This window comes from Perognathus longimembris, chromosome 19 (genome assembly GCF_023159225.1).
Source record: "Perognathus longimembris pacificus isolate PPM17 chromosome 19, ASM2315922v1, whole genome shotgun sequence".
NCBI classification, from domain to species: Eukaryota; Metazoa; Chordata; class Mammalia; order Rodentia; family Heteromyidae; genus Perognathus; species Perognathus longimembris.
The window spans coordinates 44,888,829-45,033,007 of NC_063179.1; the positions used below are offsets into that span (position 1 = coordinate 44,888,829).

At 47.0% G+C, this 144,179-nt stretch overlaps 1 protein-coding gene and 1 long non-coding RNA gene across 6 annotated transcripts; both read right to left on the reverse strand.

Moving 5' to 3' along the window:
- Window positions 1–22,662: 22,662 nt before the first annotated feature.
- On the reverse strand, window positions 22,663–96,993 carry Pik3r1 (phosphoinositide-3-kinase regulatory subunit 1). Of its 5 annotated transcripts, XM_048368529.1 has the most exons (17): window positions 96,897–96,986; window positions 91,126–91,246; window positions 88,110–88,766; window positions 45,888–45,980; window positions 45,376–45,450; window positions 39,738–39,869; window positions 38,844–39,045; window positions 38,518–38,597; window positions 29,602–29,704; window positions 28,566–28,664; window positions 28,283–28,463; window positions 27,372–27,497; window positions 26,235–26,377; window positions 25,942–26,118; window positions 25,761–25,829; window positions 24,796–24,966; window positions 22,663–22,880 (listed from the first exon to the last, which is right to left on the reverse strand). In XM_048368529.1, the coding sequence occupies exons 3-17, from the start codon at window positions 88,441–88,443 to the stop codon at window positions 22,691–22,693; spliced, it is 2,175 nt and encodes a 724-aa protein (XP_048224486.1). In that variant the 5' UTR covers window positions 88,444–88,766; window positions 91,126–91,246; window positions 96,897–96,986; the 3' UTR covers window positions 22,663–22,690. The 5 variants fall into 5 exon arrangements, with proteins under 5 accessions (XP_048224486.1, XP_048224487.1, XP_048224485.1 ...); XM_048368530.1 differs by lacking the exon at window positions 91,126–91,246 and having other exon boundaries at window positions 96,897–96,993; XM_048368528.1 differs by lacking the exon at window positions 96,897–96,986 and having other exon boundaries at window positions 91,126–91,560.
- On the reverse strand, window positions 28,723–29,242 carry LOC125367818. Its single transcript, XR_007214161.1, has 2 exons — window positions 28,889–29,242; window positions 28,723–28,769 (listed from the first exon to the last, which is right to left on the reverse strand). It is a non-coding gene; the product is annotated as an uncharacterized LOC125367818 (long non-coding RNA).
- Window positions 96,994–144,179: the final 47,186 nt, after the last annotated feature.

A 144,179-nucleotide genomic window follows, 5' to 3' on the forward strand; every position in this document is an offset into this window, starting at 1 on the left:
ATGTTTTACAAGGTGCCCTGGTCCTGCAAGCCCAGTGGCATGGCCTTGAGTGGAAGCATGATGTTCTTGTGGGGGTCAGGATAAAACCAGAAGGGGTCAACCCGACCAGGAGGCTGTAAGGAGGGAATACTGAAGAAAGAGTGTGAGAACTAGGGCTTGAAAAGGACCCAGAACCCCACTGAGCTGTCAAAAACTCCATTCCATACACACTTTAATCTTCTTCCCACATTGGGGCAAGATAGCAGGGTATCACTTTGTAAATAGGACCTTAACCATTATCATAATACACTTTCCTGAAAACTAGCGAGGGCAAAAAATAACTCACAAAGACTTGTGATTATTGATGTAACATCATAAAACTCTATTAGGAACATGAAGACATAATACTGACAACTTCAGACTATTTTGGGGCAAAAGAATGTAAATAGACAAATGTTTCAAATAGCAACATCCCAAGCTGCTGGTACCAAGAATAATAACTGTGCAACAGGCCACCTATCTGCGGGTTCTGATGACAAAGGACTTCGGCGTGGAATCACAAACCATGGTGATGAAATACAGAATCAAAATAACACAGTTCCAACTATTTTTAGAAAGTCTTTTCTCCTGAGATTGTCAACATAACGAAGACCTTTGATCATTTGCCCAAGCCTGGCTCTCCTTGTGAAGGTAATGAAGGCAGGACCAGGTCAGAGAAGGGTGGGGAAACCAACTATTACTGAAGCAAGTATTTCTTGTATGACTGTTGAGTTCGGGGAACGGTGCAGTAATTAAGCATAGAGACTCATCTTCTATGAAGGGCAAAAATCACCTCCATGACTTACCTTTCGTTGTGTTGGTTCCCTAATGCAACATCAGACTGATTCAGAGATGTGTTATGAGAATGGATCCATTTAAGGCACTGCTCAGTACAGTGGTCCCTTGATATGCACTGGGGGTCGGTTCCAGACACCCCTCAGATGACAAACCCATAGATGGGTATAAAAGTTGCCTATATCATCACACATTCAGTAAGATGGCTTATTGAATCTAATACAACGTAAATACCATGCTGATAGTTTCGTGTTGCATTCTTTAGGTGACAAGACTAAATATCTGTTCGTGTTCACTGTGGCGATTCTTTTCCCAAATACATTCAGTCTACAAATGGTTAAGAGCACAGGTCTGGAGCCTACAGATAGAAATGGCTTGCTCTAAGAGGCACAGAACAAACTCTCCCAAGCTACAGTTGGGGGGCAAACACATCTACAGGTAAAAATATAGCTGTCAAAGTAAAGCAGTGTGTAACAAACACATAGGAATGGAAGCCAGCCACAGCAAATGAGGCTAGAAGATCGTGAAGGTGGAGGAATCGCTCAAGGAAGAAATCGGGTCTGGCCAGAATCTACAAAGCCATGAGAAAGCAAGCCATGTGCGTGTTACAAGGGAAGGCTTCTGTCTGGAGCAGGGGATGCATGCAGCGGAGAAGTGAGCGGAAGTGTGGGGTTTGTTTGCAGTACGATTAGATATTGGCTGATGAAGGGTTGTTGGTTGTTATTGTTGACAGGCTCGGGACTTTATGCTGTAGGAAGTATCACTGGACAGAGGGTAGCCAGCCTGGAGAAGACAGGATTGGGGCTAGAAAGATCAACTGTACTATGGTGTTTTGCACTCTGACAAGGCATCAAGAAAGCTGAAAAGGAACTCTCGTACGGAATCAGACAGGTGGGAAAGGCTCTGTTTACTTTGTGCTAACTGAACTCTAGGAAACTCTGGGTGCTCAGGACAAGTCAAAGACCAAGGTTCAGCCTAGATTACCAGAAAAGGGAAATAATAAGTGAACTAGTACTTGCATTTTCCTTTTTTGTATGTGTTAAAAAGAATATCCTCAAAGAGCCAATTCTTATTCATCACAGGTCATTTGGTAGCCACCTATGCATCAGATAATCAAGAGACATAAAAACCAGTTCTCTAAGACTATGCTTCGTATTTTTGGTTTTATGCAAAATTCCATCTTGGTCATAGATATAAATGAGCAAGGACATTTAATAACGATGACAAACATTTCTCTGATACTTTCGGTCAGGTACTATGGTATCCATTATCAGCTCATTTAATTCTTAATTAAATAGGCGCAGCATTATTATCTTTATTTCACAAAGAGAGATGTGTAAAGGGCCTTATTTCTCCAAAAGATTGGATTTCCTGTTAGCATTATTATTACCCCATAACTACACTCTGGCCTGTTATTTCTTTTTTGCCACCATTTCCATCACTCTTTAGAGACTAATAGTCATAGGATTTGGTAGCTTCGGGCACTGAAAACATCCGGTGGCGACTGCCCTTGGACGTGCCAGTCTTCGGGCCTGTCATGTAGACAGTCATCCTTGCCTCAGCTTCAAGTCTACACATGTTCTCAAGCTCTGCAAAGAGCCCGTGCTGTGAGCATTGCTCGCATTGCCTCCGGCTCCGGCCACTGCCCTGACCACCTGTGTGCTGAGCAGAAAGCCTAGGGGTGGCCGTTGGTGAAGAATATGAATTTGCTCAGGTCTGTGCCTTTTCATATTCTCGGTTGCTGTCAAAGGAGCTGGCAGTTCTCCACGGGTCTGTCTCCTCCAGCTCTGATTAAAGGCTGTGTGGTCTGGAGAAGCTGTTTAGCTCTGTAATCATTGCTTTCCCCTTCTGTACAATTGAGATAACCAAATTACCTGCATACTAGGGTTGTGAAACTAAGTGAGTCACCGCAAAGCACTTAGGATCCCAAGCACACATAGTAAGTACTCAATCAATGTTTATCCTTGTTTCTGAAAGGTCTCAAGTATTTATGAGGTGACTGGGGACTAGAGTCAAACCACAACTTAGGAATGATAAGTAACATGTATTACGGTTACAGAACAAGACTGTCGAGTAGTTATTTTATCAGGGAAGCATCACAGTCTCGTTGAACTACAACTTGGGCTTCTTTATCAATTAGGAAGTGCAGCAAAAGGGAGGACTAAGAGGTTGTATGTGAGTCTGGCCAGGTGCTCTTGATTTGCATGTGCGTAAAGTCATCACCAATCCTGATTACAGTGAGGTCTGAAGGCCACTTACCTGGGTACCTTAAGAGATGTTAACTTGGATCTTATTGGTTCGAAAGCCTCAGGAACCTATCACTTGTTCTCATTTCTTTCTTTTGTAAACAAATACCCTAGATGACTGTGAAGTGCATGAAAGTTTGGTTGCCTTATCCAAGGTTTGAGAAACAGCATCCCCCTGGGGGAAAAAGTCATCCTGCAGCTACACTAACGCTAGCCTGAGCATTAAGATTTCACCAAACAATCCCTACTCTACACCTGTAGAATATTAGTTAACCAGAAAAATAGCAATTGCACTGGCTTTGTAGGACATTTAAATCGAACAAAGAACATTTATCACGTTGAGATCCAAGCTAGCCTGATATGAACTTGGCAGAACATCCAGTGACAAAGGACTTGGGGCCCAACCGCAGCAGAGTAACAATGGCCTACCCACGGCTGCCCCATTTCCTCTCAAAACTCACTCCCTTAGTGACCATTCGCCTGGCCCCATGCTACTAGAAGCCAATGGAAGTTTGAAGCACGAGACAGGACCACAAATGCACATAAAAGATTGCTCAATGACTTAACCATACATCCTCAGACAAAACCAGTCAAGCATTGGTGCCTCTCACCCGCAATCCTAGCTACTTACGGGGCTGAGATCTGAGGATCTCAGTTCAAAGACAGCCTGAACAGGAAAGTTTGTAAGACTCTTTTCTTCAATTAGTCACCAGAAAACCAGAAGTGGTGCTGAGGCTCAAAGTGGTAGACCACCAGCCTTGAGCAAAAGAGAGCAGGGACGGTGCTCAGGCCCTGAGTCCGAGGCCCAGGACTGGCAAATAAAAAAATTACTGGAGTCCCATTATGTACTGCTCCCATACATACTGCATGGTCGGGAGAATAACGCTTTGAGAAGAAACAAATTACCTTCCCCATCTTCTTTTTCTGGACATTACTGGAGGTCTGCTGAGCAACGTGGGATAAACTGGAAAAGAGCAAGTACGGAGTTCAGTAAACAGGAGCTGCCACAGGAAGGATGTGAAGGGAAATCCCAGGACCATGGCAAAGGGAAGTCCCCAAACAGCTGTGCCACAGGAACAAAGAGGACCCAGCCTAACGGGGGAGGCAGAAGAGCTTCGGCTACGGAAGGACTGTTTCCATAAAAAGACATTGATTGAAACGTCACAATGACTGATGAATTTGAACATGTAAAAGGTTGCACGGAAAGCCATTATGCATAGCTGTGGGCTTTTTAGGATTTTTCAAAATCCAAGTAAATAAAAAATTAGGTAATAAGTAACTCCAGGAAAAACCAAAAGGTTCTATAAAATAGGAAGCATAAGTAGTATACATCATTGAGCTGGGAAGTGAACTGTAATCAAGGAAAATGAAAACACTGAATGTCGATTTAACTAAAAATTATAATGACATGGAAGGCATATGAAAGCTAAAGTGCTTATCTACCATAATAAAAAAGTAGATTGTGCCCAAATTACCAACCAAGGAGTCTAGAATGTTGTCTAAGACTATAAAGGTAAATATGCAAAGACAGACCTCAGCATGTCAAAGAAAGCTGTCTCCTGAGAAGCAGGACAGTGCAAGCTATACATGCTACCTTGTTATTGTTTTTCCCGATTCTGAACTCCAAGGTTTTATGACAAACGTCCTTGAAGCAGAATGCCATACGTGAAGTGTGTCTGTGTCCGAGTTTAAATGCTCGTGTGACTGGTGACTAGCTCCGTGGCCTTGGGCAGGTTTGGGAAGCTGTGTGTACCCTCTGCACAACGAAGACGAGCTGAGAGGCACTTGGTGGATGTGCTGAGAGCTCAGGGAAGAAACTCCTCGCTTGGGGTCTGGTGCCCAGGAAGCACTCGCGAAGTCTGATCTATTTTTATTTTGGTTTAAAAGTTTTGTGTATTAAAAAAAAAAAAACATCATTTTTTAAATAGAACAAAATAAATTCTCACCCACAGGGCAATTCTACCCAGGCCAACCCCAAAACTGCATCCTGATTCCTTATAGCCAGCAAAGGAGACTGGAAAAGTTATGGTTCCTGTGGAAAGGAAGAAAAGAGAGGAAGGAAGGAAGGGAGGGTGGGAGGGAGGGAGGGAGGGAGGGAGGGAGGGAGGGAGGGAGGGAGGGAGGGAGGGAAGGGAGAGGGAGGGAAGGAGGGAGGGAGGGAAAAGAGAGGGAGGAAGGAAGGGAGGGAGGGAGGGAGGGAGGGAGGGAAAAGGAGAAGGAACAAAGGAAAGAAAAAAGAAAGGGAAAGAGCTCAGAGCTCAGAGAGAGAGAGAGAGAGAGAGAGAATGTATTTGAGACAGAGGGAGAGAATGAAGCTTCCTGATAAACATCAGTATTTTAAAAGTTAATCAAGGGCTCAAGGCCCCTGAATTCAAGCCATAGTACCAGTGTGCGTGCACACACACACACACACACACACACACAAACACACACACCCATGAAAATGTAAAACGCCGAATTGTTGCCCTATTTTTGTTGTTGTTGTTAGCGCGCCTCTCCTACATCTCTCATGTGAACGGTTCTCCCTCTAGCCTTGTTTTCCTCGAGGAGGGAAGCCAGTGGCCCAGCAGTGGAGGTGTTTCCTGGCAGTCATGCTGTGCTGTGGTCCTCTACCTGTCTCTGGGTGGAGGGGGGGCTTGATCCACAGACTCCTGGGGGCTGTGGAGGTCTTTGCAATCCCTGTCCCTCCACTCCAATAGATGAGGAAAATGACAAGTTTGGATTGGAGGCCAGTTTTGCTTGCACTCTCTCAGGCTGCTCTCTTGACTGCTGCTACCTCTTCCAGCTCACTCTCGGTACGACTGGCTGAAAGTCAACTGCAGTAGCTGATACAGCTGCAGTTTGAATTACTTCTCCTGGAAAGGCTGCCTGCGGGGCTCCTGTTAGGAAGAAACAGCACTCACCGACTCCCTGTGCTCTGAAGAGGTCCAGACTAGCATCCCACTAAAGGCGGCTGCCTTCCTGGACCCCCGGAAGGCCAGGCACCTGGAACCCAGCATTTCTTACTACCCCCTTGGGGAGAGCTCACTGCTGTTTCTGAAATGCCACCACCCTCACAAAACTGTACCCAGCCCTGGCCAGTGACATGGAAGATGGTCTTTACTTCCTCTTGCCTAGACTTGTGACATTCTGGTCTTCCTCCTCGACTTTCTATCTTAGCTGTTTACTTCACCTGACTCCCCATTCTCTGGGTACTTACCTGTGACCAAAATAGTCAAGCCCTTTCTTGGCTACTCATCATCCCATGTTTATTTTAGGCTCAGTTATCTATCTTGTCTAAGTCTTAAATTAGAAACACCCCAGGGTCAAAGACTGCATTTCTTTGCAATGCTCTTGTTGCAATGAGACTGATAACCACCAAGGTATGGTCTGAATATCTGTGTTTCTCCAAATCTCATGTTGAAATTGGATCCTCTATGTGGTGGTGTGAAACAGTGAGGCCTCTACAAGGTGACCAGGTCATGAGGGTCTGAGTGGGATCAGCCTCATAAAGTAAGGCTCAGCATACAACAGACAAAGGCCTCATGTCTAAAATATACCCAGAACTCAAAAAATTAAATTCCTCCAAAACAAATCCTCAAAGAACCAATGGCCCCCTCAACCAATTGGCTAAAGACCTAAAAAGAGACTTCTCTGAAGAGGAAATGAGAATGGCCAAGGTGCACATGAAGAAGTGCTCTACATCACTGGCCATAAAAGAAATGCAAATCAAAACAACACTTGAGATTCCACCTCACTCCAGTAAGAATATCCATTACCAGGAAAACTAAGAATAACAAATACTGAAGGGGATGTGGCCAAAAGGGAACCCTACTACACTTGGAGTGTAAACTTGTTCAACCACTCTGGAAAATGATATGGAGGTTCCTCAGAAGGCTAAACATAGAGCTCCCCTATGACCCAGCATCCCCACTTTTGGACATCTACCCAAAAGATTACAAGCAAGGCCACACTAAAGCCAGCAGCACAACTATGTTCATCACAGCACAATTTGTCATTGCTAAAATATGGAACCAACCCAGATGCCTATCAGTAGACAAGTGGATCAGGAAAATGTGGTACATATGCACAATGGAATTCTATGCCTCTATCAGAAAGAATGATACTGCCCCATTCGTAAGGAAATGGAAGGACTTGGAAAAAATCATACTAAGTAAAGTGAGCCAGACCCAAAGAAACATGGACTCCATGGTTTCCCTCACAGGGAATAATTAGTACACATCGAGGATAGTCCTAGCAGAAGATCACAATAGATCAATAGCTATGCCCGTATGAACACATAAGATTATGCTAAGTGAAATGAACTCCACATTATGGAAACAAGTGATATATCATTGTTGTCATTATTTTCAGCATGCCATGTGAAACCGTACCTTTTTTTGTTTCTCTCGAGTTGGGGCCTTCCGATTTTCCTATTTCAAAATGCTAATAAGTTATAGAAGGGTGAGAAATGGCCGTGAAAAGTTTCAGAGTGGCTCCCTGAAATGAGGGCCTAAACCTCCGGTGCTTTGGGTTTGGGGATGAGCCAAGTGGGAAGAGGTGATTGGCCCCAAGCTTGTAAGAAGTCGCGTGGCATTTGTTGGTGAGAGGATGGATATTGGGCCAAGGCTGCCTCTTTCCACCAGAGAGCTCCGAAGTGAGAGCAGGATCTGAGTCTTCTCCACTGAGGGTTACAGGAAGCAGAGTCTAGTCAGCACTCCATTACTGTGGTATATCTGTTGCAAGTGGTTACGTGTCATCTGGCTGCCTGATGTCAGAACAAAATAGATCTCATAGGCTAATGCCTGTTGTGCTGTTGGTAGAGTTGTGTTCACTTCTACAGGAAGCCATGGGTGTGGCAGGGAGGGTATCTATCTTTCCTCAGGTTCTCCAGCTTTGGAGTTGGGAGTGACATTCTGTCGGGGTTTTTAAAAGTCCCCCCCACCCCCCCGCGTTCCCCTGACCTGCGGGAGAGACAGGGAAGGCACGCCCCGACCGGATGAGCCAAGAAAGGAAAGGGTCGACAGACTGCCCGCACCCAGCCCTCCCTCACCAGAGGACAATCAGACACGTCTGGGAGTCAAGTCAGTGCAAGATCTCATTTATTGAGAGCACGTGTAACTTATAAGGCACAAGAGCCAATCAGATCGGCAGGAAGGGGAGGGGTGTAGGGACTGTAAGGGGAGGCAAGAGCTGTCCATAAAGGCTGAAGAGCTGGGGACCAATCCTAGAGGCGGCCATATTTTTCGTCGCAGCCCACAGAACCGCCTCTGGGTTCAGCGTCAGGTGCCATCTTAGCCACACGTGGCCCCAGGACTGAGAAACGGGGGTGGGGGGGCAGCTAGTTGACTTCCTTTTTCTGATCCAGGTGTGTCCCACAACATTCTTGCTTTGGGGACTCACCTTTGGTTTTGTTGTCACTCTCATGCCCAGCTTCTCTCTTAGAAGGGTTCTGAGATTACAGTGCCCCCCTTCCTAAATAATCCAGGATAAAATCCTCAGGTATGATCCATGCTCAGATCCTTAGTTAACCATGTCTGCAAGATCAGGAGTAGAAAACTTGTGAGATTTCTTTTACTAAGGAAGGAAATTAGAAGGGAATGTGGCTTAATGGTAGAGTGCTTGCCTTGCATACATAAAGCCCTGGGTTCAATTCCTCAGCACCAAATAAACAGAAAATGCTGGAAGCGGCACTGTGGCTCAGGTGGTAGAGTGCTAGCCTTGAGCAAAAAGAAGCCAGGGACAGTGCTCAGGCCCTGAGTTCAAGCCCCAGGACTGGCAAAAAGAAAGAAAAGAAAAGAGAGAAAGGAAGGAAGGAAGGAAGGAAGGAAGGAAGGAAGGAAGGAAGGAAGGAAGGAAGGAAGGAAGGAAGGAAGGAAGGAAGAAAAGAAAGAAAAAAGAGAAAGAGAAAGAAAAAAGGAAGAAAACATGTCCAGAAGTTCTAACAAGTATGATATGGGCGTCTTTGGGAGCCTATTCTGAAATCTTTGTTTAAGGTTGTTTTGTTGTTTTTAATGGTGAAACCCATGACCACTTATAAATATCAAGTAAAACAAACATGTCAAAGATTTCATTCATTGGGAGGAAACTGGCAGGAGGGGTGAGGAAGGATGAGGGAGGTAAATGGGGACAGGGAATTACATTATATGTATGTTTATGAATGTGTCATGAAACACATTATTTTGTATAATTAATATGTGCTTACTTAAAAAACCTAAAGACTTAACTCATTAATTAAGGAGTTTGTAAAAAGTTCATGAGTTTCAGAGAATAAGAGCGTGGCATCTGAGCTTAAGGTGCCCCTGGCAATAAGGTGACAATCTTTGGTGCCAGGGAGGGCCTAGAGTTCTAAGCTGCTATCAGCTTGAACACAATTCAGTGTGGTAGTTGAGCCAGTGGCCTCTTAAGAATGAAATAAGGACGCTGTAGTCACTTTATTTCCCATCTCAGCAGAGGGTATAAAGTCTCCAAAACTAGAAATCAAATGAACAAGATCTTTGACCAGTCTCTCTGTATTAACAATGTATTCTTGGCCATGTGTTTCGTCTCTGAGCTTTTGTGCTCTTAACTCATTTATGGATTGTTTTGCCTGTTATTGTATTTCACATACAGAGGTTGTAAAGATGAACTGAGCGTATAAATATTGAGATAGTGAGCAGACAACAGGCTTTAAAGTAGTGACTTAGCCCAGTGCCAGTGGTTCACACCTGTAATCCTAGCTACTCAGGAGGCTGAGATCTGAGGATCAAAGCTAGCCCAGGCAGGAAAGTCCATGAAACTTCATTTGCAATTATCTACCAAAAAGCCTGGTGCAGAGCTGTGGCTTCGGTGGTAGAGTATCAGCTTTGTATGAAAAAAGCTGAAGGCAGAACTCAGGCTCTGAGTTCAAGCCTGAGTATCAGCGTAGAAATGAATAAAACACGGTGTGGCTTAACGTAATGGCAGGTGTTGGAATCACATGGATTTTCTCTGAAGGGGCTGAGTTGGGAAGGTTTGGCCGAGTGATTTGGGCGAGAGGAGGCTCGCGAGGCTGCCCAGGGGCTGGAGGAGAGTCTTCTGGGATGACACACTCGTGAGCAAGTGGCACTGGCTTTTTGGCAGGGATTGCAGAGGTGTTGATGTGGACGCAACGCATGAGAAGGACTTTAGGAGGCTGATTAGTAAGCAGCGTAATGAGCGCTGAGAGACAGGAGAGGAACAGTGACATGAAATGAGTGGCCGTGCCGACGTGGCGTGGACACGAGTCCTCCTTCCTTCGGCCTCCATGCAGCTCCGTGACCTGTGTGCACCATGCCAGCTTGTCCAACGAGCAGCTGTCTTGATGACCTCTCATTTCCTAAGGCCTGGCTAGCCTTCCACTGTGAGCTTCCACATAGCTGCCTTCCAGGTGGCTGGGACCACGTGCATCTGCTTCCACACCCGACCCCCTCATTTCATGGAGCCGCTTAGCCCCCCGTCTCTCACCCGACCCCCTCATTTCATGGAGCCGCTTAGCACCCCGTCTCTCAGACCTCGTGAGAGCGTTTCCTCTGGGGTTGAGAGGCAGCCTGTTCTTTTGGCAAGGTAACATTGTGTGACTTTGTAAAAACCTGTTTCTCGTGTTTTCATATTGAGACGTGTGTATCCGGTACTGAGGATCTCCCCCACACTTAGGAGGTGTCCCTAGGGTTGTGTGTTCTTAGCAAGCACCTTTCCTTCCCTGAAGATGTGCCTTGGAATGAGTGGCCTCGTCAATTCCTAGCCAGGCATGGCTATGAGGACTGTGGGCACAGAACATACTGAGAAGTAAGAGACGCCCCATCTCTGCAGGCGATCCAAGAGGGAGGGTGGGGTACCCCCTGTGGCACCCCGACAGCGGGAAGGAAGGGTCCACTATCTCTTCATGCCTGTGTCTGCCGTCGTGGCTGCCCAGCAGGCCTTGGCCAGGGCTTGGAGGGTGACACGCAGGGCCAGGGGTGCTGGAGGGCCCCTCGGGGCAGGGAAGCTGGGGGTGTGGTGCTCCCTCCTTCCCTCCTCAGTACCGAGCCCCTGAGCCGGGCACGGGTGCTGAGGGGGGCGACTGAGAGCCTCTCCCGCAGCTCCGGCTTGGGCACAGTGCACAGGCAGGGGGCTCTGCCCGGGCTCTCAGGGGTTGGTGCCCTGAGCTGCCCCTTGAGGGCAAGGCCCCCGTCCCCCCTGCAGTGCTGCCCCTCAAGGGCAGGGCCCCCCCGCCCCGTGCACAGCGCTGCCCCTCGAGGGCAGGGCCCCTCCCCTGCAGTGCAGGGAGCCCCTGCGGCCGAGTCGCAGGCCGTCTGCGGGGCTCAGCTGGGGCCCAGGGCAGCTGTCTCCAAGCCAGCGTGTGGAGCTTGGGTGGAGTCCAAATGGCGAGCCTCCCAGAACGTTCCACGCTCCCGAACTCAGCTCTCCAGATGTCTGCCCGTACCCCGTCTATGGGTGCAGGGGACAACTGGGGACACTTCCACAGCTGGACCGTCGTGCCATCCTCAGGGTGTTCTCGAAGGTGCCAGGTGTCTGTGAGTGTTGCACACTCGTCAGGAGCCGGGAGAGTGGTGGGGGCACCGGTGGAGTGTGCAGTCTGTGAGTGTTGCACACTCGTCAGGAGCCGGGAGGGTGGTGGGGGCACCGGTGGAGTGTGCAGTCTGGGAGTGTTGCACACTCGTCAGGAGCGGGGGGGGGAGGGGGGACACCGGTGGGGTTGCGCTGGCTTCGTGTCCTCCATGGTCTGTCCAGGGAAGTCTCTCCTCTCCCGGCTTGGGAGACGGCGCGGCAGTTAACCAGGGGCATTTTGCTTCTCTTACCACACAGCTGCCCCTGCTCTCTTACCCTTCTAACATTCCAGGCTCTCCTTACTTCCAGGGTCTCCACAGCTTCTTGCCTCAAGATGGCTCAGCTTGTGTGACTCCGATTCTCTTTACACGTGGAGGAGCCTCCATTCTGCCTCGATGGGTCTGCGGTCTCCACGGTCTGACGGGGCGTCTCGAGTGGGTCCTCTGACTTGCTCGTCTCTGCGTCCGTGGCATCCAGTTTGCAGGAGTCTCTTTCAAATTTTGCCAGTAGTGTATTTCATCGGATGACAACTGAGCCTGGGCTTGGCCGACTTCCTATTTATGAATACAAGGTTCTCTCACAGTTTCCAGGTTTACAGAGAGCTTTCACTCTGCTTTTCAGAATCAATTATCGTGTGTGTGTGTGTGTGTCTGTGTCTGTGTGTGTGTATTTTTGTTGTTGTTTCATTTTTTTGTGAACAAATTCCTGGTCCAGCCCTGTGAAAATGTCCACCTCATCCTTGTATCCTTATGACTGAGACTTTTCACGTGCTTGGTGACTGGTGGCAAAGTTTCTATAGCAGTGCGTGTCCCTGGCTTGGGTTCTGACTGAGATTGAGTGTGTCTCTGTGTGAACTTCTAATCACAGGTGTGGAGATAAGAGTGAGGAGTTAAGTGTAATTTTAAAAACTACTAACATTTTAAGAATATAAAGCTTATTTTTAGAGAAGGCCTTTTTTTCCAGTGGGATAGGCAATTTCCTACTTCCTTCCCTCCTGTTTCTTCCTTTCTGCCTGTCTTTCCCCCCCCCCTCCTTTTTCTTTCTCCCTCCTTCTCACTTTCACATTTTCTCTCTCCTTTCTTTTTGTAGTACTGGAGACCAAATCCAGGGGCTCAAGCTTGCCAGACTACCGCCTGAGCCACCGCCCAGCACGTGTAAGCCTCCTCCACCACACACAACTCAGTCAGCACTTCTGAACAAGAGTCATCACTGTAAATGACACACATCTAAAGTCAAATAAGCACAAATATCATCAAAAATGTAATCATATCAGTTTATAATCAAATACTCAAAATTCATCATTTCCTAGTAGTTTCGCTACATTTTCGGGGTTTGAGCTTAGGGTTCATCCACTCGCCTGTATGTTGGTGGTAGTGTATATTGGTGTGTGTTACTGTACATCTCTTTCCAAGTCTGCATTTCGTGGTATACAGAATAGATGTTGGTGGAAAATGCTTTGGTCCACCCTTAACTTCAACAATTTCTTTAAACTGGTGAAAGGGAAACAGAAAGTGGTATGTGATGGGTTCTGGTAAGGATTACTTCCCAGAGATGCTTCCTTCAAATACCATTAGTCATAGACTAGCCAAAAGTTTCTTGTGTCCCATCTCATGCTAACACATTTTTACAGGCATTGATCAAAGTGCCTATATACTTTAGGAAAACGTGGAGTTTCCATGCCGTGGATGATACTAATATGCTCATTGCATCTCTCTCTGGCAGATGATACTAAAGGGAAATGGTAGAGAGAACTGGGAATATAGCTTGGTGACGGAGCACTTGCTTAGCTCATTTATGACCTTGAATTTTCTCTCCAGCACTGCCGAAAAACATGGCAGTAAGAACTAAGTGGAACAAGTATTTTCCGTGGGAGAGGGAGGAACGACATGTAGTACTCCATAAAGTTGGGCACCAGACCAAGCTGATGTCTGGAAGACAGAGCGCGGAGTCCAGTCCCCATGGCTTTGAGACTTGGCACGGCCAAGCCTGTCAAAAGGACTTCTTGAAACATTGCATTAACTTTTATTGGCCACATGCCCAAACTAACATCAAGCGGCGTGAGATTCACCGCCGAGCCTCTGGCCTGTGACAGTCTAGCCTGTAAGCAGTGGTCCCTGACTTCGCTAGCCTTCTGCAGAAGGAACTTGCAGAACAGCTTTTGCAGGTGGTTTGGAGTGAGTGCAACTCAACAGGTGCTCGGAAACGGGCAAGGTGCGCCTCGAGCAGGACGGACGGCTCAACCGCCACACCTCCTTTCCGCCACAAGCTGAAGAAGAAGACCGTTGTAAGGAGAATATTTTTATAAGCTTTGAAATTTTGTAAAATCAAAACTAGTATGTAAGCATCCACCATCATTTACAAAGACCCCTTTAGCAGATTTCTCTAGGGTGACAGGGAAAGAGATACCCTAACACCTTCGGCCCTGAAGGACTATGACATCATTGCTTGGCCCTTGTTTCTCATGATGGATAGACGTTCCATGTTCTTCAATGATTAGAAGCTGCCCTCGATACGATTCGTTTTCAATGACTTGTCAATACCCTACCACCCTCACCGATTGCTTTGCATCTCTTTTTAAAATGTTGGGTATTTAAAAAATCTTGTCATACTTGTGCCTCGTAAATAGATAATATTTTCAGAACAATGAACACGACATGTGATCACAGATCAGTGAATTGCAGCCTGCTGGGTTAATGAGGGACCCAATCTATAAGCCTGAGGTCTAAGAAGAATAAAACAATTAAATATTTTGTAGAAGTAAGCAAAGGTATGAGTGATTATTATACCAATGTTTTATACAAGATATGTATATATAATTTAAACATTAAGTAAATACATTCTATTTGATCTAATGTATGCCTAGCACTATGCTAAGAATGACAAATCAAAAATAGCAAATACAGCCCTTGGGAATCTAGTTTTATTAGATAGACATGTTTTATCTGCCACTATATTTTTGCATTCATTTGTTAGCTGCCAGAATATTCAAGGGGTTATATAGCATCTCATTTAATTGCCACCTCCCAGAGACTCTTCATAGGTTAGGTTTCCTACTAAATTGATAACTTGGTGATTCTAATATGCAGACAGGGTTGAGAGTTTTTCATTTAGAATAAAAAGAGAGAGAGAACCGTCAACAGATCACTTCCAGTGCGCAAAGGCCAGCTGCCAGCTGGGCCCTGGCATCGATCCCTGAATGGAGAGAAGGGCAGTAGCTCTCCTAGAGCTTGCCTCCTGCCCGAACTGTTGTCTGAACTGTTGGCAGTATGCGATCACAGGCAATGTGGGATCACATTCACTTCTGGAGAGATCTCCTCCGGGTGACAGTGTCTTTAACAGTACGTGGAACGCCCAACACCTCTCCTGAACACGATGGCATTCACTAAGGGCTGGAACGGTTGGGCCTCCACAGTGTAAGCTTCTGGGGAGAAGCTTCTCTCAGGAGTCCGCGTACCCATTTCCCTACTGTGGGTGACACCGGGGTTTTTCCTCTCTGAAGCTCTCCTTCCGCCCTCTGAAGGCTCTGTTCGTTCCTATTCTCTCACAGTGACAAATGATCGTTGCTTAAGAGTTTGCCTTCACCAGCGAGATGATGTCTCTGAGGGCAGTCGGTTCCCCTGGTCACCCGGTCTCCAGAGGGAACAGGGAGAGGGCCTAGCACCTGGTGTGTACTCCGTACTCGACGTTTGGTTGACTGAATCTATAAGCCACTGTGAAAGTCTTACGCCTTTAGGTCCAAAGAAACAACCACCGCAGGCGCAAACCATGTGGCCTGGGGCTTGTCCTTACACCACAGTAAATACGAAATCAAGTGACCCGCGCATTTTTTTCCACTATGATAAAGTTATCCATATTTCTTGGTTTGTGAGCATTTGGACCATAAATCATCGAGCTTTGAAATGAAAGTGCCATAAATAAATTGGTTCCAGTGGGTTAGTCATACACGGATGGTATATTTCCCAGTCAAGACTGTAATTCTAATAAGCCGTCCCAGTGATGAATGGAGCTATCTTGGATCTTTGTCCTTGGTGCGCTGAGTGGCGGCACTGGAGTTGCGTGTCCTGTCCGGATGCCACGGGCCAAACCTCTACCTGTGGCCAGCCAGGGACAGCTTAGGCTATTTTATTGAACAGCAAGCTAAGCCTGAGGTCATGCTGCCGTCTGTTGTGATGGAGTGCTACAGAGAGAAGGGCATTTCCTTCTGGGAAGCGAAGTACAGATGAGCACCTTGGTGGCTAACTCCTTCATCCTTTTCCACTTTGTAGTCATTTATTTTTTATTCTTCCAAAAGCATCTCAGCAGTTTTCTGTGGAGCTGATTTGTGGTAACAATACCAGGCCAGAGGATGCAAAGTAGTAGTTTTTTGAGAAGATAATCTGGACTTGGGAGAGTGAACAGTCAATTAGGTCTAGTCACACTTAAAGATACCACAACAAGATTCTCACTTATACACACACACACACACACACACACACTTAAGAAACAAATTCAGTGAAAGAAGTTGTAATGGACATGCTGTATCAGATCTCAACAGACTATTCCTATCCACTCGCCCACACCTCCCGGACTTGGCAGGCCACGCTCTACGTGCCTCCTCCTGTAGATAGAGGTCCCAAGGCCATTCCCAAGCGCACTCCCCTTAGGCTGTTGAAAACCCAGGGGCCAATGTTGACTCTCCTGCAGTGTAGCCTTTAAGGTGTCAGCAAGACAACCGGATTCACTTGTGCTCCCGTCTTCCTCCCGCCAACTTAAATGACAGTACAAATGGCCGGTGCCCAGCGTCCCGCGGAGCGGTCTGCGGTCAGCCCCTGTGCTGCGGGCGACCTAACTGTCAAATGGTCTCGGGAGATGTGACTGCATTCATCCCGCCACCCCACAGCGCATGGTTAGGAGGAGGCTCAGCCAGGTCAGATGCCACCGCGTCCCCAGACAGGAGCTGGAGGGAGGCCTCCACGGGGTGGGAGAGACCAAGCTGTTCTAGCTGCTTAGGGTGAGAGAGAAGACCAAGATGCGGGGGTGGGGGGTCTGTTAAACTAAATAGCTGTATTGTTTTCCTCTGGAGTGTGACTATGAGCATACGTTGTATTATAAAGTTATCCACTACTCCACGGTGAGGCTTTTTCATCAGAATGCTACAAGTATTACTTTAATAGGCATCCTAAAGCGAGGCGTTGGCGAGCCGTTGCATGTATTTTTCGTTGTAATGGTTCCATATAGGTTGCTCAAATTTACCCCATCTGGTTTTTTTTTGAACTCTCCTCCCTCCTTTCTCAGAATTGTCAGTAAGCTTCACGACGCATGTACCGATGGATCACGCGTTATCGTGGCTCCACGCTGAGCCGCCGAGTTGGAGCCTGTGACTTTCGACCTCACTCGTTACCCGGCGGTGCCGGGGTCGACGTGGCTGAGTCTCAGGCTCGCGCACGCGGGGGCCCCCGGTCTGAAGTGAGCCCAGGCCACTCGGGGCCATCGTCCCTGGCTACCTGGGGACGACCCACAACGCAGAGGCACGTGTTCGTCTCCGCAGCGGGAAGGGCTGCTGGCGAACCTTTGTGTTTCCCATGGACACCTGCTGGGTTTCAGGTACGGCAGAGGACGCGAGCCTGCGTCCGCCGGGGCCGCGCGCTCAGCAGTGAGCCCTCACGTGCGGCGGCCAGGCCTCGGGTGTTCTCATCGACAGAGTGGGGGTCACGGTTCCTAACCCGTAGATCAGATAAGGCACAGGGAGAACTGCATGGAGAACACTCAGAGGACACTCAGCCCAAGATAAGCGATGGCCCAGGGCCACGCGACGGCATGTCAGCCACCCGCGAGCCACCTCGCCCACGGCCATCCACCGGGAACCGCCTCCGCAACGGCACCCGTTACGTGAGATCCGAAGGGATCGGAAACCGCTGACCACTGCCCGGTTACCCGGAGCCCAGAGTGCTCCCCACACGACGCAGGTGACGCCGGTACCCACGAGCCCCCAGGGCTACTAACACTTGCACAAAAGCACAGCACATGCAACCACGCGGGGCAGTGTGTGTGTGTGCTCAATACTGATCACACAGGACTGTCGCTGGCGTGTGCAGTTACTACTCTCTCCCTGGTTATTTTAGAGTGTGCTCCTGCTTAGGGAAAGCTTGGGGTGCAAGAATGCTGGGTTCCAGCAGCTGCCTCCACCTCCACCTCCTATTGAGTCTGGATTGCATCGTGTTCGCTTGGGCTTCATTGAATCCCACGTTCATTATGGCTTGTACTGCAGTCTAGGTACGCGATGGGCTCTTCCATCTAGACGTGCGGAATGACAAAAAATCACCTAAGGATGTGACTCTCAGAGGGGGTCCCTGGGGTCACGCCACGCGTGGCTGTACTACTAGCGCTTGCAGCATTAAATAAAGAGCACCACTCAGCTGACAGCGCGGGTCGGAAGCCCCCCGTGGCGCGGCGTGGGAACACAGGCCGGGAGGAGCTGGCGTCGCCACGGGCGGCCTCGGCCGGTAGCTACAGCACAGGGGCGCGCAGACCCGAACGGCAGGTCGTACTGGATGAGACGGAAGCAGCCGGGGAGACTCACTCTCTGGAAGCCGAGGGCAAAGGAGCCAGAGACCAGAGCTCTCCGTGAGGCCACGCGAGCAGGTAGGAGGCGGGAGGTGAGTCTGTGACCACCACGGTCAACACCGGCTCGGCACCGCTGCCTTCAAGATAACGACTTGTGCGCGCTCACTCGCCTCCGTCTCTCCCACCGTCTCCTCGACACCTAACAACCGTGTCTACTCGCACCGAGTGCCACACACAGAGCAAGGGAGCGCGAACCTAAGTTCCGTCATCAGTAAAAAGGACGGGCAAGTCCTTTTACACCCGCATCGTAGCCTATTTCTGGGTATTGAACGTAGGCAGCGTACAGGAGAGCCAATCCAAAGACTGTTAAAAAACCAGTCCCTAGGGGAGGACCGTCAAGGATTGGCGATGGACGGTGGACGTCGGAAGGAACGGATGGGCAGCATTTGCTCACAGCAAGAATGTGCCTGGAAATGACATTAACTAGCTGTGATCCTTTCGTCCTTAAGGATGTCATGAAATTATGTACACGGCACCGTGCACATTCCTGTGACTGCCATGTCCTTGCCTTTATGGCCCCCAGATAATGTGATTGTGCGATGGGGGTGTGTGTGTGGTCCCACAGAAGCAAAATAACACAGTGTGTGGGGGCGGGGGCGGGGGCGGGGGCTGCTTGGGATTTGAACTCACCGTGGCTGGGCAGGTTTTCTACTGCTTAAGCTATGCCCCTGGCTCAAAAGACGAACTGGAAGTCAAAAGGGAACAGTTTAGAAGTACACCTTGACACCTTCAATAACTGAATTTTGCAACCAGAATTTTAAGTTTCAAAACAACCTTTATTCTGTTTTAAGACCTAATACAATGCATTAAAGCAACTTAAAACAAGACATAGCTCCACTGAATCTGTAACTTGAACAAAATGTCAAGGAGGTACACCCCCCACCCCACCCCAGGTGCCTTGTAAAGGCAAGATTACAACCGACCATGACATACTCCCTCTCGTCAAAAGACCAACTTTACCAATGTCATATAAACAGATTTGTAAAAACATTCAACAGGTTGTAGCTTTAAAAAAACACGCACATATAAATGAGTTGTTGGGGTTTTGTATGTTTTGCACTTTCCCCCCATAGCAGCATCCCGGGCCTCTAATGCTATCTCATGGTGACGAGTTCAATGTTAAGCCAGACAGTCTTCCCAATGAACCCGATTCCATTCCTTCCCCACCCACCATCCCAGCATCTTATTTAGACTTTACAAAGAGGATTTGGCATGTTGGAACTCTGTCCCATGTGGGGTACTGTGCTTTAAACTGCGCTTTTCCTCCATGACCCTACATTCAAAGAGATAGCAAGATCTGCTTTCCAACCAACTCGACTTCCATGCATAGCAAAAGCACACTTGTCAAAACGGTATTTTTCTCCCAAGGAGGAACATCAGTAGGACTTCCCAGACATGTTACTAGTTCATTACCGGCTACACAGCAGAGCAATTGGTTCCACAAGGACAGCTCACAGAAGCACACTGACTCGACACTGAACTAGGACTGCCACGATCACCAAACCACCCAGACCTGCTCCCTCAAGGGGGGGGGCCTTTTAACAACTCCGCTCACTTGGGAACAATTTTCACCTTTATTAGACAAAACCATCTCAAACAAACGACTGCATACGAATACAAGAATTGTACCAGACACTTGCTTATTATGTAACTTGAGCTCAACAACTGTAGATCTGTTTGGGCTGTAAATCTTAACGGGAAGCCCAGTCCATGCACATATACATATTCACATATATATACACACATCTATGCAGGGCTGTGACGTTGTCAAGCGTTGCAAACACAGGTCTTGCTTTGCCCCGTAGTTAGGATCAAGGTTCCAATTGCTCCCACTTGTCCAGCCCTGTCCCAGCCTCTCTGCGGCTTAGCTCTGGCTTGGTCTTTAAGATGCTACATCAGGTGGGAAAAAGTGATGCATGGACTACTAACTAAACCCACCAGCGCCCAGGAGCCACCTGATCAAACCCACCCGCCCCGAGGCTCAACCACCTAGGGCACATTGGGTGAGCGCGCTTAGCACTGCCACGGCAAAGGCCCGGGGCAGAAGAGGTGCAGTGCCACTTGCTGTCACGTGGAAACAATGACTCCTGTTTGCTGTTCAGTGAAATAAACCTAACGCGCTTATGCTCTTGAGACGCAAAACCACGGCAACTGACCGGCTCGAGAGCCGCCTTGCAAAGAGTGTGAAGCAAAACCAGGAACGAAGCTGCAGCTTGTAATGAAGCATCAATGCCAGACCTAGCTGAGAAATTAAATGCAAGTTATGAGTATCTTAAAAAAACAACACATGATGCGCTACCAAAAACAAACCACAAACTGAAGTTTACAAACTGCTGCTCACTGCTAACTTTCATGTGATGCGGTAGAGGTTGCCACAAGAAGTTTCAAAGCAAAGACAACACACTAAACCCAGGGAATCAGCATTTTTTTTTTTTTTTTTTGGCGATGAGAGGGAGATGGTCAGATCAGGAGAGTCAAGTTTGAGGGCTGCCAGTCTGGGTAATGACTGGCATTCTGCTCTTGAGGATGAGTAGTTTATGAACAGAAGAAAACACAATACATTCTACCAATGAGTAACTCAGCTACTTAGACGGATTCTTCCCAAAGCGTTTGTTTCTTGAGAAGCACATTAAAAGACAAGGCCAAACCCAACCCACCGTCATCTTAGGATTGGGAGGGAAGAGAAATAAAGGTTGTGGTGAGTCTTCCCACTGCTGAGAAATGGGCCCTGGAACAGCAGAAGGCCGCTTTCCCCGGAGGGCGTCTGCCCATGAATGCCAGGAAGGGGGGCTCTGGCAGAGGTGAGTCCCAGGCCGACCCCCCCCCCACCGAGAAATCCCACCATGGTCGCTGGGCGAGCGAGCAAGGGCGGGCGGGCTGCGTGTTTCTGGGCCACTCCACATAGCCCCCGGGTACTGACCGACCGTGAGCTGCGTCCACGCGCGTTGAAATGTTCTGCACTGAGTGAAGAGCCAGGGAAAGAAAGAGCACACACTCCACTACACGGATTCTGTCCAGACCATTCTGTGTTCCTAAAATGAACGTTGGTTGTTGTGACTAGTCTAATGTGAAGAAGAGAAAACACATTGTTCTAAATGCAGAGGTTATACTTTGAAACCAGTGTGCTAAATAAAGGGGGGAGCACTACTCCAGAGATCACCCCCAAAGCAAACTCTTCAGCACTTTGCCAGCCGCACTGGGTTAGAGTTTACAGTAGGTTTGTAATTGTCATTCACGGATAACAACTAGCAAATCGAAGTGGGAAAAGACGGATGCAAAAGCAAGTCCACTCCGCAGTTTTCCGCCACTCCTCTGTAAAAGCCAGAAAGTGCACATAACCTCGTTACCCCCCCCCCACCCGCCACAACCCCCTCCCCCAGATTCAAGAAGTTCAGAAATCACTATCAACTAAACATTGCCAGGTACCGTATTTTAAGAGTCTTAAAACAACATCGTTGGACTCAGCAATACTTTGTCATATTCATATATCTTTTTCTCTCTCTTTTTTATTGAATAAAGCAGCTTTGAAGCTTATCAGGCACTGCCCAACAAAACATTTAGTCCAAAAAAAAAAAAATCTGTTATGAACTTTTTAACCTTGGGCTAACAGCCAAGTACTCTGTACAAAAAAAAAAAAAAAAAAACCTGTAAAATATTTCATAGTTTTAATTCTGAAGCCATTTTCTTTGTAACTGGCATTCTGTACATTTCTTTTTTTTTTTAAAAAAAGATAATAACAAAAACAAAATGAATATTAACAAAAATCAGGGACAACGATATTTTCAAGCGACAAAACTGGGGTGAGAAAAGCTTATTCTGAAGGTACATGTTCAACCGATAACCATAAAGATTAAGATTTGCATAGCGCTGTGCATCTAGCCTTCAGCAGAACAAAACAGAAGCTATTTGGTATTGATACAAATCCATCTATTTGATAGTTAGTCGTCCGATATTATGTACATATTGTATATACTGAGCGTCACTGCGAGTCCCGTTTCCCGAGCTCCATCTTCCGTGGGTGGGCTGTCGGTGTGCGTGTGTGTGGACACGTCTCAGCCAAACGCGGGCCGGCACCGGGCCGCGCCAGATCTCCCCGGGGAGCACGGGCGCCCCGGGGGCGGCTCCCCCCGACGCCGAGGAGATGCCGTCCGCCCCGGGCCCCCCCGGGCTCCGCGCCCCGGCGGGTCCCCCGAGCCCCCGCCGCCGGCCGGTAGAGCTCCCGAGAGCACGGACGAGCACCATGGTGGAAGGCCTCGCCGTCCCCGCACGCAGAGACGGCGGCTTTGAGTTTTCTCTCTGCGTGGTGGTGGCTTTAAATTAAACAAGGAAAAAGAACGAACGCCGGACGAGCCCAGAGGGCGGAGCGGCCGGGGCGGGGCGGGGGCGTCCGCCTCCCGACTCCGTGGGGTCCCAGCGAGCTCCGGCGGCGGCGGCGGCGTGCGCACCGGGCCGGGCGGGCGGGCGGAGGCGCCCCGTGCGGGCGCGGGCGGGCGGGCGGCGGCTCATCGCCTCTGCTGCGCGTACACCGGGTAGGCCAGGGTGACGTTGAGCGAGTCGTTGTGCTGCACCAGGGAGGTGTGCTGGTAGTGGAGCACCAGGTCCTTCAGGGAGCCGTACAGGTTGTAGGGCTCCGCGAAGCCGTAGCCCGTGGCCGTCTTGTTGATCACGCAGTGCTTGACCTCGCCGTCCACCCTGGGGAGGGGAGGCGGGAGGGCGCCTGCGTGGGGCCGGGGCCGGATGCGCGCGCGCCCGCCCCCCCACCGACACCCGGGCTCCGGGTCCGCCTGGCCCCGCGGTCCCGGCCTCCCGGGGGCCCGGGCAAGGGCTCGGCCGCGCGCCCCGCACGCCCCCGCCACGCTGTCATCCCGGGGGAGAGCGGCCCGGGGGTGGGGGGGGCCAGGGCTCGGCCGCGCGCCCCGCACGCCCCCGCCACGCTGTCATCCCGGGGGAGAGCGGCCCGGGGGGACGGGGGCCAGGGCTCGGCCGCGCGCCCCCGCCACGCTGTCATCCCGGGGGAGAGCGGCCCGGGGGTGGGGGGCCAGGGCTCGGCCGCGCGCCCTGCGCGCCCCCGCCACGCTGTCATCCCGATAGCGGCCCGGGGGGGCGGCCCGTGCGTGGCCGGCACCGGAGCCCGGGCGGCTCCACCCGCGGCGGGCACACGGCCCCGCGCCGGCGTGGGAGCCCCTCCTCCCTAACGGCACCCTCTCCGGCTGCGCCCGAGCTTTCTAGAACCCCCCTGCTCCCCAGCACAGAACGTGCGCGTGCGCGTGCGTGCGTGGGCGTGTACGTGCGTGTACGCGCGTGCGCGACAGCGTTACTGGATGACCCAGGGTCACCTCCCACACCCTGGCCCTCGGCGCGCTGATGTCATGGCGTCTTCCCTCGCGGTAGCGAGCACCACGCCCGGCCTTCAATGCCCCCCCAGCCCCCCAGTCCTAACCACAGGAGCAAGGAGCAAAATGAGCCGTGCCGGAGGACACGGGGCGCCCCCCCCCCCCAGTCCTAACCACAGGAGCAAGGGGCAAAATGAGCCGTGCCGGAGGACACGGGGCGCCCCCCCCCCCCCCCCCCGCGCCTGCTCGCGGTTGAAGGAGCACGTGGCAGGGCGAGGCTCATACACACGGCTCCCGATTCCAACTAGAAGCCTCCGGGACCGGAAGCACTGGGGGGGGCGCGGGGGGGGGGGGGGGGGGGGAGACGGACGGACAGACATGGCTGCGTCCAACGTCAGGATAAGGAGACTTAGAAAGGGGTCACGCCCTGGCCCGCTGGTACAGGACAGGCCCTGCCCCATGACCCCGCGGGAGCCCCGCCCCAGGCCCCCGCTGGACAGGCCCCGCCTCCTGACCCCGCCGGAGCCCCGCCCCAGGACCCCACGGGAGCCCCGCCCCAGGCCCCCGCTGGACAGGCCCCGCCTCCTGACCCCGCCGGAGCCCCGCCCCAGGACCCCACGGGAGCCCCGCCCCAGGCCCCCGCTGGACAGGCCCCGCCTCCTGACCCCGCCGGAGCCCCGCCCCAGGACCCCACGGGAGCCCCGCCCCAGGCCCCCGCTGGACAGGCCCCGCCCCAGGCCCCCACGGGAGCCCCGGCCCATGACCCCGCTGGTCAGGCCCCGCCTCCTGACCCCGCCCCAGGCCCCCCGCTGGTCAGGACCCCGCGGGAGCCCCGCCCCAGGCCCCCCGCTGGCCGGGCCCCGCCCCAGGCCCCCCGCTGGCCGGGCCCCGCCCCAGGCCCCCCGCTGGCCGGGCCCCGCCCCAGGCCCCCCGCTGGCCGGGCCCCGCCCCAGGCCCCCCGCTGGCCGGGCCCCGCCCCAGGCCCCCCGCTGGACGGGCCCCGCCCCAGGCCCCCCGCTGGTCGGGCCCCGCCCCAGGCCCCCCGCTGGACGGGCCCCGCCCCAGGCCCCCGCCGGAGCCCCGCCCCAGGCCCCCCGCTGGTCAGGCCCCGCCCCAGGCCCCCCGCTGGACGGGCCCCACCCCAGGCCCCCGCTGGTCAGGCCCCGCCCCAGGCCCCCGCTGGACAGGCCCCGCCCCAGGCCCCCCGCCGGTCAGGCCCCGCCCCAGGCCCCCCGCCGGTCAGGCCCCGCCCCAGGCCGCGCGTGGACACGTACACCACGGAGCAGGCGTAGCAGCCCTGCTTGCTGCTCTCGCGCACGAGGAAGGTGCCGTCCCGCTTGCCCCGCAGCAGGTTCTCCGCCTTGTTCCGGTTGCTGCTGCCCACGTTCCAGGTCTTCTCGTCGTGGTGGGGCAGATCCTCGTCGTCCTCCACCAGGGAGTACTGGCTGTACGGGCGACAGACCGCGTCCGGGTGAGAGGCGGGGGGCCCCGCGAAGGGTCCCCGCACGCCGGCGACAGCGCTTCCTCTGTGATTGACCTGCGGCTCAGCACCCCAGGCCCATGAGGGGGGTGTGTGTGAGTGTGAGTACACGCACACTCTAAGTCAGCAGCCATGAGGGGTGTGTGTGTGTGAGTGTGTGTACACGCACACTCTAAGTCAGCCCCCCCCCCCCCGGGTGCCTGGTCCGGGAGGAAGGTCGCCACACCACCCTGTGAGCGCAGTGTCCACCGGAGGACGGCAGGGTCCGCCACTCCTTTGAACAGCACAGAACGCGTCCTTCAGGGCGCCCTGAACCTCTCCGTTTGCTTTTGACGGTTCCAAAGCTACCTGGGGACGCTGATTTTTCTAAGGTTCAGGAACATCGTAACATTAGGGGCGACGAACCAACAGGCCCGAGCGCCCCTGGCCCAACCGTCCTCTCTGAGCGCTGGGTCGACGGCTTTCTGTGGGGGAACCAGCAGAGCCCCGACGGGTCAGGAAAGCCCAGTCGACTCACCCCCTCCCGGGGTGGGGGGCGGGCAGCTCCCCGCACGCCCGCTCTGCTAGGAAAGCCCAGTCCAGCCACACTCTAGGGGGGGGGCAGCTCCCCGCACGCCCCACTAGGAAAGCCCAGTCCAGCCAGCCACCCCCCCCCCCCCCCCTCGCTAGGAAAGCCCAGTCCAGCCACCCCCTGGGGAGGGGAGGGGAGGGGAGGGGGGACAGCTCCCCGCACGCCCGCCCGCTCCGCCCGCCACTTACTCTTCCGTGTTCTCGCTGCCCAGCCATTCATTCAGCTTCTTCTGCCGAACTCCTTTCTGCGTCAACCACCTAGGGAAGCGGACGCGGACACCACGTTAGCGCGAACCGCTCGGCCCGAGGGCGGCGGCGGTGGCCGGCCACCTCTGACCCCGGCCACCTCCGACCCCACTGGGCCACTCACATCAAGTACTGGTCCCTGGTCTTCCTCAGCTGAATGAGGTCGGGCTTAATGCTGTTCATGCGCTTGTCGATCTCCCGGTACTCCGCCGCCTGCTTCTTCAGGTCTTCCTCCAGCCGCCGCCGACTGTCGATGATCTCACTGATGCGAGACTTGAGCTTGTCGTAGTTATGCATAATCCTGCAGGCGAGAGCGAGGGGAAGGGCGCCTCAGTTACCTCGCCATCGTGCGTGTTCCTGCAAGGCACGCGCACGCGGCTTCCCTGCCCAGGCACCGGGTGGGGCCGGCTCCCTCACCGCTGGATCTCCTTCTCGTTGCCCTCACGTTTGAACTTTTCGATGTACTCTTTGCTGTACCGCTCCTGGGTTTGACACTGTTCTTCAAATATTTTTATGGTCTCATTAAACGCTTCAATAGCTGTTCTCTTCATTTGGATCTCCTGCAACACAAGTGGGGAAAGAAATGTCCTACCTGTCACAGAACCATTCCTCACTGCAAGGCGCGGACGTGGAACAGTACGCAGCTTGTGAGTACAGTCATCTGAGGGTCAGGAAGGAATCTCTCCGCTAGCAAGGCCTGCAAACACCTAATTCCCACGTGCTAAACACGGGACGTAGTATTTGCATAGAACTGGATGACCTGTCCCTCATGGAATGGTGGCAAGTAAGCCCAACACAGGGAATGAGGGCCATGGCAAAGAGGCCGTGAATTCACGTGGCCGTCAACGCGGGTATCCTCCAGGAAAAAGAAACAAGAGGCCTTTCCTTTGCTGCTCTTTCTGTTTTCTTCTGTCTTGTTTGTTCATTTATCTCTCTTTAGGGGGACAGGGGGATGGGCACAGACACGGAGGGACAAAGGCAGCGATGGTCCTCACGAGACACTATGTGGAAAATGAACTATCCAGCGTGTGGTTGGGCATGGAAGGGAATAACTGGGATAGAGAGGGAGGGTGGCACTGTCCAAAAAGAAATGTACTCTTGGCCTGACCTATGTCACTGCAACCCCTCTGTGTATCGTCTCTATAATAACAATTAACAATTAAGAAGACACCAGCATCACAGAAACGCACACATCTCTTTTGGGGAATCTGTGATCTGTGGAATGGTACGATACAGTCTCAGTCTTTGTCTTTCCAAAGCCCTTCCGGTGGCTGCCGGTGCCGGGCCTGGAGAGGCAGCGTCTCTAGAAAAACTCCACAGCACACGGTGGTCTCCTCTCCCCATGACTGGTGTTTGGGCGCAAGGATGGGCCACGCTTGCCCTTGCAAACCAAGTTCTCCAATCATGAATTACAAGATTTAGAGGCTAGGCCTGAGCAATCAATTGTGACTCATGAACAAATGGTCTCTCCTCACTTCATCCCCAAATCTCAGCTTTTTTTTTTTTTACATGGTTTAATAAAGTTATTTAGTCCAGTTTTCACAGAAAACTCACCTGGGAAGTACGAGTATATTCTTCATATAATCTATCATATTCCCGACTTTTTTCTTGAAATTGAGTGTTATATTCATGCAACTTTTTTCCTACAGCTTCAATATTATCTTCTTTGACAACTTGATCCTAGAAAGGTGGAAGGAGAAATAAACCTCAGTTGGTTAAGTCTGTACCTAACTTGGGGACTCATGCCTGTGATCCTAGCTACTCAGGAGTGTGAGAGCAGAAGATCAAGGTTTGAAGCCAGAGGGCTGGGAATATGGCCTCGTGGTAGAGAGGTTGCCTTGAATACATGAGGCCCTGGGTTCGATTCCCCAGCACCACATATATAGAAAACAGCCAGAAGTGGCGCTGTGGCTCAAGTGGCAGAGTGCTAGCCTTGAGCAAAAAGAAGCCAGGGACGGTGCTCAGGCCCTGAGTTGAGTTCAAGCTCCAGGACTGGCAAAAACAAAACAAAACAAAAACTTAAGATTTGAAGCCAGCCCCGATAGGGAAGTTTGTAAGACTCTCATCTCCAACTAACCAACCAAAAAGCTGCGAGTGGATCCATGCTGCTCACATGGCTAAGACTGAGCCCGAGAGAGAGCAAATGAAGAGCACAAGGCCCTGACTACTGCAAGATGAACCGCATTCAGGTAATGGGGCAAAAAAATCTCAATTATGAAATTGCCATTTTGTGACCATGAAGCTTTCCAAACCTGAGTTCTATAGTCCATCTGTTTCAAAATGTTTTCTAAGCTTTTCTTTTGTTGCCTTTTTTTCTTGAGTGTCTTATTCTGTGGCCTTGAACTCACGAGCCCTCCCTCCAGTCTCGACCTCCCAGGTGCCTGGATTGTAAGTATACGCTACCAACCCCAGCTATGCTTTCTAAATATGAAAGTGTCGTGGGCGAGGAGTTCAGTCTTGATTACCTGCTGGTACTTGGAAACGGGATAAAGTAATTTCACATCCAGTTTGGGGTTGTACTGAGCTAGAGATTCATTCCGGTAGTGGTTTATTAATTCGACCACAGAGTTGAAGGTTAATGGATCAGAGAAGCCGTATTTTCCATCTCGGTGAAATATTTTGATTAATTTGTTATTTCCTCCTTTCCTGTAAATACAGCGTAAGAATAATGGTATCCAAACTTCCTAATCAAGAAATGCGCTCAGGTCAACACAAATACCCCTACCCCAGCCACATTCTCTCACTCACCTTAGTGTCAGAGTATAATCCCCATGCATTTTAGTAGATGCATCTCGTACCAAAAAGGTCCCATCTGCTGTATCCCGAAGTTTTTCATTCACTTCTTCCCTGAAATGAACAGGACACAAGACCGGATTCAGTTTGCTTACGTGGGTTTGGTTTTTCTCTTCACAGAGTTTCTGCAGGGATGAGGATCAGAGCATTTCACACACGCTAGCCAAGTGTCCCACCAACGAGCCCCATCTAACACACGCTAGCCAAGTGTCCCACCAATGAGCCCCATCTAACACACGCTAGCCAAGTATCTCACCAACGAGCCCCATCTAACACACGCTAGCCAAGTGTCCCACCAATGAGCCCCCCCCACACACACCCTGACCCCTAGCAGACTACGTTTTAGTGTAGACTGAAATTCACAGCAAAAGTGAATGGAAAATACAGACTTCTGCTCCCATAGGTTTGCAGTTAGGTATTATAGTTTTTAGACCTTACTAATTATTTCTTCTGCTTTTTAAGAAATGTTGTCTAGTCTCAATAAAAACAGGCCGTGAAAATGGCAAAAAAAAATCAATGAATTCATACTTTGACTATATGTGTACTGTCTGTAGTACAGTAACTTACCTCTGACAGATCAGCACAAAAATCCTGACCTCTAGCTCCTCGTTTACCCCCACCTCCACAAAGCTAAGAAAGCTGTGTCTTTTTTTTGTTAGTTTGTTTTGTTTTGCTAAGACAATGACACGAACTCTTCAAGTTTTGCTTACTGGCGGAGGGTCTTTCCCCTCGGCCCCGTCGCCCTGCCTGGTGCTTCGCCAACATCTCTGTCAGTAAGGAAACTTCCCAAGGATTTAATTTCCTGTGGCATCCAGCACCCACTGTTAGCCAGTGCTTGCTGACTTCAAGTCGTCTTTGGAAGAGAACCAACTATGCTTCATGCTTTTGTTGGACGCTATCCTAAAAATGGAACTTAGCAAGCTGGTGCTTTTCTGTCTCTAATCTAAGCCTCTCTGTATCTAGGGGAAGATGAAGGACTATACGGCCTTACCTCGAGATATCGCCCCAGTACCATTCAGCATCTTGTAAGGCCATGTTGCTGTTCATACCGTTGTTGGCTACAGGCGTGGGCTTGGGGGGCTTGGGGGGCAGTGCTGCAGGTAGAGGAGAAAGGAAAAGTTGTGTGCCATCCACACTCCGGCCCAACATTTCAAACACGACCTCCACTTCTTGAGTTAAGCAGTATTTCCATAACAACAAGGAAGGGGCACAGAATAAGGTAGAACGAGACACCACGAATCCCCAGTTCCCTAAACCCTGGAAGATAGTTTCAGCCGGAATCTTTCAGAGCATGGCTAAAAAAGAAACAAAGCTGAAAAAGAGAACAAAAGAGTTGACAGGTAGAGACAGAACCTTGAAGACTGACAAACAAATGGAGCTGGCCATGAGAACAAATTCTAGAGTAAATCCAGAGCCATGCTATCTTCTACCTCATGATCCTAGCTGTCTGAAAGTGTTATCAGCCAGTCAAATCCACGTATAAAGTAAGAAATTACAAATACAGGAATACAACGAGTTAGCTTTAATGTCCTCTTCTTATTTACTTATAAAAGACTAATTTGGCGTCCCTCTGTCCTGCACAAATGCTGTTGCAGTAACTTAAAAAGAAACAAAAAACTACAGCAATGTGTTTTAAGAGGAGGAATTGGGTTTCTCTAATCTTAGCATTTCAGGCACTGTTCTGCCAAAAGCCACTTTAAGAAACTCATCTGTGACCGAAATCTCCTTACTGTTCATGATACTACTGGGCCGGCTAAATTGTACTCTACATGCCAGGTCTGATGAAAACCATATCCCCTTCCTCAATGTCAAATAAGCACTCGCGCAGGAACTACTGACAGAGGCAAAGACTGCACCGTTCCTACGTTTTTTATTTTTTATTTTGTATTTGGGGAGGGAGACTATGAAAAGAGACAGATTTTAGGAAATATAGTATTTTTAGCTCAATTTGAAGCTGGAAGTTTTAAGGCACCGTTGCTATTTCAAGTTATGCAAAAATGATTTCAGGTGCCTGGCACGATTTTTTATTTTTATTTTTTACAAAGCCTACGGTGGAAAGCCCACTTCTCTTTTTTTTTTCACACTAGTATTTAATAGCAGGCAAGGCAGCAAGCAAAGCCGGCACTTGTGATTCAGAAGAGTTTCAGACGCTAGCGAGCCGAGTTTCAATCACTGCTACATTTTCGCATGCTTGGTAAAGAACCGAGTGTTACCACCGCCAAATACCACACTGTTCTCATCCACGGCTAGCAGAGAAAAGCGGCACAAAGGACACAGCCTCCCAGTTAAAGGAACAGCATCTCCCAAGAAGACAGCCCCGCCAGCCGAGGACCGCGATCGACAAAAGGCACCGGTGGGAAGGTGGAATCCGATTCTCATCCCCGCGAGCCGGAATCCGCCTCGACCCCACCGCGGGCCCGGGCTGCCCTCTCGGCACACAACACGACTGTCAACTTATCCAACGTGGAACCCGCGAGTGAAAGTAATCCCGAGAGGCTCTGTCACAAGAGATTCCAGAAAACCTCCGGAGCCCCGGAGTGAACGAGCTCGCTCTCTCCATCCACGCCTCCGCATTACCTGGCGGGTCCATTTCTATATAAAACATCAAGTCCGTGCCACAGTTTATATCGGGCCTGGCACGGTCTAAGTCCAGGTCCTCCGTGGTCCACACCGTGTTGTACATGGGTGCGAGAGTTCCCCGGGCCGAGGCCGGACACGAGAGAAAGACTCCGGCGGCCTTTGTAAGGGTGCCTGGGAATTCATTTTAAAACCTAGGAGGGGGCGGCGCCGGGGCCGGTGACGTCACACGCCGCAGCCAATCGGGCCGGGGCCACGTCACCAGACCCCTCCCGCCGCCCCAGCCGGCCCCAGGCCGGCTCCCGGCCCCGCCCTCCCGAGGACCCGCGGGGGGCGGAGCCGCGCCGTCGGCGGGCGGGCGCGCCGGTCCGGGTCCGCCCCGTCCCGAGCTGGAGTCCGGCCGCCGCGCGGCGGGCGCGCTCTCCCGCTCCCCGGCATCGCTCCCTGCTGCGGATGCGCGGCGGCTGGGGCTCCCCCCGGCACATCGGGGGGTGCAGACGGCCCGGGCCCGCGTGGCCATGAGGCTCTCGCAGAGGCGGAGGGCCGACGGCGAGCGCGCGCTGCTTCCCGGTCCCAGCCATCCAGAGATCCGCCCCCCCCCCCCCACGGGTGGAAGGAAGGGGAGAGGAGCCAGAGCTCGGAAGGGTCTACTCGAATCCCCCAGAACCCCAGTCCCGAGCTTGAACACGCGCCCCCCCTCAGGAAGGAGCGACGACCTAGACGTTGGTCCTCCACGGACTCATCATGGGGGGGGGGGCCGACGGCACAGGTGATCCGCGGGGCTCCTTCCCGGGGGTGACCGTCTGCCGGAGCCCGACGGCCCGGCTCCCGGCGTGTGGGTGCCGCTTCCCCGCGGGCCTGGGCGCGAGGCGGCGGGGGTGGCAAGGTATTCTCCCCCCCCCCCCCCCCGGGCCGTCTCTCTTCCCGGGGCGCGGGCGCCTCCTCGCGGGGCGTCCCCCTGCCCCTCCCTCCCGGGGTCGGCCGCCCCCCCCCCCGGGATCCCCAGGTCCCCACCGCGCGGCGGCGCTGCGCCCCGGCGGCGCCCTCCCCCCCCCCCGCCGGCCCCGGGGCGCAGGGGGAGTGGGGTGTCCTCCCCCCCAGGCGGCGCAGACGGGGCGGGGGGAGGCGACTCACTCGGCAGGTTGTGCATGGCTGCGGCTCCCTTCGCGACGCCCGCGTCCCGCCACGGAAAGAGGAAAACAGGAGGAAATCCCAGCCGGCCGCGCGTCCGCCGCCACCGAGGCCGAGCCCCGCGGGGGCCGCTCCGGCGGGGGGCGGCGCGGGGCGCACGGGGGCCGGGACGGGCACGGGGACCCTCCGCTCGCGCCGCCCCGCCCCGCGCCGCCGCCGGCCCGGGACGCCCCGCCTCCCGCGTCCCTCCCCGCCGCGCCCCCCGAGCCCCGGCTCCGCGGGGGGGGGGGGGGGGGGTCGGAGCTGTCAGCGTCCTACGAACGGCCAGGGCGGGGAGCCCCGGGGCGGAGCGCGCGGCGGGGGGGGGGGGGTGCGGGGCCGCCGGGGGCGCGCGGGGACGGCGGGGTGGGGGTGCGCAGGGCCCGGCTCCGCTCCCGCCCCCCGCTCCCGCCTCCCCCCCCCCTCCGCCGCTCACAGGAAGCGGCCCGGCCCGGCTGGCTCAGCACAAAATGGAAGCAGAGCCTCCCTAGTCGGGACCGGGGAGCCCCGCACCCCAGCCCGAGGGCGGGATGGCGGGGTCCGCAGGGGCCCCCAGCTCCCGACCTCTCCGGCCGTCCACCTGGAGCCGGGCCGGCGAGGCTGCGACTCTCCGGGAACTAAAGGCCGAGTCCCGGCTGGAGGAGGGGGCGGGCAGGCCCCGGTGAGCACTCCGCAGGCCCCCCCCCGTGAGCACCCCGCAGCCCCCCCCGTGAGCACCCCGCAGGCCCCCCCCGTGAGCACCCCGCAAGCCCCCCCCCGTGAGCACCCCGCAGCCCCCCCCGTGAGCACCCCGCAGGCCCCCCCCGTGAGCACCCCGCAGGGCCCCCCCGTGAGCACCCCGCAGCCCCCCCCCGTGAGCACCCCGCAGGCCCCCCCTGTGAGCACCCCGCAGGCCCCCCCCCGTGAGCACCCCACAGGCCCCTGGTGAGCACCCCCGCGAGCACCCCTCAGGCCACCCCCATGAGCACCCCGCAGGCCCCCCCGTGAGCACCCCGCAGGCCCCCCCAGCACCCCCGCAGGCCCCCCTTGGCCCGAGCCAGCTAGAACTGTTGAACCCGCTCCCCTGGAAGGGCTGCTTTTCCCGGTGGAGCCCGCCAGGTGCGCGGAGGTAACCCGGTGTGCTCAGAACACGCCCTCCGCTCCCCCAGCCCAGCTTCTCAGACAGGCTTGGGGACACACCGAGGCCCCCCTTTCCAGACCCCGTCCGGGGGCGCACAGTGCACCAGTCCTGTCCACCAAGGATCCGGAAAAGCTCGCTTCAGACGCACTTCCCCCACTGTCTAATCACCTGCAGATTATTCTATTATTACTCTATTCTACTACTGTTATTATTATGATTCTATTATTGCACTGCTGCAACGGCGACCTCAGTCTTCCCCACCCGACCTTAGTGTCTGGAAAGGGATGGCCCCCGACACCGCTTCCCATGGGCTTCTGAGGGCCGCCCTCTGCCGACGGCTGGAGGAACCCTCCCTGGCCTGGGAGACTGCACTCCATGCTCACCCAGGGGCAAAATGCCGCACAGACCAACCAACCTGCGCCACAGCGGCCAGCCAGTCCACACAGATCACTCAGAACGCGACACGCAGACTTCCTAAGGCTGAGCCAAAAACGCTCCTGTGGAGTAACGGCCAGCGTTTATCTAGGACCTCAGAGGTACCAGAAACCTCTTACACACCCCTGAAGGCCGGCGGTGTTCAGTTCCTGGCCTCTCCCAGACAATGTGGATCCCACTTCCCCAAAGCTTTGTAAACCCATGTAGGAGGCAAAACCAGTCCCCGATTTCGTCCTTCAGCAGACTTAAGAAGCTGGTCAGGAAAATGTCTCCATCACTAAAATGTGTGGAAGTTTCATGGGAGTGTTCAGCCTGCAGAAATCATCTCCGAGCCACGAGCCGTCCACAAGAAACCTGAAACCCCCAAGGCTCGGTGCTTAAAGGTCTCGGTGGGCTATCACGAGGGAACAAAACCGTTTAAAAACAAAGGGGGGGGGGAGTAAGAAAACATTCAAAGTTCTTCATTTAAATGTAAAATGAATGTCTCCCTTCGTATTTTTAACTTAAAACAATTTAGACAGAAGGGTCTTTCAGGAAGATGCAAATTCATAGCTCCACGTCCAGTGCTCTTAAAGACTGCAGGAAGGGAAAAGTGTCCACTTCAGTTTATAAACAAACCCAGGCTTACCTATGCATAAAACCCGACACATCCTGCCAGTGATGTAAAGAGCGCACAACCCATCACCTAGCTGAGGAGCTCTCCCCTGGAGCCAAGAGAAGGCTACACCGGAAAGCCAGTGCCATGGAACTGGGCAACACGCTCGCCCCCCTGAGAGGCTGCATCGCTTCACCCCAGTAAAACGTGCTAGTTTTTATTAAAATTTAGGGTGGCTGGCCTCCATTCTCTTCTGCCCATCTCAGGACATGTAATTTTTTTTAAGCTTTCATTTCTTACCGTGGTAACAACCTTCTAATGTCAGGCCACATTTGACCAATTTAAAAAAAAATCAGAAAAATGCAAAACGCTTTGAAATTAAATTCACTTCCCTCTCACTACTTAGGTGATTGCTTTAGTCTCAGTTGAAAACCAAGCCCAGAGCAGTTAAAACAAGATTTATGAATCAGGCTCTTCAGGACGAATGTTGTGCAATGTGCTGATGGTTAAAAATTAACATAGACAGGTGTAGAAGGGCAGGGGGGAGAAAGAGTCATTTATTTTCTACTCTAGCCTTGAGGGTGAAATATTAGACTTCAATTATGCTCCATTAATATTTCTGGATATACCCATGAAATATGAAATATGTAAACACACTTAGGAAGGGTGGTATTCAAAGGCAACCTTGTCTTAAACAGACCTGTTTTTACCTTGGTTGCCCTATACCAATCTGTAGCTACCTAAGTACAAGTAGGAAGACTATTACATATAATGATTCCAGAAAATCTGTTCGGCTTGAAATATATTTAATACTTTTAAAGAGAAGCTATCAACAAAGTTCTGAAACTTACTATGTGTGTTACCTTTACAAATTTTAGTTTCCCTCCGCAAAAGGAAAGAACCTTTGCTACACACAGCTACCGATACATGAAATATGGTTTCTAAAACGTCTCTGAAGGTTGAGAAGTTTATCAAAACAAAACACAAAAAACACACTTGGCTTTTTAACTATACTGTGCCTCGATCGATGCTGGATAGAGAGCCGAAGCAGAACAAGTCTGTCCTTGAGGAAGGCAGCCACCTGGTTAAAGTACAGGAAAACTACAGCACCGTTGGGTGTCTGAGAAGGGGAGAGGGGAACGCTACTGAGTGGGTCACCCCAACCTGCACGCAGAGCAGGGCTAGGGCCCACTGAGGCACCGATGAGGACGCGGCACAGCTGGACAGTCGGTGCACCGGGCAAGGTGACAGGAGGAATGGTGCTGACGTCCTGGGCACCCGACCGCCAAGCCGCGTGGCTCTCCTGAGGTCAGCTCCTTCAACCCTCAAAAGACCCCCAGGAGTGAGGCTCCTTCTGCAGCCTGGAAACAGGCTGGCAAAGGCGCAGCATGGCTTGATGAGGAACTCCACAGGCAGCCAGCGGAGAGCCGAGATTCCAGGTCTGCCTCTTCAGGAAGCTTGGGTTCTTCCCACCTCACGTGAGGGGGCTCTGTGGGGCTTCACCTCGAAAGCTACCAATTAGAGCGGGGCTCAGCTCACTGCCCACAGTTTTAGTTTATGACATGCTGGAAACTTCAGAGGACTTTCTGGCTGGACACTAAGATGCTATGGTCTCCCTCCCATAGTCAAAGCGTACCCCCTTTTCAAGGCCCAATTCAAGCCCCATTTCTTCCATGAACGTTCTCTATCTGCTTCATTCCTCTAGAAGAGTCGCCCACGGTCTCCCCTCAAGTTCATATTGTAATTAAAGCTATGTGCTACCACCAAGGCTTCAAACACCGTCAGCTTTGTTTCGCATTTCAAATTCTATCTGCTCAACATGAAAAGATGTCTATCCGCCCCCTACCAGATGGGTGTTTGGGGTAAAAGTACTCATCTGTATTCACAGCAAGTCGTCCTCAAGGACTGATGCATGACCACTTGTTGGCGGTGAGCTGCTGCTGCCATGCTTCCAAAGCCCTCGGGGACCAGCAGAGGCCAGGGCCGTGAAGAAGGGCACGCTGCATTCCTACCAGGCCTAAGAAGTCACTCTAGTGCCTGTGCTGTGTCATCTGCACTAACTAGGGCCATTCCAGAGGGCAAAGGTGCTCAGCAAGAGGGCATTCTCTCTCCCTCCTGCAGGAGAGCCTCCATGTCCTTCCCAAGGGCCTATACTCCTTACAGAGTGCCTAAGATAGCCCGCAAAGGGAAAATGGCTCGGCTCGGGTGTAAGCATTAGATTTAATTTTCTTTGAAGGGGGTGCATGAACACTGGGATGATCTAGCCAGCGTTCAAGGCTTTGTCATTCTTCAGCAGAGCTGATGGAACTAATCCTCCTTTGAGACTGGCACAGCAATTTCTTAATAGAGGAATGGAAGGTCCCTTGACATAGCAAGCCACTTTAAGGGGGCATTTATGGAAACAACAGCTGCCAATAAATGTTTGCTTCGGCAAAATTAAGCGGGGATTGATGGGAGACATTTAATCAGTCTGTCCCAGTCAGACTCATCAAGTTCTACCACTGATTCTGCCATACCTCGTGTACTAGAAATCCTCAAAAACTTCAGAGACAAGTCAATTTGTGGGTATCTGTTAAGCCCGTTCTGGCTCTGGCTGCCTGTGTATCCAGGGATGGACGCCACTGAGAAGGCCTTCACTACGCGCAGGGCTCAGCTCTCCCTCCTCTCTGACGTACCCCAACACTTGTCAAGAGAGACCAAAGGACGCGCCACGTTCTCCAACCGCTCTCAGCTAATCATCACAACGGACGCCCCGGAATGCGAACACGGAACTCCCAAATCCACTGTCAAAAGACCCGAGCAGTCGTGCACCCTATACCACAGTCTGGACCACAGCTGTTGGTAATTGAGGAGAGTCGCCTCTGAAGCTGAACATCTGTGTGAAACATTCCACCTCTGTATTTACCTGCTATCCCTCATTTTATCCAGGGCCTGTATCAGCAATGGGTATCTACCCTCCCCCTCCCCCCACCCAGCTGTTTTCCTGAAGGTGGTTAAGTTCAGGCTCTTGCTCCCAGGGCTGCAGGGTCGAGGCACAGATAATCACACTGGCTATGGATCACCTGATTGGAAAGCGCAATGCAGATCTCCACTGTATTACCCTGGCCCCACAGCCGGTCACACAGCAAGCAGCAGCAAAGGCATCGGGGATCTACTTCAACTCTTAAACGAAGACCACACGGGAATGCCTTCAGCAGCCCTCAGGTGAGGGTAGGACCAGGAATCACTGTTCTCAGGGACCAGATTCGGTTCATTGGACTTTACCCTGAGGCATCCCGCCCAAGAAGGCTGCTTGGGCTCTCCACAGTAGAAGGAAAATACATCGTTTAAATTAAACCCACGGCTCACATAGTCTACATTTACTGCTTTGTTAAATGGCTAAGTGAGAGCCAGACTGCTTTCAAAGAAGTGTCTAGCCTGCTTTAACTTGCTTCAGAAAACCTGATTTCATACTGCTTGCATTACTGAAAACGTGTATTTTGACAGACATTTCTCAGCACACTTGGTTCCAAAACACACATTCCAAAATACTTTAAATTATATAGTAATTATAAATCCCCTACTTTGTAAGTATTAAAAAGAAAAACAAAAATGTCAACAACTAAAATGAACTCCATAAATTTACTCAACAACTAGAATCCCAGAAGGTCCAGGGAGCGTTCACAATCCACATCGAAGACCGAAAGACTGAGGAGGACCATGGATTCGAGGTCACCAGGGCCGGGTATCAAGTTCAAGGCCAGCAGATACTGGCTCTGTCTAAACCAACAAGCAAGCTAACAAATCATAGTAATTTTTTAAAAACCAAGAGAACTTAAAATCCGCAATGGCGGAAACTCAGAGAGTTACCACATGCATTAACACAGCACTATTTTTTTTCTGTGAAACCATTACTACTACTGATTGTAATGGTACCAGAAAGTTCTATTACCTCAGATGGAACACTGCCATCTTTGAAAATCGAAAACAGCATTAGCAACACATCAGTGACAAATGTTGCAAAGCCTTACCTGGTGCTGGCTGTCGCTCATTCCACTCAGTGGAGATTAAAATTTCTAGGACTTTTATGAGGTTTTCAGTATTATCAGAGCTGCAAGAGAAAGGGCTTCTATTAATCACCTCTCCCTGAAAAGCCAACTTGTTTTTCACCTGTGCACGTTGCGGTGCTATGAAAGGCTGCACCGTGGTTTGCATCGATGAACCAGGATCTTTACAGGACCAAGGACCCTCAATTTGGGGCCCTCGTCCTCCTCCTCCTCCTCCTCCTCCTCCTCCTCCTCCTCCTCCTCCTCCTCCTCAATGCCCACCAAAGACATGAATCTCCTCTTTCACTTACCTAGCTGCAGGGAACCTGAAAAGCAGAGGGCTGAAGATTTCAGAAAGCACTCTTGCACTCAGGAGATTCTTGCTGGCGTTTTGGGAGAGCTTGAAGAAATGTTTCAGCAAATACTGAAGCGTTAGCCAATACTGATGAGGTATGCTAGACGACCTAATGAGCTTCTTCAACAGCTGGATGCAGTCTTCGGAGCTTTGTACTTCTACAGGTTAAAAGAAAAGAGGAAAAAAAGAGTGAGACTGTCTCTAGAAAGCAATAAATAAACACCTCGGCCATGTCTGCTCTTTCCCCCGTCGACAGAGGGAGATGCTCCGAACGTTCTCGGGAGGGGTGCACAGGGCATTGGCTCTCATCACATGATGCATGTCGAGAAAGTGAAACTCTGAAGTGAAAATGCAAGAAACTCCTCTTTAAAAAAAAAAAGCCAACACACACAACCCACAAGCTGTTCAGAGTGTGCTGGCAGAGAGCCGCCCTGCACAAGCTGCTGCAAACGATTGGCTCGTTCCGAGGGGCATCAGATAAGCAGCAGGGGTTAAACTGTGAAGGTTATGAACCGCGGTTTCCTGTCCCTTAAACAGCGAGGAAGGCGCCCTAGCTCCTAGCACGGGGCCCTCCTCCCTCCGAGCTCCGACACCTGGCGCGCCGTGTCCCTCACGGACACCGTGGTCTTAGAAATACTGACCAGGAGTGAACACTCAACCAGTTCAACACGTGGCCAGGCTCCTACAACAGGGAGAACCTGGAGCTTCTCTGTGACACCTTATTAAAGGAGGGAGTTTTGGTGACTTCTTACCAATACCCTCTAAGTACAATCTCTTCGGTAGCACTCTGTCATGTACGCAAGCACCCCCCCCCCCCCCCCCAGCTCAATGAGGTGCTGAGAAAACCAACCTTGGGCTAAGGAAATCATTTCACTGTAAACGGCTACTGGAACGACAGGATTTGGTAAGTCCAGGAGATATCGCTTGAAAGCATCTGCTAAGACTTGCACATCGATCATGTCCAAGTCCGTGGGGGCAGCATCTGGGAAAGAGACATGGAAAGCGATACTTTAAACATGTCTTCTGTATCTCAGTTGGGCCACCTTTCCAAATATGGGGCTTGAAGTGTGACGCGGGAAAGGACTCGGCGTGAGGACAAACACTGGGCTATCGGCGGCAGTGTTTCTCACGACGCCTTGCCCTGAGGCGTTCCGTGGAGCGACTGTCCTTTGTGGGTGGCTACCTGACACACTGCAAGCACCGAGCCACCGGGAACTAAACTTGCATCCACGGCGTCCCGTAGCGCTACAGCTCTGGGTGAATTCTGCCCCTCCAGATGCCTGTGCCGGGAGCCTCAAGTCCCAACCCTAAAGAAAGTGATTGCATTTGGAGATAGAACCTTTAAGAGGCGACTGTGTTAAGAAGAAGGGGCCAGCATCTTCATGGTAGGAGGAGATGCAGACATAGAGACAGCAAGGATAGGTACAGAGGAGACTGGAGACACAGCGAGGCCGCAACCATCGGAAAGAGAAGAAAAGGCCCTTGGCAGGGAGCAAACATGCCGGTAGCTTCATCTGAGGTTTCCAGTCTCTCAAGTGTGAGAAACCATTTCTATTTTTGAGCCACTTGATTCGTAATACTTCGTTATGACAGCCCTAGCAAGACGATGAGGCCTCTCCACAGTGTGCTGTGTCTAAAAAGGATCCTATGTAGAGATGGTGGTCACAGAATAGGAAAGAAGAGAAGCACAAAACATGAACTTCCAAATTCCCTTGAACCTGAACTGATAGATCCTAGAATTACCATCATTTTATCTTTTGGTGGAACTTGTTAGGCAGGTTCTACCACTTTAGCCACATCCCTAGACACCCGCCCCCCACCTTTAGTTATTTTTTAGACAGTCTTGCATTTCCCCGCCCTCCCCCCCCCCCCCCAGGTCAGCCTCTGACCATTATCCTCCTATTCCTCCTTCATTGCTGGTATTACAGGCACACACTCCTTGCCAGGATTAACATAAACTTAACCTGACAAAGTGATAGATTAAATAGTAAGACATTACAGAACATTAGCCATAAAACTAATCGGAACATTTGTGAAATGTTTCCCCCTACCATGAATAATCTAAGCTGTGGACATCAGATTGTCTCAGAAGAGAGGTGAAATGAGCATCTGCCCAGCAAACCCCTCAGCTGGAAAAGAGGCCAAGTAATTCCAAAAAGGAATGACACCAATCAAAAGCATCTTCTGGACACTCACAACACAGAGAGAGAGCATTCTGAGGTCCTGGGATGGAAAATGGTGCCGTGGGCAGCAGGGGGCGGCGATGGTGGGAACCGGAAGGCCCACGGGCAACTAGAACCGAGGAGACACATGCATCTGGCTGCTGCGGAAGGACGCACGCTGCTGGCGAAGGAGGGCTGAGCTGCCTGGGGAGTGAGGAACTCCGTGCGGAGAGGACGGCATGGCGCGCAGAACACGACGTTCTCCCACCTTCCAATGGGAGTGTTGGGAGTAAATCGGAAGGGAGTATGGACAAGAGTAAGCACAAGGTCTGGAATCTGAGGCAAAGTGAGGAGGTCTGAATCCTAATGCGATGAAAAACGAGCAAGACATTATCCAGAAATGCCGTAAGCTGGCGGTTGCCTGGGAGAGAATGAGAAAGTCTCACTGTCCTTCCAAGGGGTCAGCATGTGCGAGGAGAAGGTGCTATCCAGGATACCTCTGACAACAGGGGAATGCCAGGTTACAGACCACAGCTACAAGAAGTCCTCACACACATCACTACCACAAATCACAACTGTCACGCTACGTAGGCAAATGCTCTGTAAGATAAATCATGCCACGCTAAAAAGCTCTAGCAAAAGCCCAGCCAGGTGTAAAACAGGGAAAGGAATGGTTAAAAGGTTGAAAAAGCAAAGTGCTGTATCACTTAAATGTGCTAGAAAGAACCAGAAACATACCACATTTGCAGCAAGTATACAAGGACAGTAGTACTAGGTCTTTGCATAAAGGATCCAATGGGAAGTGTGCAGTTACGAGTGCCACTGAACGCTGTCACATAAGATGGTCCGTGTCACCATCACGAGAACGCTCTACAGTCACCACCCGTTCGGCGCCCGGCTCCCCACGCACTGCATCCCTGCACGCTTCATTTAATGTCTCTTTGCCTGGCAAATTGGTATCGCTGAGTTTGCTCATCCTGAAAAACCTGCTGAAGTATTTGGCAATGCGTACAGGAGCTGAGATGCTAAACCCAGGCCGGGTCCCCTGTGCTCCCGCAGAGCTCATGAACAACCCCCCGTCAGGACGCTTGGCAAACGCTCTGGCCCTCACGTCTCCTTTCCACGCCGGAGGGAGGGGGCTCCAGGGAAGGGCTGCACAGGTGCCTCGCTCGCGCGCTCTCCCAGCATGCCTTCCTCTGCGCCCACCACGGGGAACGTGTTAACTACGCGCAGACCGAACAAGCCAAGACCTCAGAGTGGTGCCCGCTCCTTCAACGTCCCTCTCAGGACACAGAGGCGGATTCCACAACGCTTTTGGAATGCTTGAGTGCAATTGCCCTCATCCCCCGTCTTTGGTTAAATCCACCCCACACCCAACTCCTCTGGAGTTAATGACACAGTATGCGCCTTATTATGTTTTTGTAATGCACCTCCTCAAGCTCCTGGGAGTTTCCAATTTCTGTGCCCCAAGATTTCTCTCCTGCATTGACGCTAACGGAATAGACTCGTCCACTAGCTCCGCACGGCTGCCACGGAGTGACTTCTGCATAGCTACATCCTCTCATTCGTTCCGGTTAGGGGAGGCAGCATTCTTCCTCCTTTTCTTCACTATCCATTTTGTCTGCCCACAAGAGGTGACACCATTCCTCCCTCCCCAGATCTCTATCTTGGTTCATGGCTCCCCCCCCCCCAGGAGGAGGTGGTGAGCGAGAGACCAACCAACTAGCGAGGTTTGGAAACTTGCTTGCTTGTCACAGCTGGGGCAGATACTCCTGGCACCTCGTGGGTAGAGCCAGGGATGTGGCTAACCATCTCCTAACACACACGGCAGACCTCTTCCCTTCTCGAAGTTACTCAGCCTAAATAAACATCAACGGTGTGGGGGCTGAGAAAGCCTGATTCCAATTCAACACCTAAGAGAGTCAGAAGAAAACCCACAGGAGTCAGTCTCAAAGGAGGTAAGAAAGAAACAATGGTTTTAGGGCAAAGTAGGAGGGGCAGGGGAAGACAAGAACTCTTGGGGCCAAAACAATATGGGTAGAACTCACAGACTTCCCACTCAGCCATTGAGTTGTTGGAGAATCTGTTCACCTGAGACTCAAGTTTCCTTTTCTTGTTGTGGAGAAGGCCACTCATACTTGTAATGTTAGCATATGGATAAAGTAAAATGACTTAATAGGTGTGCTGTCCCCCACAGCTGTCATTTTCAGAAACTGAAAACTCACCAAGTTGGTGGAAAGCAAGGAATTTTTTCCTTATCTTACAGCATCCTCTGGGATAGTATAATATTTGAAAAATCTACAAGCCGAAAATACTCTTGACAAATCCTCTCCTAAACTTGGACAATGCTTCCCTTTTTTTGGTATAAAAATTCACTTTCATAGCACAGAATCTTAAGGACACAGGTTCCTACATGCATGTGTTTTTTGTTGTTGTTTTTTAATGTCAATGGAGGAAAAGAACTGTCTGTTGAAGCACATTGCTGACCTCAGTCTTGGTTGTTCACTCCATCTCATAGGTGATATGGAAAAAAAAAATGTGTTCCTTTTAGCTGGCCTCACCTCATTTTGTATTGGTGCCATTAAAAACCTAACCACTACTTCTCAAATAACACCCATTGCATTGGTTTCTGATGTTCACACATTTCCTGTGACTTTTACCACGTTCAATTTGACCAATTTTCGGACCAGTACACGTGTCTCTATTTTAGTTAGCTAAGGAAATTCTAACGCTGTTAGAAATACAGAAAAGCAAGTCTTTTCACCTTGAGTATTCTGCTAATCACCTACTTCTCTGTGGGAATTCAGGGTAACCGAAGAAAAGAGGAAGAGCCTGGTCTACGGAAGACTGAAACTCACATACAAATAGAAAATTAAGTGGCTGGGAATGTGGCTTAATGGTAGAGTGCTTGCCTAGCATGCATGAAGCCCTGGGTTTGATTCCTCAGCACCACATTAACAGAAAAGGCTGGAAGTGGCACTGTGGCTCAAGTGGCAGAGGGCTAGCCTTGAGCAAAAGAAGCCAAGGGACAGTGTTCAGGCCCCGAGTCCACACCCCAGGAGTAGCACAAAAAAAAAAAAAACAGAAGAAGAAGAAGAAGAAAATTAAGTTTATAAAGGGTGTTTCTGTTTAATTTATTTTTTGTTTCAAAACATCTGGGCAGTACATTTCAAGGGATAGTATTTGCTCTTGAAGACCTAATCATACCTTTTACAGATGTTTTCTAAGTTGCTGAATTCTAAAGCTACTGCACAGTAGATTCTTCTTTTCTAAAACCCCTGAGAACAATTCTATATGATTCTACTTCTGACAGAGCTTCTTCCAGAACTGAAAGAATCAGAATTGGACTCTTTTGGGTTCAAACATTCCAATTCAGTTAAAATGATGTAAAGCATTAGGAGTGAAGAATTTGAGAGAAGTGAAAAATTTTAGAAAACACACAAAAAATACTGGGAGTGAATGGAGGATCTGAGATTTTATAAGTGGGAAAGAGAAGATGACCTGCTGGAATGCTGGCCAAGGACTGGGGAAACCTATCCACTACTGAGCAGAATTAACTAGGGTGACTCAACCAGTCAATGGTGGCCTGGCTCCAGCTTGTAGAGGAGATAACTGTTCTCAATTTCTCTCAAATCCACACTCAGTGACAACATGTTCCTTAGTAGAAGTCACCACAGAAATAGGCACATGCTACACACCAGCACTTTTTCTTTCCAAAGAGTTGGTTTACCAGTACACTACTGAACCAAACAACATCCTGATGTTCCTTGACATATTTATGACTTGTAAAAGTGAGCAGGCAAGAAAGGAAGAAAGCAAGCCAAGTAGAAGGGACCAGGATAAAGGATAGAAGGGACATTTGTTAAATGATACCCGCTTTCGAGAAAGGTTGACAGTGTATACATCAAAAATAACAAAAGTAAATAATACAAAAAGAAAATCACCGAAGAATGACACATAGCTTATACATTTTAGCTGGTCCGTATGTATTAGGTGTAGACAAGAGTAGAGTACAAGGAGAGATATACAGAACCAGAGAAATCCGAGAATCTGCTCTCTCCGCAATTCCTGCAGAGCTCAGGGACTCGTGGCTATGCAAGCGGCCTGCATGCCTGCACTCAGACTTCCGCTCAGAAGACCGCCACCCGAGGTTCGCACAACAGGTCAGAGGGAACTATGGGTATTTGTGAATTCTCTTCAAACTTAAAAAGGAACACTGCATAGATTAAGTTCTTTTCTTTTGCACATCACCAGAATCTAAAAGGTAAAAAAAAAAAAAAACAAATCAATCTTTTCCCTGTCTAGTTGCAGATCTGTGATACTCACCACAATCAAGAAGCTGTCGTAATTCTGAAGGGTTGCTGGAGCTCGGTGTTCGGTATAGAGTTGAACTTTCCAGACCTAGGACGCAAAACAGGGGCATGTATGCAAAACACGGCTCTCTGGAGCACCTACGAGGCTGTTGCCAGGGAGACATTCCAGTTCCCATCCAGTATCTACTCTAGATGGGAACCAAATATTCTTGGAAGTCAACTCATCCTATTAATCTTATCTGGCATGTGAACAGTTTTGGCAAAACCAGCTGGCCACGAAGAAGCAAGCTAATCATATTTATTCAATTATGGAGAATTTAAGAGTTTCCACGCAGTAATTACACGTTCATCTCTATCACCCAAGATTACCTCCCCACGACAGAGACCCAAATAGCTGGTGGTATATCTAGCACAGTACTTGCCCATGCAAGACAGGCAGTAAGACATTTAACGAATGCCCCTAGAGACACCCATGACTCGTGACAGCTATGAAATAAGTAAGGGTCTAGCGAATGAGCAGGTTACCTTTCTTTTCGATGGCCTCCAGGAGTCTGATAAGGAGAGGCGGGGCAACGTCTGGAGGAGCAAACTGCTCTGCCAGATCTGGAAGAGTCAGAGCTGCCAACAAACAGAACACAGCCATTAGATGTCATCTGCGGTTGTCATCGTTCATGTATTTATTTAAATATGCAACAACTGAAGCACATCTGACAGTAGCGAACTCAGGCCCAGCAAGACCCCCACCACGGGAGGGGGCCAAGGAGACACACTTGCTGCTTCTTTCCTGGCCTACCACTCAGAATCCTAGGATTCCTGACCAAATGGCCTCGTACAGTCTGCTGGGGTCACCTTCCTCAGGGCAATCCTCCTAGGCAGGGGCCTAAGAGTCCAGAGGTAGACTGCGGCCTGGGCAGTGGAGGCTCAGGCTGGACTAGAGCGGAGCTGTCCAGGGAGGGGCAGGAAACGAATCCGGGCACCGCTCGCCTCTTTCTTACCATGCAGCATCCTGAGATGGCCCAGCAAAGGGATTCAAGGCTGGCCTCTGGTGTAATGAAAAAGAATCACTGCCCGAACAGGAAAGAGACTAGAATGGATGTTACCCAGCAGTTTCTTGGCACCATACATCACTAAGATATTTGGGTTCCAAGTAACTGGGCTTGCTTTTTGAACGCTTCTTCCAAGTGCCTGAAATGGGAGAGGCAGCTACAGGCCAGTACAAATGAAACTGCCCACCTGACTTCAAATGACGTCCCTGTGTCGGGACTATTACCTGCTCCCATAAATTCTGGGCCATTAGTGCATTAAGACACATTATGTTTTTATACACCGATTTTCCGTACTTTACCTGAATGTTTCAACAGTTGTAATGAATAACAAGAATAACAATAGAATAAGAATAACAATAGAATAACAATGAATAACAATAGGTAACACTGATAATTTCCTTCAACCTTATATGATAATTGTATCCTCACTTAAAAAGAAACAAAATCAGAAACAAATTGTGATTTTGTTTTTGTGTGATTAGTGGTGTAGTTCTTTACCATAAGCTATACACTACGCTAAACAAGTTGCTTAGCATGGTATTTCAATGACTACAAGTCAACCGATTCCTGGTACAAAAATAAAACTGTGAAATTGTGACCCGAGAAAATTGATTTGTGTAAGTTACTCTGCAAACCCTAAGCCCCTGTAGAGTACAACGTCTGCAGCAAATGGACACTTATGATTTGCCACCCTACTCTACTAGCAACTGTGATGATAGAAATAATATCTCCAGAGCTATGATCTTCAATTAAAAAAAAATATTTAGTCAGAGAGGGTACTGACTATCAAAAGCAAAGTCAAGGGCAAGTTCAGGAACTGAATTTAAAAATTTTTAATCGACACAGCCTGAAATAGCTATCTGGACAAGCAAAGACAAGCTTTCCCCCCAGTGGCAGATGATTTCTGAATCACTCCGTATACCAAAGACGCCACAGCAACCATCCCTGAGACACGGTTCCTGACAGGGCTCATCAATGCTCGGCTTCCTCGGTGACTTTGTCCTAGGGCAGCACAGCTGACACTCAAACCTTTTCAGCCTCTCTAAAGGCTGAACAGATAAGCCACCACCTGATCAGACCACCTCCGTACAGAACGGGGGTCACTCCACCTCTGGAATCAGAATGCCCAGGGCTGGGCTTAGAAATCTGTTTGGAGTTCGCGATGAGTTTTGGACTCTTCTGAACAAATCCAGCAATGACATCTCTAAGTGTCTAATGTAAAAACATGAATACATTGGGAAACCACTTGAAACACAAATGTCTTCAAAGTTTTCATAGCCTCTGTAATTAAAAACACTGTTAAAAAAAAAAGAAGCACTACAAAAGGAAAGAGCACAGCATTTCATTTCCTTTGTTGAACTATAAACCACTTCCTTTGGCCTTAAGATTTTTTTAGCTCATAAAAGTATCCTACACTAAACAAAACGAACATTGTCCTATTAGGATATGGAGGAGAAGGGAGTTTTAAAGGTAGAGAAATGTATCAATTAGGAATCGTAGACTGTCTCTCCTTGGCCCTCATGAATCAGTGTATCTTAAGTACCTTCCACAGACTCAAAAAGCTTGAGATTAAATAGTAAATGCAGAAGCACATACCCACAAGTCTTCCAGCAACTACCATGCCAATTTCTTCCTGTTCCCTCGTAAATAACACAGGTGTGTTTTTAAATTTTAAAAAGAATCTTCAACACTGGCACTGAAAATGGAATTGCTTAATAAAGGCTTATCTGCTTTCAGAATCTTATCAGCATGATCTTTTCTGCAGGCAAATATGAAAGTTAAATTAAATGATAATTAGCGATTTCATCTAATTGTGATTGAAATATGCACCCAACAGTTGTTAGATGGCTGGGCTGGCAAATGTTACATACCAAAGGGCACTTCTCTTTTTCTTCACTTGGGCTGAAAATATTGTCAAAAATAAAAAAAACTTACTACTTTCCTTTGTCCTGTGGGTTCTTCAGGGAGAAAAATAAAAACAAAAATATTTTAATTTACCCATAATTATCCTGGATACAGAATACCATTTGTTTCTAGGAGAGTTTTCCAAAACCTCCAGTGATGACTACCTGGTATCTGTAAGAACATGGCCTTTCCCCAAAATGTATGCCAGATTTTAGGAAGGAAAAAAACTATGCATCCTACAGTAAGAAGTCTAAGTCCTTTTGTACAATACTGAATGAGTTTCCTGCTAAAATTTTAATGCTGCAAAAAAGCTTTACTGCTTAAGGATATGGACTAAAACATTATAGCTGATTGAGATTTTTCACTCGGAGTTTTTTGCTTTGGTTAGTTTTCTTGGAGAGAAGGGAAGGAGACAATGGGAGTTTTAAAAGGTAAACTTCACGAGCAACAATTTCTAAAACTCTAGAAATTTCCTTTAGTACAATGTCTAAGATTCGATCTACTTTGTCTTTGATATATTTAGACATAAGGAATGTGGCACCATGCCCCAATAATTTTCAAGTTCTTTCAAAACCCTATATAGTGTTGCAAAAGGAAACAATTTTTACTGAAAACTAAAATTAACTATCAATTTAATGCCATTAGATATACAAGGTCTCTATTTTTTGTCAGATTTTATTTTAAGAGATACCAAAGGGAATGCTCCAAACTTGGTAAACTGTTCTTTGACAAATCCATGATAAAGCATCACATGAAAGCTTGATAACTGAAATGAATTCATGGCTGGGAATATGGCCTAGAGTTAGAGTGCTTGCCTAGCAAGCACTAAGCCCTGGGTTCGATTCCTCAGCACCACATATATAGAAAAAAGCCAGAAGTGGCGCTGTGGCTCAAGTGGTAGAGTGCTAGCCTTGAGCAAAAGGAAGCCAGGGACAGTGCTCAAGTCCTGAGTTCAAGCTCCAGGACTGGCACAAAAAGAAAAAGAAAAAGAAATGAATTCAACAAATCTTTCTAAAGCCTACCTATAAATATAAATACACATTTGCTTTCACCTTCTGGAAAGATTTCTAAACCTGAACGGGGAAAACTGCCACAGTACACTGTCTATGCCTAGAGAACCAAATTCACTCTTAAGAAGCTGGAGGCGTTTGTAGATTTCCCCATGACAATCCAAACCCAGTACTCATATAGCTATATTATTTTTCATCAAAAGAAGTCAGTATCACATAAGGAGAAACAAAGAAGAGCTGAAAGGTCTAAAAAGGGCGAATCCAGGCACGTTACACTTCAGAAAAAGGAAATCAATCTTCAATAAAATTGACAAAGAACATAGATAAGCCAGGCATCTGGGGCTGTATTGTTTGTGACACATCAGAGATTGCACTTCCAATCACTTCATTTCCTCCTCCCCACCTTGTCCTGGTGGCGGCCAATCACAGGGAGCCACTGTAGGTTCTCCCAAATGGCTAACACAGATAGGCGTTAACAGCAGTGGGCACAAGCACTGTGTGGGAGACAGTGGCATTCCTTGCACGAAATGGGGCCAGCACCACTATGAAATGCAAGATGAAACCAGCACACAGCTGCACCTTTGGAGGCATTCTCCATTAAAAGGAGGGGAAAAGGTATTTTAAAGTTAGTGTCTGGCAGGGTGAGTGGAAAGTTGAAGCTCTAACACTGGGACTCAAGAGACTGCCCAAGCTAAGTATTTCATTCCTGACAGAAGCAGCTTGGACGCGTGTGGAAATCTGCCCCTTACCTTTAAATACGTAACACCAAATACACAGAAGAGAAGTCCATACACAAATACAGATCAATGTTCAATCTAGATTCTGGTCTGTCCACTAACTTCTGCTGAATCAAAAGTCTGTTTCTGTCTGGAACAATTTCCCTCTTGAATTAAATGAGAAATGAATGCATCAGGATTCGGATGGTCAAACTTCAAACAAACCCCCAAATCTTTTCTTCAGTAAACCTTACAAGCACATTCGTACTTTATAAAACACATCTATTAAATAATGGTTCATATCCTGCATTTTAAACTTCTTAATGCTTCATGGGTAATGCTACAACAAATGCTGGCCTGCACACTTGTTGGCTAAGAAAATGATGCTAAAAAAATACATTAAAAAAAAAAAACAGACAGAACAATGGGTTCCTTAATTTTGGTATACATTTGTTTAAGTGGCTGTACTGAGGTGATTAAAAGCACAGGCGTAGAGCCAAAGAGGCCTGTTCTGGTTTTTACTACTTGCTAAGTAGAATCTTGGTCAAGTTAACCAACTTGAACCCCAGGTTTTTATTCTGCAACACAGAAATTAAGGACACGAAGTGATATGGATTATGTGAATAATATTAATGAGCACAGTAAGCTTATATAGAAAGCACAGTCATTAAACGATTAGCTTTATTTGTGTCACTTCATTATTAAATAGAAATGCCCAAACACAATGGCAAATTTTGAGATGAGAAACTATTATGATTAAAACAATCTTCTCAATATACTTTAAAGATGCTAAGCTAGAAGTGAATTTGATAGAGTAGAATATTTTATCTCTCATTCTGCAAATAACACCCAATATATTTTCAGAAGTCAATATGAATATCCTGTGATTTTAAATTTATCTCTCCTTGAGTTATTGACTTCAGTTTTCTGAATGTGCAGGAAAAATGTGAAGTTGGAATGGTTGCATAATCAATTATATTAAGAACAGCAGAAACAAGAAGAGTTTTTTGGAGGAGGAGGAAGAGAAAAGTATGGGCAATGGAAAATGAAAGCAGAAAGAGTAGATATGGAAATAAATCTTCAGCCATAACTTTATTCATGTCAGAGATAACCAGTAGGAGGAAATAAAGAGTTGCCAATAGATTTAAAGTAGAAGTCTGAAAAATCTTTTCAGATACCCTTTAATATCCCAAAGTTCATTTTTCTCCCACTTATCTCTCCTGCTCTGCAGTTTAAAAATGAGTAAAGGGATGTGAGACTCTTTGCCCATTTCGTTTTATTTCTAGACAACTGACGGGCATTGGAAGCAAACAGCAAGCCAAGACCTTCTTATTAATAAGCACAAGCAGATGTTACCAGTTCACTTCCCCAGGCCTTAGCTAAAGCCTTGGAGTGAAGGATCGCTGATATGCAAGATTACACTTAATCTTTGATAGGCAGTCTAATTAACTGTGATTCTTATCACCTAATTTGGAGTCTGATTTAAAGATGACAATTTACACTGTACAGCAAATTAAAATACCAAGCAGGGGGTAAACAGAGAAGAAGGAAAGGGACTGTCCTTCTCTCTTCCCACCAAGAAAATAAGGAAGAACTCATATGCCACTCTGCTTGCTGAGTGAGTGAATGAACGACCATCGCTACCACCGACGACGAGCCGGGCTCAACATCTTATGCAGCTTGCAGCATCACGGCAGGCTTGGGCTTTGAACTGGGTCTCACTAGCTTTTTCTGCCTCAGCTGACCTTTGAACCTATATCTCCCATCTCACGGCAAAGCAGGAGCTTAAACATGGAACCTGCTGTACTCAAGGCAACCGAATGCCATGAAATGATGCCAGCTCCACTGCCTGGGAAAAGGCACTGGTAAGGACAGAAAGGCATTACTGATAAAAGTAGATCCCAGAAAGAGGTGGTCCGGGCTGGAAGCAAATACCGGAGGCCCAAGGGGAGGGAGCAAACTCAGGAGCGACGGCCAAAGAGGCCAAAGGTCCAACTAAATACAACAGGCAGCTTCAAGAAAGCCTGAGGCCAAAAGAACCACTGGACTCCCTCCGAAATCCAGAGAGTCTTGTCTTTTCTGTGACACTCTTACACACTGGAAGTAGAAATAACTGTTCAATGAACGTGCAGATGTCCTCACGTAGACTTTACAACGATCGCCTGGCTGTGGTCATAAAGAGCTAACAGTTCATCGCCACGCATTTCTAGGTAAGGTGCAGAAGTTGGTTGCTATGGACTGAACTGTGAGCTCCTAAATTCCCATGGTGAAGCTAAGCCGGACCCCAAAGGGATGAATTTCAGAGATGAGGCTTTGCGTTTAGATGGTGTCACGGATGGCGCTGGGAACTTCATGATGGGATGAGTGTCCTTATACATGCAGACATCACACGCTTCTGTGTCAGGACACACGGAGGAGGCTCCATCCAAGGACACGGCATGGGGTTTGAGGAGGAGGGAGAAGGAAACAGGAAAAGGGTGAGGGGCTGACTATCAACCACGGCACCTGCCTATAGTTTGGGAAACGATGCTCGTAATGTTTACTTCATTCAATCTATACAACCTCGCAAGGTCTTCTAACTGTCCCCATTTTAGGAAAATGAAATCGAGAGGTTAAAGTGATGGACCTAAAGTCATGCTAGCAACCACTCAGTGTTAAACCTAACTCCAAGTCGATCACAACCACTCCATGAATCCAGCTGCGTTCAGAAGCAGATGAGGCTATTCGGGAGTTACGAGGCCAAGAGCAGAGGCTGAAGTCTTTGCAGGACAACAGAAAAGCACTTGGCCAGTTGTAAGCCTTGGTGGCAAGAAGTCCACTTGTCCAGTCAGTGTGAGCCTGGACGGGCAAGCCAGCTCCTTGCCAGCACCTCTGTCTTATCAGGACTGAACTCCTTCCAACCTGCTCAACCAGCCTCAAGAGTTTGGGGACAGCACTTATTAAATATTTTCTCATAAGGCTAAACTAAGCACATTCTTCCCCAAGGATGTAATGGGTTTTCTCCAGCTAAAAATAAGTAGCCAACTTATCACATTCAGTTCTGGTGAACCATTAGGTAGGAAAAGGACCCAGTATATATGGATATTTCATTATGTATGGCATTAAGTTACCTTCGCATGGCAGTTCTCAAAATACCGGAGAGGAAAGTTTAAAGGAGGAAACACTCATTTGGGCTTGCTGTTTAGAGGATTCTGTTTGTGGTTGTGGAAGCACACAGTAGATTCTTCACTTCATGGTGGACAGGAAGCAGAGAGCGAGGAGGTGGCCGGTGACCAAGTATAACAAATCTCCAAAGGCACATCACCAACAACCTACTTCCTCCAGCTATGTCCCGCCTCCTAAAGGTCCCAGGACCTCCAAGAAGTAGCATCACCAGTCAAGGACCCAGCATTCAACACATGAGCCTGTGGGGGGCAGCTCATATTCAAACTACAACACGTTCACTTCTAAGGATCCCAAAACGAAATCTTAGTAAGGTGAGCATGTAAAAAGAGTTCAAGTTGCTCAGGACCAGTCAAGAGAGAGGAGAGAAGAGAACAGAGATGGAGAGAATGAAAGTATATAGAGCCAAACCACTGTGAGTGGCTCACGCCTGTAATCCTAGCTACTCAGGAGGCTGAGCTCTGGGAATCATGGTTCAAAGTCAGCCCAAGCAGTAAAGTCTGTGAGACTCTACTAATCTACAATTAAACACACACACACACACACACACACACGCGCGCGCGCAAGAAGTGGAGTTGTGGCTCTAGTTGTGGAGTTGCAGTTCTAGTCCTGAGCAAATCATTTCGCTCAGGGAAAGGGGACAGGGCCCAAGCCCCAGATTAAAGCCGCAGGAGCAGCAAAAGAAGAGAAAGGAAACAAAAGCAAGAAAAACAAGAGGCCTGAAAACGTTAAGCAGAAATTTTTCTATCAGCAAAGGCAGAAGAAATGCACTAAAAATAAGTTATCTTTAGTCAGACTTTTTGACTGGTAAATTTTTTAAAGTCACTGATAATAGACTAACCTATTTATACCTAAGAAAGAGTAACAAATTTGAGCTCAGCACTAACCTAAGAATCATGGATTTAAAGAAGAGAAGCAACCTATTTCTATTACCTTTGACTGAGGTGATTCATTCTGGTGGCTAGTAAATGCTTGTATATCATAATCTACAATGTTCATCCAAGAAATGAAAAGGGTCATTCACTTCTCTGCTAAATAAATAGATGCATTTATTATGATTTACAAAATTTTAAATAGGTCAATTTGGCCACACTAAATTCTCAAAAACAACACACACACACACACACACACACACACACACACACACACACAAATCAATCAATAATTCTCAGGATAATAAACAGTACTATGCTTTAGAGAGTTATTTGTCCAAGGATTATCTTTTTTTCTTCTTCTCTAACTGCGACACACAAACACACAGGAAATATTACAGGTAGAGTTGTAGAAAATGCTTATACAAATATATATACACACACACATCTATGTACGTAATATACATAGATGTGTGTGTATATATAGAGTGATTATATCTGACTACATTCTATAAGAGTCTCAAAATAAAAGCCAGCAACTGCGAAAGATGGTATTTGAGGAGTGGGTGTACACTAATTGCTTGAAAGTCAACAGGGTAGAGTGGTTATGTCAGGATACACACAAGAAAATGAGGGAGTGAAGGATGACTTGGAGAGAACCCTAGCCAGCCAGTGGTTTTAATCAACACCTTAGATTTTTGATGGAAACACATTGGTAACAACCTGTGGAAAGAGCACAGCGGAAACTTCCTGGCTCACAAAGGGACTGGTCAGGAAAAGGCTGGCTTCCTCTAACAAAAATACCTGCAATGTTGCAAATGAAAAAGTAGCGGTGACTCAGGCCGGTGGAGGGCCCTGAGGCGAAGCGATCCTCTCCCTGCGGGGTGTTCCTCTCTGCATTCGCCTCTCAGAGTCACCCCTTTCCCAAGGACCACAACCAGCCACGCTCTACTTCTCACAGGCTGGAAGGGAAGTGGTAGGCCTGCACCCCAGGAGGGAGTTTTGTACATTTTGTTCTATCAGATTAGCCTCAGTAACTTTATGAATTATGAGCTGTCAACTCCTTTTTTTCATCCACTATAGAATATGCTTCTTAGAAATTGTGGCTATAAATAAAACAACAGATGTTTCTTGTTGGCTCTACTAGGAGCTTGGGTTCTTTTCTGGAAGGGGTTAGAAGAGAATCCACCCAGAAGGCTGGGCTGGGTCTCCCCCTGTTGGCCACTTTGTGTACCAGCCTTCTGAAGACACAAAGATAATTTTTTTACTTAAAAAAAAAAAAATTATCTTTGAGGCCATTTCAAATAACCACAGAGGTTTATAACACAACTGTCTCATTTCTGTGACTTCTGTTTCCAAATGATACATAGGATGGCTGTGGGGCAGGTGGTGTTTTTCCAAGTGCTCGTTTTCACTTTGCCGGAACGAATGGGTACGGCCTAAAGGGCTCAAACATCCCTCTGTCCTTTGGTATACGCCACAGCTCTGAGGCGAGTCAGGACGGCACTGTAACAGACGGGCTTCTCTGTGCCATGAACTTAGGGAAGGGAGAGGACAAACTTGGGAGCAGGATGAAGCCCGCCATGGAGGAAGGGAGGAGGGGGAGCACCGCTCACTTACGGTACTTCCTGGTGCCGTGACAGCAACTGAGTAAAGGGGACTGATGCCACACTGGACTGGGAGGGAGACTGCGCAGAGCTACCTCAATGGGCACGCGCCAGGTCCCCGGAGGAGCGGGTGGGCTGCCCAGATTACAACCCACCTCTGCACAGGCCCTTCGCGTGCCACGCCACTCTTGGTTTTTCTCTCTCCTGCTCTCCGGAGTTTCCGCACTAAGTCACTTGTAAGTGTAACCCCTGTTGGCATTTTGGGGTTCTGAGCCTGTGCGGGCACAGCCCCGGCTAGGCTCTAAAAGACGGGTGAAAATCCAGCTCATGAGTCACAGCCCAAGAGCACACGGATGAGAGGGCGGCAAGGGGGGACAGGAAGGAGTCACCACGCTCAAGAGGAAGCCGCCCCGCTCCCAAATTCCGGATCCTCGGAGGGAACTTGTCATTCAGGTATTTAATGCTTTGGAAAAACGATATTCCCAAAAATGTGACCGTGGGAAGTAATTCCCAATCGCAGAGGGTCGCAGACCACATAGAAAAGGCTGCTCTTTTGCCAGGATGCCATCGGCCCTAGCTGACGTCCATAATGTACTCGGTACCTGCCAGGCTCTGTGCTGGTCGCCTGACTAAGCTCACTTCAGAAAACAACACAACCACTCACAGCGACAAGAGAGGTTCTAGAGCGACCCCTATTTTCTAGAAGGCCGAGGCAAGTGATCTGTCTGGACGCACACCGCGGGTCAGGGCCAGGATCACCAGGTTTAAAAAGTAACTGTGGCTTCCTTTCAGGAAGTCCAGAGGTACTAATTAAATGTCCCGGAAAAGGATTGTCAAAAGCCAGGCCAGAACAAACCTGGCAGTTGAAAATTCAAAACCAGCCAGGCACCGGGGCCTCGCACCTGGAACCCCAGCCACTCAGGGGGCCGAGATCTGAAGACGGAGGTTTGAAGTCAGTCTAGGAGTAAAGTCCACATGATTCCATCTATTACCCAGCAAAAAGGCCAGACTAGAGCACGGCTCCGGCGGTAGAGCACCGACCATGAACGAGAAAGCCAAGCAGCGAGAGCAGGATGCGCCAAGTCCAAGCCCCAGTACCAACCACCCCGCCCCAAACCCCACCTCTTGGCCCACTGTCCTGCAGAATGTTTAACTTTTCCAAGATATTCCTTAAATTGTTTAGCATGTCTGATCCATGAGAACTCAGTAAGAACGGAACCGCTATCACAGTGACAGACACCCCCCCTCCCTTCCTGGAAACCACAGCATAAACCTACTTGGGCCTAATCTGGCCTTCTACCCAGGTCACCATTTTGGAGAAGAAAACCCAGCTGTCATGAAAAGAAGTCTAACAGCCAACATGCACAGTTCTCTATAAATAATGAGGATCCAAATGAAGGCCACAGAGGTATCTTTGCATCTTCACGCAGCCAAATTAGGTGAAATTCACTCTTTTTTTTCAACTTCATTTGGGCCAAGCATTGTCATCTCCACATGTTGAAACATGAGGCTCACGTTCGCAGTAGTGAGCCAGATTGTTCCTTCACGTGTGTCTTCTAAGGTTTCAGTGCGAATCTGGTTATCTGGGTAACGTAGTAGAGCTCTGAATCAGAATGATAAAGACATACAAAAGAAGAACCATGTTCCTATTTCCCCAAAGGGCCAAACAAGAGTCACATGTAATAAATACAAACTGTCCAGTCTCCTGGGAAGCCGTGTAGTCTGAGCCGGCTGGGAGCCGGGGGCGCCGGCCACAGTCCTCAAGAACCTTCCGGAATGCTGCGAATCAGGCATCCTAGAGTTTGCCACGGTGTCCTGCAGGAGGCCGAGAAAGCTGGCTCTGGAGAAATGTGTGACTGATGAAACGATTGCATCTGCTGGGTCCCCATCTGCTTGCTCCCGGCTCCCCTGAAGAGGAGTGGGAAGAGGGTCTCCGTGGGCCTCCTGTTGGAGGCCGAGGGTCCGTGGGCCTCCTGTTCGAGACTGTCCGCCTGCTGACTGCAGTCGACAGCAGAAGGGCCAATTACCAAAAAAGGCTGGAATCGCTTAGCCATTAAGTAGAGAACCCGGGGTCTGCTTTCGTTCACATCTGGACCGTACAAGCCCCAACGGTTTCATTTATAAAATTAGGGGTCATTCACATGTCCAGCATCAGCTGCAAGACAAACAGGGAGAGGCCGGTACCTTGGCGAGCTGTCCTTCTTCTTGCTAAGACGATCCGATCCTGTGTCGTGTTTTGGCATCGCTTAGCTCTTGAATCTAGTCTCTCGTATATGCACGTTAATGAATACAGTATTATGAAGACGTGGAAGCTATCTTTCCACGTCGTTGGTTACAATTGAAAATTGCTTTGGGGGCTTCAAACTCCTGCACAAAGGAGCTGTGGAGAGCAGAGGCGTAATGTTGGCAGCACCTTGCCTAACTATGTTGTCTTTCTTGCCTCGAGTGGACGCACTACGCAAAACCCAGTTCTGTTCTACGTTCAAAGCATGTGAAGAAGCTTCAACCCAGCAAAAATATGCCTTGTTTCTTTTTAAAAGTCAAATTATTGTTTTCTTCCAGTGTAAGACATTTTGGGAGTAGCAGAAGCCAGAAGTTTCAAATCTTACTTAACTCAGATCATAGGCTAGCATTATAAATTGCTAAAAGATAGTGAATCGAAAATTGCTATTCAAGAAAGGCACTGAGAAGAGGGAGTTATATTATACATTGGGGAGTCTCTTCTCTGGAAATGTCAGTTCCCAAGTAACAGATGCTATATGTAGTGAATGTCTGAAAAGGCAGCTAGCAGCAGAGAACAGGGAATTACTATTATAGACATGGAATCTCCTCTAGAAATGACAGTTCTAAGTTTAAAAAAAAAAGCTATAAAGTGAATGCTTGGAAATGTTAATTAATCTACTCTATAAAAATGTCTAACAACAAAAATGTGATTTTGCAGCATATGAATAAAAGTATTAGCAGAAAATATTGCATTCAAAGCATTTTATGTTTTGTAAATTACACTGTGCACATAATGCACTTCAACTGGCTGTCATGACTATTATGCCAAAGGACAAACCTTTAAAAATTATGATTACCAGCCCTGTGTGAGGGGAGTCCTGTCTGACTTTCAGTGGGGTTTTTGGTAGACATAAATGGTAAAATCTTGGGGGGGGGGAATGACATGGTTCCTGCTAAGGGAGAGAGGCAGCTTCAACAGTTTCCTATCTAGGTTCTGACGTCTTGTTGCGTGCTCCTGTAACTGAACGTGCCGAAGGGACTGTTATTCCCGCTGGGGTGTGCGGGTGGGCCCGGCCTGGATGACACCCAGGCCGCCGAGGACAGACTGCACGGCCATGACCCAGGAGGTCCCCCCGCAAACACCTCTGCTCTCTCTCTCCCTTGAGGAGGCTCACTCCCCCCCACTTGCTGGATCACAGCTGGCTGGATGCATGCACACACGCCACAGGCCCAGGCCCAGAAAACCTGGAGAACAGGAGCTGGCCTTCCTTCCCCTAACCTTTCCATCATCCATGGCCTCCCTCCACAGCTGACCACCAGCTCTAGTGCAAGAGCTAACTCAGTGCCTCGGGCTCTTTCTCCACTCAAAACTCTCTAAAACCTTCCCGATAACCTCCATCATTTCCCTGACGTGGACACAGAGAAGACCCAAGAAGCATGGTGCATGATCCTATCACAGGATGGCTGCTAAGTGTGACCTCCCGACACAACCTTCCCTGCAAACACGCGAGACTGGGATCGTTATTTCTCTGCTATGAATAAACGCGACCAACGCCATTGAAGTACTCCCTGCAACGGCGAATTCTGCACAGCAGAGACTAGACAATCATTCAGGGCCGACACCCAACCATACTGCTGAGGGGTCAATGAGAATCAACTTCATTCACCACAGCCGAAAAGCACAGTGCCTTCCATTTTTGTGGCATTTATAAGATTACAAAATGTTTTAATATTTATTTTTCTGTATACTCACAACACAACAACCATCACCTAAAGAGAAAAACAGAGTGAGGTGGTCAAGCATGGGGAGGCGGGGGGAGACCTGGGCTAATCACTAAGTTCAGGTGGCTCTTATTTAAGAACAGAAAAACTTGTAGCTGAGGAAGTCCAAGTTGCTTTGAACTCTGTGCTATTTTGAATCAACAAATACTTGGTTTTAAAGACTTCTGTGAACCCACTCTTGTGAATTCAGGGTCTCCTCCCTGTAGGCAGGTACTTCAGAGAAATTGTAAAAACCCACCTCAAAGGCACTTGCCTATTCAGCCCGCAGCCCAGCCCTTTGTGGTTGGAGAAGATATTACTAGCATTTTAATGTGCAACATCCGTACAGACTGAAGCCCCAAACAACCACCAGTTCTTGGGACATTTGCAAGACACGCTACTACAAACAACACAAGAATACTATGACTGCATGTTCTAATCTCTCCCCTACAGTAATTAGGGATAACAAACGAATTCTGGGGCCATACAAAGAGTAGCCTTTTCACACTGACAACTGGTGTGTTTTACTTCCATCCCTCTGACTTCCTTCCTTTACAAACAGCACAGTGAGACAAGTCAGGCTGGGATCCTAACAAAGTGCTGTGCAAATAGTGACGTCAAAGCTCAAGATGAAGATGCAGCTCACTGTAAGCAAACTCCTGTGTTTTCCCCAGCCAGCTGTCCCCAAGGACTATTTTTCAAGGCATATCTTCAAATCCTCATGCCTGGTCCTTAACAGTCATGGAAGCAGCAGCTAACACAGACATCTGCTTACCCAACTACTGAAGCTAAGGCTGCATTAGAGGCTGAGATAATAAGCATTTGGATACAGCTGGGAGGTAAATGAATGTCTCTGGAAAAGCCCTGAAAACACCACTTGTTCCTGTGGACACTGACTTCCCCTTTTGAGTACAAAGTGGGTTATTCCTTCCACACTGGTGGTGTGGAGAGCTCTCGGTAACTGACAAAACACTTGAGATGACTGAAAAAAAAGGGAGTCCTTTGCAAATCACTTGGTAGTTTTAGGAAATCAGGTGCTGTTAACTTTCATCATCCATTTAGAACTCTCAGAGGTTCTGGTCCAAAGCACTTCGGAGCAACTTGATCACTAAGTGGTGTTCCACACCTATTCCAGATGGATTCCCCTTGAAGGCTCTTACCCCAGAAGGGCTATCTCAGAGCCGTCCACAGAACAGATCACGGCCTGTTTCGTGTCAAGTGGGGACAAAGGCAAGAGGAGAATTTGGAGGTTACCCAGTGGAAACTTTAGGAAGATTCCAGAACCTCAGGAAACCCTGATGTAACTGAAGATACTGAAGATACTGCTTTGTGTGCTTTTTTGAGGAAGCAGGAAAGAGTGCATTGATGTGAGCCCTCTGTAGACCTAAAAGAAAGGATTGTGGGCATGAAACCTAACTAAGCACTCCAACCCTGCGCTTCTAGGTATCACACTGGAATTGTAAAAAGTTACAGCTGCAAGGAAAACAGTCATCAGTCCATGAAACCACTCCAAAACCAAGAATGATTTAAACATGAGGCCAATATTCCAGACGCACAGTACCCTTATCCTTGAATTTATTCAAGACTTCACTAGGATAAAGGCCCCCTTCTGGATGGACGCCTATCATGGAAATGCCTAAGAGATCCTATCTCCTTAGGAAAATATTCCAGTTTCCCAGCACTACACCGCACCGTTCATCCTCTTTGGACGTTCTGAAGGGGAGGAGAACACAAACGCGACTAGATGAATCCGACGGCTCTCGACACAGCTAAAAGCAACTCAGAATCTTTTCTTAATAAACTTCTAATTCTCTGTACTAATTGAGGAGGTCAGAGGGACAGAATAACACAACAAAGAAATGCCTAAGGAATTTATATTTAGAATACTGAGATGCAGAGTTTTGCTTTGTTCCCGCCTGCCCCCGAGGAGTCTCTCCTAGTCTCCTTTTATACTTATTTCCAGTTGAACGGGGAGGTTACAGAAGGATCTATCTAACAAGGGCTGCTACCAGATTTATATCACATTCAAGCGTGCAGATTCACATTCAGTTGGCACTCTGAGGGCCAGAATGCCAACACTGAAGACACCGAGAAGGTTATCCAAATGCTCAAATGTAACCGTGAGATCCAGGGGAAAATAAATAGAAGCTATTTCATAGCTCTTTCTTGGACTGCATCTGCCTGGGTTTAGAGCTCATTGTTTTCAGCCATTCTTCTGACTGAATACACTTTCCACCTGCTTAGTCAAGTGCTGAGGGAGTCCACTAAAGTAGGCAGGAAGCATGTGTTCTATTCACCATAAAGAACTCTTAATAAGGCAACTGCATGCAGCTGTAACTAACTTGTACCAGATTTCACCAATCCCCCTGCTCAGGGCAGACATTTGCAGACACCTCTGTACGTCCCAGCTGTTTCTAATTAATAGCTCAGGTTGGGAGCATCTTACTAAGTAAAATATCCTCTTATTTAAAATAGGATTCTTATTTTTTTTATAGGGACTAGGTCAAGTAAATAACCCAAAGATAAACTTAAGCTCGTCTCTCTTAAAAACAGTGCTATTTCACTTTGAATCTGCTCCTGAGGCCAAAGGAAATGTTCTTTCCTAAAACTTCTAGCCAAGTACTCACAAACCGTTTCTTCCCAAGATTTTTTTTTTTTTAAATTTCTCAGAGCTCAGTTGAAAAAGGCTGGAACCTTTCACAAGACAGAATAATTCCATTTGCTAGCTGGCTGTTCCTCTAAGTCCAGCTTGGATCCTGGGGGACACATAAATTCTTGTCTGAAATGCAGGGTAAGTGTCATGCTAGGATATTGGTAAACCACAGCTCAAAGCAGAAATACAAAGAGAGAAGTGAAACCTGCTTTAAAGCAAAACCACGGCAAGCAGAAATACCAGCAGGCCAACGTAACAAAAACAGGCAAGGGGGAATCATGCACAAGATGTCCAATTTGGGGAGTGAAAAGGCAGCAGCATGGACACTGATTTTGTTAGGAAAAAAAGAGAAGGTAAATAAATTCACATCTACCTTAATTTCCTAAGCCAGAGATACATTCACTTTCCCCAGCCCCATTATAGGAGCTATACACGCTCCCAGCGTGTGCGAGACCCTGGCATCAGAGATGAAAGAAAGCGGTAGGTACTATGAGTGGAGCAGGCAGCAGAAGTCAGCGGCAGAGAGGAGAGGGCCCCACTAGGAGACCTAGAGGAGGTCCGCTTTACAGGTGCTGTTCAGCCGGCCGCCACTGGATGGCAATGAGCTTTCACTAAGTAAAGTTGTGCAGAGAGGACGGATCCGTCAGTGTTTTCCCTACACATTCTGGCCCAACGTTTCAGGGGAAATACAAAGCAGCTCTTTCCTACTTAAAGAAAAAAAGACAAGAAAAGCTCGTGGACCTGTGGCCTGGAAACCACAGACCTCACGATCAGTAAGTCACCTGAGAATCACTGATTTACTATCAGCGTATGGAACTAGTAGGGGCCGAAGCAAATGAGAAGTTGTAACTGATTTCTAGGGCTCTGAAACGCAGGGAGTGAACGCCCATACAAGCACGCACACATCCGTGCAGTTTACTAGCGAAATATCATCTTGAGCCCAGTACAGCAAATTGAAACCACATTTTATTCCTACTTTTTCTTGTAAACTTGATGGCTTCACCACACTTTTAAGTGCTATACACTTTCCTCCCTCTCCCTTGGTATTTGATTTGGGGGGGGGGGGGTCAAATCAGTAATCTCAGCAGTGACAAGTTTTGCTTTCAGCAAGTCCATCTGCCAACTTCAACCGCGTGTCCTACGGCAACAGAATAATGAAGGACACGTGTGGGTGTCTGCCATCGTGCGAGGCCAGGGCTCAAGTCGGCCCGGACTGAGCCTGTAATTTGGCTGATCCTCAGTTTCAGGCGGGTGTGGTCCAAAAGGTCTAGAATATGGCCCCTCGTGGAAACGGCGGGAAAGGAGCCCCGGAGCCCCGCCTTGCACACCGCCACCGGGCTCCTCTGCGTGGTTACCGCTCCTTCCCTCACGGGAAGCAGGGGGAGGATTGCTTAAAAGTCTGGCAGCGAGCAAGGTCAGTGACTTGGGCCTCACCGTGGCCGTGCTCAACCTGAGACCCTCGGCTTTCCAACCCAAACGCGGGATCCAGCCAGAACACACGAAGGGTCAGCCACCCCGGCACCCGGCCGGGTCTCCACCCACCCGGCCGGAGGCTTCCGGTAGATGCTGCTCCCGTCTTCCTCCCACCCCTCTTAGGACGCAGTCACCCGCGTGCTTTCAGTGGCTCGAGGAGGAGGAGCTTAGGCGGTCTGAAGAATGAAAGGCTGCTGGGAAGCTTGGAAGAATGGAGCTGTAGTTGAGTCCACAAAAGGGTTTCCTGCCCTCTGCAGCTGGGTCTACGAATCAGGTATCATCTACAGAAAGAAACCCGATCTGCCGCTGCCTAGGGCTAGCAAATAAAGTAGCCCTTGGTGCACTTGCTGTGCAAGGACGGCCTGCAAATGCCCACAGCCCTCACTTCTGTCAAGCAGGCCTTTTCAGGCTCATGAAAATATACTCACTGTAAACATAATTACTTAAAACAAGATATCCTGGGGGGAAAAAAAACAAAAACCTTGGAAATGGGGCTCACACCTTGCACTGTCCGAACCAGAACTTATGAATGGCCTCATGCACAACAAGGCTACCAGAGAGGTATTGCAGATGTTTTACCAAGAGTACAAGGTAATTACATTATTTTAAAATCCACTCTAAAATCTTTATCCTATCAAAGGCAATGCTAGTCAACATAACCACTGTATCACGTACATTCCAGAAGCTCCTTGGCAAAACAAATGTTTAAAGGTTGTAGGTCATCAATAACAGTGACCTATTTCTGCCATCAATCCTGAAGACTGATCTTTAATCCCAAAGACGACTACTGTATTTGGAGATTAATCATTTCCCTCACTTCCCTTCTGCCTTGTGGAATCACAAGGCGATGAGCAACAGGTTTCCTTCAACTCAGTGGTGCTGGCAAGCGTGTTTCGAAATCTCATCACAAACTCAAGAACACCAAGAAAGCAAATTCACAATCTTTGGTCAAGGCTGTTTTAGGAACACAAGACTAGGGGGGGACACAACACAAAACAAGGGCTCTCCTACTGAGTCTGACTGTTAACACCAGAAGTCGTCGACTTACACTTACACACCTACTGTGTTTCTTTGGAAACATTTGTTAAGTTGGTTGTGTAAAACCCGGAATAGGTTTTTCCCTAAAAATACTAGAGACGAGGGTTAGGCCCTCAGATGAAGACACCAACGTCCCCTCAACTCAAGTGACTTCGAACGCCTACCCGGTCATGACTGCAAATGGCCATACATCAGCGACATTATTACGAGTCACAGGAATGAAACATGGAAACCTAACTCCTGTACGGTAGTTTCTAGTCTATATTTAGGTATGTGGTGGCCAATGGGAATAACCCAATTTTCTCCCTGCCCCCGCCATCGCTGAGGTCAGAGGTCAGGGGCTAAGGGTGAGTGTGGAGATCCAAGCTGGAGGTGGGGATGGTGGTCCCTTGAGCACAACGGGGGGGCCTCCGATGTCTTCACGCCGACTCCTGCTCCAGAGATCCAGGTCCCGCGGAAGACTCCGGGCCCCCTGAGCCCCCAGCCATTGGAGGAGGAGGGACTGAACCCCCAGCACTGTTGACCCCAGAGGCAAGTGCAACCCCAGGAAGGATCAAGGGTTAAGTTAGACCGAGCAAGGGCCAGAGCCACCGCCCACACACCAGGGGCCTCGTCTCCCACAGGTCCCAAGGGCCGGCGGGTGCCTGACGGGGGGCCCCTGCCCCCTTCCCCGCCGCAGGCCGGGGGCCCCGCTCAAGGCGGAAGATGCCCTCTTCACTCGGGTGAGCCCAGCGTGCAGTCCACCAAGGGCGTGATACGGGATCGCCGTATCGCCGGGGCGCCCGAGAACTAAAAAGCAATGCTAGGAGATAAGTTGTCCTTAGCCACTAGCCAGACAGTCCAGTGCCTTTTATGTGGGGATGTTTCAATGTTTGCTTCATTTAGGAATAGTTCCCGCCCCCCTCCAGTACTTTATAATCAAACAACACTTGAAATACTTGGTAAGTGATGCCTATAAACACCTATTAAAATAAAGCTTTATGGGAGGTTAAGTCTCTATCGTGGTAGCATGGTCGTACAAGGTACTGGGACAACAGAATTCCTGCAATGGCCTGTTAGATTCATCTGTGTCACTGGAGAAAGTTTAGACCTGAAGTACACCTGTCTGGTACTAAATTTAAATAGCTCAACCATATGTCTCAGTATTGGATTTTATGACAAAACCTCTGGGTGCCAGGATAGGTATACAGGGAAGTATAAAACCCAGTATGCTTGCATTTGTGCAAATACAATATAGAAAAACCAAGGAGAGGGCGCACTATCCAAATGTATGGGTGACAAAGATTTCTTTTTTTAAGATAAAACATCGAACAAGAGAACTAACTAATCCTTCTTTAATGGTAGAAACAAAAGAAACTGAAACAGGAAAATGACTTTTAATTTTAAGTAATGAGTAAGCATATATTCCTTTTCCTAAAGGAAGGGACAAAAATAGAAGAGAAAGAAGGTATCATTACTGGTACATGGGCAGGTCTTTGCAGAAGGAAATTACACAGCCTGACTGTAACAATACATTTCAACTTTCCTACCAAAAAAAAAAAAACGCTCATGCCTCAAATTTCTTCACAATATTCTCCAGGCTGCCTTTTCTTTTACTATCTTATCTTTTCAAATCATGCCACAGTACTAGCGATAACCTAACATTCCTAAGAATATGCAAGAAAACATAAATACATTTCACTTTCTTCAGAAAGCATTTCTTGAGTTATTATGGCTTCATTCCAACCACTCTTCTGCTTGGTTCTGACTTTTATTATGCTCTGCACATTTAAATTCATCAATATGTTGCTTTGTAACAGTTTATGTATTTTTTCACACACATATAGGTGTACTATATAAAAATTGAAGCAAATACCATATGGGGCTCCCAATTTCCCTCTTTTTCCCTTTGAAAGCACCTCCTCCTTTGCTGTTACAGTAGTCAGTTCCAGTGGAAGATAAATTTTTCCAGATTAATTAACTCAACATGTGATGCCAGAAACAAGGTTATCAAATGATTACTGAGCAATGCCCTAACAAAAACAGAAGTTTAACATTCCAAAAATGAACAGATAGGGAAGAAACAATGCCATCACATCACAACAGTGGAAGCTTTATTCTCTAAAGTGGACACACACACACACACACACACACACACACACACACACACACCTCTGTCAGATGATAAGACATTAAGTCTATTTTCCCCAAGATTAAGAGGATATAAACATGGAAGACAGGAAAGGGAGATTTAAAATGATCGACTATGAATAATAAATTGCTACTCTAGTGCTTCATATTAAAATCCAAGTCATCTGAATAACTTAATATATCCATCTGATAGCATGGTCAGGGGATGAAAAGTTTTATATTAAAAAGGGTAATTTACCTGTTTGGAATCACTTGAGGACTTTTTTATTGATCAACCGTGGGGCTTGAACTCAGGACCTGGGTCCTGACCTCTTTTTGCTCAAGGCTCTAGAGCCACAGCTCCACTTAGAGATTTTTGAATGCTTCATGGGAGATAAAGAGTCTCACAGGAACTTTTCTGCCCGACTAACTTCAAACAATAATCCTCAGATCTTAGCCTCTGGAGTGGCTAAGATTACAGGTGTGAGCCACTGGTGCCAGGCTTAACTTGAAAAATTTTCAAGAAAGCACTTTTTGTCACAGGCACCTTATAGATGTCTCACAAGTCTGAGGAAATGGCACGTAAGGCTGGCGTCTATGCCCCGTGCCCATGATCTGGAGAAGCAGATCCCAGCTCCAAAGAAACTCAAGGCCAAGACCTCCAAGCCTACTGCCCTCCAGCGGGGCAGGAAAAAGTAGATTCCAAAGGCTGAAACAAAGGAATGTACAACTAAACCGAGTTAGAAAAATGTTTTCAGAATCAATCGTCAAGCTCCCAAAATTTGTTTAATTACAACGCCATTTAACATTTCATTAAAGTGGAATTAGGAGTCTCAAAACAGGCTTTTCAAAGAGACCATGACAGAAACATACCTCCCATCCTTAATACCCATTTCAACTTAAGTTTTAGTTCTTTCTTTTAGCCAATAGGTGGCAATCTTTATTGCTAAGACTATCTAAGAAAAGAATCAGATTTCACAAAATGCTTTTCTTCCCTCCTAAGGGGCTCAGACATTTTTTCCCCTTTTACTGATGAGTTATTTCATAATTGAATAGTAATCCTGAAGCCAAAATATTTGTAATTTAATTCTTGCTTTGTAAGGGGAAAAAGAAGTCCTGAAAATCTCAAAAAGAAACACACCAAATGGACAAAAGAGAATTGTGCAGAGTCTGTGGCATGGTCCAAACAATATTATACTTCCAAATATAGCATAGAGTATGCAAAAGGCCTGACCAATGGACTAACAACCTGGCATGGCTTACCAACACGTGGGGCAAGAAAGGAAGACATGGGGGCTGGGGATATGGCCTAGTGGCAAGAGTGCTTGCCTCGTATACATGAAGCCCAGGGTTCGATTCCCCAGCACCACATATACAGAAAATGCCCAGAAGTGTCACTGTGGCTCAAGTGGCAGAGTGCTAGCCTTGAGGAAAAAGAAGCCAGGGACAGTGCTCAGGCTCTGGCAAAAAAAAAAAAAAAAAGAAAGAAAGAAAGACATGTATGTAAAAGGAGTTCGGGAATCTCCAGAAAACATCTTCTGAGGGACAAGACTTCCAAATGTGAATGGAAATTCTGTCTTGAGAAACAAAGTATTGTCTGAGGCAACAGGTACATACATGGCTGTCTGATAAAGCCACCTCCTTCTATCACAAGGGAAGAGAATACTGGAGTAATGACCCTAGAAAGAACTTGTCAGCACAACCACAGTTACTGTCTAACTTCTGTAATTCTGCTGTAATTGAACTCCATTTCTTATTTTGCTCGCTTCAAAGCAAAGGAGGAGTTCATTACCATTACCCATAAAACACTACTTCATGTAATCTTCAGCTGTTTAAACAGATCCTGGGCTTTTATATCCTGTGACTTTGATAATTTCAATTCTTTTCATTTTGTTTGAGGTTAAACCTATCACTTAAGTATAAGAAAAAATTTCCTTGTGTTTATGTCCAATGTGCTCTGGCATTGGTTGAACGGTACTGCCAAACACTGGCTTTTAAATACTCTCTCTGGAGCTTTTTAGGAACGTGGTTGTGATTTTGGTTCCTCCCCGATACCCAGGCCTTAGTACAGTGCTGTCAATTTTATTCTTTGGATGAGAAAACCAACCACCTTCTTTGGGTGACAGAGCAAATCAACCACAACAATTAGGACTAACGGCTGGCTAAAGGAAACTGTCCAAAGCTCTGAGAAGCCCAGCCAGCTCACAAGGGGCTTCATCAAAGTAAGAACCATGAAAAGCGACAGCCAAAAAAGGACAACAGTTACTTCAGTGATCCACGTGCCCACAGGACCTGCACTCAGCAAATGCAAAACCCTAGGAAGCCATAACCAAATGTCAAATACATTACAAAATACAATTGGGTTTTCCTGATGTGCTGAAGTACTGTGAATTTTCCCTCCCATTAGGAGGTTCTTTTTCATTAGAAAACAACAAAGACCCGTGCACTACAATGCTGCGTTCTTTCTGGATGCCGAAATACATTTCTTACTTTTGAAGACAGCGGCTGAATTTCAAAATCAATCTGAGATGGCTGATTTAATCCAGTAATTAGCTGTGGGTCACTTCCCTCCTGTTCTGCCCCCTAAATAACAAAAAGCATTCTTGTGCCAAGGAATACAGAGAAGTTGATAATGCCACATAACATTTCCTAAACACTGTCTACAATTCCAGATCATACTCAGTGAAAACTAGTATTTCTTACTTCTAGCACCACTGATAAGAGTCACATTAGATCCGAGAAATTCAGACAAGTATACTCTTCTACAATGTGCATTGCCTTGTAACTATTAATGGAACACAAAGGAAGAGACCCTTCAACTGACAAGGGTTAAGGCCGGTTAACTACTCACCAACAGTTAGTTAACTGCTGGACCGCAGCATTAATATTTTTAGCATGAGTCATGACTGTGGTTACTGCTGAAACTCTTCTTTGGACCCAAAGAAATTTATTACTTGACATAAAATATGCAGTTAGAAACGTTTTCACAAAGGCCACTAAGTGAGCTTTAGTATTTCTAATTAAAATAAATAAATCCCAAAGTCTTTAATTATGACCCAAAAGATTTTCAACACATACTTTTCTGTTAAATCCCACTGAAGAACAAAATTTTCCATCATTCAGTCCTGTCTCCATTCAAATACACTCATTACTGTTCTGTGCTTTCTTTTCCTTCTGCCTTACCAGGATAAACATCAAGCTAAATTATTTCAATTCTAAAACACTTTACTGTATATAGTAAATAAATTCAAAAGCAAACCAGCAAGGATGAGTGGCTAACAGAAATTTTCTTTTCCCCAGGTAAGCATACATTGTTGTGTATATACATTTGTCAAATGTGCACCAATTTAATCTCAGTGGAGAATATAATTAACGTAGCCACAGAACACTCCAAATTGACACTCCAAATTAAACTACAGCTAATCCATCTTATTGTAGAAGATTAGAATACTTAATGCTTGATTCTAGAGAAGGAAGTAAACTAGAGTCAAGAGAGGAAACTGAAGTTACTCAATTTTGTCCATGAAGCCCAAGGAACCATTTTAGATAGTTTCAATTAAGCAGTCCTTTGTCACTCTCGTCTATGTGATTGTGCCACGGGCAGTCTGTTCAAAGTCTGGATCCCAAAGGTAACCTGTTTCTGCTCTGAGCCACCAAAATTAATTGCGAAACTGATTGTGCTGAGCTCCAAGCTGGGGGCTAGCCATCCGACATTACAATGGCTTTTTGTTGTGAGCATTCTGAACCTAAAGGCGGCAGTGTGCCACACAGTAGGACTACTTTTATTTTCCCCTGTGATAATTCTGGGGGAGAAAGAAAGGTTCAAATGTTAGTACAAACTCCTGGGGTGTGCCCGCCATGATCTCCTCTCCACTAGGAACTGAAAATTGTCCTCTGCAGACACACGTATTACATATTCTGGGTCTGTCTGTGGTAGGACAGAACTTTCTGCTTCCTTTCCAGCCCTCTCCATTTCAGATCACAGCCACTTCCTTTGAAGAATTTTCTACGTTATGACCAAGGATGGATCTTCCCAGAGAAGAATTTTCTCTGAGGAACATTCTCTCATCTAGCAGGAGTTCATAGAAAACACTTAAAAAACAAAGAAACAGGAAATAAAACATCAAGAACCTTTCAAACTTGTATGTGTCCAATCACAACGGCATAACAAATCTCTTAATTAAAATTATACTTCAACTAGTAGATTTTACATGCCTAGCACTGCGTTCAAAAACCAAAATAATAATAATAATAAATTCTCCTGATACCAAGAACAGCAGAAATCCACAAGTGGCTCAAAATAGGCCTTCCTCTTTCATCACGGCCTTCTGTAAAAAATTGCGACAGTGGACCAGTGGGAATTCTGGCAGGAAGAGAATCCCATCAGCGACTGACTTTGTGTTTAAAAAAAAAAAAAGGCTCCCATGTGCAGAACCTTCTTGCTTTTTCCAGCATGCGGCGTCTGGGGGAGGGTGGGAGAGGAAGGCTTCTTTCTATATCTGTAGAGCACTGTAATTTACAATGAGTCATGCAAAGCATAAATGAAAAGTGCTAACCTCTGAGGCAAGGAGTCAGCACATTTCATCGCCACCCGGCCTCCCTTTTCTCTGCCTGAAACAGGGACTCCCCCCTGGACAGACACTCCAGCGCGCCCAGACACGGAAAGAAGGCAAGTTCAGGAAGGAGGCCTCGAGAAAAGTCTCAGCAAGTGCTCAGATGGTGAATAGGCAACCCGTGCAACCCACTTTACAGAAGGGCCTTTTCCCCCTACACACAACTACAGAGAGGCTCTAACTCCTAAGGGGGACGGACTGATCTGTCCTGGGGCTACGGCATCTGTGACAGTTTCCTCTCTTGTAGGTCTAGCCTAGGAAAACACTTGAGAGCCAGGGCGTCTATGGTAGATCGGCAGATTTTATTTTCTGTCTTACCAGAAACAGTGCTATACACCTATAGTCCAACCAATCGCGCTGTCACTTCACAGACACACTCCGTCACACACTGTGACCGTGGTGTGACTGTACTTTGACTACTGTGTTCTGAACAAGACCCAACATGAGCCTACATGAAGAAAATTCACCTCCCGAACCAGCATCGAGCCCCAAGTGCTTGGCATGGGAGCTGTCTCTTCTAGAAGCAAAACTTCAACTTTTGCTTAACCAACTAATACAGAAAGCAATCTTTCAGACTAGAACTGCTATAAAAGGAGCCGGAATCTAAGCTCTCAAACGAATTACATGTGAATCGTACATTGTTTTGCCTAAATAAAACTGGGTCATGGTTAATCTATGACATTTCTTCTGTTGCCTTATTTCAACTTCTTTAAAATAAGCGTATGCAGGCTCCATGGGCTCACGCCTGTAATCCGAGTTTCCGCTGGAGGCTGAGATGTGAGGATTGCCATTTGAAGCCCACAAAGTCAGACGCATCTCCAATAAACTACTCAGCAAAGGCCCAGCTGTGGCTCAAGTGGTGGAAAGCTAGACTTGAGCAAAAGAAGTTCAAGGACCAGCAATAAATAAACAAATAGACAGGTAGATAGCTAGATGCAGATACATAGATAAGATAGACGGACAGAAGGATGGATAGACAGACTGACTGACTGCATTCTAAAGAAATGAGTACACAAACAAGCTATTTGACTGTTAAATATTTTTTACTCTCATATCTGAGGGATTTTTAAATTAGTTGAAGACTATTAGGAATAGAGGCAAAAATTACACACTTGTTCCTTCTAAGCCTGAACCTGCAAACAAGACTAAGTGAGAAAAGGCAGGACACACAGTACATGCTCAATGCCAGGCCTTGATGTAGGAATGGAGAGTGACATGTGGAAGAATTTCCAAATTCTAAAACACTTCCTCTTACATGAAACTAAGAAAAAATAGCCTCTAGATATAACATGTGCATTAAAAAGAAACTTGCACAGAGAGTCTTCTCAGAAATCAAAGACTCATGCAGTTTACCAACTACATGCCCACAAATGAAAAGGTTTAGAATAAATAATACTATTAACCAGAACCTGAACTGCCCAAAGCATTAAACATTGAATCTCCTCTTTACAATTCCTATCAACAAATTGTGCCCTTAAGCCAAAAATCAGGCTTTAGTCACAGTGACTATGAACCACTCTCTCCATTTCCTTCTCTTAAGAAGTTATTACACACAAACAGATAACAACCCCGAGGACTGTTAACTACATTTGCCAGAATGTTAAATTCGCAACATTTCCAAATGTCCACTTAGCCTGTGGCGCTGGTAAGCGATGCTTCCTTTGGAATCAGGGGACTCTTGCCACGGTGTAAGCAATCGCCTCAGCTACATTTTACAAGTTTTAGAAAATGGACACGGGTGGCTCACACTTCATAAGCATGGCTTCTAAGTTAGGATAACCCTAGTTACTCACAATACTGGGGCCTGAGGACTAGGGTTCAAAGCCAAGAAAGTAGCAAAGTCCATGAAACTCTCATCTCCGATTCACAACCAAAGAGCCAGAAGTGGAGCTGTAGTTCAAATGGTAGAGCATCCGCCATGGTGAAAAACCTCAGGGACCGTGAAAGAAAAAGTGGAATGAGGCAGAGTTACCTGCCAGTGGTTCTGCCTCTTGAACAGATCCTGTCCTCCTCTTCCAGGGTAAATGAAAGCCTCGGGCAGGGAGAGAGGGGGGCAAACACACAGAACCACTGGGAGGAAAAGTTCATCCTGTCTCTGAAAAAGTGACCAACACAAAGTATTCGCATCTAGGTTTTAGAATTTTTGGAGTTCAGCAAAAGGTAGTTTCGGGAATAAAAACAGTTAACATGACAGTTGGCTTATTTGCTCCCATTGTGATAGGCAAAGCGGTCTCAGATGGGCTGCACAGACTCCGGATCTGGCAACGAAAACAAGAGTAAACATTTTTTGCACTTTGTGAAACTTTTCCATAGCAAGGGCCAAAGTTGGATGATTCCAATCACAGAAGAGCTAGAGAGATGTGGTCTGACAAGAACCGGAGTTTCAGCTAAACAACTATGAATTTTCTGTTCCAATATGTTTAAACTTCCTCCACATGCAAAGCCAACCACGTTTCTCCAGTTTCTCTGAAGGGGAAGATTAGACCACAAGTGTCAGTTAAAATGTAACTGTGCAGAAACTCCACACAACGAAGCCAGCCCAGAGACGTGGGGAGAGAGAGGAGTTTTCAATCGGCCACGCCCCCTCCCCCCCCAGGGAGACACAAGCTTCAATTCTAACGGCATATGTTTGCATTATTAGTCCAACAATGGATTTCCTATTTGGCCTTACATACTACACGTGTGTGTGCGTGCGTACATGTTATACAAGTGTAATGTTTATGTAAGTGTTACACCGTAGAAATCAGTAAAATTAACTATAACATGTAGGAGCACTAGCCATTGAAGACCCACAGGTTCCAACATGCAGAGGGGGAAAAAACCCCTCTCTTTCCCAACCTGTTGGAGTGATGTTCTTTGCTATCGGAAGCATGACTCAAGTCGGCTTCATACTCTAGGTTTCCTTGAATCTGTTTCTATTGACAGAAAAATTCACTTGTTTTAATTCATTGCCAAACAGCATCCTAGGTCACTGGCAAGTGAGAGAAAATGGGGGAGGGGTTGCTTTTGGCCCCTGACACCCCCTGGCTGACCAGAAATAAGCAGTGTCCCACAGTCTGACATCTCCACCCACCAGCCCCTTGGCAGAGTGGTAGCAGTTGCTTAATAGCATTGTGAGGACAAACTGACCACAGACGGTCAAATGCCAACGCCTCCACTCGCTGTGTGAACTTAGCCTGTCATTTAACTATAGGTTGTCTCTCCAACAGATGCGATGAGCCTAAGGCCAACCTCCTAGAGTTGTCATAACAAGTAACAAGTTCACACAGAAAATATTAGCAAAGCACAATACGTGTCGAACATTCAAATATAAATCGTTTTATGTTTGTATAAATATGTTTGTATACATCTATTCCTTTAATGTTTTCTTACAGAGTGTTTTTACCCACTTTCTTGGTTGTCCATCTTTTGTAATAGTGCACTACGTTTCTAGGAATTTGCATATGTACTCTGGTTTTATACATCTGGTACTTCTTTTTTTTTTTTTTTTTTTGTAATTTATTGGAAGTAAGAGTCTCATGGACTTTCCTGTCAGGCTGGCTTGAAACAGTGATCCTCAGGTCTCAGCCTCCTAAGGAATGAGGATTGCAGGGGTGAGCCACCAGGGCCAGCTCCATCTAGGAATCATTTCTCATGTCTGCCTTTCCCATCCGAAAATTTATGGATGAAAGGCTAACTTTCAATCTTCCCCATGACACGAGAGGGCTAAGTCATCCTTTGTGAATTCCTGCATAGAGAATGTCTTTCAATTTCTTTCCCACATAACAAAGGAGGCAGATCATAACATTCTTGAGTCTCCATCTTTTTTCCTCAAAATCCTACGGATACACATCTACCATTTTCTTGGTCTTTACTGCTACAGAGGAGAAAGATGTTGCTTTGGTAGAAATTACCCGGGTCAGAGTATTTTGGCAACACGTTTTAATACTTTTCTTACCATTTTTTAAACACCAAGAAATACCTAACCAAGATGGCCTCCCCTTTGCTTGCACAGTCAAATCCTTATTCCACTTGATAGGAATTCCTGTTTACCAGAGTTTCACACAATTCTTATGCTAGACCTGTTTACCTTCTCACCAGTTTTAAATCTTTCCTTTGGATTTTGGAAGAGCTTTATCTTCACTCGGCCTTCACAGTCAGACCTTACTGCTAGCGGTGTCTATATTGCCTTTGATTAGCCAGTGGGGATTCTTTTGGTTTCTCTGCCATTGCAACCTCTCCATTTACCACTAAACCTGAAGCGATCACCCATATGTGCTCGAAGTCTGCTCAATGTACTTGGATTCCTAATTTGGGCCTTACGTCACTTGGCAGGTTGGCACATAATGCTTGTGGGCTTCCCAAAGTGGTGGCCACTTCAATATAGTTTTGGTAGTCTGGGAGGGGGTTAAAAAACAAAACAAAAAACCCACTTCTCCTGCCTTCATTGCCTGCCATCCCCACACCCTAGTTGTCCAAGAGCTGAGATTACCCAAACCCTTGGTTACCACAGGTCTTCTCCAATACTTCTCTTTCTCTTGGAGGTAAGGCTCTCAAGGCCATCAAAGGAATATTCCCTACCCCAGGGCCCAGCTCTGCAGGGTTGTTTTCTGAGCTGTGTCTTCCCACTGAGCAGAAAGGCCCTGCTGGGGAGATAAGGAAAGGGAGGGAAGCAAACATCCAGGGGTCAGCTGCCGGAGCCCTCCCTGAGTTATGGCCAGAGTGTTAGAGAGGACATGGCTCTGCCCAGATGATGCAGGCAGTCGAAGGCTTATTCTATTGTTTGTGCTGTAAAATCTGGGTCCATTTAGTTTACAGCAGACGTTGCTCCCCGATGGTTCTAATTCTGATAGGTGTTCAGAGTTGGGTTTTTTGGTTTGTTTTTGTTTTCTTACCCTGGCCCCTTAGGAGCCCAGTGAGAAGAGAGTCCCTTAGGCAGAAAAGTTAACTCAGGAAAGGCCTTTACCTCCAAAGTTTCTTTTCTAATTGGGGGTGGGGTGGGGAGAAACCATCCAAGAAGTTTTGCTGGCACCCACTGCCCTTGAAAAAAGCCATCTGTACAGTGTCTTAATAAAACTCACCTGGTGCCCTTCTGCTGACCTACCCATGCTCGATGATCCTTGAAAACCAGGTAAGAGAACACAATGTTTATGTTACAGACTTGGCAGTGGTCAGCTTTCCTGAGAAATAAGGTTTGGCAATCAAATGGATTTAGTAATTTACTCAAGTCTTTTACTGCTAACCTTGACCTGATTCAGGTTTATGACTTTAGATTCACTCAAGCCATCTCTAAGATTCACCACAGTAAGGAGTTCTAGCTGCCATTATCCACATGACAACATGCACAGTTCCTGCACATGATAGCCTCAGGTTTGGGGCTTCCAGGCAGCTGATGCGTGACCAGCCCGTCCTGGTTAATCAAAAGAATCTGAGTCAGAAAAAAGGAAAATTTATAGTAGGGAAACATCTTCAAAAAAAATAGAAATGGGGGGCTGGGGATATGGCCTAGTGGCTAGAGTGCTTGCCTCCTATACATGAAGCCCTGGGTTCGATTCCCCAGCACCACATATATAGAAAACAGCCAGAAGTGGCGCTGTGGCTCCAGTGGCAGAGTGCTAACCTTGAGCAAAAAGAAGCCAGGGACAGTGCTCAGGCCCTGAGTCCAAGCCCCAGGACTGGCCAAAAAAAAAGAAATGGAAAGCGTTTTTGTTTATAAAGCTCTATACCATTTGAATAATCTGCTCAAGGTGTGTTTCTTCCCTGGGTAAACTGTGCATGCAGACACACACACCACAACCTGTCTTCATTCCAGGACCTTATCAGTCTCTCTGTATTTCCACCCTTTCATGCGTTTGCCAGACATAAGAAAATACCGGTAAGTCATTCATAAAGCTAAAGGGAGATTCTTTTGTATGAATATAATAGCTCACAAAATGAAGCAGATAAAGCACACACACCTGAAGACCACCCAGAAAACAGTTCCGTTACTGATAACTTCATGAAGCAGGGCTGTAACCCTGCCTGGGGGGTTCCCAGCCCGAGTGCTCCCTTGCATAGAGTCCCTTTTCTTTTTCAGTATTTCCACAGTCGTCTTAGCTCCTTTCTTTATGTCAAAATGCTTATTATCCCCTTTATAAAAAAGATGACTGTGAAGATCAAGTGAAAAGTTTCTATGAAATGCCTGGCAAATGGCTAAAGCTACAAAACTTTAAGGCTGAACTTAAAAGTACAAGACATTTTCTGTATTTTTAGATTGATGGGGAAGTGTGGAAAAGTAACCACAATACAGATGTTTTCTAACCAAATCCTTTATATCCCATCCCTTGGTATCCAGTAAATATTCAATTCACCTGAGCACTAAATTCTCTTAAGACATTATTATCTTCTCCCCAGTTCTGGGTTGCAAATTTTACCCTTATTTAGGGGCTAGTTCTCTAATATTTCTTTCCTACCAAAAAAAAAAAAAAAAGCCTGAGAAGACTCAGTTGGAAATGTTGTAAAATGCCTCCAAATTACAAGTTAATAATTGCACAAATATTCAACTACGAACTAAAGAAATAAAAGTATTTCAAATGACCTGTTTACTTATGAAAGCAGCAACATTCTTAATATTAAAGTTATTTTAAAGGGCTAAGGATGTGGCACTGGCCTGGCACGCTCAAGGCCCTGCTTCAACCCCTAGCAATGCAAGAAAACAAAACTTATTTTCCTTAAATAGGGTAAGAATAAAACTAGCAATGTTCAATACTGAGTCACAATAGAGAAGTATTATTAGCATCAGTATATACCTAATCATCACAAAAGTGATTTCACTGAAGTGGTTTCAAAAACTACATTTTACCAAATACCAGTAGCAAGCTGGATTCAACTCTGATCCCCCCACCCTGGCCCTGCTGAGGGGTCTGAGAGTAATATGATGTGGGTTTTCTTGTTCAGGGTGACAGCGCTCACCCAATAGAATGACATCTGCCTACACAAGTCTAAACATATCTTGATAATCTGAAAAAGCTAATGCTATAACCATTCCCTCTACTGACTTTGAAAACTTTAACAAGGACAAAAGCCCATTAAACAAATCTGGGCACTCTGGGAAGGAGGGGGAAAAATGGCATCCATTTTTATACATGCTCACACACTGTTCATTTCTCTTTTTGCCAGTGCCGGAGCTTGAACTCAAGGCCCAGGTACTCTTCCTTGACTTTTCCAGTCAAAGTTGAGGTCCTACCATTTCCATTTGAGCCACCTGGCTTTCTGGTCATGAGTCATAGGTAAGAGTCTCAAGGACTCCCCTGCCCAGGCTAGCTTCAGGCCAGGATCCTCCAATCTCAGCCCCTGAGTAGCTGGGACTGCAGGTGTGAACCACCGTGCCCAGAAATTCCATCATATTGCACAGTACAAGGAGCCATTCCATGAGTGCCTTTTAGTTCTCTCCGGTACTACAACATAGGAAACCGGAAACATTTCAAGCCAACTACGATGTCAAGAATTGGTGAATGACCACCAACAGAAGTAGAGCATTAAGTTTTCATACTGGTAAAATACATCCTAAGATCATACATCACGGGATGTGCGAAGCCTTGGCACTACCAGAATCCCCAAGCCAGCTTCCAATCCGATCTCGCAATAAGGATGTCTTAAACACATCTTCCAGCCACTCTAAATCCCAACTCAGTCCTCTACAGAAACACACTACATCATTCTCTTCTTTCTAGATACAGGGTCCTCTGAGGTTTTAATTCACCACTTTTTTTTTAATTTTTAAAACTTTTTTAGTGTTCTGTTCTTTATTTTCTTTTTTTTTTTAGTGGTATTGGGGTTTGAACTCAGGGCCTCTTGTTTGATAGGCACTCTACCACTTGAGTCACCCCCAGCCCTCCAATAATTCTTTAGTAGAAATGGGGGAGTTACAGTAAAAAAAATAGGCAAATATTTAGAAGGAGCAGTATCCAGCATCCAGCATTTCTTTGTCAATTAGAGAACACTCGTTTTAAAAATGGGTGAGAAATTTACAGAAGGCAAAGCAGGATAGAATTCTTGCTTCAGATAATACAAGAAGAAAATATATTTCACTTACTCTTATCTTAGATAAGAATGACAAATTATAAATCGTGTTCAACGGCGTACTGTAGTAATTTAGTCAGCATTTCAATATACATCAAACTTGACAAGAACCATCAACAGAGTACATAATGCATGCTGCCAAGTGAAAATAAACGGACGATTACAAAACCACTACAAACATCTACAAAAAGAAATGGTCCTCAGGTGTATTTCTGAAAATGACCACAATACATTTTGGATGGTGAAAAGCTATTAGAAAAGTTCTGCACATATAACTAAACAGAGAGCTCTTGTATTTGCTTTGTTTTTAAATTACAAAGTTACATTTTAATGTTATATTTAATGCTATCCATTGCATCATAGTGGTTATTTTGTTTATTTTAACAATTGTTTCTACTTCCATAGTAGATACAAAATATCTTAGTTGTTTATCCAAATTGGTAAGAATGATACTAGGGGTGGCCTGAGCACTGTCCCTGGCTTCTTTTTGCTCAAGGCTAGCACTCTACCTCTTGAGCCACAGTGCCACTTCCGGCCTTTTCTGTTTATGTGGTGCTAAGGAATCGAACCCAGGGCTTCATGCATGGAAGGCAAGCACTCTACCACTAAGTCACCTTCCCATCCCTGTTTTTGTTTTTTCTTTTCTTTTGCTAGTAGTGAGGTTTGAACTCTGGGCTTCCTGCTTGCTAGATGTTCTCTACTGCTAGAACTCAAAGGGATAGATCCGTTTTGCTCTGATTGTTTTTGTTCTTGGTTTTTTATTTTGTTTGTTTTTTTATATGGGGGGTCTTACTTTTTGTCCTGGACTGCCTGAATCCTGATTTTTTCTACTTATGGTTCCCATGGTAGCTAGGCTGCCCACTTTTTTCCTGTTCAGATGGGGTCTTACAAACTTTTTTGGTCCTAAAGGCCGGCAACTACAATCCTCTCAATTTCCAGCTTCAGCGTAGCCAAGATTACAGGTGTGAATCACCAGCTAAGGACATATTTATAAAGTATTTAGACAATATTTTGTTAAACAACTTACCTTTTAGGTAAACTGGACCCAAGAAATTGAAAATGAGCTAATTTGGACTTCACTGTAGTTCTTCTGAAGGCCTATAGACTGCTTTAATATTAAGTGCCATCAATTCAATCAGGATCTCCAAACAGCCACGTGCGGTGGCTCGCCGCTGTGTCCCTAACTAACTACGGGGGAAACTGAGGTCAGGAGATCGGTCTCCAGCCAATCTGGGCAAAAAGCTAAGGAGACTCCATCTCCTGAGAACCCGGTGCAGTGCTGTGTTGCTATAATCCCAGGGATGGGTACGGTCTTGGCCCAAAGGTAGTCCTGGGCCCCAACTCTCAGACTTTATCTCAAAAGTGAGGGCGGGGGCAGGCCTAAGGTGGTAAGAATACCTCTGCCCAGCAAGCACAAGACCAAGAAAAAAAAAACCCCAAACCCTCAAAACATTAACAATCCACAATGCCATTATGCTTCACTTTTTCAGCTATCCCACCAAGTCATCTTCTCCCATCTCAGTATCATTCTTACTGGCCACCTCTCCCCTTTTCGGCGATTGGACAGTAGATGCCAGGCACCCCTTGTAGAATTTCAGAATCTCTAATGTTTATTTTCTCAGACTCAGCCTGACTGAAGAAATAAATGCTTACTAATCAAAGAGACATTCACCAAAAAAAAAAAGAGAGAGAGAGAGAGAAAGATTCCCCTAGAAGTCAGAAAAAAAGAACTGACATCAGACGTATCAAAGAATATAATGCCAACTAAGCTCAAACATACAACCTGTAGCCTTCAGGGTTTTATTTTATTTTTTTCTCTCTCTTTTGCCCATCATGGGGCTTGAACTCAGGGCTTGGGTGCTGTCCCTCAGTTTTTGCACTCAAAGCTAGTGCTCTACCACTTTGAGCCACAGCTCCACTTCTCAGGGTTTTATTTATTTATTTATTTTTTGGCCAGTCCTGGGCCTTGGACTCAGGGCCTGAGCACTGTCCCTGGCTTCTTCCCGCTCAAGGCTAGCACTCCGCCACTTGAGCCACAGCGCCGTTTCTGGCCGTTTTCTGTATATGTGGTGCTGGGGAATCGAACCTAGGGCCTCGTGTATCCCAGGCAGGCACTCTTGCCACTAGGCTATATTCCCAGCCCCTCAGGGTTTTATTTTTATGACAAAGTTTTTGTTTAAAGACCATCAGCACGCACTTTGTTGCTGGTAAACAAAATGGGCTCCTTCCACTTAACCGAGGGCTTTGGCCAGGCTGTTTACCTATAAGTGGGCATGGGAACACTTACTGGTTGGAGGAGGAACTATAGACACCCTCCCTTTTGGGGGGAATAGATTCTAAGACTGTCAGCGGATGCCCAAAAACACAGATGGCACCAAACATTACATACCATAAGGCACATGCTATTTTCTTCCTGCACATACATACCTGTGATTAAAGCTTAATTTACACATCCTTAAGAGATTACCCATAATAACTAATTACAAAGAAATAATTATAACACTATACTACAACAAAACCTTTGACTGTGGTCTCTTTCTTTCTCGAGTAGCTAGTATTATCAGACCCTGTTTGAGCTCAGGCACCTGAAACCGTGAGGAGCAAAGATGGAAATAAGAAGGGGCCACCATCTCTCACTCAAGTGAGGAAATCAACTTGCCCCACTCAGCCCTGGGATGTAAAGGGCACAGGTTGTGGTAACCTGGCAGAAGTCGCAAATGACATCATGCTGACTGTAACTGCCACCACAGATTTCCCAGGAAAGCCAGGGAAAAGAAAAGCAGGTCCTTCTCTGTGAGCCTAGGGAAGAAGGTGCTGCCCTCTTCCCCTTCTTGGGGTACCCAAGGAAGCTCTGATTCAATGGCTTCCCAGCTCTGTTGGTCAATTCCTACTGCGAGTCAGCTGAGGGACAGAAGCTCCCACTACAGGGCAGGAAAGGCGAGTCTTTTCTTGCCCAAGTTCTTTTCAAGCAGCTGTGGGTGTGAAAATTATTAATTAGGGTTCTTTTCCTTCCCTTTGCACATGAAGAGGAAAAAACAGTATTAACAAATCAAGAATTTTAGCCACAGGCGCATAAATGCCGATGTGCACAAGGACCGGTGTTACATACAGTGCATACACACATAACTGACGGAGGTGACACACTCGTGACCCTCAGAGAAGTGCTTGGGCCCCTCCAACTGTTCCGAAAAGAATGACCACACTTGTTTTGTTTTGTTTTTCCAGACTCCCAATCAATTCCGTTGATGAGATCCTCAAACAGATTTTGTTTTCTACTGAAACAGAGGCAAACACATTTTTACACCCATGTAACAGCTCTACGGTGTTCTGGTGGCTTTTCTGGCTGGACACAAGTTTGAGGCGGGGTTCAAGGGCCCTGTAACTGGCCATGCTCCGCTCGCCCCTCCTCTCCCCGCAACCAGGGCACAGTGGTGACAGAATCCAGACCAAGTCGAACAGTTAGCAAGATAACCTTCCAACTCCACGGCAAAGCCTCACTCTGGGAAGAGGGAAGGTGGCGACAGTTGGAGAGCATTTTCTACAATGAGACAATTCCTGATGCCCAGCAAATTACTTACAAAGGCATTTGTGTTAGTGTTATGACAAAAAGACAGTCATGTGTTATGACCACAGGGCTCGGCCAAGGTGTGTAATTTGGGATCAGGTCGCTATTTTCCCCTGGCCTCTGTGCAGTGTTGTCAACTTACAGGATTTATTCCAGCCTTGCTTTCTAGACAAAGGATGGAGGGACACCCAAACGCCGTGGGTAAAACATGTAAAAGTAGCATGCTTTGAGAAATCACAGGAACGAACACCAATTCCAGGCTATTTTCTTTTACTACTTCCAAGAGAGCCTGGTCAGAAATTAAAACAGGCCAAGCCAAATGTATGCTTTTTTGCTTTATTGTGTGAAAACGGCTGGCGTACTATGAACAGTGAGACACGGGGAGTGAGCGTGATCTCTGGTCGGAGACTCTCACTCACCTACACATTCTGCAACGTCCAGACTTTACAATGCGACCTGGAGGTGTGTGCTACCCTAGCAGACACCTTACATAGAAGAAAGGGAGATCTTTTTATTCCCTTATCACTAAATCTTTGTTTGCATTTGATGCCCTTCCGGTGTAGAAGAGGACACCAGCAAAAAGCATTGGGGGGTTGGGGGGGTGGCGTCAACTAAGGAAGAAAAAGACCGAGCCAGGAGGCATGTTCTCAAGAGTGAGAAACACGCAGCACACCCTTCATTTAAATGAACAGTAAAGAGATTCACTCCAAAGGTCAGACAGGGCTTTACGCAGCTGTGGAAACATGAAATAAAACCTAATCCCCATCATATCGTCAACTTGAGCCCGTGCACAGAGAAGGGCTATAAAAGGGAGGAGTTGACACATACTTTGTGCTCTAGGACACTGGCTGTTCAGGACACACCTACTCACTATCAACTTCACCCACTTTCTCCAGAGCAGAACTACCTGTCCTGAGCGGAGCGTTGGGACAGAGATAAGAGCCCTGGGAGGCCGCAGGGGACCTCGGGACCCAACGACACAAACGCGGCAGGGCTACCGAGCTTGGCATACCCGCAGGTGACACAGGGAGCGCGCGCGCTCGTGTGGCTGATCTCAAAAGGGAGGCACCTGTGTCACGGCCGGGGTCCCCCACCGGGGGGTCCGACTGTGCTGTTGAGAGATCTGGAATACTAAGGAACACAAAGACCCCCTCCCCCCCACCCCCACCCCCCGCCCATGTCTCATGGGGCTCCAGAGATCCGCTCAGATAATAAACACAGATGATATGGGAGGGTGGATAGTAAGTGCTTTGCAAAAGCAGAGGGGCAGGTTACAGCCAGAAGCGGGTGTCCAGAGCCAGCCTCCACGGTCTCCGTGGAGGAGGGGTGTGGGTGTCCGCCAGCTGGGCGTCTGCCGAGTAACTACCTGAGAGACACAAGACAACCACAAAGGCAGGGAGTGGCATGATGTCTTGCTTAAGGTCAATTTTTTTATCCTTGATTTCTGAAAGAATTGAAGGTCCTCAAATCCAAAGTTATCCAATACACAACTCACTCAATGTATAGGCCAGGGCTTCCTAAACAACGATATGCAAAAATGTACTGGCAGAAAATATATTTTTCTTGAGAGGAGCCATTTTATCAGATGTTCCCATGGGTTTTTTTTTTTTACTTCCCCTCATAAAAGTTAAAACTTCACAGCTTAATTTCCAGGAACAAGCAATAAAGAGAAAGGAGAAAATGGATTGTACTGTACAGGGTAGAGCCGCTTACACAGAATCTACTTTTTTTTTTGGGGGGGGGGCCAGTCCTGGGCCTTGGACTCAGGGCCTGAGCACTGTCCCTGGCTTCTTCCCGCTCAAGGCTAGCACTCTACCACTTGAGCCACAGCGCCGCTTCTGGCCGTTTTCTGTATATGTGGTGCTGGGGAATCGAACCTAGGGCCTCGTGTATCCGAGGCAGGCACTCTTGCCACTAGGCTATATCCCCAGCCCCACAGAATCCACTTTGAGCTATAGAGTTTGATAACAACTCTCTCCTAGGGTCTCAGGTTGCAGTGTTATCTACTGAAACTCTTAAGCAAATAAATGGTGTGTAATATTTTCTAATAAATTTCTTTGCTAAACAAAATGAACAACTTTATTCTAAAAAGAAAATAGCCAGGCATGCAGCTGGTACTTGGGAGGCTGAAGTGGTAGCATCATTTAAACCTAGGCGCTTGATGCCAGCCTGGACAACACAGTAAGACCTGCCTCAAAGGGAAAGAGAAAGACACAGCAGTGAAGCGTAGCAGGGCTCAAGGGATGTATGAGTAGCAAGCAGCCTGTGCCAATGGCTCACAAGAGAACTACATGCAAAAAAAAAAAAAAAAGAAAAAAGAAACAAACAAACAAAAACACAGCAACAAAAAACCTTGATGAATAATTAGACACAGTACAGTCAGACATGGGGGGAAGGGTAACACAGGTAAAAGGAGAGCAAAACAAAGACAGGAAGGATTGAAAGAAAGGCAGGGAGGAAAAAAGTCTACAGAGTTTAATTACAATCAGAAAGGAACTATCCTTTCTGGCCCCGACACAACCTTCCACCCCCAAAGGCTTTCAAATACGTAGGCAATCAGGCAAAAGAAATCAGAGCCTCACTGGTTCAAAATTCGCCCTTCCAGTTATTTTCCATATCCATTTAACATGCACCATGTGGGAGCAACTGAATTCTTCACAGGAGTCGTATTTGAATGAGAATACGAGACTAACACTTCCAGAAAACCTAATGCTTGGTATAAAGCTCCGCATAACCCACTACACCGCTTGTCCAACCTTTCCGTTTTTCCTAATTTCTCATTTATATTCAGACTGCTTCTTTCTAACATTCGAGACTATTACCATAGAACTCTTTCTTAAATTCTACTATAATTTTTTCAGATCACTTTATCTTTCCATGTATTAAAGACAAAAGTGAAAAAAAAGTGTTCTAAAAACTCTCAACTGTCACTTTAGAGAAAAAGGCATTATAAAATAGGCTTAACACTATAAAGAAATAATTTTTCCTAGAAAGTCTTGCTTTCTGAATATTCTATCCAAATAACCTTATATTTAATGGCAAGTATCAATTTTTGTTTAGAAACCATTTCTATAAAAACTGTTTTGTTATTAATTTTGGCAAGGCTCTCTTATACCACCTTCTCTAATTCAACAGTCACATTATTCCAATTTTGCAAGCCTTTGTACTCTGGAGCAAATGAAGTCCATTTTCCCTTGAAAAAGCACTTAAGAAAGTGTTTCTAACTTTAAAAAGTCAAATTAAAAACAATCTGGTGGAGAAAAGCAATTATATTTTTACCTTCAACCTGCTAAGTAACCGTACAAAGGAAATGCAGAACTGATAAAAATTACTTTTGCAAAGCCAGGTGCTGGTGGCTTAGGTCCACAGCCACTCTGGAAGCTGAGGTCTGAGGCTCACAGAGCCAGTCAGGCAGGAAAGTCAGTGAGACGCTTACCTCTAATTAATCACTAAAAGAAAAGAAAAGCTGGAAATGGAGCTGTGGCTCAAGTGGTAGAGTGCTAGCCTTGAGGACAGTGATTCAGGGACAGTGCCTGGGCTCTGAGTTCAAACCCCCAAACTGGTGTGCGCACACATGCACATATACACATACACACACACACATTACTTCTGTAGGGATAAGTTTGAAGGGCTTCTGATGTACCTGCAAAATGATAATAATTTTTGCTTTTTAATCGTCTAGTCTAATAGAAACTATTATTTGAGTATTATTATAGGATCATTTATAAAACAATTATTCCCTTGGTCCAATAAGGATGACAGTTCCCTTCTAGTGTGTCCTTAGAAAGTTCCTTGCCTTTTACACAGTACCATGAATTCTATCAGCCAGTGCTAGAGACAGCTTTTACCCCTTATCTGCTCCTTTATCCTCATTTTTTCTGTTACTTGTGTTAGACTTGGCCAACACTAAAGAAAGCACAGTTGAGAATCCCTTCTGGAAATCTGTACTGCTGACATCAGATGTAACCATTGCTAGCTTGCTCTACCTACTCTGCCTTCTCATTCCTAAGTCTCGAAAGAGAAAAAGAACGAGGGAAGGAGAGGGTGGGAGGGAGGGAGGGAGGGAGGGAGGGGAAAGAAGAAGGAAAAAAGAAAGGAAAGAGGGTGCACGCACACAAGCACGCACACGCATGCACACACTTCTACACACAGTGAGGTTTACTAGTGAGAAAACCAGTATTTGATGAAGACGATAAACAGCAAGCCTGAGAATAAGGCAAGTCGTGGTGAGAAACAGAATAGAATAAAATCCTTAAACCAACGGCCATGCACCAAGCTTAAATGTGGACCACTTCCGATGAATAGAAAGTGGGTTTGGAATGGAGGTGGTTTCCATTGAAGACAAGTACCCAGTGGGTTTTACTTTCCTCTCCTGACAAGCAAGCAGCCCATAGGCTTTAGTGCGGTGAGTGACACTGGTCCCAAGGGAAGAGAAACCCCTCTACTTTTATGCTAACTCCAGGACTGGGTTTCGGCTTAAGCCACAATGTTCCTGGAGAGGAAACCAAGAGGTAGATACCAGGTTAGAAAAACAATGGTTTTTTCACTGCTGAGTTCTGTGGTTATTTTATTGCTCTACATTTTTCCATGCAAACCATATTGCCGTTAAATATGCTTATATTAGACTTGCCCTCAACTTTCCCAGAGCGATTACTGGAGCTATAGAACACCAATTACAAGAAGGCAATCGGTTTGTCATTCAATGGCAACTATAACAGTGCTTAAAGATAAGTGTGCACCGAACAGATTATCGGATGATGCCATCTCCCTATTTTTATAGCAACATCCAACCCCACAAAGATACACCTCTAACCAGGCAATGGCTTTTATGCATTCTACATCCATTCAGGTAAAGTTGCCAGCATGTACCTAAGAGCCTTCTTTACCAAAAAGAAGAAAACAAAGCTTGAAAAGAGAAAAAGCAGTCACTGAGTAATCACTCATCAATGCTGACCTTGTTGCTCACTGTCCGCTTCGGATTTTGAAGAACCAGGTGCAACAGGAAGGGGTCGAGGCGGCCGGGGCTTTGGAGTGGGAGGCGAGATTCTTTTCCTCCCGATATATTCAACGTAAGTTCCTGGGAAGTCTCCCCTCTCCCCAGTAGTTTCATTATAGCCATTTAACCAGCCAATTTCTTCAGGCCGGGCTTCCTGTCCGTCACTGAACCCAAGGGCCACCAAGGTCCCTTTATTCACAGTCAGTACATCACCCAGGTGCAGATCAATGTCTTCTTCTCTCTCCTTCTTGTAGTCATACAGTGCGCGGTACTGGTACCCCTCGGCACTCATGTTTACAGATGTTACCCTGCAACAGGGAAGTCTGATGTGCTGCGGTCCAAATTTACGTTTTGATGGAAAGCAAAGTCAGAGAATGCGCTAAAATCCCTAATAGGTGTCCGGCAGAAGACAAAGGCTTAAGAGGAGATGGCCACCCGCTGTCCATCTGTCCTCCATCAATGGTGGGTGTGAAGACGAGGCTCCACTTCTTCTCAGCAACCTGTCAACGCACGGCCTACAGGGCGACTCTCAGGGCCAGGCCCGATCCTCTCCGACGCTGTCACACTGTCCATCTGTCTTCCGATTGTACGGCCACACTCCACTCGCAGCTTCACCTAGCAAAGGAAAAACAAGACTCATGAATGAGCAGCACGCTTTGCCATCTGTGAATCCGAATTCCAAATTCCATTCAACAAGTCCTTAATCAACCTGGCAGACCTACATGGGCCAGTCTGCTACGGCTTGACACAGAGCACAAGAGATGACTAAGACAGTCCCTGCCTTCTAAGAACACTGGGGAGAGACAGGAGGAGGGCTGTTGGCATGAGGCAATGTCCCAGAGATAAAACGGGTACACAAGGCACCAAAACAGAGGCAGGCACTACGTGCCATGAAGTTTAAGTGAAGGAGAGACCGCATCTAATTGCAGCAATCTGCACACAGAATGGAATGTGTGGCACGATCCCAGGTGCTGCTGTCACGAGGCAAATGTTATATTCTGGGAAGAGCTAGAACGGGCCATCCAATCCATCTGAAGCCAAAGGAGGAAAGGGGAGTCTATCCCACTGAAAAGACAGGCAGAGCATGTGTGACTGGTTGCACACCTATGCACTTCACCGTGGGCAGCACTGAACAGGAACAGAAGAGCTACACCTGAGAATCCCAACCCGACCACAAAGGGTCTGGTGGGCTGGCACAGAGATGGAATAGAGATGAGGAAAGCTAAGAAGGATGCACTGCGGAAAAAAGGAGAGAAGAGGGAGGGGGTGGAAGGGGAGAGGAGGGGTGATCCAACTGAGAGAGAGCCAAGGGTTAAGAGACAATGCAACGTCCCAGAAACCAGGAATCAAGAAAGCACAGAAGGTAGATGCAAAAGCATCCACACAGGGGACACTGTGGAATCATCATGGACTTCCCGAGAAAGCAGATCCCCAACAAGTCCTAAGGATAGCAAAGCCAAACTTTCAAGAGTTCAAAAAGCAGTAAGAGGTGTCTGCTGCAGAACTCTGTCAAGATGACTGACTGCTGGAGGACTTTCCTTCCTGAGGCACAGCGGAGCCAGAGCAATGGGCAAACCTCCCTGCTGCAAGTGAGAGCTTGGAGTCAGAACGAATGCGCTTCTAAGACAGCATGCAGACACTGCACTCCGCCGGCTTCTCCCTGTGATCTTATTCTAAGGAGTAAAAGCAACCCGAAGGTTTCAGTTAAGCTGAATAAAGCAATAAAGCAATAAAAACAACAGTACACAATTTCAGGGTGTTGTATCAAAGAGAGCTTTTATAAGTTTTGAAGAGTGAAACACTTTAGAAGTTTAATATTATAGGCCCTCTTCAATGAAGGCATCTTGAGAAGCAAGATCCAATCATAAATTAATTGCTTTGTTGGCATTCAGAAGTGTAAAGTATTCAACTGTACATGGTTAAAGCCTCTTAGCTGTAATACAATAGCACTCTTAGGAGAGTTGCATAGTAAAGGAAGTAAAAACAAATACTGGGCATCTATGTGTAATGAGAATATTAATTTGGGATAGGACTCTACTTTGCATTTCAGTCATCAGAGAAAAAAAATTAATGCGACCAGCAGAGCATATGAGAAAAATAAGCTATACTATGTTTGAAGAAAGCCTCTCCTTTAGAAAGATCCAGAACTGAATTAAATATTCATTGCATAAATTCACACAAGAATGTAGAACAAGCAAATCTCATTTTTAGGACTGATGTACAAAGGAGACACAGAAGTCTAAAGAACATGGAAATTTGCATATCCCTAAATGCTTGGGAACCAGGCAATATGCCGAAGAATAATTTAATTCTTCCAAATCTGCCTCAAAAATTTTGAGAGCTTTTCCTGTTAGAATATAGCTGGGGGGCGGGGATCCTAAATCAGTAAGATCCTTAACTGAATGGGAAACAATGATCTCTGCCCCGAGCAACCAACAAGCCTTGGAACAGCACACCTATGTAGCTAGGTAGGGTATGCCTGTCTCTCACTAAAGGGCACTGCAGTGAGAAAAAGCTGTCTGTGTACTCGTGTGTGCAAACGGGTGTGATGTGTACACATGTCTGCTGGAATTCTGGGCCTCTAGCTCTCATTTGGCCTTTTTATTCAAGGCCCAATCAAGGCTTTTGACCTACACTTAAGCCATGCCTCTAGTTCGGCTTTCTGCTGGTTGATTAGAAATGTGAGTCTTCAGGATTTGTCTGACCCACTTAGCTTTGAACCATGATCCTGAGATCTCAGCCTAGTGGCTAGGATTAGAGATGTGAGCCCCTGGTGCCACGCTTCTATTTTTTTTGAAGGTCTAGCTGAAAACTGCTTGAGTCTGTCTGTGGCTAGACCTATCGAAACGGCAGGACAATGTGGAGGGCATCCAATAACCGCAAAGAGGTTAGACGCTAAAGATACAACCTCACCAAATGCAAAGACCTATCCAGGGCCTCCATACTCTCCCTGGCCTTGTCTGAAGAACTTTACTTTTTCTCTGTAAGAAAATCCATGCCGCCTCTTTTTCTCTTCTTCCTTCCTCTCTGTCTCCACGCGCCGCCATCTCATGTGGGCCCACAGTATGCTCTCCCCCCAATTAGCTCTTTTCTTCCTGAAAATAAAGAAATAATAATAATAATAAAAGAAAATCCATGACGAATTGTGGCTCCCAGTTGGACGAAGGAACTGTACACCTTCGATGACTCTGGGACTGCAGCAGAACGTGGTACTCCTGTCTTGTGAGATGTCACAATCATAGCCAGGAAGACTTACAACAAGCAGGACAGGTCAAATAGTCAAGGTCAGCCACGACTCCACGTCAGCGAAGTGGTTTTAGGAGCATGATTATAAAAGGAGAGTAGACAGGACATTTATTTAGGGGGGCCTTGGTCATGTGGTGCCGAAGTTCAGAGAGGCATTTGAGGCAGGCATCTATCTCTACCTGACTGTATCCCTTAGGCGCTCTCCTGAATGAGTCACTGTCGTCCTCACTACCGTCTGCTAATGCTTATGTGTTGTCTGTCCACCCATTCCCTCTTCAAGATAACCACAGAAGGTAGGTCCTACCAATCTTCTCACATTATATAGGAGGAATTCCAGAGGAGAGAGAGTTTAGTGCCTTGACTGTGAATATATGCAGAATCTGAGAGGTGCAGCTAAATTCAGATCCAGGCAGCCGAATCTACCCAACCACCACTTCTGCAAGCACCAAAATCTACTTCCCCACTCAACTTGCTAGGACACCCAGGGCCAGTCCATGTGTGTCAGTGGTGTCGACAAGGCAGAATTTTACCTAAGCTGGCTGTCCAGGCAAACCTGGAAGGGCCTGCCTTTATGTTCAAGACAGAACAGCCTTGCCGAGTCTATAGTTCACTCGGTCACCTATCTGAAGAATAATAAGTCATCCCAGGTAGACAGCAATCCCAAATCCAAGATCCAGCAGCTCAGCCATGCATAGTTCCCTCCAGAGACTTCATTTAAATTCATTCTCGCCTCAGAAGTCCATAAACCAGTGAATGAAAGAACCCTGGGCACACCACTTCTGGAAGGCTGCCCACTTCTGGAATTCCGCCCATTTCTATTCTATGAACTTAGCTTCTGCCACCTGTATCCCTCTTGGCATCTGTCCCTACCCTACCCTAGACCCCTCACTGCACAATTTCTAACAAGTTAACTCCTCCCTAGGGAGATATGAGCCGCTTCAATCCAAAGAGTTTTGTTGTATCTAGAGGACTGGTAAATTCTTCCCTCTCTCCTTCCGGTTCTCCCCAGGACTGCAGAAGATCCAGCAGCTTGAGGCATCTAGCAATACCTGTGTAATCCTCTCACACACAACCTAGCTCTGAGTCTAGGGCAAGCACTCCACCTCAATTCACACATTCTCTTTAAAAAACAAAAAACAAAAACTGTTTGAAAATCTTTCCAACTTCCAAATTTCTGGAAACCATAAAAAAAAAAATCAAACTGAACCAAGTGAAAATAACCTAGTCTACACAATCAGTTACTACAGCTTCCATTTAAAATAATGGGGCTAGGGTCAATGTCATGGCATATGTGTATATATATATATACACACACACATACATATACCGCCATTAAAATGGAGGGGAATACTAGATGGGCTCAACTCAAGCAGAGGACTAAAAGCAGTCTGTAGGCGCTCTGGTCATTACAGAAAAGCTGGAGAAAGGGGAAGACAACTTGCAGAACAGATCCTACCACCTAAAAGAGACCGTGATGGCTCAATGGTTTGGCTTCTGCCTCTTCATAGATCCTCATAGAGGGTCTAAAGAGTGGACTAGACGAGACAGCCGAAAGCCCCCTCTTCTTGTGGAAAAAGACATGCTATTCCTTAAAAATCCACAGCAAGAAGGATGAACACTGAGCTGTAGATAGAGGCAGCTGCCCTCATCTGTGCCGAAATAACCATGGGCAAGTCACTTCAACCTCTCCATGTCATCATTTTCTCACCTGTGAGACAGACCTAACTATACCTGGTCATTAGGCAGCCCAGAGGCAACTACACAAAGCCTATCACTCTGTGAGTTACGGGAAGAGTTCAGTATAGTTAATGCCAATTCAGTGCTTACTATGTGCCAAGCAGAATTTTACATGTATCAGCTCATTTAATCCTTGCCACCACCCTGGATACAATTACCATCCCCATTTTCCAAAGGGACAGCAAGCAAAGACAAGTTAAATGACATGCCTGAAGCTACAAGGCAAACTGCAGTGGTGGCACTGCTACTCCTAGTAATAATAGAACTGCTAGTAAGGGTCACACTGAATGTCACTTGTCATTTCTACAACTCAGATTTAAAACAGAAACAGCCATCTGCCAGGAATCTTCTCTTGCACTACCTTTAACTTCAGCAAGCCAGTTCTAAATGGATCCTGAAGCTATCTAAAATGAAACCCTGCTGTAAATAGCCAGATAAAGCCTGCATGGGGACTTTGTCCAAGTCCTACTCTGCCTACCTGAAGGGCGGCTCTGTAGAAGGTCAGGGTTAAGGAGATCAGGGAGAGGCCAGGGGCTTGTCTGTGGAGGAGGAGACGTGCACAGGGGCAGGAATGGGGAAGAAAGTCAGGGGACACCACTCATCTCCAGAAGGGCTAAATGCCGGTTCCCTGGCATTCCTCAAAAAAAAAAAAAAGAACAAGCAAACATGCGCGCGCGCGCGCGCACACACACACACACACACACAGAAAATGAAGACAAGTTCACTTGGTAGAGCCCCCATACTTGAGACCACAGAGGTGGGGTGGGGTGAGGGCGACCCAGGAGGAAGGCTGGGTTAGCCAACAGTCCTGCCAGGAGCCTCCCTCGTTAACAACTCAGCTCTCCACAGCAGTTGGTTGGTGGAACCTCCTCACCCTTGAGCCAGACTCCAACAATTTCAATAGTCTCTGGGGTGATCATTAACCTGAGAACTATTTTGACTACAGGTGCCTGTGGGTATGCATTTGATTTACTTTACAAGAAAACAATGCTGGCTGAACAAAATCTCCAAAGATGTTTTTATAGTAAAGTCCTTTGTTTCTTCCAGTAAAACCTGTCCCATACACCTCCTAGCTTTGAGAGATGGACGAAGGGCAGAGACAAAGAAACAGAAAGAGACACAGCGATCTCTAACCCAAGCTAGGCAGACAAGTTTATAAGTAATTAACATCTATTTTTCAGTTCATTTGGCTTAGTATACATGAACTGGCCTTTTAATTGCCACTCTCTTAGGCAAGTAACTTCAGGAAGAGTATTGGCAGAAACATTGGCAAATTATCACACTAGGTTGTAGGCGGACAAGGCTGGGAAAAATGCAATAAATATAAGTGCTTTTAAAAATTAATTACAACCTACATTTTTAATAAAAAATGGTGATATAATTTTATTATGCCTTCTACTGGTAATTTTGTAGCTTTCCAGAGTTTCATTAATAATAAAATTTCAACCAACCAACCTAAACATTAGAGCAGTATGAAAAAACTTATTTAGTAAAGGAACGGACTTTTCACAGTACATAGTTTGCTCGGGATAAGTAGGTCTACACTGGAGACTCAAAGACCTTCAGGGAAAGACTTGAAAGGTCATCACAGATCTTCAGGAGAACAGGGGAAAAAAAAACAAAAACGGGAGAAACTAAACTTGATCATTTGTAGAGAGGTATGAAAATGTCATAATAAATGCATTATTTTGCACAAGTAGTGTACACTAATAAAGAATAATCTCAAAAAAATCATCCAAAAGCCCTTCTTCAAAGATCAGCTAAGGTGTATTCCACATTTCCAGGAGACAAATGCTTCTAACCACCATTTACACTGCAACAGCCAAAATGTGGATTCCTGCCTACCTACCATTTCCTGTACTGCTTACTTCTGGTTCACACTCCAAATACACACACTCAAGAACTAGCTAAAGAAAACAACCACCCACGATCAGAGAAATACTTTTTGACACCCGATGATACCGAATCACAAATGTGAAAGAACACCACGCCATCACTGTTTAAAAAAAAAAATCAGATAAAACAGCAGATAACCATGTGTACATTGCAGGGCTGTTACGCAACTAGGAAGAAGTCCCAAATCAAGATCAAAGTTAAAAGCAAATTCAGTCACAGTTCGGAGGCCCGTGTCAGGCACCGGCCACGCTCAGAAGCCCAGAGGCTCCTAAGGAAAAGCAGAATGGCCCCACAGCACCTACTAGCAACAGGTAGGGCCCCCGCAAGGACACTCCCAGCCCTTCAGCAGAGCGAGAAGCCTCCCCCCGCCCCCCGCCCCCCCCCGGCCTTCCCCACCCAGACCTCCTCTGGGGAAGACCAAACTTGACCGAGGGGGGGGGGGGGGGACATTGTAACTTTGGGAGCAATAAGCAAAGCACTTGCTTCCCAAAGTCTGAACAACTTTTGCATCTAGCAATGCCATGTGCTGACTTTCAGCAGCTCGGGAATAGTGTAAGGTCGGAGAGAGCTTGGGTGGTGGTGAAGTTTTTTTTCCTCCGGCTGCAATTACCGAGGCCGCTGCTGGCTCCGGGTCCTGGCTGGGTCCCCCCTCCCGCGCTCCGGTCACCGAGGCCGCCGGGGTCGGCCGGGCCGGAGCCTGCGATCCCTCCCCTCGCGAAGGCGGCCGGAGCGGGCCGCACACCCGCCGGACCTCCACGGGGATGGATGGATCTCCACGGGGGAGCCGGGGCCGTGAGCGTGGCGGAAAAGGAAGAAGGAAAAGAAAAAGGGGAAGGGAAGCCCAGCCCCGCCTGGCCGCGAACTTCTCCCCCTCGCCGGGGCCGAATCCCCCGCGGCACGGGGAACGCGGAACTAGCGGCTCCGTCCGCCCCACGGCGCGCCCCGGACTAAGACCGGGGGGCGGGGGTGGGGGCCGTGACCCCCCCATGAAGATAATAATAATAATAATAATAATGAAGACAGCACCCGCCGCCCCGGCCGCCCCGGCGCCCTCGGCCTCCGCGCGCGGCCCCGCGTGCCCGGGCTCCGGCCCTCCGACCCCCCGTGCCCGGCGCCCGGCCTCGTGACCCGCGGGGCCGCGTGTGCGCCCGGGGAGGAGGCGCGCGTCGGGTCCCCGGCGGGCCCCCTCCACCGCCCCGCTCGCGGGCTCTCCCCGGCCGGCTCCATGTTGCCGGGCAGGTCCCTGCAGCCTCGCCCCGCCATGCACGCGTGCACACGCGCGTGCACACTCCACACGCTCACACACCGCTGGGTTTCCGGGCGGCGGCGGCGGGACCCGGCTTCGGATCGCCTCCGGCCGGCGGCCCCGCGCCGCGCGGGCTCCGGACCCCGGCCGCCCCCGCCCCGGAAGGGGAGCGCAGCCCCCGGGGGCCGGCGCGCGCGCGCGCGGGCTGGGGGGGGGGGGGCGAGGTCCGGGGATCCCCGCCGCCCCGGGGGCCCGGTCTGCAGCTGGGGGGACCCCGGCCCGGCCCCCGCCCCGGCCGCGGGCTCGGGGCGCACCCCTCCCGGGCCCGGCCCCGGGACACGGCCGCCTCCGGGCGCAGCCGGGCGGCCCCGGGGCGGCGTGCGGAGCCGGGCGCGGGCGGCGCGCGAGGCCGGGCGCCCCCCCGGAGGAAGGGCCGGGGCGCCGGGAGGGGGGCGCGGCCCCGGCCCCGCTTCCCACCCGCGCCCCGACGACTCGGCTCCGCGGCACCGGAGGCGCAGCGGCGGCCGGGGACAGGAAGCGAGCGGCGTCCGCCCCGCGCGCGCGCCCGCCCGCCCGCCTCCCCCGCCCGAGCACACCCGCCCGGACCCGCCGCCGCCTACCTGCCCCGCCGCCGGCTTCCTTCCGCCGCGCGGCGCGGCCCGAGCCGCCGCGGCCTCCCGAGCTCGCGGCCCCGGCGCGCCGCCCGCCGCCAGCCCCTCGCCAGAGCGGCCGCCGCTTCCTCCCGCTCCGCTCCAGCCGCTCCCGACTCCTCGCCCGGCGCCCTCAGCTCCGGCGCCCGGCGCGGCTCCGCCCCCGGCACCGCCCCCCGGCGCCGCCCTCCAATCCGCGCCCGCCCGCACGCCCCGCCCCTCCCGCCCCGCGCCCGCGCCCCTGCCACTCACGGCGCCGCCCGCCAATCGGCGCTCGCCGGCCGGAGCCCCGCCCCTCCCGCCCCTCCCGCCTGCCCGCCGGCCCCGGGGGCTGCGGCCCCGCTGACCCCGGGCGCGGCGCCCGCCCCGGCCGCCCCCCGCCGCGGGGAAGCCCCGGGCCGGCCGGCGGGCGGGCGGAGCGCTCGGGCCCCGCGCGCTCGGGGCTCCGGCCGGCAGGGCGGCTCCCGGGCCCGGGGCCCGTGGAAGCTGGCGCGGGCCCGGCCAAGTTCGAAGCCCCGTGGACGCCGGCTCCCCACCCGGAACTTCGCGGAGCCCCCGCCCCCGGGGCCCGGGAGCCGCCGAGCCGCCGAGCCGCGCGCGCGCCGGGCCCGGGGGCCCTGGGAGGCCGGACCGCGCCCGCCTGGCCCGCCCCGGCGGGGGGGGGGGGGACGTGGAGGGGGAGGGGGCGGAGCCGTCCCGGGGGCGGGGGGAGGCGCCGAGGGGGCGGCCCGGGCCCCACCGCCGCCCCGAGGTGAGCCAGCCCGTCAGCCACCGCGCGGACGGACGGACGGACGGACGGACGGACGGACGGGCTTTCATTCCGAACGTGAGTCGATCAGTGCGGCGCCCGTCGACCTCCACCCAGCGCACCCCCTCCCCCTCCCCCTTCCCTCCCTCCCGCCCCCCCCCTCGCCTGGGAATGCCACCGCGCTCGGGCCTGCCCAGACCTGAGGACCGGGGTTCGAAGCCGGCCCGGGCACGAGAGCCCGCGAGGCCCAGCACCTCCGATCAACCTCCGGAAAGGCGCGGGAGCTGCGGGGATGGCCCACGGGGCGCTCTCCTCGCACCCAGGGGGCTCAGGGACGGCCCCGAGTTCGAGCCCCAGGAGGGACACAAAGAGCTCTCTCGACACGGTGGTTTGTTTCTGTGGCATTGGAAGTGGAGGGGGTGGGGGAGGAAACACTGCTGAAATTCACCACCTACAGGAACAGAATCACCCACGGTGAAGGGTTGTCCCGCGTGCAGGGCGGCCCCGCGCGTCCCCGCACCCACGGTGCCTCCGTGCTCCGGGGTGGGAAGGGGGAGCACAGGAATGAAGGGACTAGGGGTGACCAAACGCGGCAGCGGTGCTCCCCAGACACCATGTTCACAGCGGACTCTACCACCTGGTGGGTAGGGATGGGAGGGAAAAGCTGGGAGAGAGCAAGGGAAGGGGGGACAGGGTCTCCTCATGACATGACTTATGTGACCGTAACCGCTTTGTCACCCATATATTAACAAACATTTACAAAAACAAAAGAAAGAAACTCAGTAAATTAAGGGGGGAAAAAAAAACACACCATTTCACCCAAAAATAAGTCCGACATGGACTAAGATACGTTCTTGGCACCTACTCCACGACGTGGAGAGCCTGCCAGAGCCCTGCAGGTTGAATGGCGCGCCTCACCTTGTGGTCGAATTATTTACAACCAGCCAAATAAGCAAAGATGAAACTGCTCCGATGTTTGCAGTGTTTCCTTCAAGTCCAACCGTGAAGAAACTCCAAGAGTGGAAGCCCTTTGCGCATGCCAAGTTCCTGTACAGGGATGGATGTTCCCTTCACCTCCAAAGCTACAACAAGCACAAATCCCTAACCGCGCTTCCTAGCTTAAACGTTCTTTGCCAACTCATCCTCAACCTATCTTGTGTTTTTCTTTTTTCCATCCTAGTTGGACACATAGCTTGAATCCACAACTTGTCCCCTGGAACACAAATAAGATTATGTTTCCATATACAAGGGCCGGATAACTTATCTCTCATTTGTATTAAATTGATACCTAACCCCATCATCACTAGTGTTGGCATTTGATTTTCATTTTCCATTGATGTCAATGAAGTAAGAAGCAAAAAGCAACACAATGTCAACACAATGTCAGATTCTTTATGTGTGTATTGAGGTTTGAACTCAAGGCCTAGAATCTGGCTCTGAGCTTTTGTGCTCAAAGCTAATGCTCTAACTTGAGCCACAGCTTCACTTCTGGCTTTTTTTTTTTTTTTTTTTTTTTGGTATTTAGTTGGAGATAAGAGTCTTCTGGACTTTCCTGTTTGGGCTGCCTTTGAACTGTGATCCTCAGATCTCAGCTTCTTGGGTAGTTAAGATTACAGGTTTGAGCCGCTGGCACCAAGCTGGATTTATTTTCAAAATAACCCTTTTCTTTAATGAAATCTTACCCAGAAACCTCAAATAAAACTGTTATACGGTGTAGTCATATGGTATGGGCAGGGGTCCCAAGGTAGCACCTGCCTTCCTAAAGCAATGGAACAGCACCTGAGAATTTACTCATTTGGGAACACAAGGGTCTCTGTCCTCACAGAAAAATTGCTGGGACGGGCTACAGCAATGTGCTTTAATAAGCCCTTCGAGACAGTTGGCACATGCTAGAGTTAGACAACAATTGCTAGGGCCTCTGGGACACACCGGGGCCCACCGTAATGAAGTGCTCCTAGAAGCCTGTGAACACCACTGTTCCATCTGTAACGGGCCCATGGTTGGCTGTCAGCAGCAGGTTCACTGAGGAGTTCCTAATGTTTGAGATGTATGGTACCCAACAGGTACCGTACCTAATGGATAGTACCTAGCTGCAAAGGTGGGCTATAAATCGGGTGCAAGAGGTCCAAGACCCTCCAAGAGAGGCTTAGAGTGGCCAAAACAGAGAAGATGGCCTTTCTTTGGAAAGTGCCTTCATCACTCCAGCTAACCCGGTCATCTGAGTGTTAGAATGAGCTCCATAGGCTTGAAAACTTGAGTATGGTTGCTTAGAGTTAAAACCCCAAACTTCATAAAATACATCTCTTAGAGCTTTTACAGTAAGATCCCTAGGCCACCAGCAAGAACTTTCTAGAAATAGAGAATCTTTGGCTCTTTACTGGACCGCAGGACTGGCAATCTGAAGTTGAACTTCCTTGGTTGAAGTTAAACGTGAGCGAGCTCTGTCTCAGAGGTCCCCAGTGGCACTGCCCGGAGAGCTCATCAAAATCCCATTACCTAGTCTTCATCCCAGATGGATCAGGCCAAATCCTCAGTTATTTTCAAATCTCCTTGTGATTGCGACGTGAACGCAGCTCTGCAGAACCATGGCCTTGGAGGATCAAGGCAGGAATGGTGCCATCCGGACCCCCAAGCTGTGGAGGAGTCCAAACCAAACGACGCGGGCCTGGCAAGGAGCAGCCGGGGCTGGAGATGCGTTTAAGGCCACTGCACAATGGCGTCATCCCACGTCTACCAAGCCTTCCAGTTTTCACAAGGAAGCTGCATATCCAGATTTTCTTTTCCGGGCAATTTCCCAATTATTAAATGCTGGCGATTAACTTTTTTTTTAAATGTGAGTTAGGCCCCATTAGTGTGATGGCCACCAGTTTGTGATTTTTATGATGCTGTACATCATAAAATTAAGTGGGCTTAAAATTTAAAAAAGGTCAGCCAAGAAGCGTGGGCTTCTGCTGGTCTAAGGACATGGAGTTTGCTCTCCGAAAGCACCAAGCAGGGTAGGCTTGCAATGGCAGGCTTGGGAATGGGTAAGATACCACAGCTTGGAACTCTAGGCACAAATTTTGCCCAACATTTTTTTCTTTATTTTCCACTCTGCCTAGAAACTTAAAAAGTGCTTAGGGGGAAATTAATCTGTGTGTTCCTATCTTACAATCTTTACCTATTATGTATTATCCAGCTTAAGCACATATTATAGAGCAACATCCCCAAAATAATTAACCAGAATGCTTAGAAGCAGAGTAAGAATTGGGAGGACGAGCAGGGCTACAGTTCTCCTGTTGATTTGGAGCTGCTAGGTGCTGTTATACTGCGTGGTGTTGAACTACTAAGGTCTCTGGTCAGAGTTCATGCTCTAGGGTTCCTTAACTTGGGGGCTGAGCAGTGCTAGGCCCCTGTGCCAAACCCCCAGGGACCCTTTGCTACCTCTTTTAGCAGTTTAATCATTATAATTTGGGAATCAGTTCTAAATAAGTTGAGCAGTAGGAATGGAGGCCGTGAGTCACTTAATGGTAGTTCTAGGTAATGATATATGAATATTATTCATTCATAGAAAGGAAGTTCTGAAATACGCTACCACTTGGGCGAACCTTAAAAATATTAGCCTAACTGAAAGAAGTTAGAAATCAGGAAAACAAAACATGATGATTCCATTTATAAGAAATATCGAGAAGAGGCAAATTCATAGAGACAAATATAAAAGTGAGGTTGGTGGGAATGGTAATTTATTGCTTAAGAGGTACAAATTTTCTGTTCGAAGTGATAAAAAATTGAAAATAGGTGATTTTACAAGAGTGTAAATGTAATAAATACCATTGAATTGTATACTTTAAGTGGCACATTTCATGTTTCATGTGTTTTACCACAATAAGAATCTTCTTAAATTAAGGATCAGTTGTATCTAAAGGAATCATTCTTGTATTTTTTTTAGATTCTTAATCATTGTTGGATTGAAAGTGAAAACACAATTCAATACCACTGAAGATCCATTAGAAAAGCTAAAATTAGAAAGTCTGACTACACTAAGTGTTGACATGGATACGGAACAAGTACAAGTCTATTGCACTGGAGGTGGGAATATCAAATGGTATACTCAACCCCACAGTTCAAAGTGTGTTTAAATTAAACATTGATTTATAGTAAGATCAAGGCATTCCACTCTGAAGCATTTCCATGAGACAAATGAAAGCACGTGTCCACACATTATTAAATGCATGCTCAGTTTTATTTGAAACCTCCAAAACTTTGAAAAATCCAATGTCTATTAGCAAGTGAGTGAGGAAACACAGTATTGCCACATGATAGAATATCACTTGACAAGAAAGAAAGAAAGGAAGAAAGGAAGGAAGGAGAGAGATAAGGGATAGAGAGAAAGAAAAGAACAGAATATTGATACATAGTATGAGATAGATTGAAAATTAGTGATACTGAGAGAAGAAAGCTTCAAAAATATTAAAATTTGAGCTTGGCACTGAAGCTCTCAACTATATTCTTAGCTACTCAGGAAGCTGAGATCAGAGGATCATGGTTCAAAGCCAGCCCAGGCAGAAAAGTCTGTGAAACTCTTACCTCCAATTAATTACCAGAGAACTGGAAGTGGAGCTGTGGCTCAAAGTGGTAGAGCACTAGCCTTGAGCAGAAAAGCTCAGAAACAGCACCCAAGCCGTGAGTTAAAGCCCTATGACCTACAAAAACAAAAACAAAAAAATTACAATTGTATATCAGCCAGGTGCTGGTGGTCTATGCCTGTAATCCTAGTTACTCAGAAGCCTGAGATCAGAGAAGCAAGGTTCAAATCCAGCCAGGGCAGCAAAGTCCATGAGACTCTTATCTTTATGAACTACAAAAAAGCTGTAAGTATGGCTCAAGTGGTAAAGCATTGCATGAAAATCTAAGGGACAATGTCCAGGCCCTCAGTTTCAGTTTGTGTGTGTGTGTGTGTGTGTGTGTGTGTGTGTGTGTGTGTGTGTGTAATATATACATACACACATACACACACGCATATGGCTTGCTTTTCCTTATTTAAAATTCTAGAAACCCAAACCTCTGTGACAGGACGCAAGGATTTGAGAGCTGCCTGCTAATCTGCTGGGAAGATGTGGGCATGGAAAGATGCAAGGAAAAAGAACAAAGAAGATATTTGGGGCAGGGAAGACTTGCACTTAATTATGTCAATTATGCCTCAGTGAGGCTGTAGGGGAAAAAGGAAATAAGATCTTTTTCATCACGGCATTCTAACTTCATCAATCAGAAAACCGTTAGGATATGCTGATTTTTTGCCCCAAACAATGAAAAATTTGTAAGGCTTGCCAGTAAGTTGTTATAATACTTACTCAAACCTACAATGTTTCTTTCGTGACTGATGTTCTTTTTGATATGATCTTGTCTAATGCATAACCTTTATAGCTATACGAGCAGTCTGAAAAGTCTTCAGTTATGTGACCCTCCTTCCTGAAACTGGAGAAACTGGGGAACCGATTTATTCATTGGAGGTTTGTTATTTGTCGCTATGTTGAGGTAATGTTAGAGTCCAGACTGTCCTCAAACTCATGATTCCCTACCTCAGAATCCCAAGTGTTAGGATTACAGGTGTGCACTGCTCCCCCTAGCTTGAAAGTTGTTTTTAGAGATAGAATCCTAGTCAAGTGTGCTAAAGGTCTTGTTGGATACATTATCCTGGCAATGGAAATTCCCATTGAAGTTGCCCAGGCTTCCTATCAGGAACTTACTCCCTTGAGTGGATGCACATGTTCTTGTTTGGTTTGGTCTGGTCTTGTCTTCTTAGGGACTGAGGATAGAACCCAGGATGTTACTTACACTCGCTAGGCAAGTGCTTTGCCACTGAGCTCCATCCCAGCCCCATGTTCTTGTTCTTAACCCTTCCCCTCGCTGCTAGGCAAACACTTTTCCACGGAGTCACACCTCCAGCCATTTTTGTACCCATTATTTTGAGATAGTCTGTCCTTTTTCCCAGGTCATTGTCTGAACCATGAACCTCTTATTTTATGCTTTCTCCCATAGCTAGAGGACAGATACATACCACCACACAGCTTGTTCCATTGAGATAGACTCTCCAGACTTTTTTTTTTTTGGGGGGGGGAAGAAGGGGGCAGAGATTGTCCTGGAATTGTAATCTCACATCACTGGGATGACCACAAGCCTGACCATGGGTTGAGAAGGAGTCTCATGAACCCTTTGCAGCACTGCCTTGGAACCATCATCCCCGGAGCTCAGCTTTTCGAGTAGCTAGGATTCCAGATGTTAGCTACTGTGCTGGGCCCCTGGATTCTCTTTCTGCACCATGACCCCCCACCCCCCCTCCGCCCCATCTCCTCTCCTGGAGTAGCTAGGATTACAGGTGTTAGCTATTGTGCTGGGCTCCTGGATTGCAAGCGTCAGCTACCATGCTGGGCTCCTGGATTCTCCTTCTGTGCAAACTGCTCACAGCTACTTCCTTTTTTTCTTTTAAAAATATTTTTATTATCTTTAAGTAGTTGTACAAAGGAGTTGCCATTCAACAAAGCAGTTTATGAATACAGTGTGTCTTGATCTGTGTCACCTCTTTTATCATCCTCACCCACCCCTCCCAAGGTTTCTTTAAATTTCTTTATTGTCAAAGTGATGTACAGAGGGACTACAGATTCATATGTCAGGCAGTGAGTACATTTCTTATCCAGCTTGTTACTTCTTCCCTTGTTTTTTTCCCCTCCTTCCCCCTCCCCAGTTCCCTCCAATGAGTTGTACAGTTGGTTTAGAGCATATCGTCTTGTAAGTATGGTTATTGCATTGGTTCACCTTTTACCCTTTGTCTCTCCATGTTGATGTTCCCCTTCCCTTCCCTAGTTTCAGTAAACATATATACAAAGCCCAGGGTACTAAGATCAGTAACAGCGACATCAGGGGTAAAACCTTGTGGAAGAAAGACAAAAGAAAATGCCCTAATTTCGCATGGTATGTTGAAAATAACAACTTCCTTTGAGTAAAACTGTTTTACAAAGCTTCCTGTGGTACGCTTAGCTTCCAGCTTCTGAGTCCGCATCACAATTCAATTCTATATCTTACAGACCAAAACTTAAATCACTTTGGTCGGACTTCCATGGTAATGAGATTTTTTATTTTTGCCAGTCCTGGGGCTTGAACTCAGGGCCTGAGCACTGTCCCTGGCTTCTTTTTGCTCAAGGCTAGCGCTCTGCCACTTGAACCACAGCGCCACCTCCGGCCTTTTCTGTGTATGTGGTGCTGAGGAATCGAACCCAGGGCTTCATGCATGCCAGGCACTCTACCACTAAGCCACATTCCCAGCCCCTAATGAGAATTTTTTTCTACCACCATTTCCAGACTCTATTTCTGAGACGGATTCATTGCGTTTTAATATTTATATTGATTTGTTTCTTAGAGTCACTTTTCCCACAGCTCCAGAGCAACATTACTCCTCAAATCGACCCTGGGGGAACCTATAAAGGTTATGCCAGTCTAGTTATAGAAGCGATTCTGAGACATTGCACTCTGTCTTTCCTTGCTTAATCTGAAAATGAGCTTGCATTCAGAAAGTGACAAGGAGTATACATACAACAAAAAGCAAGCTAATAAATTACATTTCTTGGTGATTCAGCTAATTGGAAATTTAGTCCTTGATTGATTTCAGTCCACACCCTAGCCTGGAGCCCTGGCACGCTTTGTCAGGGCGCTGTTACAGCTGTCTGGGTAAAAGGATTTGCTGAAATGCACTCTTGTTGGTACTGCCAGCATAAAAATTAAGGGCAAAGTCACACGGATAGATAATGAGCCCTTTATGGAAGAAACTATGTTGGACAATCTCATTGCTCAAAGAGAAATAAAAAAAAAACAAAACCAAAAACCTTCCTCCTGTCTTTGTTCCCCCTGGAGGGCGCGCAGAGCTGTCAGGCTGCTGACAGAACGCAGCCCAAAGTATTCCGACATCCTCACAGGAGAAAGGGAATGCGTTATCTCTCACTTTCCAATGGAGCTCCTATCACAGTAGTTTTTTTTTTCCCCCTATAGTGTGCAAAGAAAACACTTTAGATCAGGTGATGCTGTATTCTGACAGTATTGATGTTTCCAGAAAGCATTAGAATCTTATAGCACTCAAACTCCTCATTGCAGAAATGAATATATCACGATGCTCAAAAGAATCTCCTTCCTGAAGCGATGAGGAAAATGCGTTCGAAGCTATGAAATGACTACCAATAATTCAGAATGTTTCATAGGTTATTTGTTTCTTTCACCAATACGGTGCTTGTGGCGGGGGGGGGGGGGCATGTCTTACATTGTCAGTTGTAGGAAAGGATCCATGTTTATGATGGCGTTTGTACCAAAATGTGAGGTTTAAAGAGGGCTTTTTGTACAAATGGTTTCATCTGCTGTACCGGCCTTGAGTGGTAGGCGGAACAGAGATGGGGCTCTTCACTTTACAGATGAAGAAGTGAGCTAGGGACGGTTATGTGATTTGGCTCGGGTCCCGTGGGGGAGGGGGCAGGCCACCGAGCTGAATCTCCCCTTTGTGCTTCAGGGCCTGCTGCTGCATGCTTGGCCCAGGCCGCCTTTCAGGGGAGCCCCCTCCTCCTCATCAGGGGTCCGCCGCTGGCCATGTGCAGGCAACTTTCAGCCTAACCACCATCGTGGATCTGCCACCCCTACCCACCCACGGGAGGACTGCCCTGAGTTCCCGGCGCCTGAGGGCCAGTTGTGCGCATGGGCGAGTTCCTCAGCGCCTTCACTCTTCTTAGGGTTCAGGACAGGAATCCAAGTGCCAGAGAAGCCAGAGCACTATCTCTCCTCCACAAAGACAGCCGCTGCTCCGGGTCGCGTGGCCGGCCAGTGACAGAATGGTGACCAGAACTGAAGTGGAGGCAACACCCCGGCTCTGCTGGTTTAGCCCTGGCCTCCGTGGTTGCATTCTGGTTTAGCTAGTACCTGGTAAGTGCATACTTGTCCAATATAACAGCACCGTTGACTTGCTGAAGAAAAGATTTATGACTCGAATAAATGATTACAGAACTGTCAACAATGCCCTTGTAAAAGATTAATAATCATGTACAAAATGCAGGCACTGTGCCACATTAAACAGAGGGAGGGACAGTACGGTCTGGTGATGCAATCCAAGGCAAAACTGACTGAAACTTGAAATTCTGTCAGATTCTTCTCATTCTATGGCAAAGGAATCGCTACTTCTGCTCTTTTCTTCAGCCACCAAGTCTGAAGGGACAAGAAAGCACGCATCTATTCTTAAGGCATACTTGTGACTAGATGTTTCCAGATACCCTCATTCCCACCTACGCGACAACATCCAGGTTGGGCCTTATTAGAATGCGAGTGGGATTCCCCTTATTTCCTTATCTGTCCCTGTGTCACCAGAGAAACCTAGTATTGCCATATTCCCCAATCTAAAATTCTCCTCATGAGGAACAGCACTGTGACGGAGGTGACTTCATTCTTTCTTGGAGGGAGGTTCAGAGTTTCTTGGCTCACCAACAGGTCACCTTGTAGAAAGAGGCAGGACCATTTGTTTTATAGTCAAACTAATGTCTCAAAATGACCTCTAGGGGGCTGGGGATATGGCCTAGTGGCAAGAGTGCTTGCCTCGTATACATGAGGCCCTGGGTTCGATTCCCCAGCACCACATATACAGAAAATGGCCAGAAGTGGCGCTGTGGCTCAAGAGGCAGAGTGCTAGCCTTGAGCGGGAAGAAACCAGGGACAGTGCTCAGGCCCTGAGTCCAAGGCCCAGGACTGGCCAAAAAAAAAATGACCTCTAGAACCGGTATAGTCTGATGCCAGCCAAGCAGATGTCTAGTAAGGTTTGATTCTCTCTGTTTACAAGTTGTAAGTTCTTGAAGAAAGGGAGGAGTGCCTTGCACTCGTTAATTCACTTAGCTTCTGTAAGTACTCTGTAAGGAAAGGAAAAGAGCTGAGCTAGGACCTCAAACAACTGAGAGACCAGATACTCTAGGAACTGTACTGGGTAGACAAATTCTGGTTCACAACTTGCTTGTTTGTTTGTTTTTGCAGGGCTGGGCCTTATACATGCCAGGCAAATGCTGTCCTACTGAGCAATACCTCCAGCCTGGGCCTGCTTTTGAAGAAAGTCTTGGAGTTGTCGATGTTTGCTTTTCACGTTACCATGACAGAAGTAATAGAGTAGTGGTATTGGAGACTTCCTGGCCCGTGACATCTAAAATATTTACTGTCTGACTCTTTACAGAAAACAGTTGCTGGTTCTTGCTTTGATTTATACTGGGGGGAATAACAAGAACCTTTCAAAGATACAAACACACCTGAGGGGGTTCTTAACTGAGGGGCATTCTTGGATTAACAACTGAGAACCTGAGGCAGGTTAGCACCTGTTTCATCCTCCCTGACTTGGTGTAAAGGAAACTGAGGGAGCACTACAATGTAACTAACTGTACCTCTTGGTTTCACTGAGTGAGAGAAGAGTCCTAAATGACAGTCACATTCCCAGCTCCTGGTGCTGTTGTGTTTCAATGATACCTTGGTAAGAATGCTGTGAGAGCCAGAGGTTCAATGATACCTTGGTAAGAATGCTGTGAGAGCCAGAGGTTCAATGATACCTTAGTAAGAATGCTGTGAGAGCCAGAGGTTCAATGATACCTTGGTAAGAATGCTGTGAGAGCCAGAGGTTCAATGATACCTTAGTAAGAATGCTGTGAGAGCCAGAGGTTCAATGATACCTTAGTAAGAATGCTGTGAGAGCCAGCGTTTCAATGATACCTTAGTAAGAATGCTGTGAGAGCCAGAGGTTCAATGATACCTTGGTAAGAATGCTGTGAGAGCCAGCGTTTCAATGATACCTTAGTAAGAATGCTGTGAGAGCCAGAGGTTCAATGATACCTTGGTAAGAATGCTGTGAGAGCCAGAGGTTCAATGATACCTTAGTAAGAATGCTGTGAGAGCCAGAGGTTCAATGATACCTTAGTAAGAATGCTGTGAGAGCCAGCGTTTCAATGATACCTTAGTAAGAATGCTGTGAGAGCCAGAGGTTCAATGATACCTTAGTAAGAATGCTGTGAGAGCCAGAGGTTCAATGATACCTTAGTAAGAATGCTGTGAGAGCCAGAGGTTCAATGATACCTTAGTAAGAATGCTGTGAGAGCCAGAGGTTCAATGATACCTTGGTATGAATGCTGTGAGAGGCTGGGATGTGCCCTCTGGCAAGTGGAGGATAACAGTAAAGGTGAATGCAGAAAGTCTGAAAGGAGAAAGGTAGCCTGTGCTGATAATGGGGTACAGCCAAGACTTCAGAGATTTGCTCAGGTCAGCCCGGGAGGGGCCACCCAAGCCGGCCCGGGCTCTCAATTTTATGCTAGTACTGAAGAACGAAAGCGTCTATAAACGTTCTTAGTCCTAACCAGGCTGAATGCCCTGGGGGCAGATCCGTAGGCCACGGACACCTAGTATAGTCTGTCTCCTTGCTTTTCTGAGAGGGTTGTGCCTAGAAGACAGAAGAGAATGTTAAGCGTGATTGTTTCCTGGTGTTATTTCAGTACTCGTCCATTAAAAATGCTTATAAGAGATCTTTATTTATGATCATTTTCATCATCAGTAATACACACAACTCTCAGTTTATCTCTGGGCTTCAAAAGCATGCACTATCAAAACTAGCATCTTTATGACTTGTCATCTAACTTGTTCTCCCTTATTTTGAAGAGAACAAAGTACATATTTTCTCAAAAGCAATTGAAATTTCAATTCCTGCTACTCCTCTCAGAGCTCTGAGGAGTCTTTGCGTTAATCAAATCAGAGTCAAAAGAACTAGAGTGTGTTATGTAATCTCTCAGCTACAGAAATGCAAGTGGTATTTAAAATCAAAACTAGAACATTGCTTTGTTGAAAGAATCACTTCTAACCTCACAATCCACGCTATCTATATACAAATGCAAATCGATTTGCTTTCATCACTATCTAGTCTGAAATATTAGTAAACTGTAGATGCCAGAGCGGCCATTAAAAACGCCAGCAGTTTAGAGAGATGAAACGGTTTGTGAAATTATTACCGTTCTTGGAACTCTGTTCATTTAGGTACAGGATCCATGTACGCTAATTTGCTCGGTTGGGATGTGTGCTATGCAGGTTTCTTTCACACTGTAGCAAATGTCTCAGACAATCAGCTCTACATACAAGAGGCTCATTGGATTCTATTCTTTCTTTTGTCTTTGAGGTTTCAGTCCGTGGTTGGTTGTCTCTGCTGTAGGCCTGTGGTGGCACATCATGGCGGCGCAAAGCCAAAGCCTCTGGCCTCCTGGCTGGGAGGTGAGGGGGGAGCATGGTGGTGTAATTCCCTTCACATAACAGGCCTCCAAATGACCTGCAATCCTCCTAAAAGACCCACATTTAGTATTCCCCAGTGCACTGCAGGAGACTCCGACACGCGGTGGGAAAGGATTGTTGTAGATGTAAGCCCACATCTGAACATGAGTCCTGCACAGCTGCTCTCTTTCTTCCTCCTAACGGCGTCCATCCTCCATTCTCCTCCATCCTCCATTCCTCATTCCCCGTTCTAGTTTAACAGAACGGACTTCCTCCAAGTCCCCACCCACTTCCTCTTCCGGCGGCACAAGCTCCTGCTTCTCCCACCTGGAGCTGGCCACTGCCCCCCCCCCCAAACTTCCCCTGTTCCTCCCTGACTCCACCCGCGGGCTTGTCATATGCTGTACCCTTCCTTGGTGGCACCTGCCGCCATGGAGTTGTACACTCAAGTGTCGTTCTTTCAATACTGTTTGTCTTCCTCAGCAGACTGTAAATGCTGAGAGTGGGGGCCATGTTTGCTTGGCTTACCATGGTATCTCCACTCCCTGGCCTGGATTTGGAGGGAAGGGAAGGGCCTTCCTTCTATGTATTGAGTGTGTATTGAGTATGTATTGAGGTGTAAGGCAAACACACTGATTTCATGTGTGGATTAAAACTCTGCACCAAGCTTCTTGTTACCAAAGTAAGGAAAAGGGCTGAGAACGTGCCGTGGCGCTAGAGTGCTTGCCTCGCATGCATGAAGCCCTGGGTTCGATTCCTCAGCACCACATACACAGAAAAAGCCAGAAGTGGCGCTGTGGCTCAAGTGGCAGAGTGCTAGCCTTGAGCAAAAAGAAGCCAGGGACCGTGCTCAGGCCCTGAGTCCAAGCCCCAGGACTGGCCAAAACCCAAACAAAACAAAACCAAGCAAGAAAAATGTGTAGGGGAAATCCAAGCTTCCCAAGGCCAATCTGTAAGGGAGACGTGGGTTGGGATTGACGGCACAATGGGATGGGGAAAGCCGGGCTCCTAGGAAAGGTCTGGAAGAAAGTCTTCTGACCGACCAGATGTGGTTTTTTACTTTATCCCCCACAATCCTCTGCCTGTGACTGAAGGACTGGGGTCTGACAACGGGAAGGCAGCCTTTGCTCAGCAATCCCTTCTGACTTAGCTGCTCCAGGCAGTGTCTCTGGGGCCACCGGGGCAGAGCGTGGGTTTGGCTTGAGTGACAGAGGGGACTCACCCAACGGAGGGAGGTAAAGTTAGCTGGATGGCTAGATTTGGGGCCAGACTGCCTAGTTTCCAGTCTGTATATGGCTCTGCCATTTATTTGCTAGGTGACCTTAAGACATGTTATCTATGTTCCTTCTGTTCTTGCTTCCAAACTGCAACACGAGGATAATAACAGTATCCACCTCAAGGCATGTACATAAGTTCTATAGATACAGTGGCTACAGTGTATGGCAGTTTGAAATACAATGGATTCCACTTAAAGAAACACAAAGTTCCTTCCGCTGTTGTCGCTATAATTTTATTTCATAGTTTCATTCTCCCAGGCTCTCTGGTTTTGCTTCAGTGCCAGTGGTTCTATCGTTGAAACAACCACACGCACGGCCTGCATGGGCAAAGCCGGACTTCCTACCATCTCCCGGGGAGAGGCTCCTCATTCATGAACAAGGACAACGTCAAGAATGGCTGGGATTCCTGACTTGGGAAGTCGTAACTGTGCAGATGGCCTGCATCCCAATTGCAGGCTCCACGTTGCCATGAGATCAGCGATGTGGGAAGAAGCTCTCATCTCTGTGCCCTGCCGCACCTCTGCAGCAAAGCGGGTGCCCCACAGATCAGACACACAGAGCTTGCACCAACAGTTCCTCCCGGAGGCTCTCCCTGTGACGCAGATTATCCTTTCCTGCCCTTGGATCCCTGCACGTCATGTTTGTGGGAAGAAGAACAAAGGGGCAACTCATTTAGTCACATGCCTGAAAACGTGCTCCGAGCATATAGCAAAACGCTAAGAGAATTGGATACATTACATATCAGTCACAAAACATCGTGAAAAAGAACGCCGTTTCTGTGACAACATGCAAATCCTACTGGAAATTGCAATTTGGTTGGAGCTCAATGGAAAACAAGTGTAGTGCTTAACCTATGATTCCATTGCCACTGGGCCACAGAATGCAAGGCACTTAGTCAAATATTATTCTAGGTGTGTCTTTGAAGGTGTTTTAGGATGAGAATAACCTTTAAGTCTTTAGACTGAAAGCAGATTGCTCTCCCTTGAGTAAGTGGGCCTTAGCCAGTAAATTGAAGACCTAAATACAGCACAAAGCTGGCTTTCTATAAAAGAGAGTTTCCTGATTGTCTAGGTCAGAAACTTTTATCCTCCCTTGTGCTGGTCTTCAGACTGTAATGGAAACATCAGCTGTAGGATTACAGCCTGCCAGTGTTGGTCTAGAAGTGACAGGATCTGCCTGCTGGTTCTCAGGCCTTCAGATTCCGACGGGAAGATTCAGGATTTGTCAGCTTCCGCAATCTCATGAGCCAATTCCTTCGGATAAAGCCCTTTACAAGCACCTGTGCTCACACACACTGTCCACACACTTCGGAGCTCATGCACGCACATATGCGTGCATCAATACCTGGGAGCGCTCACCCTCCTGGTCTGTTTCTATGGAAAGAGTACACGAGCTTGGAAAGCTGTTCTGCATTAGGAGCTTCAGGAGGCCCAGTGTTCATGAAAGTTTCCTCTTTCTAATGAAACCTGAAGTATTTTAAAGAAACACCGAGTAGCGAACACGAATCCTTTCCTACGTAATGCTGTGGGCAGAAGAAGAATCATTAACATGACCTGAATGTCAGCCACTGACCCAAACACCAGTTCAACTAACTGGATTAAGAAACCACTTAATGACCTCAGAGATGAGTTTAAGAACAAGATTTAGATACTAGCTCTATCCTTTGCCTTTCTCAGTAAATAAGAAATTTACTAAATTGACTTGAATATGGTGCCAACACAGGGGAAGGCAAACGCCCTGTTTTATGAAGAGACGCTCTGAACACGTCAAGGGAGAAAGTGGAGTTCCTTTCCACGGTGGGCAGCACTAACAATACTATTCTCCCTAACCTAACTGCATTTTTGCCAGATGTGGTCATTCAGGTACTAGTGGGGGATAAAAACAGGAGGATTAAGGCTGAAGGATGGGGTTAGGGGTAGGGAAGAGGGACCCCATCTGAAAAGAAAAAAGGGTGTAGTTAAGGTGGTAAAGTCACAGCCTAGCAAGCACTGGGTCCTGAGTTCAAACTCTAGTGCCACAAGCAACAACAATAAAACAACAACAACACCACACACACACACACACCCCTGGACCTTTGTGATACAATGACTATCTTCCTAGTCCCAATTGGCTAGGAAGATGTGCTACATAAGAGTATAATAGTCACATGGTGTGGTCACTACCTGGACTAGAGAATACTGTGATCATACAGGTGCTCTGACAGGCTGTTTAGAAGGCTAAATGCCTTTTATGTGTTTGTTTTGTCAGTCATGGGGCTTGAACTCAGGGCTTAGGCATTGTCCCTAAGCTTTCGTGCTCAAGGCTATCACTCTAACACTTTGAGTCACAACTCCACAGTTTTTTGGCAGTTGATTGGAGAGAAGAGTCTCATGGACTTTCCTGCTGGAGCTGACTTTGAGCAACACTCCTCAGATCTCAGCCTCACGAGTTGCTGGGATTTCAGGTGTGAGCCACCAATGCCTGGCCCAGAAGCCTTTTTAGACTTAGCCCTGTTCACGATACAGAAACTACAAGATTTTACTGAGCAACATAAACAAAGAATCCAGAAAGTAGCTTATCAGACCTGTATCTAAAGAGAGCAAGTTGGAGTTCCATGGTCTCCTGGGGAGATTTCTGTGACTTCTCTTTATCTTCCTAGTGAAATAAATAGGAAGGTCAGGGAGTAAAAGGACTCTTGCTGAAATTAATAGGCTGGCAGACACACACACACACTCTCTCTCTCTCCTCAGCAATGTTTGATAAAATTATAACCCCATACACTAAGGAACAAAACAATGCTTTGTAATAAACAAGAAACAATGGCTGGAATTGAGGACTAGAGAGCCTGCTTTTGTCACTTGCTTACATCACTTGACTTCTGTAGGCTTCAGCTGTACAATGGGAAGTAGGAGGAAGGATTATGGAGGCATATCTTTAGAGTGGAATTGTCACCTGAATAAGCCTTCCAACGTATCTGAAGTAAAATTTTGGCAGCCCCCAAGTCCTCTCTCCTGTGATGGCAGGGACCCTGAGCTTTTTGGTTCCGCTCAGTTTGTACCAGCATCCTCTAGCACTTGCTATCTTGCATAGCCCTGTGCCAGGTTGCGGGGGGAGGGGAGGGGGGAGGGGTGGGGGGCCCACTTTGGGGGGGGATTCAGGGAGATCCATCCTGCTCATTTAAGAGTCTATGCAGTAAGTGGTTATTTGAAACTAAAAACACAAAAGCGCACTTGTGATAGTTTAAACTGCGTCTGAGAAATCATGGGATCCTGGAGGACCAGTGGCAGGACCTGCGTTGACTGTGGTGTCTGAGACTGGGTGGATTTGGCTTCTGCCTGGTGTCTTGCAGGACTTTGGCGGGAGCTCTGTATCTGGCACGTAGGAGGTCCGAGTGCCCTGGTTCACCGGGCGGGTACGGAGATCCTCACTAACAGCTCCGGGGGGCTAGCAGCTCACCCCTCACTTGGTCGAGCCTTCAGTGACTGCAGCCCGGGCCACCCTCGGCCTCCGCCTTCACGGAAGGCCCTCGGGGATGCTGCCCACCCAAACCCTTCCTGAATTCCCAACCTGTCATGTTGGAAACAAAATGAAACCATGCTACTTGCTTTGGGGGACCATCGACGCCAATATTATTCTTAATGGATTTAAAGTTATCAGAGCAGTATCTATATCTATCTATTTCCCTTGAGAGCCCTTTACCATAGTCATCCTTACCACAGTGTTTTGCTTTTTTATTGTTAGTATAAAGGTGATGTCCAGAGGGGTTATAGTCACATAAGTCAGACAAAGCGTACACACGTTTTTGGACAATGATACTTCTTTCCCAGTTCACTCCCAGTTTTTCCCTCTCATCCTCACCTACAGTTTTTATAGTTCATTTTCAACATAGTGTCCAGTCAGTACCCTTGTTGCATTTTTTCACCTTTTTCCCTTCCATTTTCCTCCCCTTATACTCCCAAAGACATATAAACGAGCAAGCAGAATAAAAAAGGAAAGAAAAAAGAGAACCAAGCTTCTTGTTTTCATTTCCTAGAATTCATTTCCGTAAGGATTGTTACGTATGACCTGATACACGTCGGCGTTGCGCCTTTCCGTCCCTCTCCTAAGAGGCCCCTCCTTTCGTCTCACTATGTGTGACCCGTATCATTTGTTATGTCCCAGTATTTCCCATCTAGCTTCTGCATATGGCTTACCTCCCTGAATATGACGTGTTCTAGGTCCATCTATTTCCATGGGATGACAGAATGTCATTCTTTCGAATGGCTGTTTAAAATTCCATTGTGTACAGGTACCACATGTATTTTTTTAATTCACTCTTCCACTGGGCTGTTTCCACCACTTAGCGATGGGGAAGAGTGCGGCCATGGACACAGGTGCAAATGTCTTTAAGGTATCTTAGCTTGTTGATATATTTTTTTACAGGGGAAATAATATTTTATTTCATTTTCAAGTAGGAACTGAAATCACTGAGATCAATCCTTTAGGGTAGCTAACAATCTGATTAAAACATTTAGTTGCATGCATTCCTTCCACTTAAAAAGATATATGAAGAGAGGAATTGGCTGGAACTTTATATTAAAATTCAGAACAAAGATATGCTAGCTGACTTCTTTTTTATTATTGTCTTTTGTTAATTGTACAAAGGGGTTTTAATTCAGTCGGTCAGTTTGAGATTTATATTACCGTGAGTTCTTTCAATGTGTATAGCTCATGGTTCAGGGAGGGGGGTTGATGATACAATTGATCTAAAACTTCCAGAACCAGAATCATGCAATAATCGAATGTCTCTCACGTGTGAAAAGTATAGCCTTGAAATACAGGTTTAATTTCTTCCAAGTAGAAATATGTCCATAGAACCTGAATATACTGAAAAAATTAATTTAAGAAAAATGAAACCAACATGATCTTTTAAATCATAATGACTGTTGTCTATTTTATGTTGTCCCTGTTCTTGAGAATAACTGTATTATTTGTTTTTGTTTGAAATAAAAAGTCATCCTGAGTCTTTATTTACCCTAACCACAGTGGGCAAAACACATTCTAGTCTGGTGATCAGAGGAAAATTACTGGAAGGTAAGAAATAGATTCCTGCCTTCTACTTCTTTAGACAGATTATATGGCACACAATCCCATTGATCACACTCAGATATTTTTTTCAATGACATCAAGATTCAAGTGCTCTAATTCCGCTGAGGGTGAAGCCTGGTCCATTCCTAAGAAAGACAGCGTCTTATCTCCAAGGACCAAGCTCTTGTTGGAAGTCACAGCAGAAAGTATCTCTCTGATACAAGGGCCTGCCTTGAGAAAGCACCCTCATTTTGCCTCTTGATTTTGGTTTCTTTACTTGCACAGTTGTAATTATACTACATGAAGAGCTGCTAAGCAAGTTGAGGGAGGCTTCTTTAAAGAATTTAATTTGCTTTACCTCTTTTTTTTTTTTTCAAAAAACCCCACCCACACTGTTCACATTTTAAGATGTGCATTTATCCTGGCTCAATGGGCCTGGCTATTGCCTGCGTGCTGCCGTCTGAACTGCGATGGTATGTATTACAAGACGATGCAAATGCGGGTGGGGAGCTGGGCAAATTAACATCAAAATGAAAAGTCCTTTTGGGGTTTGGAACTAATGAATGGAAACTAATGTATGGGCAAACGCCTGTTAATATGTACCAAATACTGGTGATATATAAATTCGTATGAGAAGAGATAGACAAATGAGATCTTATCTAGATGACACATTGACGGTATCGTTTCTTTAAATCGTGAGTCCATTCTTACTTGGGGTTTGCTGAAGCATATCAAAACCAGTCCTCTGAGCCTGGAGGTGGCTCCTACCTGTAATTCTAGCCATTCGAGAGGCTGAGATCTGAGGACGGAGGTTTGAGGTCAGCCTCGGCAGAAAAGCCCATGAGATTCTGATTGCTAATGTACCACCAAAAATAACAGGAACAGAGTGCCGGCCTCCAGGGTGGAAGGTGAGGGGCAGTGCCCAGTTTCTGTGTGGAGGCCTCCATACCTCCTCCCAAATCCTCCCCAAAACGTCTAAGGAATACCTACATAATCACCGCACAAAGGCCAAATCTGTATGTGACAATGTTGCTTCCTAACATGCGCACCAAGCAAAGATGCTGACCGTGCCCGAGGCCTCGGCTAAGCCCAGTGTGAGGCTTTCTCAGTGTTGTCTTCCTTTCCCATAGGCCTGGTCTTCTCTACTTGGCTCCACGGTTCCTTCCTGCTGAGTTCTTCTGATCTTCCTCCTGTGAAGCCCTGGCTGGGGTTCCCCCACCCCTTCACCCCTTCATTCGCTCTGGTGTGCTCGCCTTTCCAGTGCCGGGCTCACACAGCTTGCTCTCCCCACGTCCCGTCAGCCTGGGAGCGCCACAGGACCAAGGACCACCGTCCCTCCCTCCTCCTTCAGTCTGCACAGCCAGCACACAGCTCCGTGTGGAACAGGGGTTCAAGCAAAGCCTAGCTCCCTCCCGCCCCCCCCCCCCCCACCACCACCTGTGGATCCCACTGCCCTGGCATTGTCTACTCTACATTGCTTTTTTTCTTTTCTTGCCAGTCCTGGGGCTTGAACTCAGGGCCTGGGCTCTGTCCCTGAGCCTCTCTGTGGCTAAGGCTAGTGGTCTACCACTTGAGCCACAGGGCCGCTTCTGGCTTTTTTTGAGAAGTGTATTGGAATCGCTTCACTGTGCATTGCAAAGATCTAGTAGGTTCTTCACTGTTCCGTCTTTGTGAGATTACATCTGCTTCTTCTGGGTTTTTATTTTGATAGAGCAATCATGTGAGCTGATACAAAGCTTGCAGTGTGTGTGCGTGCGTGCGTGCGTGTGTGTGTGTGTGTGTGTGTGTGACCTGAGTCACACTGTGGCCCATTTCTGTCTTTGCCCCATACAGTAAACCTAAACCCTGTGCTCTACTTTCATGAATCCTTTTTGGGAGCCTATCAGAAGGTGAGAAAACTGCATACTACTGCTATTATATTTGCCAAATACTGTGCTGAATCCACCCACAATTCTGCAGTTGTCTGAAGGAAGTGGTATCTTTCTAGTGCAAAGTAAGTTGCCTTGTCATTGCTAACTTTAAGAAACTTGGTTCACTCTTAAAGTATGGTCTGGTATAAACAGAACTCTCTTCTGAGATTTTTTTTTTTACATAAGGACACATAGGATAGAAATAACTCAAGCTAAGAAGGAACTATTGTTTTATAATGCAGAGAATGGTTGCCAGAAGTGGGGAAAAATAGCATAAAGCTACTAAAGAATGAATTTCTTTAATATTATATAGAAATCGAATTCCATTTATATATTTGTTCTCTCTTTCCATGTGTGTATCAAGATTGAACGCAATTCTATGAAAATACAAATGCATACTAATTCAGATGTGTCCTTATACTTCTCTTCATTCGTCTATGAGTCACAATGCTACTGCCCTTTTCTTACAACAACAGCAACCGTAAAGCCCAAGTCCTAACATGATATTTAAAGGGAAAAAATTCTGAAAAAACACTTTTAAGACATTTTAAAAGAGAAGCTATATTATGCATTGTAACCTGGGACACAGGAGGACAAAGGGTCTTTGGTATTGTGAGGAGAGTATTGGGCTTGAACTCAGGGCCTTGGGGTTACACTGGGCTGGCCTCACTTCAGCTTCCAGCGTTGTGCTGGTTAACTGTGGATGAGAGCCCGTCCCCCTGTCTTCGATCCGCGTGCTCCCCGCCCTGGCCGGGCTGGAGACCGCGCCAGTGTCCCCCTGGCTAAGTCCAGGCTTTGTGCAGCTCTTGGGCACGCCGTCCTGGCAGCTGCGCGCCTTCAATGGGCGCTTTCTAGGGGGCCCGGGCTGTGCCGGGGCGGGTCTGCAGCCCTGCAGCCGGGGGGAAGCGGGGAGGGGCGCCCCGGGCCCGGCCTGCACCCCCTTCTGCCCCCCCCCCCCCCGCCCCCAGCAGGCTCCCCAGCGGGCTCTGTGTCTGGCGCTCACTGGGCTTCTTGTTCTCCTCTCAATTGCGCTTTTGTTGCAGGCGCGCAGGGCTGGCGGGCGGGGAGCTCTCTGCCCTGTGGCCTGGGCTTTGCTGGCTTTGGCCAGTGATGATTTGAAAAAGAAAGAAAATGATCCCAAAGCCCCGGACTTGGCTGAAGGACCGAGATTCACTTAGATAACCAAGCAGGGGCAGCTGCCAGGCGAGCCTTCAGGATGCGGCCCGCAGCGATGGGGATGGGCAAGGCTTCCTTCCTTGCCAGCAGAGGGGAGGGTCTTCCCTAGCTGTGAATGGATAACCTGCTTATTATTAACTCTATTCACTGAGCACTCTGGTGTGCCAGGTGCTGAACTGAGTACTTTATAATTTTTTTTTTTTTTCTCTCCGGACAGAATCCTTCAAAGTTTTGTGGTTGCTTAAATGTACCAAAAAAAAAAAAAAGTACATGGAAAATTGAGTTTTAGACAGGTTCATTTGTCCGAGGTTATTACACACAGCCAGAAATCCAATTTTGGTACAGCAATGAAGAGACTTTTGCTCTTTCTAGGGGGGGAAATGTACAGTTTATGCCTTACAAATATCATGTCCCAGTTTGTTTCAGGTTAAAACTGTTGAAATTGTCATAAGTGCCTGTGACCTCCAGTATGCAGTATGGAAGCTGGCCATCTCTGGAATACAAAGTTAATAATCCGGACACATCACATTAGCTACTCTTTATATTGCAGAAAGTTCCAGGAACATTCATACCAAGTAAAATCATTAGACAAAGTTGAACAAAGTATCTTCAGTAAATATTTCTCAACTTGGGCTTGGTGAGCCTGTATGAAAAAGAATAATACCAATATGTCAATATTTTCCATTTTAAATAATTGTTACATTATTTAAAAATATGAAGAGCTTCTGTTTTGAGCTTCTGTTTTGAGCTTTAAAAGAAAATTGAGGAGGGTGTGCAGGGAGCTCTCATAAACCCTTCAATATCCTTTATGATTAACTTCCTCAGTATATATCACTGATATACAATTGTTATAATTAATAAACCAATACTGGGATATTAACTGAGGGTTATAGCTCACGCGGATCTCTTTTTCCTTGGTACCAAGCAGGACACCACATTCTGTTTATTTGTCATGTCTCCTAGGACTTGACTTGGCCAAGAAAGTTTCTCAGATGTTCTCTTAGCATGGGTGATAATAAGAGGTCAAACGATGCCTCTCCATTGGTATTTGGCTGATACTTTTCTCTTGATTAGCCCGAGGGTAACGGGTTTGAGGGAGGAAGCCACAGAGGCACTTTGTCACATCTTATCAACTGCGTGTGGATAGCGCCACATGATTTATGCCTGCTGATGTTGACCTTGAGCTCCTGGCTCCAGCCCTGTCTGTCAGCTTTCTCTACCCTGCCGACCCCTTGCGCGCCGGCGTTTCTGGAAGTCCCTGTGCACAGCTCACACCTCTAGGCGTGCCCTGTTCACTTTTAAAATAGTCTCACTCGTTTCTCCTAACTTCTGGGAATGATTCTTCTTCTTTTTATAATTTTTTTCATCTGTTACTGATGAGTGAACTGAGGGCCAAGCGAGAGCTTGCCAGACAAATACTCTACCACACCCCTGAACCACACCCCGAGCCATTCGCTTCTCAGTCTTCATCTTCATGATCACTTTCCGTCTCCAAATTACAAACAACGATGGTGAACTTTCAAAACTCAGAAGGAGTAGTTAGTGTACTTTGTCTTTGGGGGACTGGCTTGCCAAAGCCAGATGAAGCAGAATTACAGAAGTGTAGTGATAGAATTTCATATTTAATATTTCCTGAAAGAAGGAAATAGTCATTCTGGAGACACTCAGAAATTGCTGGCCCAGTTTTGTTTTAATTTCAGATGACATGACAGGTGGACCCAGTCCTTTTGACATCAAATACCTAAGGTCATTTTCCAATGGAGAGATTAGACAGACAAAATGAGTTGTCTCAGGTTCAGCCCTCAGAACACAAAGTCAGCTTGCTCAAAGCAGGAACAGATTTTATTTTATTGTTTTGGTCAGTCCTGGGCTTGAGCTCAGTGCCTGTGCTCTGTCCCGGAACTTTTGTACTTTGAGCCACAGCTCCAGTTCCAGTTTTCAGGTGGTCAAGTGGAGTTAAGAGTCTTACAGACTTTCTTGCCCAGGATGGCTTTGTATTGTGATCTTCAGATCTCAGCCTCCCAAATAGCTAGGGGTATAAGCATGAGCTATTAGCGTCCAGTTCAAGAACAGGTTTCTAGTCAAACACCAAAGGCAGCTGATTCTTTGGTGATGGTAAACAGGGGAAAGTAGAGTTTGAGATGGAGGTAGTATCATTGCCATCAATGCACAAGAATTGGTTTGGACTGCTGTCATGTTAGGGTTGGAATGTAAGTCGCTTCTCCGGCCCTGAAGGCTCATGTGTGGAAGGTTCCCTAAGGGTGGCACTATTTTGGGAAGATCTGGAAACTTAGGGGGTGGGGCCTAGCAGGAGGAAGTAGGTTACTGGGAGAGTGTCTGTGAACATTGCTCCTGGTCCCCAGTCCATTCCGCAATCTCTGCTTTCTACCACGAGGAGAAAACTCTGCTGCCATGGTGTTCTCTACCCAAGAGCATAGGGCCAGACAACCAAGGGCTGAACCCAGTGAAACCTTATCTGCTTTCTAAGTTGTTCTGCCAGGTATCTTGTCACAGCAATGAGAAAGTCTAATATGTACCGTACATATAAGGAAAAAATAAATAGCCATAGTACAGCTTTGTGTGTGTGTGTGTGTGTGCGTGTGTGTAAGAGAGAGAGAGAGAGAGAGAGAGAGAGAGAGACTTGCTATGTAGGTCAGGCTGGCCTGGAACTTGTCATCCTTGCCTCAACCTCCTCAATGCTGGGATTACAGGCATATCCCACTATGACTGGCTATATGATGTTTTCATCAATTAAAAAAAAAAAGGAAAGGAAAACATAGCAAAAGAATTGCATTAGAAATACCAGTATTGTCTGATGATCAACGTACTTCAGCGAGAAGAAAACAGAGCCAAGTGAACTGCAGGCAGCTGGCTATCTGAGTGCCCCACTTTCCCTTTTAAATGTGCTGTCAAGGTCATAGATCACTTAGGTATATCTTGCCTCCAGGTCACAGTCATCTAGTTTTTTTGGTGAGTAAGGGTGGGGAAGGCAGAGCTTGCCAGGTACAGTGGCACGTGTTGTGATCCCAAGTATTTGGGAGCAGAGATGCGAGCGTCACAACTTGGGAACAGTGCTTGCTGCACAGCCTTGCAATTAGCTCAGAGACCTCAAGCCTCCATCTAAGTAAAAGACCTATCCTGCTTCCTCTGCCTTACTCCACTCCCACAGCCATCCCTCGATTCCTGACTTAGCTCTTCTTTCCTAGGAAAAGAACTGGTACCTGGACCCCTGCCCTGCCCGCACCGCCACAGATCATGGTCAGAAGGAATTCCCTGTGGACTGGAATTTGGCCTGGCTGGAGTTCCACTGTGTCTGCAAAGTCCAAGCCCTCCTGAGGACATCCATTCATGCCTCTGTATGCCCCTGACCCCTTTCTTTTGGGGAAGGAATATCTAGCTCAAGACTTGAAGAGTGGGCTGTGTAAGAGAGTACAGCCATCTTAACGAACCACCCCCAGCACACCTTCAGCTAAGTGCCCTGAATTCCTCCACACCCCTGAGGTGAAGGGTCTCCCTGTCCTAGTCTGGCTTCTTGGACTCAATGCATGCTTTTCCATCCTCATGTTGTTGTTGTTGTTTTAATCTCAACCCCGCTGTTGTCTCCGAGGTCCTGGGAGAAATTAGCACTCTCCCCTACCTGCCCACCTGGTTGGTTCACCCCAAACCTGATGGGCAGAAACGTGGGTTTCTTCCCTTTCCTTCTTTCTGACCCCACACTGGCAGAGCTAAACCAAAGGGAGACTTAGTCCACTTCCAGCTGACGCCCAAACCCTAACTTAGAGAGCTTAGGTTGGGCTTTGCCTCTCAGTGAAATGACAGATGCCCTCGGAAGCAGGCGGTGTTGGTGAGGCCCTGTCGGTGTTCACACTACGTGAGTGCGCACTTGGGAACATTTCCTGGAGGCAGATTCCAACACCCCAACACCGGGAGGATGGAAAGAGAACTAGAAATCTTCCTCCATTCACTTCTATGATCAACCACGAACAGCCAACACCAGAGAAGAGGGAAGACAGACTAAGAAGAAAACTAAGGTTCCCACCCCGTCTGCTCTGCCACGTCACTTCACAGTGCGCACCCGGGCGCGCTTTAGAGCAGAGAGGAGCAGACGCTTGATAGAGCATCGTTCAGAGCACACGGCAGGGAACACGACAATGGAGATCTCCTGAGAGGTGTTCAAGATGAGGCAGCGATGAGTGCGTTTCCACTAAGGAAGGGAGAGGTGAGCTGGTCAGTTCTCAACACTGATCACGCACTGCATTCTTGATGCAGTCCTGTGTCACATATAACCGACACACAGTTATTACCTCGTCATTAATAAATGAGGATGCGGAGGCCAGAGGATTAAAGAACTCACTGAATCCACTCAATAAGTGGTTGAGCGAGGCTCAGTAAGATTGTAAAAGTACTCAAGCCACCGCTTAGTAAACAGCAGGTGTCCGCTAAGTTTCATTCCTGATTCCATTTTCCATCCCTCGCCCTTCCTAACAGGTGGCATGCATTGTTTGGAGTTAGGATAGCAGTAAGGATGTTTTGTGACCTCATACCTACTCATGCGTACCCGCTTCCAAGACTGCTCTTGCTACGGGCGATGGAAATACCTTCCTTTTTGTAGATATCTCTTAGAATATTTGCCTAGATCATAAAAATGTTCTTATTTATTTATTTTTGTTGGTCATGGGGTTGAACTCTGGGCCTGGGCACTGTCCCTGAGCTCTTCCACTCAATGCTAGCACTCTACCACTTTGAGCCACAGCACCACTTTCAGTTTTCTGGTGGTTGATTGGAGATGAGCGTCTCATGGTTTCACATGGCATGTTGAAGATAATTATAACAATGATATACCACTTGTTTCCATAACGTGGAGTTCATTTCGCTTAGCATCATCTTATGCGTTCATATGGGCCTAGCTGTTGATCTACTGTGATCTTCTGCTAGGACTATCTTCAACATGTACTAATTATTCCCTATGAGGGAAACCATACAGTCCATGTTTCTTTGAGTCTGGCTCACTTCACTTAGGATGATTTTTCCCTAGTCCTTCCTTACGAGTGGGGCAGTATCATTCTTTCTGATACAGGCATAGAATTCCATTGTGTATATGTACCACATTTTCTTGTTCCACTCATCCACTGAGGGGCATCTGGGTTGGTTCCATATTTTAGCAATGACAAATTGTGCTGTGATGAACATAGTTGTGCTGGTGGCTTTAGTGTGGTCTTGTTTGTAATCTTTTGGGTAGGTGCCCAAAAATGGGGCTGCTGGGTCGTAGGGGAGTTCTATGGTTAGCCTTCTGAGGAACCTCCATACCGCTTTCCAGAGGGGTTGAACAAGTTTACACTCCCATCAACAATGTAGCTATGCCATATGAACACATAAGCTGATGCTAAGCTAAATGAACTCCAAGTTATGGAAACAAGTGGTAAATCATTGTTGTAATTATTTTCAATGTGCCACGTGAAACTGTATACCCCCTTTTTCATTTTTTTCTCTCATATTCCCTTCCTGTGGTTTCACCCCTGCTATCACTGTATCTGATCTTAGTACCCTGGATACTGTATATAATGGTATTAGAACTAGGGAAGGGAAAGGGAATACCAAAAACGAGAGACAAAGGATAAAAAAACAAACCATTCCAAAAGCAATACTTACAAAACCATTTGGTGTAAACCAACTGCACATCTCATGGGGGGAGAGGGGAAGCGGAAGGGGGGGCGAGGGGAAGGGGGGAGGAGGTAACAAGTTGAACAAGAAATGTACTCACTGCCTTACATATGAAACTGTAGCCCCTGTGTACTTCGCAATGACAATAAAGAAAAAAATATAAAAAATTAAAAATAAAAAAAAAAGAAGTCTCATGGACTTTCATGACCGGGCTGGCTTTGAACTGAGATCCTCAGATCTCAGCCTCAGTAGCTAGGATGACAGGTGTGAGCCCCCGGCACCTGGCTTTCTGTTCTTCGAATGGCCTTGATACCTAGAGACTTTCAGAGGTAAAGAGTAAAAAGCATAGCTTAAACAGGTTTACGTAAGAATGGAAATCTGCCGGCTTATAGAAATACAGAGCTGAAAAGCCAACAGAATAAGAGCTTCTGGTGGGGCTTACTCCAGGTAGCACTGAGGGTGTGGCTTATCTCTGTCCCTGCGGTTAGATTAACATTGGGCCACCCTCAAGGTCACCCCCAGCTGCTGGGGCTCCTCGCTGGAGCCGCTGCCTCGTACTGACATCCTAGTCTCGGTCATCAGCACAAGAGCTGACTGCGCTGGTTTAGGTCATTCGTCCTTCTTGGAATCATTCACTAAATCCAGAGAGATGCTGATTTTATAGCCAAAGTCATGTGCTTTTTTTTTTTTTTATAGGGGGAGGAGGGAGTCCTATTTGTTGGATCCCCACACAGAAACAAGGTGTTCTTGAAAAGAAATGAAGTGAGGTCTGGTGGATACCTGCAAGGCCTTGAACAGAAGGTCCTGGTTCTGGGTTCCCTGGAGCAGAATCATGGCATAAATCTTGTTCCAGAGGATCGAACTCAAAATCTTGATGCTGTTTTCCCGTCTGTTGCACTCAAGGCTTGGACATTTAACTTTCCTCTTTAATATAACTAAGTGTTTGCATTTTGCTTTATAACATAATCAACCACCCTCAACCTTCGTGGCTTACAACAACCATTTTATTATGTCACCTAATTTTAGACTGACCGCGTGCAGCTGGGTAATGGCCTACTATCTGATAGTGGTTGAGGAGTTAATTCCTGGGGGTTGACTGTTTCAGAATGTCTAAGAGACTGGCTTAATACATGGCTTTGTATGTCAACATGGCTAGGCTATGTTACCCAGTCAGTCAAGCACTAATCTAGGTGTTATTATGAAAGTATTTCACGGTGCTTAGAATATATTCTCAGTGGATTTGATGTAAAGCGAGTACCTTAGGAAACGTGTTTAGGTCTTAGACAGGTAGTTGAAAAGCCTTAGTTGCCAAGCCTGAGGATTTTCTGTAGAAGGAATCTGCTTCAAGCCTGCAACACTAGCTCTTGCCTGAGTTTCCAGGCTAGTTCCCGGCTTTATACATACCAGGCTCTGGATTTGGCAGACCCCACAGTTGCATGAATCAATTCCTTCACACTATGCATTCTATCTTTCTATCATCTTACCTGTCTGTCTGTCTGTCTGTCTGTCTATCATCTATACGCCCACATAATCTCCCATTGGTTCTGTTTGTGAAGAATCCTGACTGATATAACATCTGAGTTGGAATTCCCGAGCTTCTTCATAATGAGCAAAATGAGCCCAGTAGAACGAGTAGAAAAGTTCAATGGGAGAGGAGAGTAGAAATCAGTCTGCTAACCAACAATACATCAGGAATTTCCTCTGTGAATGCATGTAGATGTGTACATCTGTGTACACCAAACCCTTTTACACAATTCATACTTTACTTTTTGGAAAACCTCTGGTGGGTAGAGAGGACCAGTATGTGCTAAGCAACAGGTGGGGGTTGATTGGAATGTCACAGATTAGTTAGATGGGGAATCAGCCTCAAATATTTCTTAGACATTACCTAGGGACCCGTGGCTCTGTCTGGTAAGTTGCGGGTTAGGGTGGGAGTCGCCAGAAACGATTTGGCCACAGTGAACTTGGCTACAGTGGCAGGTAAGCCAGATCATAGCAGTCAAACATAGGAGCCTTTCCTTTCTCTGATCAGCTTAAAGGTCCCCTCTCTTCTTACCCTGGCTCTAGCCATTCCACCAGACAGTCGCTTCCTTCTAAAACGATCTCCCAGGCTCCCACTGGAGACTCCCTTGCGTTGGGTGTGAGCCAGCCAACGGCTTTGACAAGGCATTTCTCCCAAGACGGTTGTATGGAAAAGGGGGTTTTACAGATGTAACTTAGGAGTCAATTCTGCCGACTCGAAAGCTGTGAGATTCCTCTTTGTAGACTGACTTCGTCAGGTCAACTTTTTAAAGAGAGGAGCCCTGGGCCCGGTAGGGTGTCCCGCACCTCTAATCTCAGCGACTCAGGCGGCAGGGCTAGGGACAATCATAACCCGAGGCCAGCCTCAGCCCGAGGGAAGCAAGACTCCATCTCAACAAATAAACCAGGCACGGTGGTTCTCATCCGGCATCGGCGTCGTAGATGTTTTCCCATGTAGGTTTTTGCCTCTCTCTAAAAAGCAACCTACAGCTCAAAGGGCTGGAGAGGTGACTCAAGTGGTAGAGTGCCTGTTTAGCAAGCGCAGGGCTCTGAGTTCAACCCCAAGAACAGCCAAAGGATAGAGATAGAGACAGACGGACAATGAGACAAAGAGAGGGACAGAGAGACAGAGTTTGAAGTGTGAGAGGGACGTAGGGGCAGTGCAAGGAAAATGATTCCTTGCTTGCCTGGAGATATATCCAGAGGGCACGGAAGGCAGGCAGCGGTGAGGGTCTGCCATCGGAGATCAGCCTCTGATTGATAAGTCAGCAAGGACCCTCAGTCTTAGGGACTGAGTTCTGTGGCAATCACGTGATGCTGGATGGGATCCCAGCTTCAAGCGAGAACGCAGCCCCCTTGACACCTCAGGCTTAGCGTGAGGCGCCGAGCAGAAAACCTACTAACACTCGGCCCTGAGTTTTGACCCATAATATTGTGGGCTAAAAATAAACGTTGCGGGTGCTAAATGGTGATAATTGGTTGCACAGTGGTAGGAACAAGTACATCATGTATTTATCTTTGGGGTAGTTTATTATAGCATCTAGGTTCCATTTATCAGCACAGGGCCCTTTGAGCAAAGCACCTGACTTAGAACATTGACATAACATGTGTGGATGGAATCCATTAATAGAAGAGTAGTAACACTGCATTTTTGTAGTATTGTGTCGGCAACTATGAGGGTCAAATGTATTCAGTGTAGTCAGTTCAATATTCTTCAAACGCCCACGAGTCATGTTCTACGTGCCAAAGTCATGTCCCTCCAAAGTGACATTGATGATTCTCTTAGCCTCCTAATATGTCTTATCACTATATGTAGAGTTCTTAAAGTGCAAACTCAGAAAGAGTTAATTGTACTTATCATGGTATTAGAGATAGGAGCTGATGGAGAAGTGAAAACGAGGCAAGGAAACTTCCAGAATTTATTGCCGTGGTCTGAAATGTTGATGTCTCTCACAAATTCATACACTGAAATGCTCACCCAAATGAGATGGTGAAGAAGACTGTTCCTGAATGTGGAGTTGTCATAGATGGGATTACTGTCCTTGTACAAGAAGCCAGAAAGGGACCACTTGCCGCCTCTACATCACGAAGCCACTCCTGTGAAATGAGTCCTCACCAGAACCAACATCTCCTGGTATCTTTGATGCAGGACTTCTTATTGCAAAACTTCCAGCAGTGGAGAAATAAATTTCTATTATTTACAAGTCACTCAGCTGGGGTAATTTGTTATTGCATCCCAAATGGACTAAGCCATTTGTTTTGAGGAATAGCTTCATTATGCTTGCCTTAGAGGACTTCTGACTGGCGTTACTCATGCTTAGATCTGTCAACTCGTCTAATCGCTCTGCAGCTCTATTTCTTCACTAGTAAAGAAGGAGAATGGGTCTCGTTATCCCCTAGTCCCATGTGTAAGTTGTGCCATGTGTAAGTGTTGTGAGTTCATTATAGTTTATTCACTGCCCATCTGTATAGGTGGCCACAGTGCGAAGGCCCAGGAAGTGAAGAGTCCCCAAATAACCCACACATTTGACCACACTGACTGGATTCCTTTCTTCCCTCCAGTCAAAAGAAGCATCTCAGAATCCTTAAGGAAGAAGACAGCATGTTCATATTTTCAAGATTCCGCTTTTACCATCTTGAATCGATGCTTTAAGAGAAGGTAAGGAGCTTTTGGGGACTGAAAAAATTCAGGCGTTATAGCCTGCCTGGAAGATTCCCAACCTACAAGGCTTGACCTTTGACTATTTGGGCAGCAATCGGAGCGTGTACTCCGGATGAAAAGAGAATGGCGCGATGCTGCAGCGAGGCTCTATAATCTTCTCCCCAGTGCGGGAAGGTGGAGCACCTCGAGGGTGGATGAAGACTCGTGAACCGAGCTGCAGCTAGTGGTTGCCAGTCACCTCGCCTGTTTAACCCAGAAACAAAGAGAAGACGCCCAGAGCTTATTTTGGTCCCCTCCTCAGTTTGTTTAAATGCTGAGATTACAGTGGTAGACCAAGCAGAAAATCCCTGCCATATGGATTCTCATTCTTTTTTGCAGGTCAAGGGCTGGGCGCTGTCCCTGAGCTGCTTGGTGCTCAAGGCTAGCGCTCTACCACTTTACCTACAATGCCTCTTCTGGCTTTTTTTTTTTTTTTGAGTAGTTTATTGGAGATAAGAGTATCACGGAGCCTTTTCTGCCCCAGCTGGCTCTGAACTGCAATTTTCAGCCTCCTGAGTAGCTAGGATTACAGGCATGAGCCACCGGCACCCAGCTTGAATCTTAAACATTTATGAATACCAAATAAGAGTCATTTTGTCCGGAGAATTAACCTGATTTTCAGTTCTACAAATGTCCACTGTCTGGCCAGCACTGAACAGAGAGGACAGTGAGAGGTGGTTGAAAACATTGGGCACAGTGGCTCATGCCTGTAATCCCAGCCATGGAAGAGACTGAGATCTGAGGATCACAGGTGGGAGCCAGCCTGGGCACACGAATCGGAGAGACCATCATCGCTAATGAATCGGCCAAACACCAGAAGGAAAGACGTAACGCGAGTGGTAGAGTGACAGGCAGTCGAGAGTAAAGAAAGCCATGCAAGAGTGCAAGAGCACAAGGCTCCGAGTTCAAGCCCCAGTATCAACACCAAAAATAAAAAGAAAAGAAAAGGAAGAAAGAAGGGAAGGAAGGAAGGGAAGAAGGAAGCCAACTTCAGTTTCATAGCTGTGTGTTTTCTTCGGGGATCAGGGCACACTCTGGGTCTGTGGGCACGGCCAGTGAGTTCCCATTCTCCCTCCAGTTTTCCAGCCTTCAGTGATACCCTGTATTATGTTGAGCCTCCCCAAGTATCTGGAGCCCAACTCTGGCACCAAGGACAAGCTCTGGAATGTGATGTTACATCACTCTCTGCCTGGTATCTTTCAGACCCAGGCTCTACCATAAGTGCTTTGTGTTCTGCAACTCGGCCCAGGACACGAAACGGGGCTGGACTAGACACTGAGGCAAATGTCCAAAGGGCCAGCTGAAGCCTGCCCAGCGAGATCAAAGGTCTGGAATCCCAGGGACTTTTCCTGTGAAGTTCCTCTGGAACAAGAAACTTTCAGCTGTGGTAAGATCAGTAAGTTCTGATCCTGTAAGAATCTTTTCCAATCCACCAGTAACAAAAAAACATACACTGTGGTGCGCGCAGGAAGACAAATTGATCTATTCTCTCTACCAGAGTGGTATTATAAAGGGCTCCAATTAAGAGTGGGAAAGAATAAAAAAAATGAAATTAGAAGTTATGTAGGTGAGTCAAACATGTAAGTTGTAATAGTAACAATCATTGTTAGTTGATAGTAAAATAAATAACCCTGTTTTCCTGGATGCTTCTTAAAATTGATAATTTGTGATCTACCTTTTCTCATTCTAAATTGATACTTGACTCTTGATCCTAATCTTATATTCTTGATTATAAAGCGGGTGCAATTTCAGCTTTGAAAAAAATTTGGTCTACCTTTAACAGAGATCTTCTTACTGAGAAATAGAAAGGATATAAGTAGTCACTAAAATAATGAGAAATCAATTCTCCAAGCTTCTCTCTACTCCATTAAAACCCCACTTTCTCCTATTTGGTCTTGAATTTATTAAGAATAAAAAGCTTAAACGATTCAAAGGCCAATAAGGAGTGTTCAAAATACCAACATCCACAAAACCTGCTTAACCTGATCTCAACAAAAGAACCCAGGTCTCTGCTCTGTCTTCCTCATTTTCAAGACGACAGGTCTGCTTAGATCAGGTTTTTGGAAAGAGATTTTATTTTAAAAATGTCAAACACAAAACACCCAAGAGCCCATCTTTTGGTCAATATATTTCTTCTGAAATTCAGAAGTGGCCACTGTCAAGCAGCATTTTCCATTTATTCAGGAGAGAATGCCAAGGCTCAGAGCCAAGGAAGGCAAAAGCAGGGCCTGTGCATTTTGTGGTGACAACACCAAAGGACTCTTAATTTATCAGTGTGCTTGGCACAGTCTTTATCATGCTCCAGGGGATGGGGTGAGGATGGGTGGTGGAAAGAAAGGCTTGTCAATTTTATAAATGCAAGTCCTCTAAAGTAGGCCAATTGGTCAGCTGCGAACTTGGCAGCCTCCAGAGGCATGTGTGCGGGGCAGCTTCGGAACACGATGTTCTGTTTCGCTTCTGAGAGCAGAGGGAAGGGGAAGAAGAGGAATGAGGGCCGAGCCCGGGACAGAGGCTCAGCGCGGACATGGGAAAGGGCTGCGAGACAAAGGGAACACTGGGGACTAAGAGCAACCCCCCTCAGATCCTTAGACTGCTCTCCATAGAACTGAGGAAGGGGCGGGGGAGAGACAGACAGAGAGACAGACAGAGACAGAGACAGAGAGAGACAGAGACAGAGACAGAGACAGAGAGAGACAGAGAGACAGACAGACACAGAGACAGAGAGAGACAGAGACAGAGACAGAGACAGAGACAGAGACAGAGAGAATGAACACTGGGGAATAAAAGCAACCTCCCTCAGAACTGAGGAAGGGGCAGGGGAGAGACAGACAGAGAGACAGACAGAGACAGAGACAGAGACAGACAGAGACAGAGACAGAGACAGACAGAGACAGAGACAGAGAGAGAATAAACACTGGGGAATAAAAGCAACCTCCCTCAGATCCTTAGACTGCTCTCCATAGAACTGAGAAAGGGGCGGGGGAGAGACAGAAAGAGAGAGAGACAGAGACAGAGACAGACAGAGAGACAGACAGAGACAGAGAGAGACAGAGAGACAGAGACAGAGATAGAGACAGACAGACAGAGACAGAGACAGAGAGACAGAGACAGAGACAGAGAGAGAATGAACATCTGTACGTAGGAGAGAGAGGAGCAGGGAGGGAGGGAGAGAAAAAGGTGAAAAAGAGACAGAGTCAATTTACTGATATTTGCTGAAACTACATTCTGGAAAACCCTGAGCATTTGTAGGTTGATGATTAAAAGTAATCTGAATGTTTTATGTAAGAAAAAATGATGGAATTTTACAAAAGGATGTGAGACTAATGCTGAATCTATAAACGATGAGCTACGAAGAGGTGTGGCAAAAAAAGAAAGATGAGTATTTAAAAAAACTTGAAAGACAGACTCCTTTAGCTTCAAATTTAATTCAGATTTAATCGGGACGTGCTAGGGCTTTCTCAAATTTATATTTCATATGCTTTAATCAGTATTTGGCTGAATAAAATGATAATGCAGGCTATATGCAAAGTATTTGACACATTTCACTAGTATTTCTCTGACATTTTCTAATGATCACTGAGAAAGTAACTGAATATTTACTCTGTGTGTGTGTGTGTGTGTGTGTGTGTCTGTGTTGTACTGGAGATTGAACCTAGCGTGTAACACATGCTAGGTAAACAGTCTACCACTGAGCTATCCTAAACTGAATAGGTAAAGGAAGAAAAATATGAACTAACAGCTCAAGAATGAGAAGCCAATAGCAAATAGCAGTATCAACCGCTTCTAACTTGAGATCTTCTATGAGGTTGAATTATGCGATGGCGACAAAATCAGTTACAACTGATGACTTGCAATGAACACAATCATACATGTTTTTCTTCAAATATCAGGTGTTGTCATAAGCTCAAAAGAAAAGATAAAAAAATGGGTGACAATTGCTTAACTCCTCATGCACCTTACCATTCGGAAATATAAAAGTGACCATAACTTTTGGGAGAATGTCTCCATACATGATTTATTGTATGAACTCTTCACTTTATTGTATAAAGTCAAGTGTAAATGCAAAAATGATCTTTTCTGACTAGCCCCTCCTCTTCCTCTATGTATATACCAAGAGACAAAAGCACAACAGCCACCTACTTATCAGTGTAAAACACGAGAGACTCACAAGCTGAAAGACTCAGCTGGTCTTTGTAAAGGAGTTGATAGTGCTCAGCAGAAATCTCTCAGTGAGAAGTCTCCTTTTCAGCTGCTGGCTCTCAGGCAGCACCTTGTGACCTCTGACTCATTTCTATGGAGACAGGGGTAGGAAGGATAAGACCTAAGTTTTTAAGGTTGCGTTTCCAAATCCCCTCTCCTCTAATACTAAAATCTCTGAACTTGGCCACATAATCAATCATAGAAACTCACTGTTAGTCCTCCAAGTTTCAGTGGTGAAAGTAAGGTATTTGCTTGTAAGGCTACACTTGAAAAGATACACAGAAGGTACTTGCTCAGCTTGATAGTGTTCAGTTGAACTCCAAAATGAAGGCAAAAAGGGCTGCTAACATCTCCCAGAGGGAAGAAAGGACCGCCATTATTCAGGGTCTGCCTTTTGGAACGAATGCGATGATTATTATGTATCAGAGCTTTGCAATTTTCTGGAGGCTTTGGGGATTTGTCTCCCAAGTATCAAAAACAGGAGCTGCCACTGAGCCACTTGTGGACCTTATCATTCCCTTTGCACAGAGCTCAGCCTTGTCCACCCTGTCCACTCACTGGCAAGCAGGCCCGGATCCCAGTGTCTAAGTCTCTCAGTCTTAACTGCCATGTCAATATTTAGAGTGGAGTCGGAACGTTCACGTTTTCCTTGCTCGTATTTTGAGCCCACTTAAGCCCTCTCAAATCAATTCCCTCTGCTGTCATTGCCCTCGGCAGTGCCTTGACACTGAACTTCCAACGCAAGCCACACTGGACTGTCTTCTCTGAGACCCTAGCAAAGTTTTACTTAAAAAAAGAACCCAATGTTATAACCAACCAGCCCTTTTCTCCATCTCTTCCTTCTTATTGGGTAGTTACAATTTAAAGTGTTATCAAAGAGGACTGAAGATAGTTTGCAGTAAAATTTACTATCAACTTACGTAGTGCATACAAAGAAAAGATAAGGTAGAAAACATTTAAAATATTTCTTCCGAAGCACAAGGTTTTGAGCCATCATTTCTAATTTTTATGCAATATTTTCAAAGATCCTAGATCGGTATTGTCTTCAGATGAGTGGCAGATGTGGTCACAAATCCTCTATGAACTCGGGCCTCAATGAATATGGGTAAAGTTTCATGGGATATCTGCCACTGAAGTGGTTTCTTTCTCTCCTTTCTCATTTTCTACACACAGGCACACACACACACACACACACACACACACTCACACACACAAAGAAACTATATGTCATGAATAAGAATCAACAATACCAAAAAACAACACAAAAATCAAAACACCTCTATGGAAACAGACTCAGCAGATATCAGAGATGTTAAATTCTCCGAGGAGGATACAGTTACAGCAAATCATGGTTTTGGAAAAATAGAATAAATTAAAAAGGAATGAAAATATGAAAGGTCAAGAGACACTGAGGATTGTGTGAGGTGTTCTAATGTCATCAGCTTGCTGTGAGATAAAAATGACATTTGAAAAGAAAATGATGGAAATGTGGAGATTTAAAATTGTATACAAAGATTCCTACTGAACTGGTATCTGTATTAAAGGACTAATACTTTAAACCAGGCAACCCAACTTAGCTCAAGCACGTTCAATGGAAATCTGTGCCTATATGCTTATAGAGCAACTGGATAAGCAAAGCCAAAGATGAAATTATTAGTATTAGTACCAGGACTAGGTTTACTACAATTTGACAGTTGATTCTTAACAGCAAGATGGAAAGAAGCAGATTATGGAATAGCATTTTTAATTACATTTTTATTATTATCGTTAAAGTATCTGTACAAAGGAGTTAGCATTCGACGTGTTAGTTTATGAGTGCAAAGCATCTTTTCACTGGTAAATGTTTTTAATGTTATTATAAAGGTTGTGTACAGAGAGTACACTTACATAAGTCACTCCCTCCTAGCTTTTCCCTCCTGTCCCCACCCACAAGCTGTCCAGTTCATTTTCAACACAGTGTCTAGTGAGTAGCACTGCTGCATTTGTTTACCCTTTGCCCCAGCATTTCTGTGCTTCCCCTGCCTCTCTCAGACGTAGATAAGTGAACAACTAAGACCAGAAGAAAAGAAAACAAAAACCACAACAAGGAAAAAACCTTTTGTTTCCATTTCCTTGAGTTCACTTCAATAACCATTATTTTATATAAGAGGAACATAGGCATCGAACCCTTGTGTTAACAATGCCTCTTGATCAATATCACCCTTCCATCATTTCCCCCATCTCTCCCAACCCATCTCCTCCATTTTCCTAGTGTCATAGAATACATGTTAGAATGGCATTTTTAAATTAATACATAACTGCCACTATAGAATTGTTTATGTGGTTAAAAATTACATTAAAATAGCATAACATGAGGATATTTTCATTAAAAAAGCAGAGCATTTTCAATCACCAGGTATTCAGTAAAGGATCTCAACATAATAAATTCTGCAAAAGGAAAAGAACTTCAGAAGACCTAATTTTAAAGGAAAAAAATTAAAAGCCGCCCCAAAGTGAGGATTGTGTTCTAAACAAAAAGTCATCTATAATATATGGGACTGAACACAAATTAAAAATGAAATTCCTGATAAAGAGAACATACCAGAAACAGTATCATTTAAACATCATAAATTGCTTCTATTCTTCAGAGTAGAAATGTTGATGGAGCTTAGATTTTTTTTTAAGTTTATCTGCTTGCGAAAAATTTTAGAATAAACACTAAAACTACAAGAAAAGCAACAGGTAAAATGGAAAGAGAAGAAACAAAATTCTAAATTATGGGCGGGGAATGTGGCTTAGTAATAGAGTCCTCAGCACCACAAAATCAGAAAAAGCCAGAAGTGGCGTTGTTGCTGAAGTGGCAGAGTGCTAGCCCTGAGGAAAAGAAGCCAGGGACAGTGCTCAGGCCCTGAGTTCAAGCCTCAGGACTGGCAAAAGAAAATCTAAATTATCCAAATAAGAGAGAGAGAGAGAGACAGAGAGACAGAGAGACAGAGCGACAAAGACAGACTAAACAAAATAACAATCTAAGCAAATAGTAAAGAATACAGAAGACTAAACTCCTCAATTACACAACTGTCATGACATTTTAAAAGGGTCCTATACTACTTTACAAGGGCTACATTTAACCAAAACTTAGATATGAAGGTGAAAATTAAAGGATGGGAAAACATGACAGGAGGTAGGTAACATAAGAAAGGTACCAGAAACTGTTTTAAGAAAGCAGTCATAGCAATAAAACCACTATGTTGTATAAAAGATTATAGGCACCAGGAATATAGAGGAACTCTATTCATACAGCCTGAAAGCATCAATTCCAAGTATATAAAATACTATTGAGAAGCGTAAAGGAAAACTTGTAAAGCCGTTATCCTACCAGACTTGTAGCTCTCAAGCCTTAGCATGCATTGGAGTCATCTGGGAGGTGGATTAAGCACAGATTGCTAGCTTCTGCCCTGGGAGCTTCTAATTTAGTAGGTCTAGAAGGTGGCCTGAGGATTTGTGTGTCTGGGTGTGGATGCTACTAGTTCAAAGATGACATTCTGAGAACCAGTGTTCTAGAGAAGCCTTGCATGTGTGCAGTGAATATATAATCTAAGTATATATATATATATATATATATATGTATACATATATGTTTAGATAATCTAAGGTGATGATGGCATTAGCTATTACGGAAAAGTATTTACAACAACCCATTATAGTTATCTACCACAAATCTATAAATAACTCAGCATGTTAAGACAATTGGATACTACACAGCAAGGACAACGAATAAGCTAGAGCTAGTGCTCCAAAGCAACGTTTGATTAGAAGCAAACTGTGGGGAAAAGGATAGGATTTCATCGTGTGAACTTCAAGGAAAAAAAAATTAAGACATTATTTAGAGATATACCTATTTATGACAAAAATGTAAAGAAAGCCAGGGAGTAAATGATTCAAGAACAGGGCAACAATTTTGTCTTCACAGTTAAGCCATGTGGCATACTAAGAATACTTTTCATTTCTTGTTTAACTTTGAAATGCTATAGCAGCTAATTTCCTATTTCAATACGCTATTAACAAAGCTATTCATTGCCTGTTTTCAATGAGCCATTGCAGAACTCTCCATTAGGTCTCTAACCTGTCTCTCCATAGGATCAAATCTAGCTGTCAATTTCCATGTGCTGTGCTCTTCTGGAAGCAATTCTACAGCATCCATCTCTTTCCAGACTGGCTTCCTAAGGAGTCATTCTCCCATGACTTCACCCAATCCTAGAAAGTCAGTTTTTGTGGCGTATCGCGTTCCTTTTCCTCCTGTGGTAGTCGGGGGAGGCTTGTCCAATAGTCTGCCTTTCTATACACAGAACGGATCTGGCTCTTTGGAGAACTCCCGCAAGCTAGTTTTCTGTCTCATGTCTTGAGTTCATCAGCTTTCTCAGCGAGAAGCATTCACTCATTTGCCTGTGGGAGGGGCGAGGGCATCCGATTGGCCGCCTGGGTGCTTCCCTGTAGCATCCTGGGAAGGCCTTCAGGGAAATGAGTCGGTTTTTCTCTCAGTGTGTAGAATTTTCCTTGATCATTTGGTTTTCAACAAAGAAATGTATTTACCTTCAAATGCCTAGGGTCTAACACTGAGCTCTTCCACTTCCAAGGAATGAAAACTGAATGCCTGTGATCGGGTCATAAACATATCACAGTTGTAAAAGTTGTAACAGAAATTGCATGTTTTGTATCGAGTGCCTAATTTGAACAAGGCACTGTGTTGGGGTTGAAGTGATACACACATCATCGCAAGCAAATTCCTGACAACCAGAAACTACTCTCTTAGGAAAGACGAGCCAAGTTTGATATAAATCTCAGCAAGCAGCGCTGACACTCGGGACTGGAAACTCATGACTCCAGGATCTATCTACGGTGAATGTGGAAATCAGTTCGACAAAGATAGCATTCTAAAATGCTAGCTTCATCAATAGAAGTTGAAATGCTTGAGAGACATTTCCAACCTCAAGGCTCTTGTCAAAGAGAAGAAGCCTAGCTTTCAACCATGTCGGTGGTCATAGTGGGTTATGTTCCCGTTAGATTACATGTGGTCCTTGGGTTATCGTCACTTCTAATGTGTTTCCATGAAGTGTGTGGGCTCTGTACAGGTTTCTCAGAAGATATAAAATGTATATCACTCAAATTGTTAGGAGTGAAATGATCTAACTAGACCAGTAGTTCTCAGCCTCTTGGGGATCTCTGAGGTCCAGTTCATATTTTATAATAACACTAAGGTATATCTATTGGCAGTGACCCCAATGATGAACCAGAATGGTGACATCCGAACTATCCCAGAGGGTACTGTAGTCCTTATCAGCACGCATTGCAGTTCAAAGGTGTGGCTTAAATTGTAGAGTGCATGTCCAGCAAGCACGAGGCCCTGAGTTCAAGCACCAGTACACCCCCCAAAAATGAGTTTCACCTAAGACTGTCTTTGATAGAATACAGCAATTGATTAATCTTATTAAATCTCAAGCACACATAAAATACAGCATAACTATTCTGTAGGAGAAATGGGAACTTCTATGCTAAAAGCGTGATGATTGGCTTGAACGTGCATGTTCAATTGTGTGAGACAAGAATGGCACAACCACTTTTCAGAAAACATATTTCTTGTTCTTACATGAAAACAATGAAGGATGGACCAATTATGGTTATTTATCCTTGAGTATTATCAGACATTTCCTCCAAAATTTAAGAAATGAGTTTATCATTGAAGAATTTGTTGCCAATGATCAAATGCAAAACTTTAGAAAACTCTTATCCACAACTGTGAGCTTGACAACATCCCAGGACTTAAAGGCTTTGCTGATAAGATTGGATGTTAACAATTGTGATGATCAATACCAAAACAATCAAATTGCTAACATGCATCAAACTTTGACTGAACAAAAGTCTTCAGTATTTTCCAAGCGACCAATACATGGTAGAAGATCTGCTCAGAATCCAAGCGACAAAATAATTTTAACCTGACAAAACAACATTTAAGACATAGCTGCTTGGTGAGTTTGGTGTAGTGTTAAAGAAAAATATCCACGATTATTTTTAAGGGCTATTAAAACACTCTTCCATTTCCCAACTCCTCTCTGTAAGTATTTTCTTCATATACTTCAACCAAAACAACAAATGGACAGAATGGAAGAATTAGATATGGAATCCAGTAATCTTCTGTCAAGCCTGATATAAAAGATTCAACGTAACAGTGTCACCTGTTTAAAACATACAGTTCATTTTTTCAATAAACTACTGGCTGCGATGGCATTATCCATCTCCTTCATGGACTCTTAGCAAGGTCTATCGGCTTTTTGGTTGCCACAATGGGTGGAGGCTGTGGGGAGAGGTGGTCTTGAGGGCTCATAGACACCAAGGATACTGCTAACACCCCACACACAATTGGATTATCCAGTACAGAGCACCCACAGCTCCGAGGCTGACCAACCCTAGCGTAGATTCTAGCAGACAGCAGAAGCTCCTTGTCAAAACAGGACAGAGAAGTGAAATCACCAAATGTATATGCATCCAGAATGCCACAGTTTTAGGCCAAGATGCATAGAGATCATGATAAGGTAGTGGGCTCAAGCCAAGAGGGCTACTTCTTGATTCCCCAGTAAGACCAGTCTGTTTCTAAAGGAAAGTGTAAGGCTATGTTTGAGGGCTTGTTTACTGTGAAAACGAGTGGCTTTTAGAAGTTCATGCTACTTCATGCTCAATCTAAAACTTATGTTTGTCATTGCATACCACAAGACGAGCATGAGACCAGCAAGACTGAATGTTTAATAAAAGATATAATAATTAACATGTGGGAATCCTAGGGTTCCCCAATCACTTATAGAACATAAAACTTAAGGAATTAGATGTCATGTGTTTTAGGAAACAGAATGGGACCAATTAGTACTTGCTACTCAAACTAATAAGATCCTTTGGGTAGAAAGGAATCACAAACCTCTTAGACATTCACAACGGATGGATGGGATCACCAGCCAGATCATTCTTCCTACTCACCCCATCCCTCTTCCTGTATGTTGACATCATCACCCCTCCAAACCATGAGTGGGACTAGGTCTTTGCAAATTGGGTCTTCGCAAATATAATCAAATTAACTAAGGTAAGGGCATACAGAATTAGACTGGTCCCTAAGTTAACAACCGGCATATTTCAGAGACGTATGTAGAGAGGACAGAAGACCATGTGAAGACAGAGCAAGATTAGAATGACACAGGCATGGATTGCAGCCAAGGAACACTCATGGAGCCAATACATTTTATTGTTCCAAGTCACCAGACCAATGGTCGTTTGTTACAGCAGCCTAGAGGAGACGAACAGACCTAACCATCAAGGACCAACTCTGCTTTGAGCGTCCTGCAGACAGCTTAGTAGCCTTGGGTTGACAGAGTCCAGCGGCGAGACACTTAGAGAAGAGGCAGGTGCGTTGCTGTGAGACTCAAAGGCTGCAGAGTCCTTCCCGACGTAGAAACCAAACATGTTCTTCGTGGTGCCTTACCCTGTGTTTCTTTTTCCTCACCACCAGTCTAGAATGTAATGTGCGCCCCATCATAGTTGGCACACCGGAAGTTCATCTCAGCTGAAGGCAGAGTGGGAGCCCCAAAGTTGAAGTCATGCTCTGTCTATTCACCGTCTCTGCAGGAAGTAGGTGGCACTTGAGTGAGGGAACCCGGGCTCCTGGGGAGGAGAACGAAGGACACCCCCCCCCATCGTTCACCTCGCTTTTTACAAAGCCTGCAGAGGAGATGAGCCCCGCGGGCGGGTGGCCACGTGCACAGAGAGAGGGAGAGAGAGAGAGAGAGAGGGAGAGAGAGAGAGGGGAGAGAGAGAGAGAGAGAGAACAACTCTTCCAGCTGCATGAAGCTGGCAGAGAGCGCAGCAGAGCCCGTCCTCAGAACAGATCTGGACGTGGGTAAGGCGCCCCCCCCCCCAGGGGCTTTCCCACTCACGGGGAGGCCCTGTCCCCGCCCCCCCGAACCCTGCACCTCCCTGCACGAGGCGCCTAGTGGGGCGCTCAGGACCCGGGTTCTTCCGGGACCGTTGCGCATCCTTTCCCAGCAACCGAAATTCATTTGTAATAAATGTACTAAATATTCACGTGGGTGATGCGTACATCTCAACATGCGCAGCTCTAATTTGGATCTAATTAGTTGACGCTTGTTGTACTGCCAACGTATTTTTTTTTTTTGGAAAACTCAGGAATGGATTGTCTGTTTCAATAACAAATTCTTAAAAACATCTGTAGAATAAAGCCAACTGACAAAAATATTTATGTTACGGTTTTCGGCTGTGACATAAGGGGACGTTCTGTCTTGTGTACTTTGCGCTGATTGCGAGAGCCTCAGACACCAGGTTGTTGGGCAGGATGCGCGTTCCTCGTCATTTTCTCGTCTCCCCTTCCTTTGTTGTTGCAGATTTACAAGGTGCAGCAGGTGGAAACATCGATACCCCGATGGGACACTTGGTTCTACATCTCGACATCTCCTTATCTACAGGAAAAATGAAAGGCAAGGGTGATAGCTACCCTGGAAGTAACGGAGCAGATGCTGGTTACTTATAATGAAGATGTTGAATAAGATGATGACAAAAGTATTCCATGGGCCCCATGAAGCGTGGCGTCTCATTCGGAACTCTCAACAACTCTGTAGAGTAGGCATGTGTTGTCCTCATCTTAAAGATAAAGAACAAAACAAACGAACAACAATGACAACAACAAAAACACACACACACACACACACACACACACACACACACACACACACACACACCCTGAGGCTCAGGAAGGTAGAGTTCCCACCCCTAGGGATCAGAGCTAAAAAGGAAGGGGCTGATAGTTGATGCCAAGTTTCTCTGTGTGACAAAGTCTATTCTCTTAATCGCTATGTTACATAGATTCCATATTTTAGTAGGCATTAATGGGTTATCAGCTCATATTTCTACCAATCTATCTAATATCTGCAGTCTGCATTTCAACAATGCTCTTAGGTTATCCACCGCCATGCACTGAGATCAGGCAAAGCAGCCCTCCCAGGGTAAGGGCCGACCGCGGCACACACTGAAGATGGGGCGGTCTCTGTGCAGCCATAGAGACAGTGGGTCTTCACAGAAGGTGCCCTTCTAGGTCAATGTCCTCTGGCAGAGGACAACAAACCCTAAGCTAATTCATTATCTCAGCCACTTAGGCTTTGTATAACTGCGCACTAGAATGGCCGGCCTATTTTCTCCAGATACTTTTGTTTTCAGTTGTTCATGTTGATAGGCACGTAAAAGGATGTCGACCTATTTGTAAGAGTCTACTCACTTAATCTCTCCATTCCGTACCCCCGGGATCTAAGCTGGGCATGGGGGACTCCAGGGCGACGGGAGGAATGTGAAACATTGAGCGCTGGATAGTCAGGGTTCAAGGAGTAACACCACCTCTCACCGAGTGATTTTGGATAAGTCTTAACATGTCTTTGTGTTTGAGTTACATTCTCTTAAAACAGAGATAATCCTTCTATCTCATAGGCTAGCTCATACACGCAAAGCACGTAAAGGACCTCCTTCCTCTAAGGGCTTATGGAGTACTCGCCACCATCTCCAGCATCACGACCATTGACCACCCCTCGCCCCTTGTTGGAACCTCAGTGTCGAACCCCTACTCTAAGCCTTGTTTTCACTATGGAAAACTAAGTGGTGTCAACACTTCCTTAAGTTATAACAGATATGAGGATCTCAGTGATTATTTATGCTGTGTTCCATAGTAATCATTTTCAAGATAGCTTCATGGTCCATAGACATTTTAACACTCTAATTTTTATATAATGATTCTTTGGAGAAGCAATGCGTTTAAGAAGTTTATTTTTCAGAGCAAGGCCCTGAGTTCAAACCATGACACTACCGAAGAAGAAGAACAACAAAACCGCTCCAATATACCTCTCCCCAAACAAAACAAAAGGCCTCCCCCAAACCCAGAGCTAGGCACCAGGTCTAAGGATTGAGGTTCAAAGCTAGCCCAGGCAGAAAATCCATGAGACTTATCTCCAATTATCTCCAATTTCAGAAAAAAGTTGAAAGTGGAACTGTGGGTCAAGTGATAGCCAGCCTTGAATGGAAAAAAAAAACCCCAAAACCAAAATAAAACAAACAAACAAACAAAAACAAGCCAAGAGTGTGAGGCTATGCACTGGTACAACCATACAAACACCAAGGATTTTTTTTTGGTCAGCTGTGGGGCTTGAACTCAAGGCCTGGGCACTGTCCTGAGCTCTTTTTTGGTCACGGCTAGTGCTCTACCACTTTGAGCCACAGTGCCACTTCCAGTTTAATTAATTGGAGGTAAGAATCTCACGGACTTTCCTCTCCAGGCTGGCTTTGAACCGCCATCCTCAGATCTCAGCCTCCCGAGTAGCTAGGATGACAGGCGTGAGCCACTAGTGCCCGGCCCAAGTTTGTGTTTTTACAGCTCACTTCAGGCTACAGCTGAGCCGCCAGCCCACAGCAAAACTTTGACTTTTTGAAGTAGAATAATGATCATTTCTTCATCTCTGGGACTTCTGGCTCAAAATGCTGCTGTGCCCTCTTCTCTAAAGTTGGAATTAGAGAACTTTAACTTGGGTGTGAAAGAACAGATGTACTAGAGTGCACACATGCTGCTAGACAAAGGCCTCTGGTTTCCGGTGTCATTAGAACCTGCCTCAAACGTCACTGAGGCCAGTGTCCATTAACGTCAGCTCAAAGCGCGTACGC

Coding starts and splice junctions, on each gene's coding strand:
- Pik3r1 (XM_048368530.1), bottom strand. CDS start 88,443: ATGAGTGCCGAGGGGTACCAGTACCGCGCACTGTATGACTACAAGAAG. Junction 45,981..88,109: donor AGCGGACAGTGAGCAACAAG/GTCAGCATTGAT, acceptor GTTTGTTGGCAG/CTCTGACTCTTCCAGATCTG. Junction 39,870..45,375: donor ACGACAGCTTCTTGATTGTG/GTGAGTATCACA, acceptor TCTCTTTCCCAG/ATGCTGCCCCCACGGACTTG.